General features: G+C 35.1%; 15 protein-coding genes, 3 long non-coding RNA genes and 2 pseudogenes across 26 annotated transcripts; 9 read left to right on the forward strand and 11 right to left on the reverse strand.

Annotated features, from left to right (window-relative positions):
• Window positions 1-941: 941 nt before the first annotated feature.
• LOC121254105 (protein DETOXIFICATION 12-like) lies at window positions 942-6,342 on the reverse strand. 2 transcript variants are annotated; one of them, XM_041154068.1, is made up of 8 exons: window positions 5,976-6,111; window positions 4,233-4,339; window positions 2,660-3,204; window positions 2,474-2,560; window positions 2,268-2,324; window positions 1,856-2,094; window positions 1,575-1,780; window positions 942-1,219 (listed from the first exon to the last, which is right to left on the reverse strand). In XM_041154068.1, the coding sequence occupies exons 3-8, from the start codon at window positions 3,196-3,198 to the stop codon at window positions 1,136-1,138; spliced, it is 1,212 nt and encodes a 403-aa protein (XP_041010002.1). In that variant the 5' UTR covers window positions 3,199-3,204; window positions 4,233-4,339; window positions 5,976-6,111; the 3' UTR covers window positions 942-1,135. The 2 variants fall into 2 exon arrangements, with proteins under 2 accessions (XP_041010002.1, XP_041010001.1); XM_041154067.1 differs by lacking the exon at window positions 4,233-4,339 and having other exon boundaries at window positions 5,976-6,342.
• A 901-nt stretch (window positions 6,343-7,243) lies between these two features.
• Window positions 7,244-10,233, forward strand: LOC121254107 (annotated as a pseudogene).
• Window positions 10,234-11,364: 1,131 nt separating this feature from the next.
• LOC121254016 (histone chaperone ASF1B-like) lies at window positions 11,365-13,655 on the reverse strand. The gene is made up of 3 exons (XM_041153976.1): window positions 13,363-13,655; window positions 11,997-12,112; window positions 11,365-11,911 (listed from the first exon to the last, which is right to left on the reverse strand). The coding sequence occupies exons 1-3, from the start codon at window positions 13,469-13,471 to the stop codon at window positions 11,555-11,557; spliced, it is 582 nt and encodes a 193-aa protein (XP_041009910.1). The 5' UTR covers window positions 13,472-13,655; the 3' UTR covers window positions 11,365-11,554.
• A 2,743-nt stretch (window positions 13,656-16,398) lies between these two features.
• LOC121254751 (ATP synthase subunit beta, mitochondrial-like) lies at window positions 16,399-20,697 on the forward strand. The gene is given in 10 exon segments (XM_041154898.1): window positions 16,399-16,575; window positions 16,578-16,945; window positions 18,065-18,140; window positions 18,242-18,330; window positions 18,447-18,564; window positions 18,651-18,754; window positions 18,869-19,027; window positions 19,132-19,356; window positions 19,453-19,764; window positions 20,288-20,697. Coding segments are annotated over 10 exon segments (1,677 nt in total). The 5' UTR covers window positions 16,399-16,463; the 3' UTR covers window positions 20,402-20,697.
• A 1,490-nt stretch (window positions 20,698-22,187) lies between these two features.
• Window positions 22,188-24,633, forward strand: LOC121254752. Its single transcript, XR_005938706.1, has 3 exons — window positions 22,188-22,354; window positions 23,363-23,416; window positions 24,310-24,633. It is a non-coding gene; the product is annotated as an uncharacterized LOC121254752 (long non-coding RNA).
• A 5,050-nt stretch (window positions 24,634-29,683) lies between these two features.
• LOC121255303 (sarcoplasmic reticulum histidine-rich calcium-binding protein) lies at window positions 29,684-30,491 on the reverse strand. Its single transcript, XM_041155566.1, has one exon. It carries the CDS (start codon window positions 30,398-30,400, stop codon window positions 29,684-29,686), a length of 717 nt encoding a protein of 238 aa, XP_041011500.1. The 5' UTR covers window positions 30,401-30,491.
• Window positions 30,492-32,390: 1,899 nt separating this feature from the next.
• Window positions 32,391-46,279, forward strand: LOC121254545 (vacuolar-sorting protein BRO1-like). Its single transcript, XM_041154631.1, has 8 exons — window positions 32,391-33,157; window positions 37,780-38,730; window positions 39,638-39,727; window positions 42,470-42,538; window positions 43,921-44,061; window positions 44,327-44,375; window positions 45,201-45,304; window positions 45,487-46,279. The coding sequence occupies exons 1-8, from the start codon at window positions 32,474-32,476 to the stop codon at window positions 46,006-46,008; spliced, it is 2,610 nt and encodes an 869-aa protein (XP_041010565.1). The 5' UTR covers window positions 32,391-32,473; the 3' UTR covers window positions 46,009-46,279.
• A 910-nt stretch (window positions 46,280-47,189) lies between these two features.
• On the reverse strand, window positions 47,190-53,638 carry LOC121256738 (loganic acid O-methyltransferase-like). 2 transcript variants are annotated; one of them, XM_041157623.1, is made up of 4 exons: window positions 53,411-53,638; window positions 48,710-48,810; window positions 47,828-48,487; window positions 47,190-47,585 (listed from the first exon to the last, which is right to left on the reverse strand). In XM_041157623.1, the coding sequence occupies exons 1-4, from the start codon at window positions 53,451-53,453 to the stop codon at window positions 47,244-47,246; spliced, it is 1,146 nt and encodes a 381-aa protein (XP_041013557.1). In that variant the 5' UTR covers window positions 53,454-53,638; the 3' UTR covers window positions 47,190-47,243. The 2 variants fall into 2 exon arrangements, with proteins under 2 accessions (XP_041013557.1, XP_041013556.1); XM_041157622.1 differs by lacking the exon at window positions 53,411-53,638 and having other exon boundaries at window positions 48,710-48,876.
• Window positions 51,589-53,397, reverse strand: LOC121256739 (loganic acid O-methyltransferase-like). The gene is made up of 2 exons (XM_041157624.1): window positions 53,341-53,397; window positions 51,589-52,068 (listed from the first exon to the last, which is right to left on the reverse strand). Exons 1-2 carry the CDS (start codon window positions 53,389-53,391, stop codon window positions 51,727-51,729), a joined length of 393 nt encoding a protein of 130 aa, XP_041013558.1. The 5' UTR covers window positions 53,392-53,397; the 3' UTR covers window positions 51,589-51,726.
• A 1,335-nt stretch (window positions 53,639-54,973) lies between the features above and the next one.
• LOC121256166 (tetratricopeptide repeat protein 5-like) lies at window positions 54,974-71,973 on the reverse strand. 3 transcript variants are annotated; one of them, XM_041156835.1, is made up of 13 exons: window positions 71,678-71,973; window positions 66,690-66,799; window positions 66,442-66,552; window positions 66,283-66,340; window positions 65,751-65,840; window positions 65,315-65,409; window positions 65,103-65,156; window positions 58,657-58,794; window positions 58,086-58,143; window positions 57,865-57,979; window positions 57,597-57,666; window positions 55,613-55,684; window positions 54,974-55,434 (listed from the first exon to the last, which is right to left on the reverse strand). In XM_041156835.1, exons 1-13 carry the CDS (start codon window positions 71,841-71,843, stop codon window positions 55,327-55,329), a joined length of 1,245 nt encoding a protein of 414 aa, XP_041012769.1. In that variant the 5' UTR covers window positions 71,844-71,973; the 3' UTR covers window positions 54,974-55,326. The 3 variants fall into 3 exon arrangements, with proteins under 3 accessions (XP_041012769.1, XP_041012768.1, XP_041012771.1); XM_041156834.1 differs by having other exon boundaries at window positions 54,974-55,443; window positions 71,678-71,971; XM_041156837.1 differs by lacking the exon at window positions 65,751-65,840 and having other exon boundaries at window positions 54,974-55,443; window positions 71,678-71,972.
• Window positions 56,384-57,072, reverse strand: LOC121256167. The gene is made up of 2 exons (XR_005938929.1): window positions 57,008-57,072; window positions 56,384-56,977 (listed from the first exon to the last, which is right to left on the reverse strand). It is a non-coding gene; the product is annotated as an uncharacterized LOC121256167 (long non-coding RNA).
• A 14,275-nt stretch (window positions 71,974-86,248) lies between the features above and the next one.
• LOC121254181 (GDSL esterase/lipase 6) lies at window positions 86,249-88,583 on the forward strand. The gene is made up of 4 exons (XM_041154138.1): window positions 86,249-86,539; window positions 86,644-86,789; window positions 87,337-87,814; window positions 88,061-88,583. The coding sequence occupies exons 1-4, from the start codon at window positions 86,302-86,304 to the stop codon at window positions 88,297-88,299; spliced, it is 1,101 nt and encodes a 366-aa protein (XP_041010072.1). The 5' UTR covers window positions 86,249-86,301; the 3' UTR covers window positions 88,300-88,583.
• A 1,184-nt stretch (window positions 88,584-89,767) lies between these two features.
• On the forward strand, window positions 89,768-90,657 carry LOC121253986. The gene has a single exon (XM_041153940.1). The coding sequence runs from the start codon at window positions 89,982-89,984 to the stop codon at window positions 90,537-90,539; it is 558 nt and encodes a 185-aa protein (XP_041009874.1). The 5' UTR covers window positions 89,768-89,981; the 3' UTR covers window positions 90,540-90,657.
• Window positions 90,658-93,991: 3,334 nt separating this feature from the next.
• LOC121256205 (glycine-rich protein DOT1-like) lies at window positions 93,992-94,512 on the forward strand. The gene is made up of 2 exons (XM_041156875.1): window positions 93,992-94,188; window positions 94,237-94,512. The coding sequence occupies exons 1-2, from the start codon at window positions 94,125-94,127 to the stop codon at window positions 94,395-94,397; spliced, it is 225 nt and encodes a 74-aa protein (XP_041012809.1). The 5' UTR covers window positions 93,992-94,124; the 3' UTR covers window positions 94,398-94,512.
• A 1,535-nt stretch (window positions 94,513-96,047) lies between these two features.
• LOC121254045 lies at window positions 96,048-96,700 on the reverse strand. Its single transcript, XM_041154009.1, has 2 exons — window positions 96,561-96,700; window positions 96,048-96,337 (listed from the first exon to the last, which is right to left on the reverse strand). Exons 1-2 carry the CDS (start codon window positions 96,670-96,672, stop codon window positions 96,048-96,050), a joined length of 402 nt encoding a protein of 133 aa, XP_041009943.1. The 5' UTR covers window positions 96,673-96,700.
• Window positions 96,701-98,878: 2,178 nt separating this feature from the next.
• LOC121256569 (repressor of RNA polymerase III transcription MAF1 homolog) lies at window positions 98,879-102,966 on the reverse strand. 2 transcript variants are annotated; one of them, XM_041157412.1, is made up of 11 exons: window positions 102,896-102,966; window positions 101,989-102,088; window positions 101,775-101,845; window positions 101,436-101,485; window positions 100,932-101,005; window positions 100,783-100,845; window positions 100,340-100,427; window positions 99,586-99,648; window positions 99,435-99,514; window positions 99,286-99,357; window positions 98,879-99,199 (listed from the first exon to the last, which is right to left on the reverse strand). In XM_041157412.1, exons 2-11 carry the CDS (start codon window positions 102,018-102,020, stop codon window positions 99,118-99,120), a joined length of 675 nt encoding a protein of 224 aa, XP_041013346.1. In that variant the 5' UTR covers window positions 102,021-102,088; window positions 102,896-102,966; the 3' UTR covers window positions 98,879-99,117. The 2 variants fall into 2 exon arrangements, with proteins under 2 accessions (XP_041013346.1, XP_041013347.1); XM_041157413.1 differs by having other exon boundaries at window positions 102,854-102,966.
• A 3,859-nt stretch (window positions 102,967-106,825) lies between these two features.
• Window positions 106,826-114,944, forward strand: LOC121254902 (sulfhydryl oxidase 2-like). 2 transcript variants are annotated; one of them, XM_041155127.1, is made up of 12 exons: window positions 106,838-107,316; window positions 107,853-107,877; window positions 107,964-108,056; window positions 108,882-109,063; window positions 112,119-112,188; window positions 112,291-112,359; window positions 112,574-112,647; window positions 112,736-112,886; window positions 113,402-113,442; window positions 113,718-113,864; window positions 113,955-114,389; window positions 114,576-114,944. In XM_041155127.1, exons 1-12 carry the CDS (start codon window positions 107,099-107,101, stop codon window positions 114,595-114,597), a joined length of 1,527 nt encoding a protein of 508 aa, XP_041011061.1. In that variant the 5' UTR covers window positions 106,838-107,098; the 3' UTR covers window positions 114,598-114,944. The 2 variants fall into 2 exon arrangements, with proteins under 2 accessions (XP_041011060.1, XP_041011061.1); XM_041155126.1 differs by having other exon boundaries at window positions 106,826-107,316; window positions 113,955-114,944.
• A 1,804-nt stretch (window positions 114,945-116,748) lies between these two features.
• Window positions 116,749-120,773, reverse strand: LOC121254903. Of its 3 annotated transcripts, XM_041155128.1 has the most exons (10): window positions 120,529-120,773; window positions 120,359-120,434; window positions 119,760-119,840; window positions 119,269-119,636; window positions 118,501-118,572; window positions 118,289-118,356; window positions 118,052-118,202; window positions 117,892-117,972; window positions 117,544-117,636; window positions 116,749-117,073 (listed from the first exon to the last, which is right to left on the reverse strand). In XM_041155128.1, exons 4-10 carry the CDS (start codon window positions 119,524-119,526, stop codon window positions 116,996-116,998), a joined length of 801 nt encoding a protein of 266 aa, XP_041011062.1. In that variant the 5' UTR covers window positions 119,527-119,636; window positions 119,760-119,840; window positions 120,359-120,434; window positions 120,529-120,773; the 3' UTR covers window positions 116,749-116,995. The 3 variants fall into 3 exon arrangements, with proteins under 3 accessions (XP_041011062.1, XP_041011063.1, XP_041011064.1); XM_041155129.1 differs by lacking the exon at window positions 119,760-119,840; XM_041155130.1 differs by having other exon boundaries at window positions 119,269-119,770.
• A 6,006-nt stretch (window positions 120,774-126,779) lies between these two features.
• On the reverse strand, window positions 126,780-135,380 carry LOC121255304 (annotated as a pseudogene).
• Window positions 135,381-139,093: 3,713 nt separating this feature from the next.
• Window positions 139,094-140,144, forward strand: LOC121255838. The gene is made up of 2 exons (XR_005938860.1): window positions 139,094-139,411; window positions 139,894-140,144. It is a non-coding gene; the product is annotated as an uncharacterized LOC121255838 (long non-coding RNA).
• The last annotated feature ends 193 nt before the right edge of the window (window positions 140,145-140,337 follow it).

Here is a 140,337-nt window from a genome sequence, read left to right on the forward strand (position 1 = left end):
AGCTGCTTCGTCACGCATTTGCTTCACAAATTTTCTACAAATTCCATCTCATTGACCATATAAGACATGAACTTGTGTTGAGAGCTTCCTTGAACATGCACCGATTAATTAGAAATATGTTAACACGACATAACTTATTTAAACTAGTTTGTTTCATATAAATAGGTTGAACTGCATAATTTATTTGATCTGATTAACATAATTTCGTATAAAAGTTAAAATATATGTTTATTAATAACCACAATATCTTAAAAAATATATATATCAATATTTTTCAAATTTTAACATATAATAAAACTAATATTATAAACCATACAATAACAAATATGAACATGTCTAAAATTACAATCCCCACAATAAAAACAATAAAAGCATAAACATACTGACAAATACCAATATTATAACTTAACAATAATAAAATTTTAAATTTGAAATAAATTCTAAACGGATTGATTTCGTGTTAAACAAGTTGACCCGTTTATAAATAATGTCTTAACGGGTCAATCCGTTTTAACCTGAACCCGTTAACATCAAACTCAAACCTATAATTTCGTGTCATGTTCGTGTTGGGTTCACGAGTCATGTCACATATTGACACCCCTACATGCACGGCACAGCTCTAAAACCAGACCAAGTTTGTTTAGCCAAGTTGCACAGCCATGAACACCAGAAAAATATAGAATCAGATTTAATCAAGCTCGTAGGAAGATCAACAGAGAAACAAAAACCTTGCTTAATGCAGTTTTAGAGCCTAGGCTTTATGAAAGTAAAGAATTCAAGTTCTCACTTTTGAGTACTCCCAGGCATCTCTGCCTGCTTGTTTTGGAGGAAGGCTATTAATCTAGTTCCCCATGAAGTCCCCAAATTGGGTGTTGACATGAGAAATGGTTGGACATTATTTGCATGCAGCCTCACTGTACATCTTTTTGGCAAGGAAATTATTTTGCCCATTTGGCTATGCCAATTCTCATTTAGGGTCCATTTGAATCTTAACCAAGTTCAAATTTGTTACAGCGATATCATTTAGAGTGATTTGGGGCCAAAAGAAACAAAGACAAAGACGAAAAAGAGCTATTAAGCTGATAAGCTCATTCATAAGCAATGTTTCTCCTTACAAGTTCAATAATAAGAAACTTTAGCTGACCAAAATTCCCTGCTGACTTGTATCATTATCTTTGGGAAGTCTCCCCACAAATATCCTCTCCCTTGCCTTGCTAGCCTGAAATATCAAGAACCCAATAACCCATGAAAAAGGTAGAAAAATTTGCGCAAATAGCTAAGTTGTTATTGACCATTACAATAGAGTTCATAGGCCAATTGTCCCAGTGAGAATGTCCTTAATACCCTTTATCTCAAGAGGTGCTCTCGTGAATTGACTAGAATATAGAGGAACTGATCATACCAAGATATGGAAGAAAAGAAGCAAATTTGAGAATTTAAAAAGCGTCTTGGAATACAGGGGGTTTCAAAACACTGCAAATTTTTCCTCACTTTCCCCCCAAGCATCTTCACAGCAGACCAGAGCATATGGGAATCTATCAAAAGCATTGAGACATAAAAAGTGAAGGACAGACCTGTTTTTCCCAGTTTGTACAACTTGTCACAATAGAGAGCAAAACAGTCTGAACAAAAGCACCAGTTTGTACTCCAATCCAAAGGCCCCTTCCTCTATACTGCGCCCAGAAACCCAGTACTGCAGCAGCTGGAATTCCACAAAGATAGAATGCCCCCAGGTTGACATAAGCCCCTATATGCTGCCACCCAGATCCTCTAGCAACACCTGATTTAATGAACTCTTAACATAATTCTGTAAAACTTAAAAAAGACTCAGCTGACAAAAACAAAGATTTTCTACCTGAAAGAACCCCTTGTAAGCTGTCCAGTATAATTGATACAGAAACGAGAGGGGCCATGGTTGTTACGTAGTCCACAACTTCCTTCTCATTGCTAAAAGTGTAACCAAAAACATGCCGGCTGGCAAGAAGGGTTGTGCTCACTATACTTGTCTCTATGACTGCAAGAAACAACCCAGCAAAGAGAGCTACACGAGCAGCTTGTGGGTTCCCTGCTCCTAATTCATTTGAAACTCTAGTACTAAACCAAAAAGGAGACAATTTTTAGAGATGTGCAATTTAGACTACAGTAGACACCTGTAAAATGTAGCAATAAATGTCTTTTACATATATGTGTGTACATGCGTGTCTATATCTTTGTATGTGGATATGTTCAATTGAACAAACCTTGCTGAAAAAAAAAAACAAACAAACCTTGCTGCAGCACCAAGTCCATACGGTATCGTATAGAGTGTTGCGATGGTTGTGAGACTGTACAGAGAAGTTGATAGTAAGGATCATTACCCAATGTTGAAGTGAGGTTAGAATCTTTTGAGGAACGCATATTATAGTGCATAAAGACGAGAAAGTTTTAGAAGATCCAAAGTTTTCTTGATCTGAAATACGACAAGAAAATTTACCATACAGAAAGCACTGAAGTTTCTAGCTGTGGATTGGGTAAAAGCCCAGACAGTAAAATAAGAAGCTCAAACGACCACCACTCAAGGCTGCATTATTAAAATGAATAAACACATCAGAGAAGAATGATATATTACAGAAAAACATACAAACTCCACATTTCAACGAGAGAAAGTGATAGCAATTACCAAATCATTATAGCAGAAGGGATAGCAAATTGAAAGAACTCCCCAATTCCTTGGAACAGCTCCATAGAAATTGGAACGCGAGTTTTTGCGCAGGCAGAAGAGTACTTCATGTATAATCCAAGCAAAATCACATTTAACCAATATGAAATGCTAATAGCTAATGCTGCTCCAATGTTTCCCAGCCCAGACTTGAATACTAAAGCCCAACATAGAGGTATGTGAAAAGAAAGAATGGCAAGAGAGCTGATAAGCATTGGCATGACAAGACTTTGTGTCTGAAAGTATCTAACAAGTGGCTGAAGTGCTGCATATGCAAAGAGCGCAGGAACAAGCCAGATTACGAATTTACCAGCTTCGTGTGAAATTAGAGGGTCTTGGCCTATCAAAGTTAGAAACCTCCCAATATAGATCCATATCAAAGACACAGGAAAACAGACTAAGATCAGAGAAAATATAGCAGTGTAAGTTTGAACTCCAAGTTTCTGATACTGCTGAGCTCCATAAGCTTGCCCACATAAAGTTTCCAATGCACTTGCCATTCCTAACTGTTCACAGAATACAAAGTACAAATCCATTTAGTTGTTTGAAACAGAACTCTATTCATATAACTAGGTCCCAAAATTCAATTTGACATCTCCTTAAGAACATTTGACTCACAGTCTAAGAATCTAGGCATGATTTCATCCATATTTTCTACAAGCATTAACCTGATGAAACCCATATATGTCAGTAATATTTCAAAGTACACTTCTATTGTAAAATTTCATCCATTCAAAGTACACTTCTATTGTAAAATTTCATCCATTTGGTAAGCATGTCTATACTAGTATTCGTACAGGCAAGCCAAGCTATATCATGGTAGCAGAAAGTTTGGTTTAGTTTGGTACTAAACTGACCCACCACATTGATCAGCTGCAGTCAGAGGTGCATTCAGAGTAGAGCTTCCTGGGTTTAATTATTAATGCATCTCTGGGTGAAATGTATTGGTGAAAGGGCATATGCATGATAAAAGAGGTAACTTTCAAAGCTATATTAGAGAAATGCCATTGACAAGCTAATCATTCAAAGCTCTGGCCATTACTTTCAAGCCAAATACACCACATGGGACATAAGGAAATCATTCTCCATACATCAGCAATTTGGGAATTGCCCTGAAACTCTTTCCAACAAGCAAACAAGTCCACTGCCCTCCCAGGCATCACCCATGCAAGTCTGGTCCTGTTAAAGATCTCAGCCCATAACACCCTTGCCACCTAACAGTGAAGTAAAAGATAATCCACAGATTCACCACTCTTCTTACACATGTAGCACCAATCCATCACAATGAGTCCATGCCGAAATTTTTTTCCAAGATACAGGAAAAAGAGTGAAAGGGAAAATTGTTTTGAATGTACAAAGTAACAAAGCTTTAACTTCACAGGTTGTTATTATATAACTAAAGGGTTAACGGGGCCTTGGCACCATGATAACTTCACAGGTTGTTGTTACTAAATTTTGCTGTGATATTTTGCAAGGACTATAGTTAGGTCTCCTACTAAATCTGTACAGATATTAAAACCAATTATGTCAATACCTGCAAAAGATGAAGGAGCTACTAATGGACCATTTTCCTCCTTTTGTTATCAGTTGAGTAGAAAAGGCTCTTTACTGCATTTTGCATCGTCTTGTCTAAGAGCTCCCCTACGAATTGACATACCTTAAAATTTATTATAAGAACCTTAACCGTTCACCAGAAACCCTTTTGCCAAAAAATATAAAAAGTACATAAAAATGTGTAGAACTTTCCTATAGTAACTTCTTCAGAAATACTTGAAGAGCACATTATTTCTTCATGCATATTATTACAGGCCTTCATACGATTCAGTAAGCTATTTCGTGCCTCACTTTGTGCTTAAGGTTTTCAAGTGTTTTCCGGAAGATTGTGCATTGAGTCGTACCATGTGTAACACCCAAGTGTAACACGCACAAAATATAAATAACATTGCAGACATTGATGCCGGTCGCATCAACCATATGATTGGCTTCACTGTTGGTCACGTCAGAGGTGTCACACCAGTATTACACTTGGAATTCTCTTATCATAACATACAGTTTCTGTAAACTATAAGTTATTGTAATATCACGACTAGAATTTTCCTTCTGCATTCTCTTATAATAACTTATAGTTTCTGTAAACTATTTTCTTATACGTAGCACACCTTACGTATCACGGTCTTCTTCTTCTTTCTTCTCTTCTTCTTTTTTTTTTTTTTTTTTTCCTGAAACCCGTTTCTCTCTTCTCACCCGTGTCCCTGTCGCAGCCCAGATCCGCCGCCGCCGACCACCACCACCGAGCCCGTCCTCCTCCCCCAGCCCGAGGCCCATAGCTCCTCTGCACGCACGCCCATAGCCCAACCCCACGCACCCACGTCGCGGCTCACATTTCGCCACCTACAGCCGCGTGTCGCCGCCCACAAGCACGCCGGACGTCCACCCCTCGGCCATACCCTCCTTCCCCAGCCCACATCAACTGCCCATACCGACCGTTTCTCTCTCCCTCACATGCCCTCTCCCTCAAGGCCAAATCCACCACCGGACTACCGCTTGACTGCCGCCATCTCGACACAGTCGACGCCCAAGGATGGGCGAGGGGCGGGACTGGGAGGCCTTGGAGAAAAGAAAAAATGGACGCGAGAAGAGCACGAAAACCATTTTAATTTTCTGATTCTAATTTGTTTTTTTCTCGGAGAAAAGTCCTTTTTGTTTTTTTTTTTCAAGGGCGAGAAAAGACTTTTCCTCGTTATCTGAATCATTGATAGTCGCCAATAAATGCATGCCTTTTTATTAAAAGAATGGTGAAAGGATACCTATTTGGGAAAAGTTTGTATGCGGCTCAAAATGTCGCTCTACTGTACTGCTGTAAATTTTTTTTTTATATATATATATTTTTATTTAATGATTAAAGAAGTAATTTAAATATATTAATGTATTTTTTTATTTTTTAAAAATATTTAAATAAAAAAATCTAAAAAATAACAAACGGTAGAAACAAACTATGCTACTCAAGCGATAGAGTAGCACTGCTCTACCTATTTATCACTCATATTTCATTTCAAGTATTTTTTTATTATTAGTTTCTTTTAAATATTATTTTAACATTCTTAATCATTAAAAAAAAATTAAAAAATATATAATTTTACTAATAATTAATTTCGTAATCATTAAATAAAATAAAAAATTTTTACAAAAATTAAATATAAAATAAAGCAGTAAATGAATAATAGAAAAGTACCCTATCATTTTCTTTTTCAAAAAGAGAGATAATGACAAGGCTTACAAGAAAACTGAAGCCGGTGACCCCAGAAAGTGAGATGGCAATCGCGGTGCTAGAGAGAGCAAGTTCACCCAGATGACCCACCATCATCATTGAAATGACCTGCAACAGGTACTGTGATAGAGTCACCGCCACCATAGGACCAGCCAGGAAACCCAACCTCTTTAGCTCCCCAGTGAGCAGACCCCATGTTATTGATGGAGTCTCGCTTCTTTTACCTTCTCTTCCTTTTTGTAATAGACACTCTTCCATGTTCTTCTCAGTGTCTCCCATGGAAGTCAGTGTTCTAAGCCAAAACACTAGCTCAAATTTTGGAATTTCAGAGAGAGAGAGAGAGAAAGAGAGACGTAAAGAGCTTTCCTAGCTTTTGGCATTCCATGGGCTATATAAATACACGATAAATGTTTCGGCCATAAACCGAGAAATGACACTATTGGACCATTGGTGCTTGGTAGGCCATAAACGAGTATCTTTTGTCTTCTCAAAATGTCATATACAAAGGTATACTCATCTAAAAGTAAGAAATATATTTTAATCATAAATAAATTATATTAAATTTAACTCGATTTAATATTGAACTTGCTTTCCCCAAAAAGATAAATTAAATTAGTTTTACGATCGTAAGCAAACAATCAGACCTGTATTCTCTTGGGAATGATAATGATGCAAGTTGTTGATTACATTTTGGCAACATGAATATATATATATATATATATATAATATAGCCATAGGCGTCGCAGTGCAGTGATTGCTGTTTGGCTGTTTGTGACAGATATTATTTAAATTCATCAATCTTTTGTAGTTATACTCGTCAATGATATTAAAGTAGCCGACTTGGCTGTCTCATATTTTGTCCTATTAAAACATGTTACTACCATTTAGATATTTTCCAACATAATATATATATATATATATATTTTTGGAAACAAGATAATATTAGTTTAACTCAACGTTCTCTATTTATTTGCCAGTAATGATATAATCTTATTAAGATATGCAAGTTGGTATACTTCATTTTTTTTAAAAATAAGGTCGATTATTAAAAAATTATTTTATATATATATATTTTAAATTTATACGCTTTAATTCACCTTATTTCCTTAACGTATTCTATGTCAGTTGTAAAATTTTTTTATTAAGATTTTGTTATCAAACAATATTTTCCTATATTTTTATCAGTGACATGCACTGTTTCATTGATTGCATGCATGTTGTCATTATTCGTCCGTATAAAACGTAGTTTGTTTCTCTAATGAATAGAATAATACGGGTGAGATTGTAAAATAACGATGCTTCCTCCTTCGTCCTCTTTCTCGCATTCGGTAGAGAAATCGAGGATGAAACGAGGAGAAAGTTCAGGTCTTGAGTCTCATCTGATGATTACGATCCAAGAAAGAAGGCATGATGAAGAAGAAGAAGAAGAAGCAGATTGTTGGATAGGAAATTATGTGGAAGAAGCAAAAGAACAAGTGTGGTTAGCAGTGCCTTTAATAGCAGTTAGTATGTTGCAGTACAGCTTACAAGTGATATCGATAATGTTCAACGGTCATCTTGGAGAGCTTCCTCTTTCCGGTGCCTCTTTGGGGTCTTCCTTTGCTTCAGTTACTGGCTTCACTGTCCTGGTAACAACAGCCTTCTGATCTTCTGCTTTCTCCTACGTACACTGCAGGCTAATATTTTTCTTTTTCTTTTTGGTAAACTGTAATCTTTGTATATGGAATTCATGGAAAGCTTAACCAGTGTTAAATGTTTGAAAATCATCACAAATTCAGGAAAATTAAATTATTTCCTCTGTTTCAAACATGTCTTGTAGCTAGGGATGGGAAGCGCATTAGAGACGCTATGAGGACAAGCCTATGGAGCGAAACAGTACCACATGCTAGGTGTTCACACGCAGCGAGCAATGCTAACCCTCCTAGCCTTAAGCATTCCTCTAGCACTAATTTGGCACTACACAAGCACCATTCTCATAGCTCTAGGCCAAGACCATGAAATATCTACTGAAGCCGGAGTTTTCAATCGCTGGATGATCCAAGCCTTTTCGCCTTTGGCCTCCTTCAATGCCTAAACAGATTTTTGCAAACCCAGAACAATGTTATTCCTATGTTGATAAGCTCTGGAATCACGGCTTTGCTACATGTTCCTGTTTGTTGGGTTCTTGTGTTCAAAATTGGATTTGGGATCAAAGGAGCTGCCTTGGCAATTAGTATTTCCAATTGGGTTAACGTACTTTTGCTGGCAATTTATGTAAAATTTTCTCCAGCTTGCGCAAAAACTTGGACTGGGTTTTCAGAAGAAGCCTTGCATGATCTTCTCAGCTTTATAAAGCTAGCTGTTTCATCAGCAATCATGATATGGTAAGTGCTATTTGCTTCTCATGAGTAATATGTTTCCAGGCAACAGAGCTGATCTTCTATTAGCAAATGAAACTCGGATCATTCTAGTTATCTGCTTATTGATTTGCATGCAGAAAGCATGAATGATATACCATTGTAATTGCTACATCTCAAAGCCACTCTGTTAAAGCCTTTAGAATAGTTTTGTTCATAACAATATGAATAAATTTTATTGACAGCTTCGAGTATTGGTCCTTCGAAATGGTTGTTCTCTTATCTGGTCTTCTCCCAAATCCAAAACTGGAGACATCAGTGTTATCAATAAGGTATTCCTTATCGTATTCCTAATTTATGAAAAGCTAAGCATCAAAGCCTTAATGTTCCTGTAACTCGCGATCACAGACTACAATTTTGCTATTTACATCATTTTGTAAGACAAACTATACATTTCTGCATAAAAATAAAAATAAAGTTCCTTAGTTCTGTAATTTTTTCAATTCTACAGTCTTAACACATGTTGGATGGTTTATATGATCTCTGTTGGTCTAGGCGGTACTATAAGGTTAGTCACACAATATGATTCAGTAATATCTCATTTCTCTTCACACCAGTACCATTGTCAATTCCAAACTCAATGAACTGCTTCCAAAAACTAAGAGATTCTTCTTATAGTACAAGAGTGTCAAATGAACTGGGTGCTGGGCGCCCACATGGTGCACGCTTGGCTCTTTCGGTCATGATCATAGTGTCCATCTCAGAGGGTGCAGTCGTAGGAATTACTACAATTTTGGTGCGCAATGTTTGGGGAAAGCTCTACAGCAATGAAGTAGAAGTGGTCAGATATGTTGCTAAAATGATGCCATTGCTTGCACTATCAGACTTCTTGGATGGATTCCAATGTGTCCTCTCAGGTCTTAAATTCTATCACAAGTAGTAAGTTCAAATGTTCAATAATCAATGATTCTTTGATTTTTCTTGCTTAGTTTGAGCGCTTTGTTATTACTGCTGTTTGGCTATCTAGGGGCTGCTAGAGGATGTGGGTGGCAAAATCTCTGAGCATTTATAAATCTTGGCGCTTACTATGTTGTGGGAATTCCTTCTGCTGTGCTCTTTGCTTTTGTCTTCCATTTTGGAGGGATGGTGCATCTCTCTCTCTCTCTCTCTCTCTCTCTCTCTCTCTCATGTTAGTATTCAAGTTCTGAAATTGGTTTTAAGCAGGGGCTTTGGATGGGAATCATATCTGCACTTTCTGTTCAAGTTATTGCACTAATTACAGTAAACCTATACACAGATTGGAATATAGAGGTATGATCTCATCAATGTAGGACCTTAACTTGGATATAACTAATAGGGACATTAAGAGTTAACCAGAAATTTCACCCCACAGTGGGCACTTTAGCTAAAGGTACAAAAATTGGGAACCATTAGTTACACAGATGGCGTAACTAATGGCTAGAGGAGTGCAGTTCAAGCTTAAAGCTGTAAAACCAATCTGTCATAAATTTCTGCTGCCAGATTGTAACTTCAATATGATACTGACATGCAAAGACTCCAAGAAAGGGCTATCGTCTCCGAAGTTCATGTCTTTTGGCTTCAAAGGCATAAATTAATAATCACTGCTACCAGAATTGGGTTTTATATTACAAATATGATTTTTAAAATAATGTCTTTTCTTTCTCTTTCTTTCTTCAGGCAATGAAAGCTGCGCGTGGTGTTCAGAAAAGTAACATAATCATTGACACAGAAACATAGATTTGGTTTTCAAACCAAGAAAACAAATTGAACCGACCGTTTAAAATCAATGCCAAACAGAAAAGGTAAGGAAATTGTTCCTTCATAATTCCCAGGTGGAAAAGCTTTCAGAAGTGTTGCATCACTTTATCAGGATTTATTTCAAATGCTCGGAAAGAGTGTGTTTATTTCTCCGACTTGGATTTTCTTTTTTGCACTGCATTGTTTTTTTTTTTTTACTTCTTCGTGTTCGTTGAAGATTTTTTTTTAATGTTTGTTGAAGCTTGATACCCTCCTTTTGTATCTGTTTTATAAGTTTAATGGAATCTTGAGAACCCAAAAAATAAATGCCAGTATTTGACACAAGGGACAATGGTTACAAATGGTCCTGCAGAATGATTTGGATATGCACCTAAACCTAGAGAGTTCATAAAATCACGTGAAGCCGTGAGTATTTTTCCAGAACAAACCACTTCAGGCTCTGTTCCAGAACAAACCACTTCAGGCTCTGTTCCAACCTCAATGTGTGCAATACGAAGCTAAGTTTATGTTGCCTATCATATTTTAAGTTTTATCTCTAGCCAACGATGGAATAAGAAATATTTCTATAGATAGGCCAAAGATTTTAAATCAAGATCTCTTACTTGCTGAAAGACTGGGATGCCTGCAACTTATTTCTTTAGAAAATTATGAACTGACTGTAAAAGTCTTATTAATTGACTTGTTAATTACGCAGTTAGATGAGATGTTTTGTTAAAAATTGAATAAAATATTGTTATAATAAAATTTTTATTTTGAAATTTGAAAGAATTGAATTATTTATTATATTTTGTGTGAGAATTTAAAAAAATTGTAATGATTATATGAGATGAGATGAGATAATTTAGTTTTGTATAATCAAACCAGCTATTGGCAGTTATGTGATTGGTGACATATCTATGATAAATTGTAGCACTTTTAAAATCACTCTTTTTCTCAACTTTAAGGTAGCATTTCTGCTTCCGTTATAACTTATAAAACATGGCTTATTTTGATCATTTCACTTGTCAATAGGATGTGAAATGACTAAAATACTCTATGATTTACACTAAATGGATACTGTTCATTTAAGATGAAATGGACAGAATTGCTTAGGAAAAAAAAAAAAGAAAAAAAGAAGAAGAAGAAGAAGAAGAAGAAGATGAAATGGACAGAATCCTATTACCCGTTACAAGCAATCCACGGGAAACAGAAAATACAGCGTTGATGTTTTCTCAATAGAATCGGAACTACAGAGCAAGCAATGAATTACTCGAGAATAAAAAAGTTGATTTCAAAATTTCGGAGGCATGAAACACCATATACCATATTGTAGCAACACAAACACAAAAATAGTACAAATGAATCCAACTGACACTTCAAAATACATATGGAGATTTTCAATATTAGCAAAATCAAATTGATACAAAATGATCAGTATGTTAATATTTGAAGTAGGAATGTCCCATTGTGTTAGGCAGCAAGTTCAACTTACAACTACTGGTCGCTGGAAGGATGATCAGGAGAAGGGGGCGGAGGTTCCTCTCCATTCTCACTGGTTTCAATGGCATGTTCTGGTAAAGGTGGGGGTTCTTCACCATGCTCATTGTTCTGGGGATGAAAATTGATTGGGAACTTTGTGACCCTGGGCTTGTCAGCCAAAATATTTCTTTGAACCCTATCGACCAACAGCTTTGGCGGAGGTTCCTCCCTTAATTGTTCATCATCATAATCGTTGTTCACATAGTATCCAACTCGAACAAATTCTTGTCCCAGATAAGAACATGTCAATAGTAGTACCGTGACACCAATGATATCTTCATCACGGATTTTTGATGGGTCTGGAGGGTCTGCCTGCCAGGGGTTTTACAATAAATAATTCAGTATTATTTTCATAAGCAAATTGGCAGTCAAATGCCAAGCAGTAATGAAAAATAACCTGAAGGACAAATCGGTAGTTGCCAATGTTGACAGGCCCAACAAGCACACTTTCAAGAAGCTGGTCATAAGTCTCATCCTCGGCAGATCCCACATATATGAGTTTCCATTCCAAATCTGAGAAGTTTTACAGAGTTACGACATGGAAACTATAGGAAAAATGGAACTCAAATGAACAATCCTTAATTTGTAGAGGCCTCACGACAAACCAGTAAAGAAAAATACAAAGTTCTATAACTTAAGAGAAAAACATATAGTTCAGAGAGAAAGATGACCACTTCTGGTTAGTACAATTATGCTCCGGCCTAAAAGGAAGAGTGGAGGGAGAGAGAAAGATGACAAGGAATAGATCAAAAGGTCAGTAGGCTCCAGTGCCATTTTCATAACATTAGGTCCTTTCTCGTCTCATCCATATTGGCATATCTCAAAGCATTAATTTCAATACAGCACTAATTAAATCACCGTCATTTTTTACCTCCCTCTTCCCATTGAGCACTTCATCCTAAATTTAGAAAGTCTAAATTTTTAAGTGACAAGTTGTTTAAAAGTAAATACTACTCGTAGACTATATCGACTACAATCCTAATCATGACTCAAAGGTACACAGTAATGGACTTTCCTTTTGTAAATTCCAACCCTCATAATTTAAATTTTGAACTCCAGCTTTACTACCACTTAAAAACATTCCAATGCACTACAGATTCTAGAAAAAGTTCCAACTTTCCAATCCATATGTAACAACTCAAAAAGAAAACGTTAGTCACATTTACCTTGTAACCCCAAAAAAACTGGGTAATTTAAAACCTCTCTAAAATCACTTAAGATTTTACCTAATAAGCAGTCAATGTTAAAGTTAGCACCTATGACTACCTTTATAACCTACTGAGTTATTTGTATACTCAATGTACAAGGTGTAACACTTCCGGATCAAATAAATATATATCGGGAATTCTATTTTCAAAACTATACATTTTCACCATAAAATTATTTGTGTCAGTAACGTCAGTTTCCCAACTCTCCGGTCAAAGCTGCTCTATCGACACTCTAAATTCCGAATCTTTAAATTTTTTGAGGACCTCGTTACGAAAATGCCAAACACTTCAAAGATCAAACTAGATTTTCACATATTTTTCAAACAGGACAACAGTTTGTTGCCCACTACTTTAATTGAAGTGTGAATAAGTTCAACGATTATTTTGGTCATTACTCTAATGAACAACTGCAGAAGAACAAAAGAAATAAATATATGCGGATTCACCACCAGAAGGACCAACTAATGTTCATAATTTCCATAAACCCTAAATAAAGCTCGAGTGCACGAATCACCAAACATGAATCATAAATGATGTTCCTCGTACTAAGATTACCGTCTTTGAGGGGGGCCAAGCACTCGTAGGAGATCTCAAACTGCAAGGGGTTGAGGAACGCGGCTGGGTTGTCCAAAACGGCGACGTTTGTGAGGTTCACTGCGCTCATCGTCTGGAACCGGAACAGGTTTCCGCTGCTTTGGGATGGGAATGGGTCCTAGGCCGGGATTGAATGTCAGTCATCGAAGAGGGGAAGAGTCCGGAAAAGCTTTGAACGGAAAATGGCTTTGAGTTTTATATACAGCTTCGAGGACCGAGGTGGGTTTGTTTCGAGGGGGAAGTGCGGGATTACATGCTGCAGCCGGTAGTGGGTGTGGAGAGAAGTGGGGTTCACAATTTGGCGGGAGTTTTTTTTTTTTTTAATCTTACTGATTTTTATTTAATTTAGAGACATTACTGATTTTTTCATTGCTCAATTTAATACCTAAAAGATAAATGTTTTTGCCATAAAAGAATTATATAAAATTAAATTTGCAAACTGAAATGATTTCATATGGTGCGTTAGATTATAAACTTATTTTATTGTAAAATAGATCTAATAAATATTATAAAATAACATTAACTTATGAGTTTACTTTTATATAATTTCTTTACGTTCATAGTAATTTTGTTTAAAAACGTGATTACTTAAAACGCATTTGTATTGTTTAAAACGCCAAATCACCAACTCCTAACTCCAAAGAAGTGGCTCAAAAAGACTAACTATTGTACATATATTTTGAAAGTATCTAATAATTATTTTGATAATAACATGACTTGAATTTTGTTATTCTTGAGAGTTTATATTGCAATGTTACGAAGATTATTATTGCAGTGTGGTTATTATAATATTTATTAAGCATTTTTATATTTATTTTGCTAAGCAATAAAGGTTTATTTAAGAGAGTATCAAATATAAAGTTGTTATGTTGAAATAAAAATACCTACACTTCTGTTTTGTTATTCCATTCTTTCAAAAACCCGAGCCGAATTCTCATAAATATGATAAATAAGGTAGCATATGTTATAAATTTATAATTCTATAGAGAAATGTATTTTAATTAGGTGTTTAGTTATTTGGGAGAGAATGAAAAAAAAGAAAGCAAAACATAAAATGCTTTTCACAAAATACTTATTACACCCTCTCATCTTTCGTTTTTCAACCCTTTTCACAAAATATATAGAATTTAATAAATAAATGAATAAATAAATAAATTCCCATTTTATATAGGTGGTAGAAACTTTCAATCTAAATTTTCTATATAAAAAATCGAATCATATACCATCAAACCATTGCTCTTGAAAATGAATTCACATACTTAAAACACTCATTAGTATGCTTTGCATAAGCAAGGACAAAATGAGCCCTTCATCTTTGACTTGGTATATTTATCCTTTACAATTTTGATAAGAGGCATTTTATACATTAGCTTATAGCTGCATCACATCCTCGTGATGTTTTTTTTTTTCTTTTTTTTTAACCGCAGCACACTGTTAAAAATGGAATTTTAATAATAATTTTAATTTTATATAACTAACTTCGAATTAAAATAAAATTGTAAAATATTTATATAGAAATGATACGTTTATCATTTTGATTGTAACTATGAATAATCTTTAAATTATTTTTTTAATCCAAAAATTAGTGAAAAATGCCAGACCAATATATTATAACAAGACAAGCATGGGGTGGAAATATACTAAACAAGGGCATTCACAATAGTTTATTTATCTTATTTTTAAAAATATATCACTAAATTTTATTTTTTATATTTTATATATTGACTTTTACAACATATATAAGCTTATATATTTTTTATTCATATAATTTAAATAATATTTTTTTAAACATTTCCTTTCCACCAATAAATTTGTAATATATATATTTTTTATTTACGATATATTATTATATACAATGCAATATAATTCAATCTTATAAACACAAAAATAAAAATATATAAGCCACATAACGACTAAAAAATAAAATCAAAATATGAAAAATTTGGATAAATAGTGTTTCCAACATATTTGGTAGGAAAAAATAAAATATAGGCGTTTTAAATGATGAACAATAAAAATAATTTATTTTGAAATGTAAAAGTAAAAGAAAATGAGAGAATTTTATATTTTATTTGAAAGTTTAAAATATTATGTTTTAATATTATTATTTTTTTAAGATTTGAAAACGTTGAATTGTTTATTATATTTTATATGAAGATTTGAAAAAAGTGTAATGATAAGATGAGATGAAATAATAATTTTGTGTTTTACTTTTATCTTGTACCCCAAACCAGCCCAGGTACAAACTCATCTCAATTTATCATTATAATTTTTTTAAATTTAAACACAAAATATAATAAATAATGTAATTTTTTAAATTTTAAAATAATAATAATATTAAAAAATAATATTTTATCATTTTGACTCAACTCAACTCAATTCAGTTCACGTAAATGTAACATTTAGGGTGTGTGTGGATGTTAAAGTGAGTTGAGTTGTGATGATAAAATATTGTTAGAATATTATTTTTTAATATTATTATTATTTTGAAATTTAAAAAAGTTAAATTATTTATTATATTTTATATTAAAATTAAAAAAATTATAATAATAAATTGAAATGAGTTAAAATGAATTTGGTAACCAAACGTACCTTACTTGACATCATTCTAACTTTACGGAAAAAAAAAAAACTAAGACCAGGATTTGCAATTGGGCTTCGGCCACATGCAATTGCACCACCTTTTGACTTCTTGTTAGCTGGTCACCAAGTTTAGTGGAGCATATGTACGAGGGTACAAAAGTCTTTTACTACAGTCCATCTCAGACTATAAATGAACTTTTACGGCTATCACCAAAAAAGGAACTGATTCGCCAAGGCCAACGCCAACTATTACAACACGTCAGACGACATCGTTTCCAGGCTAAAATGCCGCAACTTGCCGAAGTTCCGCAACCTTGGCAACGTCGAAGACTCAAAACGATAAAAAAAAAAAAAAAACGATAAATTCAATATTCCCATTTTAGCCACTATAGCTGTACTTAATGGTTCCACACCCGGAGTCCACAAACCCTAGCCTCTCTTCCTCTGTCTCTCTCTCTGAACTCTGAAGCTCTTTCACAATGGCTTCTCGAAGGGTCTTATCCTCTCTTCTCCGATCGTCAACACGGCGATCTTCTGGCAGATCTCCGATCTCCAGCCCTAGCCCTAGACTTGCATCCCCAGCGCCCCAAGCCGCGCGTCGCCGTATGGCTACCTCCTCACGCGCTTGGCCGAGTACTCGACCTCTGCTGCCGCGGCTGCTCCGCCTTCTCCGCCGACCCCGCCAAAGGAATCCGGGAAGGGAGGCAAGATTACCGATGAGTTCACTGGAGCTGGAGCGATCGGGCAGGTGTGCCAGGTGATTGGTGCTGTGGTGGATGTGAGATTCGAGGAAGGGCTTCCCCCGATCCTCACGGCGCTGGAGGTGCTGGACAACTCGATCCGGTTGGTGCTGGAGGTGGCTCAGCACTTGGGGGAGAACATGGTCCGTACCATTGCTATGGACGGTACCGAAGGGTTGGTCAGGGGGCAGCGCGTACTCAACACCGGTTCTCCTATCACCGTGAGTTACATTCATTTGGTTTTTGTTTTTTGGTTGATGGTTCTTATTTGACGAGATTCGGTGATGAAAGATGTGTAATTTGGTGTTCAGATTTGTGTAAATTAGCTGAGCCATGGCTGTTCTTGTGATTTGTAGATCTGGGTGTTGTTTTTTTGTGGGATGAGCAAATCTGGGAAGGAAAAAATTTTATATTTTTTATTAAACAAGACTTCACTCTGATCAGCTAGTCTTAAACGAACATTTTGTGCCGTTGAAAATAATTTTTCCCCATATTCGGAACAGAATCATTAATATTTTTTGCGAATAAATTGAAATGAATAAAAAAGAATCTCCCCTTTCTCTTATTTTTTAGATATTTTTATCGCTACATCTATCGATCAATAATGTCACTCATTCGAATATGATATACATAAGACTATTAATTTTGACAAAAATATTTTAGTTTGTCGAATATAATTTAGCTTTTTATTACTCTTCTAATCTGTTTTCGAGTTATTGTTTTGATATGGAATAATGGACCAATTCTCTTGTGTACGACCCGTGTACATGGGCTATATGCTTTTGCTATCAATAAAAGTTCTTAATTACCTATAAAAAAAATTGGAACAATTGACCAAGGATATTATGAAGCCTAGATTTTGTTCTGGTATTGGTCGAGGGTTAGTATGATGCATGAATCCTTGAAGTCGTAATCATGCTGCTGTGTTGCTGATTGTTGTGAAAGGTCAATATCTTTTGACTAGCATAATTCTAACTCTGTGAATGCCTGTTGCGGATCAATATTCTGCTACCATAATCAGGGTTAGCCACTGGAACTCCTCCGGTACCCAGTTCCTTATTTTAGTTTACTCCTGGATATTCAATTTGGTTTTGGAAATGCATAATGTTACTCTTTTTGAGAAGAATTTCTTTATATTTGCTGGGTATTGTTACTTGTCAAAAAAAAAAAAAAAAAAAGCTCAGTATTGTACTTTTTTGTTAGAAAACCTGCCGATTTGTTTTCTTCATTTATTTATTTTTTGATATGTGGTTATCAACATATTTTGCCATTTATTAATTGTGTTGTCATTGATAACCTTTTATTTTCCTCTCCTAAGTTGCTTTTTATATATCCTTTAGGTGCCTGTTGGTAGAGCTACTCTTGGCCGAATCATAAATGTTATTGGAGAGCCTATTGATGAGAGGGGTGATATCAGTAAGAATTATATAAACCTTTGAATGTATAGCAGTTCAAGATTACTTGTTGATTCACATGATGTGAGTTTTCTGACAATTTCACTGGGAATACAATAACAGAAACCGATCACTATTTGCCCATCCATAGAGAAGCTCCATCATTTGTTGAGCAGGCAACTGAACAAGAAATCCTTGTTACTGGAATTAAGGTATTTTCTGCACGTCCCTTCTATTGTAGAGCCTGGATTCTTGTGTCATATAGAGTTGGATTAAGTGTGTTGTGATAAACTTGGCAAATTTTTATTTTATATTTTTTTATCTACAGGTTGTTGATCTCCTTGCACCATACCAAAGAGGCGGTAAGATTGGTCTGTTTGGTGGTGCTGGTGTAGGAAAAACGGTGCTTATTATGGAACTTATCAACAATGTTGCCAAAGCTCATGGTTGGTTTGATTTTACTCAATATGAGTGTCAGGCACTATTTGCTAATCAATTTTCTTAGTTGAAGTTATCCGTGTTTTTTTTACAGGTGGTTTCTCAGTGTTTGCTGGAGTTGGAGAACGCACTCGAGAGGGTAATGACTTGTACAGGGAAATGATGGAGAGTGGTGTGATTAAGCTTGGTGATAAACAGGTTAATAGAATGCATTAACATGTTTCCTTATCTCGTTGGTTGCCGCACAACTGTCATTCTTTGAATTTTGTTTTCAATTCCTCATATTTTAGCTACATTGTTTCCATCTTTCAGGCTGAAAGCAAATGTGCTCTTGTCTATGGTCAAATGAATGAGCCCCCTGGTGCTCGTGCTCGTGTTGGTCTTACTGGTCTGACTGTGGCCGAACATTTCCGTGATGCTGAGGGGCAGGATGTGCTTCTCTTTATTGACAACATTTTCCGCTTTACGCAAGTAAGTTCAAGGAGCCTTTGCCTTCCCTGAAGGATTACCTTAAATCATTCAATTTATCTCGCTAATGATGCTGTCCTACCTGTTCTTTCTGGTGCATCCTGCAGGCTAACTCTGAGGTGTCTGCTTTGCTTGGTCGTATTCCATCTGCTGTTGGTTACCAGCCAACTTTGGCTACCGATCTTGGAGGCCTTCAAGAGCGTATCACAACCACCAAGAAAGGGTCCATTACCTCTGTCCAAGCTATCTATGTGCCAGCTGATGACTTGACAGATCCAGCTCCTGCCACCACCTTTGCTCACTTGGATGCCACAACTGTGTTGTCTCGACAGGTTTGCCCATGTTTGATGAAGTGGTAATGGTTCCTGTGGAATCATTATTATCCAATTTATCATGTATTTACTTCTCTGTTGCTTTAATGTAAATAGATCTCCGAGCTTGGTATCTATCCTGCTGTCGATCCTCTAGATTCTACATCTCGCATGCTCTCCCCTCACATTTTGGGTGAGGAACACTACAATACTGCTCGTGGAGTGCAGAAGGTTCTCCAGAACTACAAGAATCTGCAAGATATCATTGCTATTTTGGGAATGGATGAACTCAGTGAAGATGACAAGCTGACCGTTGCTCGTGCACGTAAAATTCAGAGGTTCTTGAGCCAGCCTTTCCATGTTGCAGAAGTGTTCACTGGTGCTCCTGGCAAGTACGTGGAACTGAAAGAGAGTATTACCAGCTTCCAGGTACGTCCTATGTCCATCCAATACTAGCATTCACATCTGATCGTGAAGTTTGGGAAAATTTTCATGTCTGTATGTCTATATCATCCATATGAAGAAATCTCTACATCTTTCATTGGATATTTATGCACATTGGGATTTTAATCTGGAACATATTGAAAGTTCTTAAACTTAATTGAATGAAATAGTTTTTCATAAACTTATTTAGAAGTTGAAAAATTAACAATCCTATGTGTGGAGCCCGAGGCATTGAATGGTCACAGATCTTCATGTAATTTGTCAAGTATTGTTGGTTTCATGTGGTAGGGTTTGTATACTTGCTTTTCGTTGGTGGGTTTATTTCTGCGTTTTTAGTTCTGCTAAATGATTGTGCAAATAAACAAGCTATGAGGCATCCATCTGCATCCGCCAGCTGACGGATACATGCTCAAAAACAATGTTGGCACACGAATTTTGGTGCCTAGTCTTGATGGCACCGTCCATGACCTTTACTAATTCAGATATTTTGCTGTCTTTTGGTTGGCAGGGTGTGTTGGATGGAAAATACGATGACCTTTCGGAACAGTCATTTTACATGGTTGGAGGTATTGATGAGGTCATTGCCAAGGCAGAGAAGATTGCCAAGGAATCTGCATCTTAGACCTATCCCTTTATCTCCCTCATTTCTCATAGTTGCGAAAAATCAATAATTCAGGTGTTGTTGACAATGCCAGCAATGGGTTTTTCATATTTTTTTGAGACTGAATGTATCAGAGTTTTCCATTTCTGTTTCAATCTGATTGCAGAGTGAAGGAAATGGAGAGAGGGTGGCCTGCCCCTTTTTTTCTTAGTTGTCTAATAAGGGGAAAAAGAAAGCGGACATGTATATTTTTTTTTACCCTTTTTTGTGTTCGGAACATTGAAACCTGTTAATGTTTAACCCCTCCTTTTTTTTCACATGGAAATTATTTACGATGAGATTCAATGCCTCGTGTTTTTAAGGACTTCGCTTAGATTGAAGTTTCACTTTTGTCCTCCAGATTTGGCAAGTTATAACATGTATAGGGATAATCGGTCCGGTTTGGGAGAGGTAACGGACTGAAAATTTTGGTCGGATTGGGCCGTTAGTTATCAGTACATGGTCAGATTCGGTCAATGAATATTTCCTCCTCTCTTTTTTTTGTTTTTTTTTTCCGCAAAATCAATACAAAATTAATTAAATTATTAAAATTAATATTAGGTGATCACTTTAACATTTTATATATAGATAATGAATATTAAATAATTTTATTGTATATATGGTTAATGGTGATCTCTTAGATAAAAGTTACATAATTAATTTATACAATTATTATATAAAATAATATTATATATATATAAAATATTTAAAAGTAGATATAAATATACATTCTATAAATTTTGATCTAGTCTAGTTTAAAAAAATCACACTCCGAGACTGATCGATAAGCCTATCGGTCAATGATTCAATCATCGATTTTTTCAATCCTAACCAAAAGTCTTATACATAATTTTAAATTTCGTACCATACCAACCTGTTCAGGAAATGTGTGTATTTTGTATCGGATCAAATATTTGATGAAATTAATTTCTTTTGTAATTAATGAAATTTTTTTGATTTTTTTATAATTTTCATTCTAATTATCACATATGAATACTATTTTCTTAATTTTTTTTAATTCTGTTTTCTCTAAAATTGAAAATAAGATCTCTACTTTTATTTTCATGATTAAGATGGGTAATTATTTTTTAAAATAATTAGATTGAGAATTTAGAAGTATTATATATTGAGTTTTATAAATATATGTTTTAATTTTATAAAACTTACATTGATATTATTTTAAAATATAATTTATATATATAATTAATTTATTATATATAAACTATCTTGAAATGATATGGGTATCAAAATATTTCATTCTAATATTTTAATCGAAAGGACCACGAAAATGTATTCAAAACTTTAGAATCCTACACCAATAGCATGTCTGGTTGGTTGGCAACCAACAGAATTTTATAAATAATTTCCTTCAGGAAAAATAATATTTTGAAAAGAAATTAGAATATTAATTCCTAAAATCCTCCATTGGGAAAACGAGTAATAATTTTAGGAGCTTTCCCGTTCGTTCGAAGTAGCATAATACCTGTCGGGTCTCAAAATTCAATACATTGTACGGCAATGATTTTTGTAGGCGACTTATGAGGTTATGAAAAAATCATTACACGTGGACAAGATCTCTTACCTTCACTGTCAAAGCAGCACGTCGGCTCCCTCTTAGAGGGATTAGTTAATCAATTCTTCTATATACAACCGCCGGTGCAGAACAGGCGTGAAATCGGTCAGTCGATATTTTATTAAAAAAAAAAAAGAAAAAGAAAACGTATGAAAGAAATATGCGGAGGGAAACTGAAACTCATCCTTTCTTTTCCTCTTTTCCCATCATCCTCAGCTCCCCACCCAGGCGCTTTCGTCTTCAAATCCCACCCTAAGCTCTCAGCCTTCATCCTTCTTCGAGAGTCTCCTCCGATTTTTCACCTGAACCTCCTCTGCCTGCGTTCGCTCCTCCCTCTTTCTCACCACCCTTTGCTCAGCTTCGTAGATAACTCCACTATCATTTTTCTTTCTCCCATAGAAAGAGCTCTCTCTCTCTCTCTCTCCTTTTCACTCTTCAAAGTTTCAACAACTCGCTCACAAAATTTCACTCTCTAACAGGTTTAACTTGTTAATCTTGATTTTAACGTTTTTCACTCCTTAAATTTATATATTCTATTATATGTTTGATTCTCCAAAACCCTAAGAAAATATGGATTTCTTCCATAATATAACATTGAGTTGACCCTGTGTTTTCTCCAGCAATCAAAACAGAGTGTAAGGTATCCATCTCTTCTTGGATGTAAAGATTTATGTTTTCAATATTTTCAATGTTGTGTTTAATGCTTTAATACGTTGTTGATCTGTGGCTCCACGGATTTTTTTTCTATTCTTTTTAATTGATAGGTTACTGGGTTTTAGCCTGTGAATTTGGTCTTTGATGGATTTCGTAGTTCAATTAATTGTGTTTGAGTTTTGTAAAATTCATACTTAGGTTTCATCGACTCGCTGTTGTTTTCGTAGAAGGATTTTTTCAACTTTTTGCAATCTTAGATGTGCTCGTGTTTGTATCTGCTTCTTTTTTTCTTAGAATCCTCTTTGCCTTTGAATGTTGACCTAGCACTTTAAGGAAATGGTGTGTTGGATTCAGATACAATAACAATATTTATGATAAGAATCATTTTTGGTAAGATAGATTTAAGTGAGAATATTCATTTTTGCTTCTATGTGATCCTATTCCTTGCTTGAAGATTTTATGTTGATGGGCTATTTGGAAGGTGAATATCATGAGATTTCTTATATGCATTGCTTCTTTCTGCATTTTTGCTTGTGATTTTCCCTTTTTGTAAATGATTTGATAATCTCTTTCGTGTGTCACTTCCACTCATTAATACTTAAAATTTTATTTCTCATTTCTCATACTTCTATAGATACCCCGTTATAATCAATACTATTGGTGTTTAGCGTTAAGAATTTCACTAGAGATTTTGAAAATTTGTTTTTTTTTTTCAGGGGAATTAGGTGGTTGTGCTGCTGTTTGCCATTTGAGGACATCAGCAAAATGAAGTAATTTACACATTCTCTTTAGATTTTATCAAAAGTTGTTAATGATTTTTTTTTCTTAAAACATGGTAAGAAAGGATTTTGTGTCACATTTAGATATAGAATTTTGGATATAATAATCAATCAAGAAGTTGATTATCATCATATCTTCAGAAGTGAGGGTGTTCAGTGATAAGGATTATTTTAGATGATGATAGGGATGAAGTGGATGTTACAATATGAATTCTATAGATGCTACAGATACTCATTATTTTAGAGGAAAAATCTTTAAAAAAACTAAATTTATGAAAACTCTTGAAAATCATTAAAAAAATTTCATGAAAAAAGATAGATAAATTATAACTTGTTAGGATGCGGCCAAAAGGCAGGCTTGGTATGAGCTGTAGACTCAAACATCCAGGCTTCAATTATACACAAGAGTTTTCTTGGATTACCCAATTCATGGTTTTGGTGGGTGAGATTGTGTATTTGGATTTTTCTTAAAATATAAGGAGATCAAAGTGGAACAGTTGTTTCCTTACAACCATAGACTGTGTCTGGAAGTTGTAGAAGCAAAGTGTTATTGCAATTTTGTTTAATTTATTAGAAGAAAATTTTAAATTTTCTATTTCAAAAATCAGCTTAACATCCCAAAGTGCACTACTATAGTTATTTGGATTCAGCAGCCATAGCCTATGGCCCATAGGACTAATTAGTACTGTGGGTGCAAGATCTTTTTTGGGGTTTGTACTTTCTAGTTTTACTTTTCACGTTTTCCAGTAGGATATTCGGTTTATGCCTTCTATTTCTGTATAGTATTATGAATTCTTTGTTATTGAGTTTTAACTGCTCTATATGATGAATTTTAATTTCAATATATACTAATATCTTAGCATTTCTTCCCATTTGGATAACAGGGGCTATGTGAGATGGGATGTGGCTACTTTGGAGGATATTGAAGCAAATAAGCCTGTGAGACAGAAAATCATTGAACCTAAGACACCATATCACCCCATGATTGATGATGATGGTGTACAGCTTTTTTATGAGCATCTTTGAATGAGATACCTTGTGTAGATTCATAGGGGGGACTAGAGAATTTTTACTGATGTAAGGATAGATGAATTACTACACCACGGACTAGTAGTGTTTGTCTACCATGTTGGTGGTACAATTTGTTATGGAGAATCTCTTCTATTTGTTTGTATTTGCAAATGGAAGAGCCATATTGTTCTGATGCACACCTTTAGAAATTCTTGTTGGATATAAAATTGTAAAATATGAGGGCATAGTAGATTGCAGGGTGGGGTTAGGGGTCCAGCATGATCAAAATGAGGCTAAGCGACCCTAACAAAATTAATTCTTTTCATCTTACAAATATTACAGCAAATGAAATATAAAGTAAACAAATATTACAGCAAATATTATAGGTTTCATTTTTCCCTTTTATTTCCCTCTTACAATCACTTGCAAGAAAAGAAAAAGTAAATTATATGGAATTCAAATTCATTGAAATGCCTGCGTGGTTTCCTTACTTTTCAACACACTTGGATCATTTTGCAATCCTTATGCCAGTATACATGCTCATGAATTAAACACACTTGGATCATTTTGCAATCTTGCCAAATTCCCTCATCATTTTTGCGTGAAATAAACTTACAGTATTATTATATCAAATGAAAATCGTGGTCTTGTCTCTCTCAATATATATAGAGATCAGTGCATGCTTAGCAACCACATACCAAATTAAAGTTATACAATAACTAAATATATAGCAAATGAAAATCCTGATCTTGTCTTCGCTTCTAATATTGTCAAAATCTTCATCTGAAAGAAGTGCCACAAATTCATTCAAAATACCACCATGGAATATCTACCAAGTGTTCAAACCCAGATCTGAAAAATGGCAGAAACATACATATCAGATGAAATAATTGATAATGAGGAAAATGTGTCTAAATGATAACCCAGAACTTCTAAGGTCAACAGTCTGCAAATTAACAAGTTTGCTCCAATCAGAAAAACAGAATTAATGAAAATTCTGCATTGAATTTTCACAACAGGCATGTAAACCAGCTAGCTATACAAGAGAAACTACAATCTATCCGTGGTTCCAAACTAATACCTATTATCGATTTAGAGAATGTCTAAAAATGGAATTTAAGAAGAAATTTTTTTAATATGTATAGAGGAAAAATGTGGCCACCAGTAGTTGAACTATAATGAATCATACACAAAACAAATCAAAACAATAACCCGAGGTTTATTCTACGGTTCTGATTTTAATCACAGGATCGGCAATTAGGTTAGATTTCTGATTGATTTTCATAGCTTATTGTCGTTTGGTCGCTGGAAATTACTGAAGCAGAAGGAACCGTTTTGTACCTAAAGAACCTTTTTCAGTGCTTACCAACTGTACTTGAAGTCGAAACCTTTTCTATTTGAAGATTAGAAGTCCTTTGCGCCACCATTTTTTGAGCAAAAGGATTCCAGTTTACATCTTTTTTGAGCCTCATTCCCTATAATGTAAGGCCTGCAAAGCAAACTACATAGAGCTTTTTGGCTGATATCATCAGTGGTTTGAATCTTGGCATAAAGATTGTAAATTTGATCGAGCACCTATGTTCTCTTAGCTTCCTTTTGTCAGCTGAATCTAATTTTCTTGCATTATTCTTTTATAGACCCAACCAATGATCCAAAATCCCTAAGACTATTGGATACTAATTTGGTTAAGCCTTTAACCCTTAGGATCATAACATTCCACCACGCTTTCGAATTCGACGTCCACAGCAGCCAAATCTATCGATACTGACCCATGGTAGCCCTTTCCCTTTTGGCAGCTTTACTCATCTATCAGTATTCAATAACTCAACATTATGCTCATACATAATATTAAAGCATTTTAATCCGGCCTATAGGTCGCCCCTCCGTGACTTGAACTTGTAATGTGGTTCCTGCTCTGATACCAATTGTTAAAGACTCAACCATTGATCCAAAATCTCTAGGACTATTGAATACTAATTTGGTTAAACCTTTAACCTCAAGGATCATAACATATTCTGGACTCCGGTCCATACCCGACAATTTGATATTGTCACTTGATCTCCACTCAAATGTCAATGCTTGTATATTTTTCCATCTTCACTTTCTCATCATTTACTACTTCTCGTGACTTTACACTCCCATTCGCTCTCTCATTGAGTCGGGATTTAATGCTTCTAAGAGATCTGACGTGAGGCTTTATTGTGGGGCTAGAAACCTAAAGTGTATGGCTTATCAGGTTTGCTTACTGTTTGTAGTTTGTGTTACATGTTTATTTTGTAGAATGCAGAGCTAGTCCACTAAATAGAAGCCAATTTTGAAACTTGTGATTTGCCCTCTTATAGGATAGATTTAAACATTGGGAATCTTCTGGGGTTAAGATTGTGCCCGTATTATCCCAGCCAGATGACAGTTGGACCAGTGAAAGTGGCTATGTCCAGGTAGAGTGTACACGCAAGAAATTGAGCTTTAGTCTTGTCTGTCCCAAGAGTTGAATTAATATCTGTGTACGAGTTTGCTTCTGCAGGCTGCTTTCACTAGAGAGAAGCGAATTTCCAGTCCTCAGTCTGTTGGTGCTGTGCTCTGTGGGCAGAATCAGATGACCGAGGTCTTCCATTCTTTTAGTTAAATTTATTTTATTTGCTTCTTTCTGTCTCATAACAGATGATAACCTATCTTCAAGTTCATGATATGCCTTTTGGGCCCTATATGCATCAACACTATACTATAATCCAAGGCAGTAGTTAGGTAATAATGTCCAAAACTGTGGGTACCCTCGTTAGGATTAAAAAGCCAAAATGCATTAAAATTATGGTGGTACGATTTTGTACTAGTTGGCATCTAGAATATAGTCTGGTTCACTTCCAATTTGTGAACATCAGGTCTCATGTCATTAACACTTAAAACTATAGGAGTAGCAAGAGGGAGTAGCAATTAAGACTTAATTGGTAAGGGAGTAGCAACCTATTAATGAACGGATTGCAATGGGAAGGAGGCGGATTACTTCAAGTGTATGGGCAGCAACATGAAATGGATGAGATAGGTTTAAGTAGTAGTAAACACCACAATTTCTGAATCGAATTTGCTTCCTTACTGTGCGAGTATTATCTGAACTATCACATAATTACTGTATAGGCTGCTACATGTAACAACTGTGCTGGAATGTTGAGATATGGGGAGACGAGGGGTTTAGTTTTCCATAATCTTATGCTCCAAGTAACTTTGTAACAGTAATGGAATGTCATCAGATCTTTATTTCAACAAGTAGCTTGGGAAAAGCCTTGAATACCAACAATTTTAGGTGAGCTACATGAGACATGCACGCACGCTCGCACACACTTTTCTGCAGTTTGGATCTATCACTGTTAGGCTGTATTTAGATGTTGAGTTGAGCTGGGCTCTTTATGAATAGTAGTGAGTTAAGACACGAGACATGCACGGACGCTTGCACGCACTTTTCTGCAGTTTGGATCTACCACTGTTAGCTGCGTTTGGATATTGAGCTGAACTCAACTCTTTATGAATAGTAGTGAGTTGAATAGTGGAGAGAGTTATGTGAGGTCTATCTAAACTGAGTTTCAAGTGTATTTAGATGTTAAGATGATTTTTATACTTTTTATGAGAATTTGAAAAAGGTTGTGAGTCTCATGTATAAAGATGTGTTAAGTTAAAAAAGGTTGTGGATTTCACGTGTAAGGAAGTTTTGAGTTGAGATGAGTTTAGTAATTTGAGAGTTGGGTGTTTGGATGTTAGACTTAGCTTAAAATTAGACTGAGCTCAGTTAAACTATCAGCAACCAAATGAAGCTTTAACATCTTTTCTTAAACAACAACCAACCCCCCCCCCCCAAAAAAAAAAAAAAAAAAAAAAAAAAAAAAAAAAAAAAAAAAAAAAAAAAACAACCCAAAAACACAGTTTTATGTAAGTCACTGATAAGGAGCTAGTGGTTTTAGCATTTACAAATTCAAGCATCACATCATCATCAACAAAATTGAATGTTTAGTATTAACACTATTCCACTTTTTGCAGGAATTTACCTCGATTCTTGTATCAGATGGAGTGTCAAGTGAGAAGATACTAATGAACTTTTGACAAACCAGATACTCAATATTTATGTCAGCTTTTCATAGAAAAATAAAACCCAATTTTGAGATTTATGAGAATCTTCTTTGTACGTGAGATACATTGAAGCAAAGCTAAATTACAGGATTCATACATGAGTTTTGACAAAGGAGTAAACTTGCAGTGCAGATCTGAACGATTACAAGTCTAGCAATAATAGGATCCTTTCCAGTGGATGTCTACAATTTTTCTTTTCTATCCGGGAATCTGAGTATATCATACAGGTCGTAGACCTCAAGTGAACCTGCGGTTTTATGAGAACGGAATATGGAGGTACATGCTATCCTGCAATGGATTTGAACCCTTAATTAAAGGACAAGTGTACAAAGAGATGATGAACCCTGGAGCTTGACTTTTTCATGTTGACAATAATTTTCCGCAAGACTCGTGCACAGAATCGTGAACAATCCAATGAAGAAAAATGATGGCTAAGTAAATAATGCAAGAGGATTCCAAAAATTCTTGGTCGATATCGTAATCAATGTTTTTGGATTCTTTGGAAAGCTGCAATCGAGGAATTTAGTTAAAATCAAATCGAACTTTATATTTGGAATGAACGATGACAGTCGAATTACTACCCTATGAAAATGCCACCATGGAATTCAATCCCGGGGGGCAAGTCAAGAAAATAGAGTCAGACAAAGCTACCATAGATGCCATCACAAAGACAATTTGGGGAGTAAGTCATGGGAAATCATGATCAATGAGATTTGGAAGCTGAAACTTACAATAATAATAAAAAAAAGAGGATTGGAAGCTAAAATTTAAACCTCAAGAATCCATATCAACTCTAGACGAAGCAAAAAGAGACCAACGGCTGTACAAAAACACAAATTAAAAATTGGTTCTAAAAACTCAAGTCTGGTTTAGAAATACAATAGGAATCTTGAATTACTAATCAAGTCTGAACATGAGACTTCCACAAATTTTGGTACCAATCACGTCCAGTTGTTGTTTGCATTAACATTTCATGGAATCCATGAACCTCAAAACAAAGCAAAATAGCGCTAATAAGGTAGCTTGATCATCAGGATATCAGAAATCTTCATACATGTCACCATCAAGAGCAAAACTTTTGTTCTCAATCTTCCCGGGCGAATGGTTTTTGTCCCCATCGAAGTGATGCCGTCAATGTTTGTGGCGGTAGTGGCCTTGGGGGCCAGAAACCTTGTGCCTTGCTCGTTTACCTGCTTCTTCATGGTTGTCATCTGATGAACTTTCAATAGACTCGCTCCTTTCATGGCGTTTGTGGTACTTTGCATGATTTCTCTTTTTAATTGTGACATCATCGTTCTCACTAAAAGAATCTGAAGTACTAGATTCCAACCGCCTATGGTGTTTGTGACGCTTTGCATGGCCTCTCCTCTTGATTACCTCACCATCATCATCACTCAAAGAACTATCAGAATCAGATCTTGAATCATGATGCCTGTACCTTCTGTGGTTTCGCCTTTTTCTCTTCCAATCTTCACCTTCATGGTCATCAGCACTATCATCACTTGTGCTAGAGGATTGTCTCCTCAGCTTTAGCTTGGTTTTCTTCTCCTTCCTTTTTTCATTGTCACCACTCGAGTCAGAGTGGGCATGCTTCCTGTGCCTCTTGTGGCCTCTTTTATTCGACTTTCTTCCCCCATCACTACTGTTACTATCACTGTCATTATCCAAATGGGACATTGATTTTCTTTTATGCTTTGTAGCCTTCAGCTTCCTCTCTTTGGCTTCAGCATCAGCCTTTGCCTTAGCAGCAGCTTCTAGCTTCTGCTCCCATTTCAAAGGGGCCTCATTCTTCTCCAAAGCTCTCTTCTTTTTCTCCTCGACCAATTGGATGAACCTCTTGGCGTCCATTGAAATACAAAAACCAGTTCAATACCTGCATGTTGGTATGATGATGACCAGAAGTACATCTCACATAAGAGAAAAAACAATGTTAGCTCTTCCATCATCAAATCATAGCTTTGCAAAATAACATGTAGTGTACAATAAAACATACTTTCAATATTCCTCCTAATGAGGTACACATAATATACTCAAATATAGGTAATGTAGCCAAGAGCCTGATGGCCTCATGGCATATGGCCTGGTTCTCCAAATGGAAAACCCGGGTTCGAAAGCCCCCACACCCTTTGTATAAAAAATAAAAAAAAAAGTAATGTAATTCATCAGATTGACAATGAATATGGAACATACTTTCAATATTCACCAGACTGACAATGACAATGACAATGTGTGTGGCACACCAGGCTACCCAACTCAGATCTGTAGAAAGAAGACATTGAAAACAAGCGTAGATCAGACAATACGTCCACAATCATAATCCTACGCACTACAAGTCTTAATCATTAAAACTCAAAATGAAAAAAATGGACATCCTTTTTTGATACCAAAAAGATAAAAAAAAAAAAAACAAAGCAGTCCAAGTATATGTATTGTCAACATCCCGTCAACTAAGTAAAGAGTTCTTTTGCGAGTGTTGAAGTTGAGATCTTTTGTTTCCTAGAGTCCCCGATCTAGCAAGAGGTTAGAAATTGTTATTTTTCCCTTCAACTTATTTATCTTAGCAACCAAACATGTAATTGAGAACATATCATTATGAATTGCATATAACGCATTTATCATTATGGATAGCAAACAACAAAAGACCCTAGAACATATCGAGAACGCATAAAAATACGAATCTATACAAACCAACATTGATCAAGAAAAAATCCAGCAATTTAACAATTACAATATAAATAACAAGAAAACCTGCATCTTCCAGGAAAAAGTAATCAACAAAAAAAATGAAGGAGAAAACACTATAACGCCTCAGCAGGTGAGTAAAAAATAAAACCGAGGATCAAAATCTGGTACCTGAGTCGAAGAATAAGCGAAGGAGGACCAGATCGAAGAGACGTTGTTGAGCCGGCTTCGAGCTTGAACTCGGGGCTTGACTTTGTCTGGTCTTTCGACGTCTGATTGGGTCTATATAGACGAACGCGCACCGCCCACGCTAGCGACTAGAGTTAAAAAAAACTTTTTTCTTTTTTAGAAAATATACACTTGCAACTGTTTTTTTTTAATAATTTTTAAATAATAATATTTTACGAATAATGCTGCTCATTATCTCAATTTTTATTATCTTTTTATTATTTTATAATATATCATTAGATGATTAGAGACTATTTATTATATTTTACTCATAAACTTATCATTTAATGCTATATTATGAAATGATGAGAGGGTATTGAGAGAATGAACAATGAATAAATTTTTTCTATTTTAAAAGAGATATTTTTATGAGATTTGCTATTCATCATTTCTACATACTAAATACTACAATTATTATTATTTTTAATTTATTTTAGTTTAATTCTTTCTAAACTAATTGATTTATTCTACTCATCATTTATATACTATACATTTAGTAATAGAAAATAAAAAAATAAAAAAAATTATGTGTAGTTTGGTGTGAGGATAATGAATAGAATTGTTCTATTTTTATAAAGGATAATACTAGGGTGACTAACAAATGTGAGTTTTTTTTATTTTTAATTTATTTTTATTTAAGTATTTTTTTTAATATTTTTAATTTTAAAGAAAAAAATATAAATTCACTAATAATTATTTCTAATTAAGAAAAAAAAAAGAAAAAAAAATATTAGTGAATACATTTAGTAGATATATTTGGCAGACGCTATCATTTTTCTTTTATAAAAGCCAGCCTGCGACCTTGATGGCTTTGCATTGGACTGGGTCATCCAGCGATTGGGTTCAGATTGCGTTGGTCCCGGACCTATCCGGCCCGGCCCATCCCAACGAAACGGTTTTGCTTCCTGCCTAAGAAATGCAGCACCCATGCTACTCTCGGTTTGACTAACCGATCCTTATTACTCCTTCCTCTTGTTCTACTTCCTTCGACTCCATTCCAAGTCCTACGCTATGGCCGCTTCGTCTCCGTCGTCGTCGGCGACTGCCACCAACGTAATGCTCGCGATATTCGAGAAGAAGACCACCTCCGTCGACCTCTACCGCCCGCTCCGCAACTACATCGCCCTCAACTACTCTGACCGCGAGGCCCAGAACCTCGAGGATGACCTCCAAACCCTAAAGCAGTTCCGCTCCGATCTCGAGCGCCAACCCGATCCGACCCCTTCAGCCCGTCGCGACCTCCTCCAGAATTACTTCAAGGCCCTTTGTCTCGTCGAGACTCGCTTCCCAATCTCACCCGACAAGGACCACATCAACACCGTCACCTTCACCTGGCACGACGCGTTTAAGCAGAAGCAGAAAGCCTCGCAGCAGAACATTCATTTGGAGAAGGCCGCCGTGCTATTTAATTTGGGCGCGGTGTACAGCCAGATTGGGCTCTCCTACGATCGGTCCACTGTCGATGGGCGGAAGCTGTCATCGCACGCGTTCATGGGGGCGGCCGGGGCGTTTGCGTTTCTAAGAGACAATGCTTCAACCAAAGCGTCAATCGGGAGTTCGACCACCGTGGACATATCCTTGGAGTGCGCCGGGATGCTCGAGCGCCTAATGCTTGCGCAGGCCCAGGAGTGCGTGTTCGAGAATACCATAGCTAAAGGGAGTACCCCGGGGGTCTGCGCCAAGATCTCCAGGCAGGTATGTGTACAAAATTTCCCTTTTATAACAGCTAAATGAATTAGATAAGTGATCAATTTCGGTCAAATAGATAGGAATGCCAATTTGGCTGATTCGCAAGAAGCGTGAAACTGGCATTTTTGCAATAGAGGTTATGTGCTGCTTTAGTGAACATAGTTGCATTTGAAACTAGCATTTGATTATAGCCATGGAGGCAGGACATCAAGGTGCAGGGTCAAAAAGGGAGAGGGAGTTGAAGAGGTTGACGTGGTCCATTAATTACGATGGAAAGGAGGGAAGTGCAAGTCGTGGTAGAAACAAGGGGAGGGCTGGAATAGTTGATAAATGAAGCCAAAAATTCTGAGTTGGAATGTTAGGGGACTGAATGAGATTAATAAACGCCTTCGAATAAGAGCCTTATTAAGGCAATGGAAGTTGGACATCATTTGCTTGCAGGAAACAAAGTTGAAGCTTATCAATAGAAGAATTATTCGGAGTATTTGGAGTTGTCAATTTGTAGATTGGGCATACTTACCTTCGAAAGGGGCCTCGGGTGGAGTGTTGGTGACGTGGGATAAGAGGGTGGTGGAGAGCATTGATGTGTTTGTGGGAGAATATTCGGTGGGGTGTTTTTATAAAAATATTGAGGATGGCTTCATATGGGCTTTTGCTGGGGTATATGGCCCTAACTTAGATAGTGAGAGGAGGTTGCTTTGGGATGAGCTAGCTGGCTTATGCTCTTGGTGGGAGGCTCCTTGGTGTATTGGTGGGGATTTTAACGTAACAAGATTTCCCAGCGAAAGATCGGGGGGGGGGGGGGGGGGGGGGGGAAGACAAAATCAAGCCATGGTGGACTTCTCGGACTTCTTTTTTGAGTTAGATTTGATGGATATACCTCTTATGGGAGGTGATTATACTTGGTCGAATTATTAAGCTTGGTCAAGATTAGACAGATTCCTCATTTCTCCCTCGTGGGAGCTACAATATCCAGACTTAAGCCAGAAAAGACTCCCAATGATATGTTCAGATCATTTCCCTATCTTGTTAGATTGTGGTGGCATTCAAGGGGGTAGAAGGCCGTTCAAGTTTGAGAATATGTGGTTAAAAACGGAGGGGTTTGTGGATTTGATTAGACAATGTTGGAATTCATACTGCTTTGAGGGTAATCCAAGCAATGTATTGGCTGGGAAGTTGAAAACTTTGAAGAAGGATTTGAAGACATGGAATGAACAGGTATTTGGTGATGTAACTATACAGAAAAAGAGCTTATTTCAAGAATTACAAAGCTTGGAGGGTGTAGAAGATGTGAACAACCGAAAAGATCAAGTAGTTTCTGAACTTGAACGTCTGACTCTAATGGAGGAGATCTCGTGGAGGCAAAAGTCAAGGGCATTGTGGCTTCGGGAGGGGGATGGGGATAAATGCACAAAATTTTTTCACCGAGTTGCTAATGCACATAGGAGGTTCAATTCCATTGAGTCCCTGAACATAGATGGTGGTGCATCCTCAGATCAGGTTGTGATAAAGGAGTATGTGGCTGGCCATTTCGAACATCTGTTGTCGGAATCTCAGACCTGGAGGCCTACTGTAGATGGGGTTTGTGGATTTGATTAGACAATGTTGGAATTCATACTGCTTTGAGGGTAATCCAAGCAATGTATTGGCTGGGAAGTTGAAAACTTTGAAGAAGGATTTGAAGACATGGAATGAACAGGTATTTGGTGATGTAACTATACAGAAAAAGAGCTTATTTCAAGAATTACAAAGCTTGGAGGGTGTAGAAGATGTGAACAACCGAAAAGATCAAGTAGTTTCTGAACTTGAACGTCTGACTCTAATGGAGGAGATCTCGTGGAGGCAAAAGTCAAGGGCATTGTGGCTTCGGGAGGGGGATGGGGATAAATGCACAAAATTTTTTCACCGAGTTGCTAATGCACATAGGAGGTTCAATTCCATTGAGTCCCTGAACATAGATGGTGGTGCATCCTCAGATCAGGTTGTGATAAAGGAGTATGTGGCTGGCCATTTCGAACATCTGTTGTCGGAATCTCAGACCTGGAGGCCTACTGTAGATGGTTTAGCCTTTGAGGCCATTGATCAAAATAGTTCGGCCTGGTTGGAAAGACCTTTTGAAGAAGAAGAGGTACAACAAGTAATCAGGAAAATGAATAAAGATAAAGCTCCAGGTCCGGATGGTTTCACTATGGCTTTTTTCCAATCTTGTTGGGAAGTGGTGAGGGAGGATGTAATGTTGGTTTTTCAGGAATTCTTCACTTATGGCAAATTTGAGAAAAGCTTAAATGCTACTTTTATTGCTCTAGTTCCTAAAAAGGTTGGTGCAATAGAGGTACAAGATTATAGGCCGATTAGTCTTGTGGGTAGTGTCTATAAGATACTTTCAAAAGTCCTTGCTATTAGGATGAGTTCGATCATGACGAAGATCATTTCTAAGTCACAAAATGCCTTTGTGAAAGGGAGACAAATTTTGGACTCGGTCCTTATAGCTAATGAATGTTTGGACAGCAGGATCAAGTCAGGAGTTCCAGGTATTATATGCAAATTAGATATGAAAAAGGTCTATGATCATGTTAATTGGGATTTCCTGATTTATATGTTGGGGAGATGTGGTTTTGGGGAAAGATGGAGGAAATGGATGAGGTATTGTGTGTCAACGGCTCGCTTCTCAGTGTTGGTAAATGGGGACCCCGTGGGGTTCTTCAATAGTTTGCGAGGACTACGTCAAGGTGATCCATTGTCACCCTTCTTGTTTGTTCTAGTTATAGAGGCGCTAAGTAGAATGGTGTTGGCTGCAGTAGAGGGAGGTTTTTTCTTTGGATTCTCAGTAGGAGATATCCACGGCTCTACCATTATTTCTCACCTTTTGTTTGCAGATGACACCTTGCTATTTTGTGAGGCAAATGTAGGGTATATTCAATCTTTGAAGGCCATCCTACTTTGTTTCGAAGCGGTATCCAGGTTGAAGATTAATCTTGCTAAGACGGAGATGGTTGCGGTTGGTGATGTAAACAATATCAGAGGGTTGGCTGACATATTGGGTTGTGTGGTTTCTTCGTTGCCAATGAAGTACCTTGGACTTCCGTTGGGGGCTTCCTTGAAAGCTAAGACAATTTGGGAGGTGGTGCTGGAAAAATTTGAGCGGAGGCTGGCCGGGTGGAAAAGATTGTATTTATCTAAAGGGGGCGCGTATCACTCTTATCAAAAGTACTTTATCCAACCTTCCCACATACTACTTATCTTTATTTCCTCTTCCTGTAAGCATTCCAACTAGAATGGAGAAAATTCAATGGGACTTTTTATGGAGTGGAATAGGAGATGAATTTAAATTCCACTTGGTCGGGTGGGACAAGGTATGTTCTCCTTTGAGGGATGGTGGCTTGGGGTTAGGAATGTGAGAGATTTTAATAAGGCCTTGTTAGGTTGTGGCGTTATAACAATGAGAGGGGAGCCTTATGGAAAGGGGTGATTGACTTGAAGTATGGTCGTGATTGAGGGGGTTGGGTTTCTAAAGAAGGTAGGGGGTCTTATGGTGTGGGGCTATGGAAGTATATACGGAAAGGTTGGTGCTCCTTTGCTAGTAATACTCGGTTGTGTTTGGGGGATGGGAATAGGATCAGCTTTTGGAAGGATATGTGGGTGGGAGACACGGCCTTGAAGGAGGCTTATCCCACAATTTTCAGTATTGCAAGGGAGAAGGAAGCTATGGTGGCTGATTTGCGGGTAATTAATCAAGGTTCATAGGAGTGGAATATTAGCCTTACTCGGGATGCTCATGATTGGGAAGTGACTAGTTTGGTGGAGTTTCTGAACTTGCTGTTCAGCACTCCTATTGCGGCCACAACTGAAGATTCGCTGGAATGGAGACCCTCTAGGAAAGGGAAGTTCTCGGTACGCTCCTTCTATGACTCTATTACTATGCAACAAAGTTATAATTTTCCATGGAAGACCATATGGAGGAGTAAAGCACCAACCAAGGCAGCATTCTTTGTTTGGACAGCAGCTCTAGGGAAGATTATGACCATAGATAATCTTAGACGTCGTGGCCTTATCATCACGGACTGGTGCTGTTTGTGCAGAAATAGTGGTGAAACGACGGACCATCTACTCTTACATTGTGATTTTACTCGAGATATTTGGAGTTATTTCTTCAGGAAAATGGGAATAGCTTGGGTAATGCCGGGTAGGGTGGTGGAACTGTTAGTAAGCTGGAGAGGGATCACTGGAACACCACAGGTCAAGGCTGTGTGGAAGATGACTCCCATTTGTATCTTTTGGTGTATTTGGTGTGAAAGAAACAAGAGGCTTTTTGAGGATCATGAGCGCTCCATGGAAGAGTTTAGGAATTTTTTCTGGAAGACTTTGTTTTTGTGGGCCATTGCTCTAGATTTGAATGGCCTTAGCTTCCATGATTTCCTTGTAACTGTTTCTAGTTCTTAAATAGGTGTATTCACATGTATACTTTCAGTGTACCTGGGCTATGCCTACTTTCTTTATCAATGAAATAATTTATTACTTATCAAAAAAAAAAAAAAGTGCATGTTTATAATCCACAAGTACGGGTCTTGTAGGTTTAGTCAGTGATCGATATTCTGTTTGTTAAGTGCTTTGAGATGTGGACATTACAGGTTGGGGTGTACTACGAGGAAGCTTTGGCAGCCCTGAATGTTGCACCTTTAAACCAGCATTTTGAAAAGGCCTGGATATTTCATGTGCAACTAAAGGCAGCTCTGTTTTACGCAGAAGCTTGCTATAGGTACAGTCTAGAGCTTCACGAGAAGGAAGACATCGCAGAGGAAATTGCACGGTTGAGGAGTGGGGTCAGTGCTTTAACCGAGGCAAAGAAATACTCAAAGGGAGCTGCAGCGCAACTTCTGGATGCAATCAGCAAGTTAGAGGTTAATCTCAACCGAAATTTGGAGAGGGCCATCAAGGAGAACGATAGAGTTTACCTCATGAGGGTTCCTTCCCCGAGTTCCTTGCCTCCTCTTTCAGCATTCTCCCTGGTCAAGCCAGTGGCAATGAATGAGGTATTGGATGCAAGCAGGGAGAAGATGTTTGCAAGTCTTGTTCCAGACAGCAGTGCTAAGGCACTTTCCAGGTACACTGAAATGGTCGATGACATTATCAGAACGCAAGCTGAAAAATTACAACAAGCCAGTGAGTTGACCCGAGTAAGGCTCAAGGAAATGGACCTACCGGAATCTATTCTTGCTTTAGAAGGGAATTTTACTCTTTCAACAGATCTTAAAGAAGATGTGGAGGCAGTGCAAATAAGTGGGGGCCCAGCTGGTTTGGAAGCAGAGTTACAGCAACTTAGGGATCTGAAGAGGGTGAACCAGGAAATGCTGATCCAGGTAGAGGAACTCTTGCAGAAAGAGGCAAGAGAAGATACTCAATTTAGAAGCCAATTTGGAACGCGTTGGACTAGACCTCAGTCCAGCACTCTTACAAAGAACTTACAGGATAGGTTGAACAGATTTGCAGCTAACTTGAAGCAAGCTGCAGAAAGTGATGGCCGGATCGAGCGTTCAGTGAGGGAACATTCAGCACTCATGTCAATCCTTGATCGCCGTCCAGTATGTTTGTGCAACTGTTTTTGTTATTTATATTAAATTGTTATCTCATAAAGATTTTAAAGGTTCTTGATTTTGCGTGCTTACTTTCTTGGTGCAAAATTTTTAGTATTGAGGCTTTGTTTGTTTTAGTAGAAAATTTATTTTAAGTTATTTATCACTAAAGCATGTGTTTTTTTCTCAATTCTCTGTTTGATTCTTTGATTTACGAAGATCTTTCTTTCTGAGATATCTCCAAAATAAATTCGTTACCAAGTTTAGATTTTTCTTTCTGGGAAGTATCATGATCACCAAAAAGGGACGTTAAAGGTAATTCTAGAAGAGAGTTAGAAAAAAAAGTATTCTTCAATAATACTCTGGATGCTATTTTCCTACTATATGATTCTAGTTTGAAGTTTTCAAGAATTTGGTTATCTATGAAATGGATAGATAGAAAATATTTTTCCAGGAATCTATTTCTAAATATGAAGATGCTATTTTCCTACTGTATGACCTTACTTTTGAAGTTTTCAGAATTTATCTCTGAAATGGGTAGAGAGAAAATATTTTTCCTGGAATATTATTTTTAGTGTAACAATTACGCCAATTCTGTACCAAAAAAGAAACAAATACAGCCTAGGTTCTCATTCACCTTTTGTCACAGTAATAATGGCCCTTTGTGCTGCCAATTTCTTGTCTTTTTTGGGATCTCCTTAATATGAATTTTCAATGACTACTTATAAAAAATGAAACAAATTCGCAATGACTCACAAGTTTTATTTCATTTTTATCCTGCGTTGTCTGGTTAAGATTTAGCAACCTAGGTGTAGCTTTTGGCATTACAGATTGGCTAGTGTTGTTAGTCTTTAATTTTCTGCTTTTGTGGGTTGAATATGCTTCAAAATCTGATATGTGCATTTTCTTTTGTCAGATTGAATCAGCCCTCCCAACTTTGGCTAGGCCAATAATGTCCCTAGATGCCAATGAAGATGCTGTTGTTGGGGCCCTGAAGCAGAGCTTGGTAAAATATTTTTTTCCTTTAATTTCTGAGTGAAAAAGTTATTTTCTGATTATCTTATCAATATATAACGCTTGTAATTATGCTTTTCGGTTTATCACTCACTCCTCCCTTCCCGCCTCCCTCCCTTCTTTTTTTAAGTAAGAATCTTTATTGAATAGAATGAAACTAGGCAATGCCCAAGTACACTGGAAGTATACAAAGTGAGACACCTAATTACATTCTAGTATGCTGGAAAGAAGATAGAAACTCATGAATATTCCCACCCTTCAATACAATAGCAGAAAACCACTGCAAAAGAGAGAATACAAATAAATTCCAGATTTCCCCCACTGCACGCTCCTTGTTATTAAAACACCTATCATTCCTTTCCGACCATAAACACCACATTAAGTACAAAGGTATCATTCACCACACTGCTGCCAGTTGAGCGCCATTATGCCTCATTTTCCAGCATGTTAGTAGTTCCACCACACTCTTAGGCATTACCCAACTCAGCCCGGTCTACTCAGGATACCAGCCCATAACTCCCCAGCCACCTCACAATGTAAAAGCAAATGATCTATCGATTCCCCATTCCTTTTACACATGTAGCACCACTTCATGACCAATATACCGCACTTCCTTAGATTATCAACCGTCAAATCTTCCCAAGTGCAGCTGTCCAAGTAAAAAACACAACTTTAGACGGCACCAAAACCTTCCAAATGCTCTTCCACGGAAAGAATGTGGGCTGTTGGATTGTTGGACTGTCAAGGCCTTGTAAAAAGATTTAACAGTAAACTCTTTTCTCCCCGTTTGAATCCACAACATACGGTCACCCCATTGCCTCCTAACTTTGTCGAATAGGAGTAGCTATAAAAATCTGCCAACTCTTCAAGTTCCCAATCCTGAGCATTTCTAGTAAAAGTGACATTCCAAAATTTTTTTGATAAGTAATATGAAATTTATTGACATAGAGAAAGAAAAGTGACATTTCAAGTTACTGTCCCATTTGCATGACACAACAATTCTGAAACTGCAGCTTGCTGATTTCTAGCCAAGTTAAATACAACTGGAAAAACAGTGGAAAGAGGGCTCTCCCCACTCCAAACATCGAACCAAAAGTGGGTTCTTGCTCCATCACCCACTTCAAACTTAATATGTTTTTCAAAAGCGTTCTACCCCTTCCTAATAAATTTCCATAGGCTTACTCCATAAGACCCCCTACCCTCCTTAGAACACCATCCCCCACGCACTACCATACTTGTCATCAATAACCTCTCTCCACAACGAGTTCCCTTCCATTTGGTACCTCCACAACCACTTTCCTAATAGTGCCTTATTAAAAACGCACAAATTTCACACCCCTAAACCACCATTTGCAATCGGACAGCTCACTCTTTGCTGACTCACAAGGTGAAATTTAATTTCCTCCTCCATGCCACCCCACAAGAAAGTTCTAAACAACTTTTCGATCTGGTTTGCCACACCCACCTGTAAAATGATGAAATAAAATAAATTCAACTGAAATGTTGAACAGGTGTTCCTAACCAATGACCTCCTTTCCTGCTTTCCCCTTTTGATGTTATCCTTTATCCTGTTGTCCTATGACAGTTGTCTGTTGGTTTCATCTTTCCTTTTCTTCGTACATGATCAACTTTGTAATGGACAAACAATAAGGATTCTCACTTATAAAAAAAATGGACAAACAATAAGGATTCTAAATATAGGATACTGCAAAATAGTATGTACATCTTTCAAGCGACATATCTTTTCATCCTCTCATTTTCTTGTATAAGGTTTTCAAGCTGTAAAAAGATGACAACAATCTAGTCATACTGGTTGTCTCAGATTGCTTACAGTGAATACATCGTGCTACTTTTATTGGATATGTTTGAACGTCGTAGTTTGAAATAATTATTTTGAATATATATATGTTTCTTATAAAAATAGGTCTATAAAAGAGAAATTGAATGAACAAGAATGACTAAACAACTGGGATTCTGGAAACTAGGATTTATTTCATGGTTGAACTGTACTTGGTGCCGTTATTCTAGGTTTGGAAATTGTAAATTTTAATACTTATAAATGGTGTAAGGATACCTTTGCCATAAACTCTTAGTTATTCAATGAATGATTGGAACAGTGAACCGCTTCAGTTTCTTTTACCTATAAAAAAAAATGAAGTGGTTCTGCATGGCAAGTGGCTCAGAAAATGTTAAGAGGTGTGAATACAAGGTCAGAATTGAATGATAAACAGTTGCACTCATGCACTAGGACTTGTGCTTAATGATGGGCATGTGGTACATTGGCATGCCATGTGTGTATGTATGTACATACATGAATACATGTATGCACTTAACTGATCCTCAAAACATAACTCTGAGTGTTTATCCTAAAAACTGACAAGATATTTGGAGAGGCAGTGGAATGCAAAACAATGAGCTGCTATGCAAGTTGAACATGTTTTTTTTTTTTTTTTTTTTAAAAAGAAAAGAAAAGAAAGTTGAACACGTATACAATATATTCGGAACTGGAAAATTGTGTAAAACCGGAGTACACGGCATCTTTTCTTACCTTTCAAGTCTTAAGGAAAAGTGGCCAAGAAATACCATGTCATTTTTAAGGTATTATGCATTTGGGATTAGAGCTAAAGGTCATATACCCAATCTTAGAGTTGTTTTAAGGTTGGTAAGTTAGTATACTTATGTGCCGTGCTTGTGTTTGACTATTCTTTTTAACTTTGCATGCTCAATGATACAGAGGCAATTGGAAACTCTTGGTGCACAACGGGCTGGTCTTGAAGACATGCTTAAAGAGATGAAAAGGAAGGTGTGCATTACTAAGTTATTGATTTTTTTAAAATTAAGTTATAACGCTTTTATTCAAGAAAAGAGTGCAGTCTTGTACACCGGTAGTGTGGAGTTATTACACCTTGTTTGGCACGTTTATTGCATGCATGTGATTATTAAGAGGGCAGGTCTTATTTTTTGAGGTCACATTTATATTTCCCTGCAATCTCAACCTAAAATGCCAATGAACTCTATTTCAAATGGCATTTCCTCCCATATTAATAAAGTGGATGGTGAGACCTTGGGTTCATGACTGTTGGGCACATAACTTATGAATTAGAAAATGCCAGCAATCAAACCTAGAATGAAATGTGATTCTTGGACTGATATGGTCTATTGTTTCAGCTAGGATAATTCTTTTTATGTTCAACACATATATTCTCTTAGGCTTAATTTGCCTTGAGCTAAACAAGGACCCTGTAGACATCTCTTTTGGATTATCTTGAGTTCATTATTATTGTGAATATTTTCAGCAATATAAATAAAGTTCCATGGGCTAAGATCATATAACCATTACAACAGTATCTCTGAGCATTAGTTGTTTGCTGAAAGGGCCTAATTAGAAGGAATGTCTCAATCTGTGTTGTTAAGATTATATCTTGTGATTTTGGTCATTTATCATATAAAAAGATTGATCTTAATCCTTGCGGTATGATTTTGGGTTCAGTGAATAGACAGGTATAAAGTGAGCTTGGTTGAACACCTTTGAGTTCAGAAACTTCTAATTCTGGATGAATATTTTAGCATGTGGATATTCGTAGAAGTAAAGACAGAACTAAACTTTGAAACTGCTAATAAGCATATGATCTGAATTTATAGGCTAATATGGTTTGAATATGATATTCACAGTGGTTATACAAACACAGCAGTTGAATTAGATAGTACAAGAAGGTTTGGACTGATATTCTATGCTTTGCAAGGGAATGGGATGCATTGGTTGTATTTGGTGGTGGTTTGCAATATATGTTCGAATTTTGGAATATCCGGGTTTTGCACTTATGTTTTAAAGCATTTTATGTCCAAGCAAGTATGCTGGTGCATACTTACCAAAAAACTGTATGCGATGTGAGCATTATTATAGTTTGGGTTTTTGCATGTAGAAACTGATCAGTTTGTTGTTTCTTTCTTTGTATGTAGCTGGCTATTGTACTGGTTAGAAAATTGTTTTTTTTAGTGGTAAACAAAAATAGATAATTAGTTTAGGCAAGTACCCAAGTACATGGGAATATGCATGCTGGTTAGAAAATTGTATCATTATCATATATATGCCTGCTTTATACATTTTTTTGTGCCTGCGATTGTTAGGTTTCCTGCAATACATTATGTATACTTAATTGTGCTTATGTCTATAAATGGCTTTAGGATGATATACTACCGAAGCTGATGACATCAACTGGCTCCTATGAGGATCTTTTCAGAAAGGAGATATCAAAGTACGATCACATATGTGAAGAAATTGCCCAAAATATTGAAGCACAGGAACAATTATTGCTGCAAATCCAGGTCTAGTTCTTTATCTAACTGCAGGCTTTTCGTTTATTTTCTATAAATATCAGCCTTTTGTTTTTCTTTTCTTTTTTCTTTTTGAGTGTGATGTTTTATTGTAAGGCTTGTGGTTTTGTAGAATTCATCTTGATTGTAGAATGTTTATGCATCAATCTGACATCTTTATCTATATAATTGTTAGCTTCTGATATCTCTATGGGAGAAAAGGAGATTTGAATGGGGTGTTTTCATGATTCTAAGACGATTATTTGTTTTCTTGCAGGCTCAAAATGATGATTTTTCTGCTATCTTTAATCTTGAAGATTATAAAGGTTGGTTGATTTTGTTGGGGATCATAATTATTTGTACTTTTGTTTAACATTAAAAACTTCTTTCTAAAGTATGAATTCAATTTACTGTCATTTATGTATTCTTAAATATGTGACAATCTTCATGCATGATATGCTTTCAAGAACCTTTGAGTGCAAGTAATTTATAAGGACTCTTGGACTGGGAGAATTTTCCCTTGAATTACCGGAGGTGCACCTGCGGGAAACTTCTTGCGTCTGTGCACCTCCGGGATTAGTCAGGACTTTGTTCCGATCACCCGGTGCCAATAAAAAAATGCTTCCTAGAACCTAACAGTTTTGAATGGCTCAAGGTTCACATGTACACAATCCTGTGGTCGTGTCAGTTTCTCCTGGCTTCTGTGATTGACTAAAGGAATCCTATAAAAGGTATATCCTAGGTTTCTGAAAACCTTGTGAGCAAGTATCCATGCTTGTTCTGTCCAGCTGTTTCTAACAAATATATATATATATATATATATATTTTATGACGGGAGAACCATCCCACGACAGAGCCCTTAGGCTCAGGTATAGCTGTTTCTAACAAATATACCTGAGCCCTGGGGCTTGCTTGTTTAGAGGTCTCTTGTCCATTAGTTTTACTCTATTCTATTCATGATTCTCTGAAGTTCACATTCTAGTGGTCTAATGACATCACGTAATGAGATGCTAGTATTATACATTCCACTATTGTCAGTCATTTTTTGTCTCTAATAATACTACTATTCTTGCTTTAGTAGGTTCTTTTCAGTCTTTCTTAATATGGTTCTATAATTCCTTTTTTTAATCTTTCTACCTTGATAATTCAAGCATCGCGTGAGAAATGTTACAAGCAGATTCAAGCTGCCATTGCGAAGTTTCGAGAGATTAAGGAGAACATCAATGAAGGATTGAAGTTCTATGTTACTCTTCAGGTAACAAGTTCTTGATTGTTTCTCTATACTGTATGGTGTGATTATTTCTTTAAAAACTATTGTTCATGTCTTGTACCTGCTCCTTTTTGTAGTCGTGTATGTGCTCAAATGTCTCCTTGTCTTGATGCTTGTGTGTGAATTTCACATAATAATTGATATATGTGTTGTCTTTTCTTAAATAGGATGCAATCACAAATGTAAAGCAGCAGTGTAGTGATTTTGTCATGACCAGAAGCATCCAGTGCCGTGAAATGATGGAAGATGTGCAAAGACAAATGGCAGGCCTCAGTTTCCAGGATGGTAAAAGCACAAGTGCGTACAACAGCAATTACCCTCCAGTAGGACATCAGAATCAGAGATCTAATTCACAACAGCAAGCAGATCCTCGTCCACAAACACCTTACTACCAGCCACGTGAGCCACCGACAATGCCAGGGTATCCTAACCCTCCACCTTATAGCTCCCCTCAGCCACCACCGCCTCCTTACCAAGTTCCAGCTGCTTCTGCTGGTCCGTATCCACCTCCTCAAACCCAACAGCAGCTTCCTGCAAGCCACGAGTATGGCCAACCTGCTTATCCGGGGTGGCGAGGCCCATACTACAATGCCCATGCACAACAACATGGATCTGTTCCTCGGCCTCCGTATACCATTCCAGCTCCATATCCTCCTCCTCGCCAAAGTGGCTACTATCAGCAACAGTAGTGTAGCGGTGTAGCATGTCCTTTTTTTGGCTGTATAATTTGATTGCTTGGGATTGGTCACTTATTGTAAAATGGATTGGATATAGTTAAATGCAATTTATGATTGTGTAGTCTATTTATCTTGATAGTCCCTCCGTTGGTCTGCATAATGTTCTTTGTAGTTTGTACGTGAATAGCACGGCTTATACAAGGATTTTTCTTCTATGTATAGCGTTTAAAGAATGTTGGGATTTATGAAATGACACTAATAATGTGAAATGTTTGGTAGAAAACCTTCTATTACTATGGAGCCATTTTTGTTGTTAGACATTGAAGAGGGAAATTTCCTGTGAGTCTCTCTTTTGAGGAAGTGTTTCCCTGGGGGTTTTTTGGATGACTCGAGGATCTCCCCATAATGAATTGTGGTGCTGGCCGATTTGCTAGCATTCTTAGTTTAAAAACCATTAAGGTAAGATTCAGATCTTTTCAGATGGGTGATCTTTTGTAATATCATCTGCTGCCAGCAGGTATTAGCTTGTGTTTCAAATTCTAAGGGGCAATTTGCATGTGGAGCCGACTATCTATTCATCTGAAGGCTCAGACCTGGACTGGGTATTTCTATTGTTTTTGACATTATATTGGCATAGTTTTAGGCATCCTTTAGGTCTTTCGTTAGAGAGTTTTGGTCATCAGAAGCTAATTTATGTTGATCACGTTTAAGTACTTGTATGTTAGATCACCATACAATCCTACGGTCTACCATATTTGTGGATATCGGGTGCTCTCCTGTCTACGTATGACTCTGGGTTTGTTTTGCTTTCAACACTGCGACCAAACCAAACCATCTTATCTCTCTCTTCTTATCTCATCTTATCTAATACAATCATTATAACTTTTTCAAACTTTCATACAAAATATAATAAATAATTTCAATTTTTTTAAATCTCAAAATAAAAATAATACTAAAAATTTATATTATAACAATATTTTATTTAAATTTTAACAAAATATCTCATCTCATTTGTGTAATCAAATGATACCTTAACTGTAGTCAAAATTCTCATTTTGCCACCCCTTTTTCTATTTGCAATTTCATTTTTCAAGATGATAATCGTGATTACATGAAACTGTTCAAGAAACAAAAAGCAAAATAAAAAGAAAAATATGCTGCCTACCTCAGATTAGATAGGGATGAGAGCTGCATGAGTTTGATTGGTGTCCCATTATTATTTGTTTTGAATGAAACTTGAGTACAGCCTAATCCTGGCGCTTTAGAAGGGCAAACAATACAATGGATTTATGGGTCTCTGGGTTTAAGAAAAAGGAGGACCCTACAACTTTCTCAGAGTAGCGATTAAACAACTCATCCATTATCTCATTCCCAAAATGCTTAGCAAATTCTCCTTCCAATGCTGCTCTCAGGTATAAACTACGCATCGAGGGATTCGGCAGGATGAGATGTTTCTTCTGATTTTTCAAATTTTCCATCCTCTCAATGCTGAAATGCTCATTTCTTTCTATCAATGCCTTCAATCCCTTTGGGGAGGTGTAATAAACCGGCAAATTGAAAGAATCCACCTTTGCTTCACTGACTAATCCCTGCAGTTAAAAAAACAGCCATCAGGGCTTAATTTCCGAACCACGTTCTATGCCTCATTAAGTTGGTACTGAAAAATGGTACTCCAAGCACTTCAATAATCCATTCCAAATTGTATTATATGGAACAGCGAGCGTATGGACTTTGCAGCAATCTCATAATGTTGGGTGAAGAACATAAAAAATCTTTCATGATATCACTCTTCTTGGTTTAAAAGAAGAAAATAAAAGAAATATTTACTTACCGCTTTGGCCATGTCCATTAGGCAAGATCCTAGAAGGTCAAGCTCTAAACCAGTAAATGAGTCAGATTTGCTCATGACATCGGGGACGGCAGGTATGAAAAGTGCCAATAGCCCTCCAACAACAAGCTCTTGTGCTCTAGCAATGAGAAAGGACTCCATGTCCTTGGCAAACCGAGTTGCATAGGCCTCCACAACTTCTTTTGGCGCATTTGTGTAGTGAATCCTCCCTTTATTCCATGCAGGAGAGCCCTCATCCATGACCTCCAAGGGGACCCTGGACAGCCAGTGTAGTGCATAAGAGGAGTGAATGAAAGGAAGAGATGCCTTTGGAAACAAGCGGCCATAGAAAGAACCCGGAACCCCAGCTGCAAAGTATTGTCTGTTGGGTGGGAGGGACTTGAAGAGAGTGCTGAAATCATTGGAGGCATGGTCATTGAAGAATACTACAAATTCTGGGATCCGAGTGTTTTGTCCTCTTGATCTGTATTGGATTTGAATCGCCTCTATTATGTTTTGTACTGCGATGAAGGTATTGGGACCTGTAGAACAACCCAAATCCGCTATACACACTGGCTTCAGAGAAGTAGAAAGGGTGCTGACGTCCAAGTAATTGGCTATGACCTCTTTGATCACTTCTTTGGCAGCTTCCACTACTCCTCTCTACAGCACAAATAGTAGAATCCAGTATAAAATAACTTTCTCTATTGTATTTCTACCATAATTTCATTCAGAAATTGCTTATAAATTGGTCTAGTGTCGTGTCCATCAGATTTCATATGCGCTTTAGATGATTGAGATGAGAATATTGGCAGTGTTGTACAAAAACAAACGGGAAAAGAGAGATAAAAAAAAACGTAGGCTAGACTGTTGAGAGAGTTGTACCTGATAGGTGGAGTTCAGAGCATAGCTACAAGGTCCCTCTCCTCCATTCATTACACACGACTCAGGCAAAGGATGGGTCTTTTCTTCCTCCATCTCTCGATCTTTCTCTCTCCGTCTCTCTCTCTCTCTCAAACAAATACACATCCACCTGCCATATGTTTCCGTGTGCACGGCTTTTCTTTTGTTTTTTATTTTAAATATTTTTTTTAAAAAATAACAATACGCTAATAGTTATTTTTTTAATTATTAAAAAGAATTAATAAATAAATATATAAGCGATCAAAATGAAGAGACAACCGAAACGAGACTTGGTAAGTACCAAACCATGTGATTTACGCTATAATACATCTTTTAAATTCTTTATATAGGCAAATGATTTCATTGTAATAATTCAAAGTATAGTGGGGCTAGGGACCCTATAATCTTCTCAAGATTTTCAAGTCTATGTGTTTAAGTAGTTAAATAAATGTTAAAAAAAAATATAAGGAGGGGAAGTTGAGACTAACAAAGTAGCATAGATACTCTATTCTCTTGGTTAGTAGATTACAATATTCTCCATGAAGGTGATTTTTGTTTCGAGAATTGTCCAACGTTTATACTACAACCCTACGTGAGACATTGTCGTAGATGGGATTGCACTCTGAATAGATTGTTGCAATTGAAGAAAGTCTCATTCTCCTACTCCGTAGCCTTGGATAGGAGAGGGTGAGACTGATGCAATTTAAAATCATTCCTATCGTTTTTAAAGTAAAATTATTGATTAAAATTTTATACCACATTTTTAACTAATAACTAACTTAATCTTTATTAGAAAATTTTTGATTTAGAGAGAATTTTATCAAATCTAATTTTATAAGTACTTTAGACTCTTAGATATAATTATAATCATTATTGTCAATAAAGTTCTATAAACAACTTACACATTTGAAAAAAAGTGGGTCATCGTCTCTTCAAAGGATTATACAAAAACTTTTTTATGAACACTGAAAAATTAGATTTTGTTATTTATAATTTTCACATTAATTATATATTAAACTAATAATGATAAAATATAAGTGTATTTTTAGAAAGAAAATAGGTAAAATAATTATTATTTGTGATACTTTTAAAAACTAATAATAACATAATATCTATTTGATTTTGTTTATATTCTCATTCTTTATTAAGTATATATATATATATTTTAAAAAAAATTTACTTAATATATTTTTTTTAAGACCTTCTTCCATTAAGGTCTCGTTTGTTTTCAGGAAATATTTCATCTCATCTCATCGTATCATTACAATTTTTTTAAATTTTCACGCAAAATAAACAATTCAACTTTTTTAAATTCTAAAACAAAAATAATATTAAAAAATATATTCTAATAATATTTTATTTAACTTTTTAACTTTAATCTCAATTTATCTCATCTTATCTTATCTCTACAAACAAACTAGCATCTTGGGCAATTGCCTAACTCGGAAGAGCCGACCCTGCTTGCACGCGTCAAAGTCTGCAGGGGCATGAATGAAGATCCGACACTCAAGCATTTGATGGAAAATGACGTTTGAAGCTCTGACTGTGGGCGGCGCATGAGGCAGACACGATTGCGCAATTTTGCAGCGTTAGAGAAGTTTGAGGTATGATGTGTTCAAAGGTGCAAAAGGCAATAGCTCAACAATTTTCTATCTGGGTAGAGAGCAGCGAGCACACCCACCCCACGGATAAGAATCAAAGTTTTGAATTTCGTATCAGTATACGGGCCAAAATATATCGTTTATGTGACGTAGTCGATATAAAAAAGAATATAATTTCGTATGAGTCAGAATTTCAGCCTTTTCAACTTATATCGGTTTATATTTTGCCCCGATCTTTATTTTTGGCTTTTTTTCATTTATTTATATTGCAAGTTTATTTTTTATCCTTAATTCAGATTAGATTATTTATAATTTATATATAAATTATTATTTTATAATATAATTTATATATATATATTTATATATATAATTACTATTCTAAAACGATATCAATATTGAAACGAGACGATATCGATATTGAAATAACTCGTTTCAATATCTCGTTTCAGTACAGTATTCAAAATAAATCTCAAAATGTCCTCGAATCCTCGCCGAGTCGCCCCTCCTGATGCATATCCGTGCTCTTCCATCTTTAGACATTAATATTAAGCTTTAGAGCATTGGTAATGGACTAGCTAAATATCAATGCAAGTCTAAACTTTAACTAGATGTGAAAAAAAACTTCTACATTGGACTAACTAATGATCCAAAGCTTAAGACTTTATGAATAGTAAATTTTAAGTCATTTTCAAATATGGCTAGCTACTATTTAAAATGGAAACCAATATATAATTATTTCATCACTTCTCTTTCTCTTTGAATGATAAAATATGTATGGCATGTACATTATTTCTACTAATTGATAGAGTAGATATATTATTTCTACAAAGCATGAAGATCTAAAAAATATATAAATTGTATTTGTAAAAAAAATAAAAAATAAAAAATTATATTATTATTTTAACTTTATAATAACTAATCCAATATGAATTCACCTAGTCAAAAATTAATATTATAACTAAAAATTAAGATTCTAACCAAATTTTAGACTGGACAATTGCCAATGCTCTTGGGTTGTAATGTTGTGGCCCCGCAAACAGACCGCACGACAACGGAACCTTTGAAGAAGACAATCTTGGCGACAGAAAGGAAATGACATATGACAGAAAGAAGAATGCTCGATGTAAGCATCACGCTCTGCCGGTATCCTACTACCTTTGAATGCCAACAAGCTGCCATTAAAATGTAGTCTTTTTTTTTTTTTTTTTTTTATAAGACAGACAGAAACAAATGAATAATCTTTTCAACCAGAGTAGGCAATACAAAATCTCAACACACCAACAAGTGCAGAACGCAAACAGGAGCTAAAAGAATACAACTCATCGAACACGATTACACAAAAAGAGCTGTAGGAATTCGTGTCCCGTCAGAATTTGGTTTTGATGAAACTAAACCAGTTTAATTCTTTCGCTTTAGAAGGACAAAGATTATGGTGGATTTATCAGTCTCTGGGTTTAAGAAAAAGGACGACCCTGCAACCTTTTTTGTGTATCTATTAAACAAATCGTTCATGATCTCATTCCCAAAATGCTTAGCAATTTCTCCTTCCAATGTGGCTCTCAAGTATAAACTACGCATTGAGGGATTCGGCAGGATGAGATGCTTCTTCTGGTTATTCAAATTTTCCATTCTCTCAATGCTGAAATGCTCATTTCTTTCTATCAATGCCTTCAGTTCCTTGGGGGAGGTGTAATAAACCAGCAAATTGAAAGAATCCACCTTTGCTTCACTGAATAATCCCTGCAGTTAAAAAAAAAAAAAATTAAAAAAAAGGGCCGTCTTTAAGTCTCATGAAAATAGTGAACCAATATTACACTATCCAATCAGATCAGTCACTAAAAAATGGTACTCCAATGACGCCCATGTTCAATAATCGGTGCCAAATTGTATCATATGCAACGTTTCACCCAAGCTTGACCGAAACTTCCCCACTAATGGGGATCAGAAGTTTGCAGCAATCTCATCTCAAAATGTTGGATAAAGAACAGAAACTTCATTCTTGTATTAATCATCCTAGTTCCAACAAGAAAAACATCGTTTACTTACCACTTTGGCCATGTCGATGAGGCAAGATCCTAGAAGTTCCATCTCTGTACCCGTAAATGTGTCAGAATTGCTCATGACATCGGGGATGGCAGGTACGAAAAGCGCCAATAGCCCTCCAACAACAAGCTCTTGTGCTCTAGCTATCAGAAAGGACTCCATGTCGTTGGCAAACCAAGTTGCATAGGCCTCCACAACTTCATTTGACGCATTTGTGTAGTGAATCCTCCCTTTATTCCATGCAGGAGAGCCCTCATCCATGACCTGTCTGGGGACCCTCGACAGCCAGTTCAGTGCACAAGAGGAGTGCATAAAATGAAGAGATGCCTTTGGAAACAAGCGACCGTAGAAAGAACCCGGCACCCCAGCTGCAAAGGATTGCCTGTTGGGTTGGAGGGATTTGAAGAGAGTGTTGAAGTCATTGGAGACGTGGTCATTGAAGAACACTTGGAATTCTGATATCTGAGTGTTTAGTCCTTTTGATTTGTATTTAAGATCAATGGCCTCTACTATGTTTTGCACTGCAATAATGGTATTGGGTCCTGCAGAACAACCCAAATCTGCTATAAACACTGGGCTTAGAGAAGTAGAATGCGACTCGATGTCGAAGTGATTGGCTATGGCCTCGTTGATCCTTATTTTGGCAGCTTCCACAACTCCTCTCTACATCACAAGTACCAAGTATTGATTATTACTTTGAATATTTATCATAATCAAGGACATGATAATCACTATGTATCTCAAAGGAATCCATTAATTCTGAAGTTATATAACTCAACCGGTCCGCTAGTTGGTAATTTCCGGGTATTTTTTATCAGTTTGCACAGTATAAATTGGTTTCTCTAGTTCTTCAGATTTCTTTACGTAGTAGATGATTCAAAAAAGACCATCAAACGGCAGTGTGGCTTAAAGCAGACAGGAAAAGAGAAAGAGGTAGGCTGGAATGTTAAAAAGAGTAGAGAGTATTACCTGATAGGAGGAGTTTTGAGAATAGCTGCAAGGGCCCTCTCCTCCATTCATTGCTTTTCATCCTCCATATCCCACTCTCTCAAAAACACACACGGGCTCAAACAAATGCACATGGGCTCAAGTGCATGTCTGGTTTTAGAGGTTTGTAAAAGTTAAGAATATGTTCAAGATCAGAGGTAGGACCAGAGATTTGGCGAGTACAAACCCATTTGTAGACGATTAGCCACTTTGATTTACGCTACATCAATGAATATTTTTACATCTTTGAAGTAGGAGAGGGTGGGACTGGTGTCCTTGATGATGCCAGTACTGATGGTTTAGTCTATGTGAAGGCTAGAAGTGCATAATGATCGATGCATGCACTTTGTGATCAGCGAGAAATTCAGTCATCAAGAAATAATTCTCATTCATTTTTGTCGGCAGAGAGATTCAATTCCCAGACTGACCTTGGCCCCTCGAACGTGACGCCTTAATTCCCTGCTCTTCCAGCTTGCTTTATAGATTGTAATGCCGTGGTACCTGTAAACGCTCCGTACGTAGGACATGAAACCTGTGAAGAAGAAGACAACTTCGGCTGGCCGATTAATGCGATAGAAAGCAAATATCAAACAGAATTTTGGCCACTGTCAGTACCCTTGAAAAGAACAATTCAAAGGTGGTAGGAAACTGGCAAAGCGTGATGCATCTCATCGACGTTAATTTCGTATTACAAGAAAACTGTTTATTTACAATCAATTATTTCTAACGAAATGACTATTTCTAACTACAAAAAAATTACTTATTTACAATTAATTATTTCTAGTGAAATGATTATTTTCAGCTATAATAAATATGTTTTCGTCTTAAATAATCATTTTCGTTGTAAAAATGGTCACAAATATCTTTTTTTCTTGTAGTCGGTGAGCGTTGAGACAGTAGGAGAGTGGCAAAAGCAAACCAGCCTTTATCTTAGACAAAGTCGAACCAACTTATTCAAATTGCTGATCAGAAATATGCCGCATTTTCTCATTTTTCATCAAATTGCTTTCAGCAGGGATGGTTTACTGCTAATGAATAGACTAGAAGAATGACATAGAAGAATGACAATGATTCCCTGCAAGCGACCAGTGTTTTTGTTTATTTTTTTTGTTTTGGTTTCCCTGGTGCGATGGTGGTAGCTGGATTTATGTGAGGACAAGCTGGGTAACAATCATTTCTCGATAATAAACAGAAAAAGAATGAACAGTCTAGCATTTGTTCGACCATCACTGGATGTTCACAAGCTGGTGAGACAGCAGTCTATCTTCTTCTTCTTCTTCCTTTTTTATTTTTTATTTATTTTTAATTTTAGTTTTAATTTTTTTTATTTTTAAATCAGAAAATAGGGAGTACTAACTTTGATTAGCATGTGAGGAATACTCTCCACAACCCAGCGTTAAAATACAGCAGCAAACTACAGACATCCACACCATGCGGTTTACACCATATTCAAAATCGATCTGACAAAATCTAGTCAATTTAGGAAAGCTCTATTTCTATCAAAATATAAAGATCAACAGCACAAAAAAGATTGTATTCGCTGCACTTGGCGAGCCGAGGTAACAATATATCGTGTTCATTTGAAGTGGTAATGCCAGAGTAAATAATACCGTCATGGCCACGCAAAGAATTAATGCAATGCATTCTGTCAACAGAGAGAATAATGGAGTAGTTCATGATACATTTTGGACTGAATACATGGTGATTACAAAACCATGCATTGGCATCCCACAGAAACCTCAGAAATATCCGAAAGAAGCAATTTTGTAACTTCGTTCAATATTCATCTATGAGCAATTCCACATAATGAACCATTTCCAGTTAATTGATTTGCACTATTTCACTCCAGGCAAAAACCATTTTCCTCTAGGTTTTTTTTTTTTTTTTTAATCCCTATACTATTTACAAATGATACAGCACAAAGTGTATGAAGACCAGAAAAACCCAAAAGTGACTTGATTCAACTTTTCATGGTTTATGTTGTGCAAAGATGGATGTAGGGACTGCTTGGCGAGGAGACAGAGCTTTGCCATTCACAAGAACTTGTTCCAAGAAATCAACACGAATTGACTTGAACTGGTAATGCTGCCAGAATGGACTCATTATTTAACTTGGATATTTGAATAAAAGGAATAAGAAAATTTTATAGTTATTCATTAAGTAGACAATATAACATTACATGAAGTATACAAGTTAGTTTTTATATCTACTAACAAAAAAGCAAGAATAACAAAAATATTCCAAAAGAAAGTACCTTTCCCTTCCAAGAAAAATCAATGTAACGATAATAAGGTTCCAATAAAGATAGCTGATCTCCTTCTTTGATCTGTAAGGATATAGTAAGGATAAGGTTCAGTTCTAATTCTAATTGCACAAAATGAGCAACAGAGGGAAACATGTATTTGCAAAATATATCTAAGGTTGAGGACAAATCAATGTATTGAATATTTTTGGACTAATATTTCTTGACCCTATCCATGATCAATTATTAAAAATCTCCAGATTCATAGGATTGCTAGCAGTAAGCATGGGAAGCCCGCCTTATCTGGTGGCAGTGGTGTGGTTCGTGATCATAGAGGAGATCTATTTGCAGGTTTTTCTCGTCACTACCAAACTTAGACCAATATTGTAGCTGAATTTTGGGCTTTGAGAGATGGTCTTAGACTTTGTAAAGAACTGGGATTATCGGATATAATAGTTGAGACAGATTCTATGATGGTGCTTTCATGGATTCATCATGGTGAATGTTCCCACTGGTACTTATGAGATTTTTGGAAAAAGGTGAGAGTTTATTCGGACTCTTAATTGTCACATTTGTCATGTTTTTCAAGAACGCAATATGGTGGCTGACTTTTTGCTAAAGAAAGAGCCCGTAATTCTTGTATGGATCTTCGTGCTCGTAGTCTTATTCCTAGAAGACTTAAAGGTTTGTTGCGCCTTGACAAATGCTCTTTACCTTATTTGAGATTGAGGTTTGCTTAGTGCAGGTTGCAGGGGGCTGGTGTTGCGATTCTATACTTCCAAGCTTATTCTTTGTTGAAGCTATTCAGCAAGACTAAATTGGATTATGCAGGTTTCTATGCACGTTTTTTTAGTCAACTTTTCGGTTTTTATGCATATTTATTTGGATTTAATTGATTTATTAATATTTGAGTTCTGTTTGTTTTTATTTAATAACTGTATAGTGTTTGAGTTAGTCTATATCTTATTTTGATGCCTGGGTTTGGATTCTATAATTATATGTAACCCCTAGGCATCTAGTCGTAACCACGGTATTCCTCCACCATAAGTGAGGGCTATCAATAAATTGGGATACCGTCCTCTTCTTAAAAAAAAAAAAAAAACCACACGTGTACACATAGGCAACAACAAAAATACAAGTGCTCATGCTTTCGTAGAGTGCAATGAAATATAGATATCTTCCTCGGGATAAAATATTGATAACAATGAGCAGACATTTCAGGAACGGTTTTGAGAGCAAATGTAAACTCCATAGTTGTCTTAACTACATAAGTGAATTTGGCCGATATAGCGATGGAACAGAAAAGTTGATCTAATGGTGAATCAAACAACTTTAGACTTGGCCAGGAGAGAATTACCTATAGAAGAAAGTGTTCCACTTTCTTTTTCTTTTTTTAATTAAAAAAACATTTCTTCAATTTTTTTTTTTATTGGCACTGGATGTCCAGGAACAGCATCCCGACTAATCCCGGGGTGCACAGGCCCTTGGCAAGGAGTTTCCCGCAAGCCCAAGGCCTTTACCCAGTCCGATGGCCCTTAAAGATTGTTTGTACCCAAGGGGATTTGAACCTTAGACCTGGGGGAAGCATACCCTCAAGCCCAAGGCCTTTACCACTTGAGCCAACCCCTAGGAGTTAAAAAAACCTTTCTTCAATTACAATTACTAAGATTCTTAATCATTATTATTAATAGCAGTAGCAGTAGTCCTAGAAGTAGTTAAGTTTACTGGGAATTAATGGAGTGTTTCCTAAGATCTAATAATAGATCTTCATACGGGAAAATGAACTGCAGAAAATTAGATAAATGACTAAAAGAAAAAGGAAGAAGAATAAATCTGCACAAGATGAGAAGAAGCTTTAGACATAGTTATGCAGAAGAAACTAGTGAGGCAACGGGGTGCTTCAATCCACAATCCCCCTCTCAAAAAAATAAAAGAAAAGAAGAAAGAAAAAAATGAAGAAAGTAGAAAAGAGATAAATTTTGGCAGCTAATCTTACCGCATCATTGCGTGTACCATAGAGTGACAGAATGAAGCATATTTGATTTGAATCACATACCAGGTAGTATCTGCAAAAATGAAAACAATTTTTATTCATCGGTAAAAAAATGAAAACAAAATTGGGGGCAGAGAGTGTGACATCTAAAAATTTTAGGGTTTTATAATTAGCAATGAAAATTATAAATTGTGTAGCATGACCTCAAATGAAATATATTTGAATATCCAAATAAACAAACTACGATAGTGCCGTCACACAGAAAACTTACAAGGGAGCAATGCCTTCATGCTTAATGAAGAATACCACTTTCCCTACTACTGCCACTGCTTTGTTCAGACCCTCCACCAGAAGATCTATAGTGGCTTGTTTGTATGAGGAACTCACTTTCAAACGCAGAAGCAGACAAGAAATAAAGAAAAGAGAAATCAGGCTTACTCAAATCCACAATCAACCACAAACTTAAACACATGGAGGACTCAAGAACAGTACAATTAACAGCTCCCAACGATGATGCTAAAGATGCAAGTCGTTTAGCTCGAGCATGTCCCTGAAAAGAAAACTTTTGTAAGAACTAGTTGCATCTTTGTCGTTAGATCTTATACTGACCTCAGAACGACACTATGTTGCTAGAAATGAAAGTATATACTAAAGAATTTTCTTGACTAATTGACCGCTTCTGTGAATAAAAGTCCATGGCAAAAATTGTCAACATCTTGAACATGCTCCTGAATTCCGTTTCATAGTCTCAGCACATTGTGGAATAATGAAGAAAAGAATACTGATAGTTGACGAGAAGAAAAGTGAAAGCCTCTGCTCTCTATACAATATCCTTAAAGATCTCTCCAGTTAGGGCGCTATCGGAGCACCAATGAAATTGAGTCTCGCCCACCAAACCAAAACCACTAGATTTATTTATTTTTTGATCAGTATATAAAACTTCTATGATATATAAAACTTCTATGATATCGATAGGCATAGCCCACGAACACCGGAACCAACCACTAGATTTAGATAAATACTAAATTATCATATTGCTGCATTTACAAAATAGATGCATTACCCTCAACATATTCTCCAACTTGTCAAGAAGGTTAACCATCTTTTGAACCTCCTCTCCAGCATTAAGACCAGGATCCTTCAAAGCAGCAGCTTCAAATCCTCTGAGGGCCCTCTCATAGTTCTCTAAATATTTGTTTACCTGAAAACAGAAATCCCATCTGTTTAATGTAAATAACATAACAGACAAAATGCTTGTATTCTTCATGTGGTGGTTGTTGCTGTTAGTCAATAGGACAAAAAATCTGTTGATGATAAGCCAGGAACTTGTGTGCTTGATGAGCACAGTAACTAATAAAATAAAATAAGATAGGAATCTTAGTACGTTGAAATAAGGTAAATGCCACAGGTCTTCAGCCATAAGAGTGTTTTTGTTTCCAGTGAAGAAGCTAGGAATTGAATCAAGGAGGGGCTGAACTGCACTAAAAACTTTTAGGGGCCAAAATATTTTTTGATGAGTAAAAAAGTTCTTTGGAGCCACAATTAAAGTAACAAAAGAATACCCTAGAAAGCTCTCTTCATGCCCCCTATTTTCATCCTGCTTGTTTCTATGAGATGAGGATCTTGATCATTTCTCTTTTAGCCAGCAGCTGTTCAGAATTCAGATGTCTAGAAACTTTTGTTAGCCTGTCTGGTCTTGATCAACTCTCACAGGTTTCAACAGGTAGGAGTCTTAGCTTAAATGGCCAAGCAATTTCGCTGGGATCCTAGCTTGCATGCAAGCTCTTTTGACCTTTACATATCATGTATTACTGTATCTTGTAAGGATGATGAAAAACTAATTATGTTTAGACCGCCATGATATATCGTGTGGAGTGATGCCATATGCTGGTTGTGTGGTGCATTCTCTGTCAGATGTGATGCCTATGTTTGTCTGTTTTTGTTTACCTTTTCTTCTGCTTAGTATAATATTTTTTTTTTTTTTTTATAAGTAAAATGATTGTATTAATAAGAATAAGCATAGCCCAAGTACACAAGATGGTATACAAGAGGTAACACCTATATAGGAAGAAGCAATAGAAACAAGAAAATCACGAACATGGAGGCCATTAAAATCTACAGCTATGGCCAATAGAAATAAAGTACTAATAAAAAGAGATCTAAGTTCCTTCATTGTGCACTCCTTGTCTTCGAATGTCCGGTCATTTCGCTCCTGCCAAAAGCACCACAGAATATAGATAGGAACCATCTTCCACACAGCTTTGATTTGTGGAATACCTCCTAAGTTTATCCAGTTGGCCAATAATGCAACCACTGTGGCGGGCATTACCCAAGCTAGCCCTAATCTGCAAAACACTTCATCCCATAACGATCTAGCAAGCTCACAATATAGTAAGACATGATCCACAATCTCGCCATTTTTCTTACACATGCAGCACTAATCTACTATGATCACCCTACATTTCCGCATGTTATCCGTCGTCAAAATCTTACCCAGAGAAGCTGTCCAAGCAAAAAATGCCACTTTGGGAAGCGCCTTATTTCGCCAAATCCTTCTCCATGGAAACTGATTGTTCTGCGGTTGTGTGAGAGACTTATAGAAAGAGCAAACCGAGAATGTACCTTTGCTTGCAGGTACCCCACCACAACATATTAGCTCCTTGAGTGCTTGGTTTCATGGAATACAATGGGCTAAAAAAGTCCTCAAAGCTACCAACTTCCTAATCTTGGGCCGCCCTAGTGAAGTTAATATTCCATTGGATTTGATCCCCATATATCACCATAAGATCAGCCACTGAAGCATCTTTCTCGCATGTAACCCGGAAAACTGAAGGGAACAAGTCCTTAGGGCATTATTCCTGAACGAGTCTAGTATGACGATTAAAAACTCCCCACCCTTGTCTAATGTGCTTCCAGACTCCCACCCCATAAGCCCACTTATCTCTCTAGTGCGCCCCCCCCCCCCCCCCCCCCCCCCCCCCCCCCCCCCCAAAAAAAAAAACAAACCACCATATTTACATTCAATCACCAACTTCCATACGATTTTCGGTTCCATATTATATCACCACAAACATTTCCCGAGAAAAGCCCGATTGAAAATCCTTAGGTTTCTAATTCCAACCCTCTAGAGAATAATGGGGAGCATACCTTGTCCCAACTGACTAGATGCAAAGCAGAAGTGCTCTCAGTGCCCGAATCTGGTTTTGGTCTGCCTCACAAAATATTAGTGTATCATCTGCAAACAACAAGTGAGAAATGTTAAGAGTACCCCTATTGAGGTAACCAACCAAGAATCTAGCCACAAAACCATTATTAACCAAAGCTGAGATCATTTTGCTAAGCGCCTCCATGAAAATGACAAAGAGGAGTGGGGACAGATCCCCTTGTCTTAGGCCTCGGGAGCTTTTAAAGAAACCAATTGGACTGTCATTCACCAAGACTGAAAACTTCATCGTTAATATACATCATCTGATCTACGAACACCATCTCTTCCCAAATCCACACCTCTCAAGTAAGTGAAGTAAGACCTAGTCCATCAAGCTTTGGCCACCACCCCCTCTTGCTCGGTAAGCATGTGTTCAAAAACATAAGCAACATGTTCTCGAATCACAGGGGCCTCTATACAATCCACATCATCTATAGTCAACATCTCAATGTTATTGGTTCTCCTATGAGAATTAGCCACTCTATGAAAAAACTTCGTACTTCGATTCCCTTCTTTCAACCACAAAGCTCTTAATTTTTGGTGCCAAGAGATCTCCTCCAATAAGGTAACCCTCTCTAATTCTAAGACCAACTCTGATTTCAAAGATAATTCTTCTGAGATAAGGACCCAGCCCTCTTGTGTCTTGTCCAACTCTTGTAGCTCCTCCAACATGGATTTCTCATGTTCACCTATATCACCAAAGGATAGAGTATTCCAAAGCTTTAAATCTTTTTTTTTAAAGCTTTCAATTTGCCTGCAAAGATGAAGCTAGAGGTACTATGAATCTGATATGAAGACTACCATTGCCTAACCTTGTCCACAAAACCTTCAGTTTTCAGTTACATATTTTCAAATTTAAAGTATTGACACCCTTCTTGGATACCACCACAATCTAGCAATATAGGAAAATAATCCGAACAAAGACGAGGTAGCCTCTTTTGACATACGTTCGGATAGTGAATTTTCCATTCCGATGAGACTAAAAATCTGTCCAATTTAGACCATGTGTGATTATTAGACCACGTGAGTGTTCCTCCCATGAGAGGAATGTCCACCAAACTCAAATAAAAAATACACTCTTAAGAATTCTATCATCACTAGTCACATCCTACTTTCTCCTGAACATTTGCCTGGAAACCTTATAACATTAAAATCCCCACCTATGCACCATGGTAGGTCACACCAGCTTTGTACACCAGCTAATTCCTCCCATAAAAGTCTTTTGTTGTTATCCAAATTCGGCCCATAAATACTAGAAAAGCCCACAAGAAGTTGTCTTCCACACTCTTAAAGGAAACTGCCACTGTGTACTTCCCTAAGAATGCCTCCATTTTCTTTACCAACCTTCTATCCCACATCACTAGAACACACCTCCTAAAGCCTCATCTGATGCAAGATAAGCCCAACCCACATATGGACAACTCCAAATACTTCGAACAATCCTTATTGGAATAGATTTCAACTTATTTTCCTGTCCACCTTCCACTCACGAAGCAAATCTTTTATACGAACGCTTATTGGCCTTGTTGAGCCCTCGGACATTCCAAGAAACAATTTTGGGCTTCATAAAGAAGAAGCTAGCCCCTTCCCTTTGGATCTTTCTCAGTTTGAGCTGTCCTCATAATTTAGAGACCACGTAAGTCTCTTTAACTCCCTCTTTTTTGTTGGAACCAAATTTCTTAAGCTGAGCATGACTCACTTCAATGGCAATAAGAAAAGCCATAAATTGTTCCTCAAATCTCTCACACTCCATCCCCACATAATATTGAATTTCCTTCACCTTATGTAGTACCCAATCAGAAACGCTAGACTAACTTGGTAACATACAATTTAGGGGTATGGGCTCTCCATCTCTAGTAGTCCACTGTGAATCTATCAGTGTCCCCATTTCCTCCTCCCCAAAGAGATTCCTACCCTCCCATTTAGAGGGGCCCAACATTGGGATAAACATCTGTGTGGGCCCTTCAACAGCTCCCTCTTCACTTCCAAGGAAGGTATAAGTGTTGGAGTAAGCATCACGACCTTCTTCAATCTGTTGTCGAGCCTCTGCCGAACGACATACCACTTCCTTGCTACTCGTTGGCGTTTTCTGGCCAAGAAGTACCGAAGATCTGACGTTTTCTGGTAAAGAAACATCCAGAGCCCTAATGGAAATAGCTTTCGATGGCTCCTCCACTGTCGATGTCACCCTCTAGGCCACCATCGGGTGTCCCTCTGCCCAAGCCTTTCCTTTCTTCCATTTTGTCTCACGGGCTGAGGCCCAAAGGAGCAGCCCACACGTTCTGTAGTTGTGGCTCTATAGGGTCCACGCAAGCTACTAAGATTCTCCACACCAGCTGCATTGCTGGGTCCAACAACATCCAAGCCCAGTCCCATTTGATCCCTTTTGAGCTGCCCATCTAAAACTCTATTAATCTCCAAGCCCAAGCCTATACCGAGCCCACTGATCTCCAAGCCCACGACCGTATCTCTTTTTTCCTCATCACTCCTTATCAAATAATCCACTTTGTCCTGAAGTACACCCAGTTGTGCCTTCACGTCCAGTAGCGTACTGTGTACACCCCCCCCCCCTTCTGTCAAGCTGACAACAGGCTTGCCACCGCCACCCTTCCACTGTGCAATGAATCTGCCAATGGTAAGAGGAGCTCTGCCCAATCCATGCCAGTTGCCCTGACTTGTAGAGAGAGCCTTCACATTGCCGCTGCCTCCACCCCTATTTTCATGGGGTTGCACCGACTCCAGAGCCTCCCTATAGGAGTGATTCTGTGGCTGAAGCACCGCCACCAATGGCCTCAAAGGTGCTCCTCCTCTGTTGTGGCTTCCGCCTCTCCCTTCATTTGTGACCTGCCACAGCGCTTCCATCATCCTCTTCTATCCCTTCCCTCCATATCTTCTAGTATGAAGATAAGGCTGCGCCTGCTACCACCACCATATTCCACTATCACCATGAAACAACCACGAGTATTTGAGCACCGCTGCGCTATGAAGCTTCGATCCCCTTCCCTTACCATGGTGTGGAAGTCCTTTTTTACTCCTTTCATGCAGTCCTCCAGTGCTTTAGCAAGCCACTGAACCATGGACAACCCCAATCTCAGCTTGTTCAACACCTTCCAGCTTCTCTTAGTAATAAGCAAAAAGTTTCCCTCCTTTGATAACGAAAAACCTTCGATTCTATCACTCCGTGTTTTGAAAACCCCCATCATAATCACACCTAACAACTCTAAATTCAATCTTAATCTTGCTGTTACAGACCACCAAACATCATCGGAGAGAAAAAAAAATGGACACTTTTCATCAATTTGTACAGAGAGGAAAAGCCATCCCACTGTCAAATTACTATCCTGTGTAGTTTAATTACCAGCAAATATTCCCGCCACCAGCACCCAAAAGCTAAAAAAACCTATCTTTTCTTAATTATCAAAACATCCTACTTTATTTTCCCTCAATTTCCCTCAGATCCTGAATTACCTCACAGGATTGTGCTGAAACAAGGAGCCTCCATCTGCTTTTGAAATCTGATCTGCAGTCCTACATCACCTAGATCTCAGACCAGACTTATATCTAAAATGGCTCTTTTAGCAATGTATCTAATTTGTAACTATCACACACCATCCATACCTTATTTCTTTGGGCCTCTGCAATTGTTCTTCATCAGGCAATTTTTCATGATTTTCTTGTTTCCTTTTCTAGCTCCTAGCTAGTAATTAGGTTTTCTCTCTTGTATACTCCTTATCTACTCGGGCTATGCCTAATTACTTGATCTAATAAAAAAAAATATTATGTATTAAAAAAAACTATCCTGAACCATATTACTCATACTATTATCCTTTTCTCTATATACAGGTCTTATCACAACTCTGTCTGCGACACAAAAGACCTGTCCCTCAAAATCATCACTCAAATACAAGCACTAGATCATTGGACTTTCTATGTTTCAACACATAAAGACATAGTTGTCCTCACAAAACTTGAGATCCTAGTTCTTTATCCCATCCACCTTTCACTTAAACCAAATTGAGCTCTTCCTAGAGAGAGAGACAGTACATTGGTATCAATGGAGAGAAAGGAAGGACAGAATCCTCATCAACATGACCACGAATATAAAGGAAAGATTCTGCTACATACAGTCATTTTTGCATATTCCTTGCGCACTCTACTGATGTGATTGGCCAAAGGAGTTATTTTATATTAAAAAAAAAAGTAATGCAATCAATCACATTAGTGGAGTGCGCAAAGAGTACGCAAAAGTGACTGCACATACATTTTTTGTAAAGAAAAAGACAGAGAGAGAGATTGTAACTCACAGTAGCATTGTTAAAATAAAGGTCTGGATTGGACTTCATTCTTTCATCTTTCTCCTGAAATATTATCAAAAAATGATATTACAACACAAGAAATGAAAGGGAAACAACCCTTGTATATCATAGTATAAGAGAAAATTCAACAAGATTGGCAACCAAAATCATGAGAAAGGACCAGAAAATGCCTAAGAGAAGCCCTTACTCTGGAGACTTACAGCATTTTGGTATGCTTTCAAAGACTGCAGAAGTTTGCTGTGATCCCAAGCTCCAGTCACGAAAAAACTGGTAAGGCATGCATTTCCTAGGTTGTCTGTGCTTAAGATGAAACCATTAAGATTTTCAACAGACAGATGGAATCAACAAAAAATCAGTATGGTTTTAAATCAAATAAATAAACAAGTAAACCAGCAGTTTAAGTGTACATGACACATCATACTTGTTTACATGTGCACATTAAGTAAGGTATAGGAGCAGGCAGCATGAAGAGACGTTGGTCAATTTATCAACTCTATAACAACAAAGTAAGCCAGAAGAAAGACTACCAAATATAAAGTCATTATGCATTCTAGAATGCATTGCAACATGCCACATGTATATCACATTTGAAGATCTATATATTGTGCAAATTATGGATTTTATAGGAAGTCTTACACCAAGAATTCCCATCCTTGACATCCAAAGTAATAGCTTCCTTTGCATGCTGGATGCTTTCCTCAATAAGTTCTGCCTCATTCTCAGTTCCTTTAAAAGGGGAAATTTGGTAAGCCTAATGACGCATAGATATTGAAGGCCAAAATAAAGTTCTTAACTTATGACTAAACACAATGTATAGCTTTCAGAAGAGGGCGCAGTAGGAGAGGTAAGCTTTTATCCTCAACTTACTATACCTATTGTCCTAACCCTCTCCCCCTCCAAAAAAAAAATCCAAACAAGAGAGAGAGAAGTGTAATCATCAGATTTTTCACCATTAAACTCCAATATGAAAGAAGAATCTATATATCAACTTCAGAGTAAACTTCAGCTAATTAAGAATGGAGAAGCATCAATTGTAATCAGGGTACAATTCACTTCTCCAACTTAAGGTTTGTCGTGACATATAACGGAGAAAAAGAATCCTTATCCAAAAGATTCCTGCTGTTTACTGGAAAATAGGATAAACAGGTAACATGGAAAAGAGCCGTGCCTTGAGCCATTCTTCTTTCAAGCATGGATAACTGACAAAGTATTTTTTTGTTAGGACCCTGCATGAGACAAATTATAACAATCCATCAAACACTGCTGATATGGAAGCACATGGGATGCCTGATTATAAGAAAAACAGAACTTCAATATAAGTGATGACCTTGCTTAATGCAAGATTGAAGCAGTTCTTTGCTGCAGATAGATCTTCCTTCTTCCAAATGCAGTTGCCTAAACACAGCCAAGCATCTGCAAGAGATGGATTCAACTTAACCTGGAACAGGGAACAGCCAAAATTGAAAGAGGAACTTCAGCCTGAGCACTAAAATGGGTTACAGTATTGAAACTAACAATTATTTATTTATTTATTTGTAAAAAGATTTTTGAAACTAACAATTTCTTCTCACTCACAGCTTTTGAGAGATGATCCTCTGCTTCTTTCCTATAGTCTGGAAAAACATCCAATATTTTTCCTCTCAGATATTCATATGCTGCACGCTGCATGGGCAATTTCCTTTGTTCTGCCCAATGACACAAAAAGGTCTCAAATAGACTCAAATGAGACATAAATATAGATTAGCAAAGAATGAATAATAATGGGAAATTCCCGAAGCACTAATCTATAGTCAGCTGTATCATAGGCAGAAGCAATCTAGAGTGCTATAACAAGCGCAGATGCACAGCATATGACCATTAAGAGGTTATGCACAAGCAAATGCCAACTTCTTCTGCTCATCTTATGTTCACAATGCAATAATTTGTTTCAATTCCACATCCAACTGCCTATGGCTCCTATGGACAGATGCACCCATATAATCATAAATAGAACTACTGATAAAAAGCTATGATATGATAACTTATTTACTCAAGGCTTCCTAAATAGGTAAGACCTATAAAAAGGGGACGCTATGTTACAGAATTTCCAGTCATTGTCAGAAGGGGGGAAGACTTGACACAATATTATCTTGAGAGAATGAACAGAAAGCTTTGGAGAAACCTCTTCTGTAAATGGGAAAAAACGCACTCGAAATGTTTTAAAGACCCAATCGATGATCCAAAAGCCCTAGGACAGTTGAATACTAATTTGATTAAACCTTTAACCCTCAACATCATAACTTCCACCACGCTTCTAAATCCGATGTCCGCAGTGGCCCACTCTATCGACACTAACCCAGTGGTAGCCATTTCCCTTTTGGCGGCTTCACTCTTTTATCAGTATTCAATAACTTAACACTATACCCATACATAGTATCAATGCATTTTAATCCAACCTATCGATCACCCCTCCATGACTTGAACCCGTAACATGGTCTCTGCTCTGATACCAACTATTAAAAACCTAACCATTGATCCAAAAACCTTAGAACTGCAAGATACTAATTTGGTTAAACCTTTAACTCTCAGCATCATAACAAAATGATGGAACAAATAAAAGGGAAAGATTTTTTTTATCACTAAACAAGAATTTTATTGATGAGAGAAGAGGAAAACAAATTTTAAAACATGAATAACATATGTTACTCCTTTATGAGTTTTAGATCCACTAGACCCCAAAGGCGTCAACAAAATGAACGTATTCGAGTAGATTTTATTTCTCAAAATTCAAGAAAATGGGTTTAACTCATTTTTCACAGTTTCTTGACCATTGACCCTATTCTCGTTTCGTCCTTATTAAGATGAAATCTTAAAATAATCAAGCTTGGTCCATACCAAACTCAGTAGTGCAAATCCCAAGATAGTATGCTTGAATAGCTAACAATGTTAGCTATATCTAAAAGCACTAACAATGGCTTATTCATCTTTATCTTCATCTTTAAATTTGAATAATATGTCTTTAAATTCATCTGCATTGGCTTATGCATCTCTAAATTTTTACATAACTGTGAATAGTGCTTCTTCAAGTTTGAAGAAGCACTATTCACTCTTCAAACATTATTTTTAATGTTTTTTTCTCTCTCTATCCGAGCACGTCTCTCTTGTATTTCTCCCAACGGAACTCTTTCAAAGTTTTCTCTCCTTGCTTTCTCTGCTCTCTTTTCGACACCAAACTGCTCTCTTCTTTACACCAACCCAAGCTTGTATCTCACTATTTCACCTTGTATCTCTGCTCTGCCGCACCATTGCCCAAAGCTTGGTTCAACTGCTGTAAAGTCCCAATGGAAGGCCTAAACCACATGGCCTATACTCCAAAAAGACTAGTAAATGATACAATTGGAGCTCCATTGGAACCTTATAAAGAGCAAGAACTTCTCCTTCCCAAGCAATGTGGGATCTCATATACCACCTACCCTTATCTATATCATATGGGGTATCACAATCTACTCTCATTAAATTCCTGACGTCCTTGTCGGGCCTGTCCATTGTAGGTGGCATGGCTTAAGTCCCACATTTCTGGTTGTGATAGGCTCTGATACCATTTGTAACGTCTCAATGGAAGGCCCAAACCACATGGCCTATACTCCAAAATGACTAATCAATGATACAATTGGAGCCCTGTTGGAACCTTATAAAGAGCAAGAATTTCTCCTTCCCAAGCAATGTGGGATCTCATACACCACCTATCCTTATCTATATCATATGGGGTATCACAACTGCACCACCCACAAGTTTAGCTGGTAGTTCCTTCATCAACGACGGCTTCTTCTCTCGCCCGATACTCCATTTCGTGCTGCTGTTTGAAAACCTTAGAAAAGGTGATTTCATGCAATCCATTTCTTTTGATTTCACAAATTTTTTTGTGATTTCCCTTCATTATTTCCCCTGATTAGAGTTTTTTAGGGTTTTTTTATGTGATTTTCCCTGATATTGAACTGAGAATAGGGATACATAGAGCAATTTGGTTTGGTTCTTAGGTTTTTTAGATTGTTAATTTTGTTAAGTCTGGTTTGGTTCTTTGGAGATTATAAGGAAAGGCTAGCACTACTTGGGAGATTGTTAATTTATAATCCGATTCATCGTTGGCAAACATTCTCCATCTTTGACTATGCAATTTCTGTTATTTGAACCATTTTCATCCATGGCTAGCAAAGCTCCCTACAAAAAGCAGCCAAAACATTGGCAATTTATTTCCTTTTGAAGATCTATATGCAGGCTTTATTTCCTTGTCTCTCCCAAGTAGTGCTAGCCTTTCCTTACATGGTCACATCTGAAACACAATAGCTTATAAAAAAAAATCTGGAACCCAAATAATTGAAAGCTTGATTAAATGGAACAATAGCTTATAAAAAGAAATCTGAAACACAATAACTTATAAAAATCTGGAAAGTGGTGAAGGTATTCATTATGCAGTAGCCATATATTTTGTTTTTCCCATGTGCACTGCATACATACTTTTCCCATGTGTTGTTTTAATAACACTTTATCCTTCAATATTTTGTTGAAGGATGAACTGTTTAATTGATGAGGATCCCTTCTTCACCACATTGTTGGAAAGTGATGAGGGTGATATTAACAACCCCCTATGGGCAGTGCAAGTGTTGATATCCCAGCAACACAACCCCAACAGGAAAAAAGGAAACAAAAATCCCAGCGGGGTGTGTCATATACTGCAGAGGAAGATACTCTTCTCGTTTCAGCTTGGCTTAACATTAGTATGGACTCCATACATGGAACTGACCAATCATCTACACAAATGTTGATTAGAATTTATGAGTACTACTCCACATATAAAAAACCTAATTGTCAAGAACGGTCTATACCTTTGACCAATCGGTGGTCAATCATTAAAAAATGTGTCAATAAATTCTGTGGTAGCATAGTCCAAGTTGAAGGAATGCATCCAAGTTGTGCAACCGAGCAAGACAAGGTATAATGCTTTTTTAATGTTTTGGGCTTCTAATTATTAAGTATTTGCAATGACATTAATACTAATTGTTCCACTATTTTATAGATTGATAAGGAAAAAATCTTCTACCGAGAGACCAAAAAATATAACTTTAACATGAGTCATTGTTGGAATCTATGGAGGCACCAACCGAATGGCAAGCATACATGGACCTCATAAAAAGAAAAAAAAAATGGGTCAAGTTCAGGTATTACTCCAAACTCAAAACCTTTAGGGGAAGACACGGAAAATGTGTCCGTCGATTGTGAGAGACCTCCGGGCAAGAAGGTTGAAAAAGCAAGAGAGAAAGAAAGAAAATGTAATGAAAGACAAAATATAGTAATTAATGAGGCCTTAAGCCAAATGAAAGATGATAAGAGGAGTTGTATGATGGAGAGAAGAGAATCACAATTGAAGTATGAGAATAAAATATCTGAGTTACTACTTCTTAAGAAGATAAAACTTGATTTGGAAATTAAGGCTAAAGAAGATAAATCTGACTTAGTAGCTCTTAGAAAGAGAAAAACTGATATGAAAATTATGAAATTGGATATTAATTCCATGAATAGTATGCAACAAGAGTATTTCCATAATCTTCAAATGGAGATCATTGAGGAACAAAGGAATAAAGTCATATCTCGTACATAGTTGCATGTTTGTATGATGGTGATTTTGTAAATGTTTTGACTGTGGTGACATATTTTGGATATTTTTGTACTGCTGGTTGCACCAAATTCTATCAATTTTTTGTACTGCTCGTTGCTATCAATGACATGGAAACTGTTGGGAGCTGCTGTGGAGCTGGTGGTTGCTGCTGTGGAGTTGCTGTGGAATTTGAGCTGCTGTGGAGTTGCCAAATCCAACTTTATGTAGCTCAAGTTGTATTAAAATCAACTTTATGGATTTTCTATTAAATTGATTTTGATACATGGGATTTATTTTCTTTTGGTTGGAAGTTGAATCTGTATGGAATTTATTTTGGTTGGCAATTGAATTTGTATGGAATTTATTTGGGTTGGCAGTTGAATTGGTATGGAATTACATTGTATTAAGTTGTGAATTTACATGAAATTTATTGGACTTTTAGTTGAATTTATTTGAGTTGGATGGTCTATTGAATTTCTGGCCTTTCGGCTGGAATTTGACTTGAATTTATTGGACCATCCAGATTAACAATAGACCATCCATATTTATAAGAAAAAAAATTATTATTTTATTATTATTCGGTTCAAATATGCATAATTCCTTCATATGCAAAATCAATTTTCAAAAGATATGATTTTGCATATGAAGATGCATAAACCACTACTAATACTCTAATAGATGGATGTGGCAGGGAAAAGAAGCATTCTTGCAACCTCATAAGTCCTTTTACACAAAAGGTTGTCTATATTTATTTTAGAGTATTCCTTCTTTCAACTTTCAAAGCTGAACAGCAGGGTGTGCCCAGTCCAAAGATTCATTTTTCACCCTTTTCCTACATTTTCTCAGCAACCAAAGGCGTATAATACCAGAAAAATTTTGTGATATTGAAAAAAAAAGGAATTCCTGTGGTTGAAATGAAAAGAGAAATAACCTGGAGGAACAGAATCGAGGAGCTTGAGAGCAAGATCGGATTCTGTTTGCAGTTTGGAGATTTTCTCATCTGGGTTTGAAGGAAAATAAGTGTCCCGAGTGTGGTAAAGCTCTTCGGCTGCGATAGTGGCTTTGGCCATGGGATCTTGTTCTGCTTGGTTGCTCATCTCCCAGTGAGAATGCGCACCGCCCAGAGAGACGAAGGTGGCGATGAACAAAGAGAGCGAGAGATGATCCGAGAGTATGCCCGAAACGACCCGTTTCTTACTGCCCGAGGAATTGCGGTCTTACGGGATGATCAAACGACGTCGTGCAACTTTAAATACTGGTGCATCTCGAGCTATGGCTGTGCAAAAAAGTATGTAATCCGGTCCGTCCGTAAGATCCAATCTGAACCGACCTGAAAAAGCGGTTTGAAATAGATTGCGGGTCTAACCCACTGGAACCGACTACACATTTTCGCAATTGATGTCAAACCCTAGCTGCCATCCCTCCCCATTTCTCTTTGTTGTCATAACCACTTGCAATCGATTTAAAGCACGAGTTAGAGCATGTTATACGGATTGTTGATCCATTATTCAACCACAAGGAAAATCCTCAGTTTTATGCCGATTTGGAAAAATAAAAATAACAAAACAGAGCATTTCATCACGGGAAAAAAATCAAACCTTATAAACTACACAAACGAACGAACGATTAAATTGAAGAAGAAAAACAGAGCTTGCTTGCATCAACTGTGAGGAGCTTGGTCCAAGCACCATCCAGGAATCCCCATAAAACCCATATCCATTTCATCGTGGGTTCGATGAAAACTAACATAAAAGCGACAAACGTAGCACCTGAGAGGAGAACCCATTTCATTGTGGGGCCACCATTGTGTAACGCCCCGTCCCCGAGGGTCCGGAGAGTTAACTCATGTCACCTAAAATCAACTCCAATTATGCGTTTAAAATAAACCAGAGTCTCCATAACATATTAAGCTATTTGTTCAACACAAATATCCATGTTCCTACGTAAGGGCACATCAATGGTGTCTCGTCGTTATACATAACTTTTCCACAAAGCTAGAAATATTCATTACTCAACATACCAAAGTCACATAAAATATCAATACTACCAAAAAGTCATTCTCCAAAAGTCATTGCACCCTAAGGCACTTAGTCTTCTATGATCCACAAAACTTGCAAATACTCCATATTCCTGATTCTCAGCTGTAGCATCAAAATTATCTGAAACATATTATGAAGATAGGGGTGAGTTATCAACAACTCAGTAAGCAGAGAACATATACTAGTATGTAAACATGAGCCTTTTCAGAAAGTTCAGTATGCAGAAACAAAGACATTTTATTTTTATATGCAGATCTCATAAAAACATGTTATCAGAAAATCAGATCGACTTTTCCAATCTTTTCATACTCAAAATCAACAATTCATATTTAAGAATCCATTTCATATTAAAAAAAAAAACACTTTGGCATAACATAACTGAACATTTTCATCTTATCATATCATATCATATACCATGTTTAACCCCCGTGGTAGGGTTGTGCTATCCCCCGTGGCCAAACCAGGCAGTATCATGTGGTGAACTTCCCCTTTTTCAATCTCGGAGCCCCGAGTGTGCACACAGGAAAGAACACGTAAAAAGACCACTTTGTTTCCAAAGTGGGTGCACTCATATCATATCATGGTGGTACCAACCATATCACGTGAACAGTATCATCATATTAGAACCATATTCAGAATAGATAAGTATGCCAAAGTTTTATCATATCCATATCATATCAAAACACGTGCGAAGCATATTCATATCATTTCTATTTGATCAAAAACAGATCCAAATCATTTCATATCACATGCATAAAATTTTCAATGATATCATATTCGCTCTTTTGCATATTTCAGAAACATGTCAAATAATTTGCTCATGTCTACACATTTCATGTCAAAAACATTTCTTTTCTCTTTCATACGTATCTCATGAGGGAATGCAAAACATATACTGAGGTTGTTTTCACTTTTTCTTTTTAAAACAACATGCACATTTTTACAAATCAACCTCAGTTCATTTCTTTTTATGCAAATCTAGCATAGGAACCCCGCTTACCTGGACTTCTTAGCTTTTCAAAAATTTCCTCAACAATGCCGAACAAAAATTAATCGTCACCTATAAGATAATCACGTAAATTTCCATAAGTCTCTAATAAATCTCGTATTTCGATATTCAAGCCTACAACTTCTAAAATAGCCTATTTTTAATTCCTCAAACTCAAAATTCTCATTATTCTCACCATACCAACATCACTTTCTAAACTCATCAATATCCGGCTTCGACTAAACATTTAATTCTAACTTATTTACGAAAGAGATCTTACTATAATTTATAATACAAAGTAACATAACTATAATAAATTCATTATAATTAGAAATTCATACTTTTGTTTAAATAATAATAAATCAAAGATATTCTTTTAAAAGGATATGTTAAAATATTCTTTCTAAGTGTTACTTATCAATCTACTCATTAACTATTCCAATAGAATATAAGCCCTAGTAAAAAAATACCCATTTACAAAATAAATTCATGCGTCTACGCCTAAATAAAACATACTTTACAACCCACGCAATATACTCATGATTTCAAATCCGAAGTACATAACATAAACTTAATTAAGCTAACACCCTAACACTAACCTTGGAGGCGTACTATACGAGGACAGAAAATAAAAACAAAACAATATTATTTCCTACTATTAAGTTAACATAATTTACGTATACATCCGTATATATATATACATATATATATATATTTACACCAGAAAAATTGATTACATCCGCATATATATATACACACACATATATATATATATATATATTTACACCAGAAAAATGAATTTACGTATACATCTACCTATATATATATATATGTAAGTACACAAAAAAATTTATTACTTCACACAGTGCGGCGGAAGCACTTACGGAGAGGTGGAGGAGCACGACGGGGTGGAGCTGGGGCTGGCTACGGCGGACGAGGGTGGCGCTTGGTCACTAGCTGCGAGAGCAAGAGAAAGAAATGAGAGAGAGACACACGGTGAGAGGACGAGGGAGAGAACGAAAGGCAAGGACGACCACTGGAAGTGGTGCGAGCTCACCGTGGGATGAGGCAGTGTGCGGCGGACCGGAGTGAAGGAATGTCCTCACCGGCGGTTTCTGTGGGGGCACGGCACGGTGTAGCTCCCGATGGAGCGTGACTGCAGCGGCTTGGATGCTGCTCTGTTTTAGGCAACTAAAACAGAGTATTCCGAAGCTTCTAAGGGAGGCTACGGGGCGTTGGGTGGTGGCGACAGGGCTGAGATTCCGCGTGGGCTAGGTCCGAGGGAAAGGTGGCGACTCGTTGGCTGGCTGTTGCTCTGCTTTTCGGTGATGCACTGGGATAGGGCTTACACGATGAGGATGGTGGTGCACGGCTTGAGGAGTGTATTTCGTGTGACTGTGGAGGTGATGACCGAACGGTTTGGGAGGCTGCGGCGTGAAAAGAACAAAGGAAGAGTAATTAGGGTTGAGAAGAACTTAATCTATATATTGGCTATAATTAGAAAACAGAATACTTAAAACCAAGGGAAGGAAACGTGCATGAAGAAAAAGGAAAGATGGTGTTATTTGTGTGACGGAAATGAGAGGCGTGAAACATGTACGTGAGTGAAGCAAAGAGCCGGGTTTTACACATTGTCACCGTCACCTGCGAGTGCCACGACTAGAGCTAGCAAGATCCACGCAATGATGACTCCAGGAACGCAGCTGCAGCCATGACGAGCTCTCCCACTCCAATAATGCAACTACAGCGATGACTCAACGGTTACGGTTTTGTTTCGACTTCCTCCTCTCACTCTCGCTTTCTCTGCGTTTGTGTCTTTGTACAGAATTCCTCTATAAAAGTGGCAAATAATTTCACCCTGGTTAAAATTATAATCAATGCTCGTGAACTGCTCATCAAACTTGGGTCAGGTCGGGTCAAGCCGTCTTTTTTTGTCTTAGATGACGGGTCGGGTCGGATCGTGTCAAGCCGTCTTTTTTTGTCTTGGATGACGGGTCGGGTCGGGTCGATCCTAAACACTAATCGGATCAATCGGTGCTCACCCCTGTCTCGAGCCGGCCACCAAAATATATATATATATATATATATATATCTTAAGGTCAGTTTAGATTGAAAAATTATCACAATTCAACTTATCTCATTATTATAATTTTTTTAAAATTTTTACACAAAATATAATAAATAATTCAACTTTTTCAAATCTCAAAACAATAATAATATTAAAAAATAATATCTAATAATATTTTATTCAATTTTTAACTTTTATCTAAAATCATCTCATCTCATCTTACTATCCAAACAAGGGCTAAGACTTTTCTTTAAAAAGTATTTGTTTGTTTTTCCAAATGAGATTAGATAAGATGAAATAAGTTAAAATAAAATTTAAAAGTTGAATAAAATATTATTAGAATATATTTTTTTAATATTATTTTTGTTTTGAGATTTGAAAAAAGTTAAATTGTTTATTTTATTTTGCGTGAGAATTTGAAAAAATGTAATAATTAAATAAGATGAGATGAGAATGATTGTGAAAACAAATGAAGCCAGTTAAAATAATAAGGAATTTTTTCAAAATTGACTATTTCAATCTCGTGGTTGTGCCATCTCGAAACTCCCAGCTCCTGTGGTCACTGGGCTTTGTTGAGCTACCTCCATATTATTATTTTGAGGAGTATTTTTACTTATCATTTCTACACTACATATATGTTTTCATTTTTTTATTTAGCAAGTGTGTTGTAGGTAACGATGTAATTGGTTTGGTCCGGTCAGAGGGTTCAAGGATCCAAAAGATCTACCTCTTTCCAACTTTATCTCTCACTTATGTTTTTAAAATACAAATTGACTTTCTTCTACTTAATTTTAGTACTTTTATTGAGTATAACTTTTAACTCAACAAGGAAATTTTAAATGTCATTCCCCTAAAAAATGTGAAGCTAATTAATGTATTTGACATATATTCAAAATAGACGGTGTTAAAGATATAAATTATATGATCTACCTAACTCTTTTCAACCGTTCTATCTCTCACTTGTATTTTTAAAATACAAAGAGACTTTCCATTACTTCAGTGTTTTTATCGAGTATAACTAGTCTTAACTCAACTAAGATATTATAAATATTATTCTCCTTAAAATCGCAAAGAAAATTTACTCATGTATTTGACATATATTCAAAAGAGATGGTGTTACAGATATAAATAATAAGATCTATATCTTTCAACCTCTATCACTCACTTATATTTTTAAAATACAAAGAGACTTTCATCTATGTAATTTTAGTATTCTTACCGAGTGTAACTCTTAACTCAACCATAATATTTTAAAGATCATTCACCTAAAATTCGTGGAGAACGCTAACTCATGTATTTGGCATATATGCATAGCAAACAATGTTAAAGATATAAATAATAAGATCAACGTACGTCTTTCTAACTCAATCTCTCACTTGTATTTTTAAAATACAAAGAGATTTTCGTCTATTAAATTTTAGTATTTTTACCGAGTATAACACTTAACTTGACCAAGATATTCTAAACATCATTCTCCAGAAAATCATTCTCCTGTATTTGATATATATTCAAAAGAGACAGTGTTAAAGATATAAATTATATGATCTACATCTTTCTAACTCTATCTCTTACTTGCATTTTTAAAATACAAAGGGAATTTCTTCTACTTAATTTTAGTATTTTTACAAAGTACAACTCTTAACTCAACCAGGATATTCTAAACATCATTCTCCAGAAAATCGTGGAGAAAGTTAATTATTGTATTTGATATATATTCAAAAGAGTCAGTGTTAAATATATAAATTATAAGATCTACATCATTCCAACTCTATCTCTCATTTGTATTTTTAAAATACAAAGAGACTTTCGTCTACGTGATTTTAGTTTTTTATCGGTAATAACTTTTAACTCAACCAGGATATTCTAAAGATCATTCTCCTGGAAGTCATAGAGAAAGCTACCTCGTGTATTTAGCATATATTCATAACAAAAAATATTAAAGATATAAATAATAAGATCAATGTCTTTTCAACTAACTCTCACTTGTATTTAAAAAAAAAAAAAAAAGGAGACTTTCATCTACTAAATTTTAGTGTTTTTATCAAGTATAACTCTTAACTCAACAAGGATATTTTAAAATTATTCTCCTAAAAAACATCAAGAAAGCTAATTACAATATTAGCCATATATTAGAAATAGATGGTGTTAAAGATATAAATTATAAGATCTACCTCTTTCAAACTCTATCTCTCACTTGTATTTTTAAAATTTAAAGAGACTTTCGTCTACTTAATTTTAATTTTTTACCGCGTATAACTCTTAATTCAATGGGGATATTCTAAAGAGAAAGTCTACTATGTCGCCTCAAGTTGACACCTCTATTTGACCGCTGGTCAAAATTATTATTATTATTTTTTTACTTAGTGATTAAGGAAGTGATTTTAAATGTACTGGTGAATTTTTTTTATTTTTTAAATGTATTTAAATATATTAAAAATGTGAAAAGAAAAAAAAATTTATGTTGGGCGGTATGTCCAGCGGTCAAGATGGGGCGGCATAGTAGCCGCACCCTATTCTAAATATCATTATTCTGAAAATCGTGCAAAAAGCCAACTTATGTATTTGGCATATATTCAAAAAAGATGTTAAAGATATAAAAATATAAGATCTACCTATTCCAAATTATATCTCTCACTCGTATTTTTAAAATGCAACAAGACTCTCTTCTACTTAATTTTTGTGTTTTTACTGAGTATAACTCTTAACTCAACCAGGATATTCTAAAGATTATTCTCTTTAAATTCAGGGAGAAAACTAACTCGTGTATTTGACATATATTCAAAAGAGACGGTGTTAAAGATACAAAATATAAAATCTACCCCTTTCCAGCTATCTCTATCTCTTACTCGTATTTTTAAAATACAAAAAGACTTTTGTCTACTTAATTTTAGTGTTTTTATCGAGTATAACTCTTAACTCAATCAGGATATTCTAAATATCATGCTCCTAAAAATATGGAGGAAGCTAGTTATTGTATTTGGTAGATATTCGAAAGAGATGGTGTTAAACACATAAATGATAAGATTTACCTCTTTCCAACTCTATCTATCACTTATATTTTTAAAATACAAAGAGACTTTCGACTACTTAATTTTAGCATTTTTACTGAATAACTAGTCCGAACTCAATTAGGATATTCCAAATATCTTTCTCCTTAAAATCGTGCAGAAGCTAACTCATGTATTTGGCATATATTTAAAGGAGACGGTGTTATAGATATAAATAATAAGATCTACTATTTTTCAAATCTATCTCTCACTTGTATTTTTAAAATATAAAGAGACTTTTGTCGACATAATTTTAGTGTTTTTACCGAGTATAACTTTTAACTCAACTAGGATATTCTAAAGATCATTCTATTGGAAATCATGGAGAAAGCTAACTTGTGTATTTGGCAAATATTCATATTAGACATTGTTAACGATATAAATATCGAATCAACGTCTTTTCAATAATATCTCTCACTCGTATTTTTAAATTATAACGTGACTTTGGTCGAATAGATTTTAGTATTTTTACCAAGTATAAATCTTAACTCAACTGGACGATTCTAAAAATCATTCTCCCTAAAATCATAGAGAAAGCTAATTATTGTATTTGGCATATATTCAAAAGAAATGGTGGTAAAGATATAAATTACAAGATCTACCATTTTCCAACTCTATCTCTCACTTGTATTCTTAAAATGCAAAGAAACTTTCGTCAACTTAATTTTAGTATTTTACCGAATATAACTCTTAACTCAACGAGGATATTCTAAATATTATTCTCCTGAAAATCGTGGAGAAAGCTAACTCGTGTATTTGGCATATATTCATAACAAACAGTATTAAAGATATAAATAATAAGATCGACGTATTTCCAACTCTAACTCTCACTTGTATTTTTTTAAAAAAAGAGACTTTCATCTACTAAATTTTATTGTTTTTACCGAGTATAATTCTTAACTCAACTGGGATATTTTAAAAATTATTCTCCTGAAAAATGTGGAGAAAACTAATTACAGTATTAACCATATATTCAAAAGAGATGGTGTTAAAGATATAAATGATAAGATCTACCTCTTTCAAACTCTATCTCTCACTTGTATTTTTAAAATATAAAGAAATTTTCATCTACTTAATTTTGGTTTTTTACTAAATATAACTCTTAACTCAACTCAACTCAACGGGGATATTCTAAATATCATTCTCCTGAAAATCGTGCAGAAAGCCAACTCGTGTATTTGGCATATATTCAAAAGAGATGTAAAGATATAAAAATATAAGATCAACCTCTTTCAAATTCTATCTCTCACTCATATTTTTAAACTGCAATGAGACTTTCGTCTACTTAATTTTTGTGTTTTTACCGAGTATAATTCTTAACTCAACCAAGATATTTTAAAGATAATTCTCTTGAAAGCCAGGGAGAAATTAGCTAACTCGTGTATTTGGCATATATTCAAAAGACACGATGTTAAAGATATAAAATATAAGATCTACTTATTTCCAGCTCTATCTCTCACTCGTGTTTTTAAAATGCAATGAGATTTTCGTCTACTTGTTTTTTTTTTTTAACCGAGTATAACTCTTAACTCAGTCAGGATATTGTAAAAATCATTCTCTCGAAAGTCATGGAGAAAACTAACTCGTGTATTTGACATATATTCGTATTGAACAATACTAAAGATAAGACTTGTAAGATCTATTGGTTTCCAACTTTATCTCTCACTTGTATTTTTAAAATATAAAGAGACATTTTTCTACTTAATTTTAGTGTTTTTAATGAATATAAGTCTTAACTCAACAAGAATATTCTAAAGATAATTCTACTAAAAGTTGTGGGGAAAGCTAACTCGTGTATTTAGCATATATTCATAATAAGCAATGTGAAAGATGTGCATAATAATAGCAATGTCTTTCCAATTCTATCTCTCACTTGTCTTTTTAAAATATAAAGAGAGTTTCGCCTACTAAAATTCGTCACTTGTATTTTGCTATTTTCACCAGGTATAATTCTTAACTCAACCTGGATATTCTAAAACCCATTTTACTAAAAATCGTGGAGAAACTTAATTACTGTATTTAGCATATATTCAAAAGAGACATTGTTAAAGATATACATAATAAGATCAATGTCTTTCCAAATCTATCTCACTTGTACTTTTAAAATACTAAGAGACTTTCGTCTACCTAATTTTAGTATTTTTACCTGGTATAACTCTTAACTAGGATATTCAAAAGATCATTCTCTTAAAAGTTGTGGAGAAAGCTAACTCATGTATTTGGCATATATTCATAATAAACAGTGTTAATGATATAAATTAATAATGAGATTGACGTCTTTCCAACTATATCTCTCACTTTTATTTTTAAAATATAACGTGAATTTCGTCTGCTAGATTTTAGTTTTTTTACCTGGTATAAGTCTTAACTTGACTAGGATATTCTAAAAATCATTCTCCTTAAAATTGTGGAGAAAGCTAATTATTGTATCTGGCATATATTCAAAAGAGACCGTGTTAAAGATATAAATTACAACATCTACCTCTTTCCAACTCTATCTCTCACTTGTATTTTTAAAATACAAAGAGACTTTTGTCTACCTAATTTAGTATTTTTACCGAATATAACTCTTAACTCAACGCGGATATTCTAAATATCATTCTCCTGAAAATCGTGGAGAAAGCTAGCTCGTGTATTTAGATATATTTAAAAGAGATAGTATTAAAAATATACAATATAAAAAGCTATCCTTCACTCGTATTTTTAAAAGATAAAGAGACTTTCTTCTGCTTAATTTTTTGTGGTTTTACCTAATATAACTACTTTTAACTCAATCAGGATATTCTAAATATCATTCTCATTAAAATCGTGGAGAAAGCTAACTCGTGTATTTGGCATTTATTCAATAGAGACGGTGTTACAGATATAAATAATAAGATCAATTTCTTCCCTACTCTATCTCTTACTTGTGTTTTTAAATTATAAAGTGACTTTCGTCTACATAATTTTAGTATTTTTTATCAAGTATAACTAGTAACTCAACCAACATATTCTAAAGATCATTCTGCTGAAAGTCGTGAACAAAGCTAACTCATGTATTTGACATATATTCATCATAAATAATGTTAAAGATATAAATAATAAGATCAATATCTTTCCAACTCTATCTCTCCATTTTATTTTTAAAGTACAAAGAGACTTTGATCTTTGTAATTTTAGTATTTTTATCGAGTATAACTTTTAACTCAACCCATATATTCTAAATATCATTCTCTTAAAAATCATGGAGAAAACAAATTACTGTATTTGGCATATATTCAAAAGATACTTGCTAAAGATGTAAATCGTAAGATCTACAAAGAGACTTTTGACTACTTAATTTTAGTGTTTTTATCGAATACAACTAGTCTTAACTCAACTAGGATATTCTAAATATCCTTCCCCTTAAAGTCATGGCAAAAGCTAACTCATGTATTTGACATATATTCAAAAGAGAAATTGTTACATATATAAATAATAAGATTTAACTCTTTCCAAATCTATCTTCCACTTGTATTTCTAAAATATAAAGAGACTTTCATCTATGTAATTTTAGTGTTTTAACCAAGTATAAATCTTAATTCAACTAGGATACTCCAAAGATCATTCTCCTCAAAGTCATGGAGAAAGCTAATAACTAATGTATTTGGATATATATAATAAGATCAACGTCTTTCCAAATATATCTCTCACTTGTATTTTTAAAATGTAACGTAACTTTCGTCTACTAGATTTTAATTCTTTTACTGGGTATAACTCTTAACTCGATCGGGATATCCTAAAAATCATTCTCCCTAAAATCATGGAGATGCTTATTACAATATTTGGCATATATTCAAAAGAGACGGTGTTAAAGATATAAATTACAAGATCTACATCTTTCAACCTCTATCTCTCACTTGTATTTTTAAATTACAATGAGAGTTTTGTCTACTTAATTTTAATATTTTTATTGAGTATAACTCTTAACTCAATAAGCATATTCTTCATTATCCTAAAAATTGTGAAAAAAGTTGACTCGTGTATTTGATATATATTCAAAAAAGACGATGTTAAATATATCAAATGTAAGATCTTCCTCGCTCCAACTCTAACTCTCACTCGTATTTTTAAAATACAACGAGACTTTTGTCTACTTAACTTTTTGTGTTTTTACTGAGTATAACTAGTCTTAACTCAAAGAGGGTATTCTAAATATCATTCTCCTTAAAATCTTGGTGAAAGTTAACTCGTGTATTTGGCATAGATTCAAAAGAGATGGGGTTTCAGATAGAAATAATAAGATCAATGTCTTTTAAACTTTGTCTCTCACTTGTATTTTTAAAATACAAAGATACTTCTGTCAATGAGTTTTAGTATTTTTACCGAATAGAAGTCTTAACTCAACCACGATATTCTGAATATCATTCTTGTGAAAATCGAAGAAAGCTAATTATTGTATTTGGCATATATTCTAAAGAGATGGTGTTAAATATATAAATTATAAGATCTAACTCTTTCCAACTCCATCTCTCACCTGTATTTTTAAAATACAAAAAGACTTTTGTCTAATTAATTTTAGTGTTTTTACTGAGTATAACTCTTAACTCAACCTTAATATTCTAAATATCACTCTCCTGAAAATCGTAGAGAAAGCTAATTATTGTATTTGACATATATTCAAAATAGAAGATGTTAAATATATAAATTATAATATCTATCTCTTTCCAACTCTATCTCTCACTTATATTTTTAAAATACAAAGAGACTTTCAACTATTAATTTTAGTGTTTTTACCAAGTATAACTAGTCTTGACTTAACTAGGATACTCTAAATATCATTCTCCTTAAAATCATGGAGAATGCTAACTCTTAACTCAACCAGAATATTCTAAATATTATTTTCATGAAAAGTGTGGGGAAAGCTAGTTACTGTATTTAGCATATATTCAAAATAGACAGTGTTTAAGATATAAATTATATGATCTACCTCTTTCCAACTCTATCTCCCACTTGTACAAATGCAAAGGGACATTCGTCTATTTTATTTTAGTATTTTTACCGAGTACAACTCTTAACTCAACCAGGATATTGATCTAAATATTGTTCCCTTGAAAAGTGTGGAGAAAGCTAATTACTATATTTAGCATATATTCAAAAGAGATGGTGTTAAAGATATAAATTACAAGATCCACCTCTTTCCAACTCTATCTCCCACTTGTATTTTTTAAAATACAAAGAGATTTTTGTCTACTAAATTTTAGTGTTTTTATCAAGTATAACTTTTAACTCAACCAGGACATTCTAAATATCATTATCTAAAAATCGTGGAGAATGCTAACTCGTGTATTTGACATAGAGTTAGTTAGTTTATATACAGCTCATGTAAGTACATACAGTTATATTTAAAAAAAATTAAAATTACAATAATATCATTTTTAAAATGATATTTTTTCCCTTTTACCCATATTCATCAATGAGACTACACATGCAATCCCCCACTCAAGATTGCAAATAAAATTTCTCTTTGACATATATTTATAATAAACAATGTTCATGATATAAATTGCAAGATCTACCTCTTTCTAACTCTATCTCCCACTTGTATTTTTAAAATTAAAGTGACTTTCATCTACGTAATTTTAGTGTTTTTACCGAGTATAACTCTTAACTCAATCAAGATATTCTAAAAATCATTCACTTGAAAATCATGAGGTTCAAGAATTGGAAGATTTGAATATGTTAGATGTTGTGCATGAACAATGGTTGTGAAGCATGGTGATTGTTGGTTTCTAAATATTAAAAGGATTGTGTTTAAAGTGTTATTTCTTGCATTTTATGTTTGTGTTAGGTTTGTATGATACATAGTTGTAAGATGGTGACATTTTGGAGATGCACAAATGCTATTAAATAGCATAAGAGATGTATAATGGTATTCGTGAAAGTTTGATAGATCTTTATACATTGAATGTATTGTGTGGTTGAAGATTGTAAGAACAAGTGAATACTTTGAATATATAGAGGAATGGTATTGTATTTGTAGTTGGATGTCATGGTGAAGTAGAATTAATTTGTAAGGCTGATGGAGTGGTGTTTTGGAGGTTAAAGTTAAGCATGAGAGCTCACTTCATGAGTTAGATCTATTAATTGCTCATGTAATGAATGTACCAATTTTAGATCTATTATTTTTTTTAATATTGTTTACGTTAGATTCATTTTAAATTAATATAGCACGTGAACGAGTCCTTATTTAATGTTTGAATGGATGATAAACTCTATCCCTAATATGTGATGAGTCGTGCTACACTTACTGAGAGTGTAGGATGGGTCCAGATAAGTCCATTTGGTCTTTTTTATTTTTTATACTCTTAAACATTTAAATAAAAATTACAATATTATTAAAAAAATACTTCTTTAATCACTAATTAAAAAAAAAAATTGTATGGGGACCCATCCTCAGTGACTTTAGCTTTTTCCATATGTGATATTATAATTTTTTCTTTTATGTAAGACTATTTACAGTGAGATACATTCTTTGCAGATAGACATACTTTTTTTTGCAAGGAAATGTACATTTCGTTGCAAATAAACAATGTACATTTCATAAAATTATTTGTAGCAAGATACATTTGCTGCAAAAAACTTTTTTATTGTCACAAATAGCTATTTGCAATGAAAGTATATTTTGTTGAAAATAGACATATACTCTTAGTCTTTGCAAATAAAACCCTATTTGCAACGATGTCCATATTATCACAAACCCTAGTTGCAACAACACTAAGGTATCGTTTGGATTCGAAGATGAGTTGAGATGAGTTGAGATGAGTTGTGAATAGTAATGAGATAGGTTGTGAATAGTAGTGAGATTTGTGAGTTAAAGTTGTTGAATAGTAGTGAGATGAGTTGAGATGGGTTGTGAATACAAACCGGGCATAAATCAATTTGTAACAATAAAATATCATGATCATAAAAAATGATTATTTGCAACGAAAAAGAATTTCATTGGGATAAACTTTCACGACCACTGCATTTGCGAGAGTAGGGCAATGCAAATACTCTTCTACAACGAAAATTGGACTTTTTACACCAATTTTTTTTTCTTGTAAAAAGCCATTTCTTACATATGTTCAAAAGAAACGGTATTAAATAAATATAAACAATAGAATCTATCTGTTTCCGATTCTATCTCTGCCTTACATTTTTAAAATATAATGGACTTTCTTTCATTGAATATAACTCTTAACTGAACGGTATATTCTAAAGATCATTCTATTTGGCATATATTCAAACGAAAATCACTCCCTTCATGCGTTATACTCGTGAGTTCCGTTTCAATTCCTTCTACTTATCGCCTCATGATTTTCTTCATATATATACATAGTTCATGCATTTTTATATGTATCTATAGAGAGCCTCCCTTTCCCCCTTCTCCGAATCGGTCGACTTCGTTTCAACATGATGGAGAAACTCTTCCTGATCACAGTACTCCTTGTTCTTTTCAAACTTCCCGGCTTCGTTTCTCCAGACTACGTTCCGGCAATCTTCACCTTCGGAGACTCCATCTTGGACGCGGGGAACAACCGTTTCATCAAGAACTGCACTGCCCAGGCAAATTTCCCTCCTTACGGGTCAACTTACTTCCATCACCCTACCGGGAGGTTCACTAATGGCAGAACAGTAGCTGACTTAATTTGTAAGTCTTTTTTATCCCTTTTATAAACTTCTTTTTTTCTCTTCTTTCACTTTTTCGATTAACTAAGTTCCTTCGTTAATGGTCTTTGATGAATGTGGCGACAGCCCAGTATATAGGCATTGATTTCCAGAAACCATACCTCGAAGCACATCTTGACGTTGTTAATGGAAGTATAAAGAGTTATCCAAACAATGGGATCAACTTTGCTAGTGCTGGCAGTGGTGTTATCCCACAAACAAACCAGGACGAGGTAATTAAGAAGCTAGATCATCTGCTTTTATTTGGAGTTCATCAGACTGCAAAAAAAAAAAAAAAAAAAAACTTCCCTTTTAATCATCCAAGTATTGATCAATGATGATATTTATTTAGGCAAGCAAGGGAACTGATCTTAATTGGCTGTCATGGAGTTTTAATTTCTACTTGCTTGCTTTTTTATGATTATGCATCAATATTAATTAATTAATAGGAAACTTAATTTTCATCTTATAAATAAATTTTATAAAAGTAATTTTATAAACTTACGTGGTCCATTAATTAAATTTATTTTATAATAAAAGTAATTTTACAACTTGACGAATTACATTAAGCCACATCAATAATTTATAAATTACTTTTATATAATCCCTTGTGATTAAAGTATTCCTCATTTATTTCTCGTTATAGATGGAAATTTAAGCTAATCAACTGTAAAACAAGCAGGTTGATGCTCTTTTTCCTAGCTAACTACTCACACACACACATGTATATAATAAATATCTTACGTGCATCATGTGGATTGGATCGGTGTGTACGTACAGCATGTATTGCCACTGCAAGTCCAGCTACAACAATTCCAAACGTTGGTGCAGCAAGGCCAGATCGATACAACTTTGATCCAAAACTCTCTCTTCCTATTTGAGTCCGGTTCCAACGACATATTCGGCTACTTCTTCGCCGCCGGCTCTGGTGCCTTCCAAGAACTACCACGGCCACATGACTTCGTGCAAGCCATGCTTGACCAAGTGGAAAGTTTTGTGGATGAGATTTACAATCTGGGTGCCCGTCGTATAGCTTTGTTTTCACTTGGCCCCGTTGGCTGTGTTCCGGCTAGGGCTATGCTGAAGGATGCACCTCTTGATAGATGCTATGGAAAGCTTAACTTCATGGTCGAGAGATACAACCATGGCTTATTTAAGATGGCCAGACATGCGCGCTGGAAGTATCCCAATGCAGTCATTGCTTATGGGGATGTCTACCGCATGGTTCGGCATTTTCGTGCACATCCATATCGCTATGGTAATTAAGTCTCTCTCATTACCTCTGGTTTGTTTTCCTCATGATTAGTAATATTAGAAGAAAACAATTAGTTCTTAATAAAACTTGAAAGTAGAATATATATTTAGCAACCTTGACCCGTGATTATATATTAATGTTGATCAAATGCTAGTATATATGCATGGACGTACGTTACCGATTCTTAGAAATTGATCGATCATGCATAAATATCACCTATTTCGTTGGTATATATATTATGATGTCTAGGTTTCTTGGACGTAACAAACGCATGCTGTGGCGCTGGGCAACTTGGAGGAGAGATGCAATGTGGGATAGGGCCCTACAAAGTTTGTCAAAACCCAGATGAGTTCATGTTCTGGGATCTTTTCCATCCATCAGAGCACACTTACCAGCTCATTTCAGAGTCTTTATGGGACGGAGACAGGCTTCAGATTAAGCCAGTGAATCTGAGAACTTTAGCCGATATAGACCTTTTTAATTATTAGCTAGCTAGCTGAAGATCACGATCTATATATCTATCTAGATAATTAATGTTTTGATCTTGTATATGTTAGGATCGAAACCGTACGTGATCGATCTAACTCATGTGAGCCGAACTTGTATTTCCTTTGAAGGGCCTCTTGTCTTGGCAATAAATCATTGGGCTTACCGGTGTTGACCCAACATGACATGCAAACATCTTATGCTTTTTTCATTGGAAATATCTAAAATATCTTATGCTTTTTTCATTGGAAATTAATTAAAGAGATGTTTTCAATTTATATTGATACTTGCATTCTAAGTGATATGGACGATGCAACAACAGTCAAATTTATAGAAATTTAATTTTCCATCGTAGTTTATACTTAATAATAATTTTAAATTCTAGTACGAATGACGTATTGGAATAATGTCGATACGCACATCTAACCACCCACATAGGTCGTAATTTGGCTAGCTAATAATTAAGTTTACAATTGACTTGAATCAGAAGACTTGCTCGACAGCTATATATATATATATATATATATATATATATATATATATGTATATATATCCAAAAAATTATGTTTTAGTTGAATTACATCGAAGTTGCAGTTGTAATAATCATTGGTTTATTATTTGAATTGTATATGAAAACACGAGATGTCACTTTCAAGGTATAATCATTTTCTTTTCAATAATAAAAGTTTAAAAGAGCACGGTAATCAACTTCTCTTTAATTAATTGATCACAGAAGTTGTTTTCCGTTATATAAACAAGAAATAATAGTTCTAATCGTAAATGTTTAAGTGAAGTGTAATCATTTCAAATAAATAAATAAATATGTGATTTATATAAAAAAAGTTAATATTTTAATAATAAATTTTTTTTAAATGACTGTACGATATTTATGTATTTCACAACTGTTTATAATATTACTTTTAGATAAAAATAATTTTTTTTAACTCATTACAACTATAAAAAAAAAAAAAAAAAATTGAAATATAAAGGCGTAAAAAGTTGAAAATTCATTTTTTTAAAAATATTAAATTAAAACTTTTATTGAAAAGCTCTAGCTTAGAGATAACGCTATATTTTTTTCGAATAGTTAAAAATGTTTGAATTAAAAATATTATACCAAACCTTATCCCACGCTGATGATGAAAATTAAGGAGGACGGCAAGTCACACCCCTTACATTGTCCATCAAGAAAATACCATGAAAATAAGGGTGGTTGAAAATTCAAACCCCATTTATAAAAAACTAACCAATAATTAAAAGCTATATATATATATATATATATAGAAAAATGGGTACTTCATTCACTTCAGCAGGACCCACACGCGTTCACAAAGCGAGATTTCTAGCGACAAAAGCGACACCAAACCTGCAAATTCGATACCTTTTCCTCTCCGCCTTTCAAGCTCTAAACGCGTCTTCATCAGCATTTGATACAAACAAAGCCAACCACAAAGTCTATGCTTTTACCAGTTTCTTAAATCTTACGCACTGTATTTATTAATTAATATTTCACTCATTTTTCCCTTCGTTTTTCAGGCTGCGATTGACTTACTTTCTCTCCTTCTCTATATATTTAAACTCCCTTCAACATTCTCTCCAACCAAACAGAATACAAGTTTCCCACGAGAACTGGCGGTCTCTTATCTCTTGGTTTCTCTGTGAAAATTTTTCCTGTTTTCAGATTATGGGGAACTATATTTCATGCACTCTAGCCGCCCCTTTGATCAAGAACAACAAGGCTGAAGCGAGGGTTATCTTTCCGGGTGGTGAAGTCCGACGGTGCCGTGAACCCGTCAATGCCGCCGAGCTGATGTTTGAGTGCCCCAACTTTTTCCTCGTCAACTCCAGGTCCCTTCACATTGGCAGGAGATTCTCCGCCCTCAGCGCCGACGAGGAGTTAGAGTTTGGCCACGTGTACATCATGTTTCCTATGAAGAGAGTGAATTCTATGGTCACGGCGGCGGATATGGCTGTTTTTTTCATGGCAGCCAACTCGGCAGCTAAACGGATATCCGGTGGAAAGGTCGGGATATTGCCCGAGTCGGGTTTCGCACAAGAGGGGGCGACTTTGGCGGCGGCGGCAGCCACTACAGAGGAAGGTGAGATTGGAGGTTCAAGATTGAGTTTGGATGCAGGAATTGAGGAGCTTTCAGTGCCAGAGTTCAAGTATAGGTTATCTGTGTGCAGATCAAGGAAGCCATTGTTAGAGACCATCAAGGAAGAGCCAATTTCTTTGAGATAAGATAATCATATTATCAATGTATAGAATATATGATCTAATGGTTAAATGTGCTCTCTAAATTTTTGCATAGGTCGGGATTTTCTCTTTTTCTTTTAAGAAGATAAGTCAATTTTATTGATGCCTTCATCTATGGCGAAAGAATATTACTGAGATTAATTTTAATTACGAGTTGTTTAGTTATGAATCATGCACTAATTGATTATATTCATGATCATACTCGTCAAAACTTTAAGTAAGAATACGGGAACATGCAATGATGATATGTTTGTTTGGTGGGAAACTATATATTTGAGGTTTTAGTAATTTAAGGAAAGAGTTGATATTTATATAGTGATTTTATAAATTATTTTACATTCGACTAATGTAACAGTATCACTTGATCATAAAAAAAATACACTCCGGTAACCTATATCGTCAATTTTGATTTGATAAACGAATGTATGAGCCTAGGAATTAAAGTCGATCGATCGTGTCCCGTCCTTTATCATAATTAATAATTTTGAATTAATAATATATATTAATTTTCATAAGGTCGATCGAGATGCAAGCTTGCGTGTTTCATGATCGATCGGTTCAATTCCTTAAGAAATAGATTTGAATTTTAAAAAGTTAGATAATTAGTATATACACATTTGAAATTTTAAATTTCATGACTAAAATAGTAGTAGTTATATACAGATGATGATAAGCAATTCAATTAGGTTATCAATTAAATAACTATATCGATGGATCAATTAATTTTTTTAAAATGAATCATTGGCATTCATATTAATAGAACCAATAACAAAGTTAATACCATACAATTACAAATTAGAATCAAGCATGACCCTAGAATGAATAAAATCTGGACATTGATGCAGCCACCATTGAATAATATCATCCACAAAATGAGCGTAGTACGTGTCTTGTGTAAGTACATAATAAGCTACTTGATTCATTTCTTTGTCTATCAACACTATCATGTCAATTACATCATATATCGCAAATCGAGAAAGGAGATTTTGAATTTCAGAGATTAGACTCCCTTGCCTTGAAAAATTAGGTTCTTTAAAACCAATTGCTTCAATATACCTGTTGGAGCATCCCGCTCCAATTTTTTTTTTTTTTTAGTTTTTTTATTTATTTAGTGATTAAGAAAATATTGTTTAATAATATTGTGACTTTTCTTATTTTTTAAAAAATATTTAAAAGTTTTACAAAAATGATGTAAAAAAAAAACACTTTTAAATATTTTTTTCACATCATTTTTTAACACTTTTAAAATATTTTTTAAAAATAAGAAAATTCACAATATTATTAAACAATATTTTCTTAATCACTAAGTTAAAAAAAAACTACAAAAAAAAAAAAAAAATGGAGCGGCAATGGGATCCCCTAGCATTACCCTTAACAAGAATCTACTAATTCCAATAGTAAATTTGAGAAACCTAAATTCAAGATCATTTGAAGACCCCTCAAAACAGAACTTTCAAGTTTCAATTGAAGTAATAAACAGCACGCGGTATATATGCTTTTTATTTTATCTACTATCGTTTGAAAAATGTCCGATTTTGTTCTATTGATGAATCATGATCACTTAGCTGATCAAAGAATTAATACATGTAAAAATATTTCCGTGGCAGTACTACTGAATGAAAGAATTATTTTATTTTAAAGCTGGTGTTTAAAATACATCATAAATATGCATCACTTAAATAGTAAGACTTTATTTTATTTTTTAATTTATCTTTATAATCAAATTATATCATATAATAAACACTCTATTAGATGTATTCTATACACTAACTCGAGAATATAATTTTTCTATATACAATATTCGTGCATGGCATATTACTGATGATCCCACATGACCTAGCTCGCCAACTGGGATGGTCAATGACAAAAAAATGCCGACAAATGCATTAAAAAAACATATTATTTTTTATACCCATTATATTACTTTATTTAAAAAAAAAAAAGACAAAAATTAGTTACATGTCCACAGTTTTATACCCAAATTCAAATTAAAACTCCTTTTCCACATTATGATCATAATTAAGGGTAATTGGGGTTCTAATCAACCAAACTATCCAGATCATTGGTTGGTGGACTGATTAATATTTAGTCCTTTTCAACACTTACGTGAGATTCAAAACTAGGTTTTAATCCATGCCACCAACCTGTCCACGTCATTACTGCCGCGAAGCACCTAAGAATAATTAAAAAAAAAAAAAAAACAGACTAATACCTGATCTGTATATATAATATTGCTCGATCGCGCTTAATTCCTTCTTTAAACAAAATGAGAATTTCCTTAATTTCCTGGATATAATGTGATCTTTTAGGTTAGCTAGGTTAGAAGAAAATTTTTAACAGAAATATATTAAAAAGTTGCCTTTTTCGAACTTGCATGTGAGTATCACGTCTTTTTAAATATAACATTTAACAGTATTTTTCATCCTTAATTAATGTTTTGTTCCTTTATAAAAAAAAATATGTTTTTCTCTGTTAAGATATAAAATAAATAATAAAATCTACATTTTCTAATTAGTTTAAACTTTTTGAATAAGTGATGATTTAACATAATATCAAAGCAGAGGTTCTGAGTTCGAATCCTGACTCTACACTCTATCGCATTTAATTAAATAGTTACATGTTGGGCTACCTATTGAGGATGAGTCTGGCCCACACGTGAGGGAAGTATTAAAATATAAAATAAATAATAAAATCTATCTCTTTTAATTAGCTTAAGCTTTTAAAAAAAAGTGGTGATTTCACATTCTCAATTAATCTAATTAATATAACACTGTTAATACTATTAAGAATATTTATCTATTAATTTAAAAAGAATTTCCTTCAAAATATTCTATATTCTTTTCACTCCATGTAATTCGAAAGAGTAGTAGTTTTATATTGCCGAAAAAATGTTATTTTTTTATCTAATTAATTTTATTATTTAAAATTACAAATACATGTTACTTAATTAATATTTTTTTTTAAATAATTGAGTTATATTAAAATCACGTTCTTATAATTGCCATTTCGGTGCAAGTTTAATAATAAAATAGAGGACGAACTATATATGAAGGTGTGGCGCCTGTGTGCCTGTAGAAATTAAAGTCCCATTAATAGACGACGTTCGCCCTGACCAGAAAGTCATTTTCAGATCAGGTCGAGTCGTCGTCGTAGATCTAATAATTCGCCGATCGACTTTATGACACGATAAATCCAATGCGAGTACTCTTGAATGAGACCTAGCAGAACTTTTTGATTGCTGCGTCCAGAAACAAAAGCTAATTAATTAAGAAGCTGGGTACGTGCGTCGTCTCAATTAATAAGGATAGATTGGAACACCAAATTATAATTTTAGTTTTTTTCCCAAAGTAATTAAACGATAATCTACCAATCTCGAGATAAAATAAATAAATAAATCCAGTAATCTATGAGTTGCGCTCGACCTCTGCGCGCGGTTTTCCATGCAGGCATTCATGCATTGCCAATTCACGGAGAAGTTTAGAATCCAGTACTATAAAATGCACACGAGTTTACGTATAAAGTGCACAGCATTCTTCAACTCGACATATTCATCATCACTTTGAACTAATTATGGGCGGCAAAGGCGGTGGCGGTGGAGGCAAAGGTGGTGGAGGCGGTGGCGGCAAAGGTGGTGGTGGAGGCAGTGGCGGCAAAGGTGGTGGTGGAGGCTGTGGCGCCATAGGTGGAGGTGGAGGTGGCTCCTCAAAGGGCGGTGGCAATGGTGGCATGATGGTTGCCCCTGGTAGTGGAGGAGGAGCACACATTTCAAGGGATACTTTTGAGAGCAACCCGCAGGGCTATTTTGCTGGCTTGCATGGCGCCGGTGAAAAGGGAAATAAATAGATGCAATATTCATGCTAATATTGCTGCTGTTTTGGGGAGTTTTCTCAGTGAAGTATTGCATCATGTACTGCTTTAATATGCGCGCGGGTTATTTTGATCTAATAAACTAAACTATGAATCCTGCTTAATTAGCTTCTGCTCGATCTTTCTACTTTTAATTGTTTTCCGTCTCCCGTGCATGCCTGCACCCAATTGCTAAATTTATGAATTTTCTTGTTTAATATTAATATACATGGCATACAAATAGCAACGTCGAAACTGACCATTTCATGCACGTACGTACGTTATATTATGACATCACGTGGTTCGCGAGGCTGACCATCTCAACCATATCATTAGGGATCAGTACAAGTAGTACTGCAAATCTAGCTAAGATGCTAACTCTTTGAGATCGGATCTGAAAGAAGCATGCATATATGCAGTATAATGTATATATGTAGTATAATACGTACATATATGGTTAATTTATTTGGTGGTTGCAGCAAAAATTATCTAGTTAGCTAGTCATGTACCTATCCTCAACATTTTCTCCCGAAACATAAAGCTGTTATAAACTTTCAAGTGTAGTTCATACATTCCATTCATTTTTTTGTTCTTTCTACAATTGAATTTGTTCTTAAAAATGAAATTTATAAAATAAGGAAAATTATTTGTACATTCTTATAGTGACCCGCAAGCCGTCCCGTATTAATTATATATACTCTCTTTGAAAAAGTGAAGAAATTTGAGATCTTGCATATGAACAAAAAATATATTTTTCAATAGTGAGTCCCGCTTTTTTTTATAATAAGAAAGCGTAGAACTTACGCATCTTGCAACTTTAATTATTTAGTAATATTACTCAAAAATAGGATATGTTTTAGATCATTTTTATTATAAAGGGAATAGATTAAAATATCTCATTTTTATACTAAATCGATACTATTTATTTCCTTTAAATCGATAAAATTTGTTGTTGAAAAACTAGCACTGCACTCAGTTTTCCTGACGTCAATGGAGCCATATTCGATCGAGATTAGAAATTAAAAGCTTGGATTATATTTTGTGTTGGCAGACACCCACTTCTCCTACGGCCATATAGGTTGTATAAAATGTGGAGACCATGGACTGATCATTTCAGTCACTTTATTTAGTACGTATATGGACTCGATCAAGAGACTGAATAGATGTATAATTAATTTAAAATATGATCAATATCTATATACCTGATGATATACTTCGTGGCCGTATTTAATGCACAGTATTTAGACATTATAAATAGCTTGAGGAGATTAAAATCAACATTTACTCATCATGGCCATGAGTACTTTAAATTAATTAACCTTCAAGCTAGAGGAGAATATAAATAGTTGATTAATATTTGATATTCTTGATGATCTCTCCAGTGTTATTTACATCATGAAGCACCTTATAATTGCTTTCAATGGATGCATATACAAGATTTAATTATAAATATTTAATTTGAGACCAAAAAACTTAATTCCGTGAATTATTCGACATGCATGCATAATATGGTTGGCTTGATATATAGATCATCAATAAGCATATATAATAGATGTCATGTATGTATGTGTGTCAGTGACGATCTGCATGTCATGTGCGTCTCTGAGAGAGAGAGAGAGAGAGAGAGAGAGAGACCACACTAGCTAGCTAGTGCTGAAATAAATGAAGAAGAAGAGAAACAAGGCAGATGGAAAAAGAACCGGTGAGAAACACAAGGCCACAAGCACCAGAGGCTAAAGCCATAAGCTCTATAGACTGTGAGAACATGGCATCCCGCTTATATCTATGATCATAACCAGCCCCATAGCACCACTCTCTTTTCAAGAGCTGCTGAGTAGCAGTAGTACTAGTACTGCATGTGAGTGATCTCGTCTCCTTTCTCTTCAGTTCTTCTATTCTGTCTCTGAGAATATTCAGGTTGCCGTCCACAATGTTTGCTGCATTTATATATATAATCAAATTATAACAATTATATATTGAAAGTTCGATGATCTATAATCGATCGAAGTAATAGTACTACTACTTGTAGCTGTACTTAATTAGAACTTAATTCTCTTAATTCCATGTGGGAAAGAGTACTAGGTAGCTAGTACTAATATAATTGCTTTGATCATCACATGATGCATGCATGGCATGATCATGTATATGAAAATTAAATACCTCTGTCCTTGAAGCTTTGAGATCTCACTTGGGGGTAGTACTGGAATAACTTATGATTGCAAATAGGTTGGCTTGAGCTGCAAAACGATAATTGGAAGGTGGAAGGCATCATGTGAGTGAGTTGATGGCCGAGAAGCTTGCTAGCTGCATGCTCCGGTCTAATATCTTTCATGTATTTATACCCAACATTTCTGATCTGAAGCATATCATCACGCTCCCTCTTGAGTACTGAGATGGCATTTGGATCTTTGGATGGATCAATACTAAAGCTAGCTTTTTAATTAGCTTAATTAATTTATTTATTTACTATATATATTGGTAAATATATATATAATTATTATATGCATATTGTTAATTTCGGTTCCATTTGATAAAGCTATTTATATATATATATATATTTTTCTTCTAAATAGTTTATTATAAATGAATAAATAGAAGTTCCTAACCACTAATTTAGGATCTATTTAATTCAGATACATGAGGAGTTTGTACGTACAACAGGTTGTAAATAAATTGGAAGAAAGATGTTGCTCTATTTCAGATCGATTTCACATCATGCCATAGCCTACCTAGCCGCGCGGCCAATTAGATTTGTAGAAAACAATTTACTAACCAGTCTTCCTATATATGTGTACGTATGTATGTATGTATGGATATGTATATATATCGGTGATGGGTATATATATATATATATATATATATATATATATATATATAATAGCTAGGTTACATTTTATAATTAGCTTCGTAAATATATATATATATATATATAATATGCGTCTCACATGCACATGTACATGCAGTACCCAAGATAAATGATCATGAGGTATTCGAACCATGCAATGCAAATTAATGATCAGCATTATTATTAATATTCTAAACAAATATTTTGTTTTCTTCAATAAAAATTGATCATCCTTTGGAAACATATGTGTGGCCATGATCAAAAGTAATATTAATGTTGGTATACCATCTTTTTGGCAAAGAAGGAACCGCCAATTAAATTAGCATGCCCATTCACAACTTATAATAAATTGGAGTCTTTGAAGCCATGCACACCCGCTCTGATCACGAGGAATCAAAGAAATTAATGAAAAGAAATCAAGTATATGAGTTTTGGGTATAAGTTCATGGAAGAATTATGATGAGATGACATGCATGGATCAGAATAATAAGGTGGGATACCATGAAAATTTGATTACCATAATATGTAAGGGAAATGTGACAACTGACCTTTGCAGAAACATTAATTTGATACATATCATACAACAGGACATGATCATGAACAGATGGCACATAATCTAGGGTTTTTATCCTTAAAATACTCATCCAAATTATACAGTCCCACCACGTAGCCCTTTACAAAGCAAAGAATCCCTGTGATCTTATTGCTGCTCCTTTTGCTAATACAATATTTGTATATTGCCAAGGAAAAAAATAATATCTTATTGCCGGGAAGTTTGATAAAAGGGGGAAAATGATTGAAAAGCAATGGAACTACAGGTGTTGGATTATAAGAAAAAGGTGAAAAAGTGCAAAACAACAAGTTAGAACCCTAAGCTACTTTTAGTTATATTTTGATGTAGTTAGGCAGATAATATCTGTTGGATTCCGATGATCATCTAGATATCAGAAAAAGCCCGACACCTAAACCCCAGTATGGCTGAATGCTGATTGATTGAAGGAATCAAAATTCTAAAAATACAGATGGTTTGTGTAAAGATATGTGGAACTTGAACAAATATCTAAGCTTTTACAAGTGTAATGATCATGTTGGATGAAGAAATCCAAGTGCTCTAGCTTTCAAGATTTATTAAAGATAGTGGTAATACTTCCATAACTTTAAAATCATTAGTTTAAAAAGAAATGCATATAATTAATCGATAGAGCACTAAAAGCATAAGATTCTACAAAAAAAATAATTGAACTGATCATAATAATCCCAGTCACTAAAAACTCTGAACCCACTTCCCCCTTCCATGTCATGATGTCTATTCTACTTTCTCATTACCTTCTGGACATTATCAAGCTCGAAGTCTGGATTCTATAACAGTGGTTTTTGCATGTTCATTTCCCAATACTCAGCCCACTGTTACTCCTTCATTGTTATGGTATCGACGCATATATATACATGGATGTAAAAGCACATAGGCGTGCACGTGCAGGCACACAAGAGAAAACGAAATCATCATATGAACAAAAAGGACAGGAATGACTCTGAGAAATTTGACTTGTTCATATAAGTTTCCAAGTAACATATAAAATCATCGTTCCTAACTACATGTAACCCGCTAGAATATGCATATAGAAAAGAGGAATGTCAACAGAATTTGAGTCGTCCCATATTGGCTTACAAGCCTCGATTATAATCAACATGCATTCATACAGACAGCGCTGTTCCTAACTACATGACGCTAGCTACAATTTACATACAGGAAATAAGAAAATCTAATTCTCTTACCAACCAAGCCTCAAGAGTTCAGCCCTTGTAATTACACAACAACAGATATGTCAAGACCCATTGACATATAGAAATCATATTCACAGCACATCGTACTCACATGTCCATGTCATCAAAAATCTCCCCATCTTCCTCATAAGGTAAATCAACCGTAAGAAATTCATCTGCCACCAAGTTACTGCCAAAAATGACAACAATTAAGCCCAAAACTACGCACAACAATTAATGGGAAAAGTTGCATTGTTAAGGAACATTTTAACCTACCTTAAACAGCAAAGACGAAAACTGACAATGCGTTTTAATTTTCTGTTATAGAAGAAGAAACTGAAAGACCATCTGAAGTGAAAAGAAGTAACCAAGTCATAATTGCAGCTATGCAGACTAACACCAATCAATGAATAATCACAACTTACACGGCTCCTCTCTCTAGAAACGGATCAGCATCAGAGTCTGGATTGTAACTGTAAATTTCACATTCTGCTAGTTTTACAACCTGTATCACAAGTTATCATAAGTTTGACTCCAAGTATGAGTGGCATGTCCAATTATCTAAATTAAACACACCTCGTCTAAAGCCTTGTACAAGGCCTCCAGCAGAGAAGTGCCTCCATTAGTCTCAATCCATTCCTGTGATTAAATGGTCCAACAAACCAACGCGTAAGGCTCAGAGAGGTATTGTTCATCATAAAGCTCATCATGAGGTCATATAAGCACTATCTCATTTTCTCATTATGCATCCTCAGAACTAGAAACATAAAAGAAAAAGAAATGAGCAACCACTTGGCTCCAATTCATGCAATAAGGAATCAGAACATTATACCAACTTATTTGAGAAAAGGACAACAGTGTCTAGAAGTAGATCAATAGTTCTACACTGTTTCTAATTCAGACATTGACCTATCAAACAACCATACTTCATAAATAATAAACCGTCCATATGACAGAGAATGCAAAAATCCCATAGTATGATAACCGATGTTCAATTAACAGGTAAAGTGATGCTTCAACAGAGGAAGAACATTATTAACAGTGTGAAAAAGATTAGTTGTAGAAGGCTTGAGGCCTACCCCAAACTGACATTAATTTTGGATCACAGCCTCGCAGGTTCATGGGCCATGAAAGAATATGTAATCTTTTTTGCTTTCTGAAAATCAAATGCCATCAATTATTTCCCCCACCTCATGTAACTCTTTGCAGAACGAGGAGGGGCATATGCGGGTGACTTTTAAAAGGTTAAATAAGCTTAGAACGTAATATTGCACTAGCTGGACAAAAATAAATTTCAGATAAACAAAACAAACATTATTATGGCAAATACCTTTGAGGCTTCAAACATGTAGGTATCAACAATTTGCTTAAAACTGTCCCAGCTTTCCTCTGTGAAGAACTGGTGAGCTTTCACCGCACTAGAAAACCGCAAGGATGTAGGTAACATCGTAATGTGAGGAAACCACAAAAACCCCCACAGAAAAAACATCTATAGCAGGCACTTGAAAGGACCAACACAAGTAAATAAACCAACCGTATGAACAATCACATTAGACTTGGGAAATGGAGAGATTTGAACTCTCAGCTCCTTCTAGAGCAACAGTCCTCTAAACTGTCTGTCAAACCCTTTGACAACACTCCCATAACAAGCAAAGAAGGATTATTTAGTGGGTTGCCAAGTCGCCCAATAAGCTGACAATGACATTACCCGTAATCCTCCTTTAGCCATATGTGAAATGAATATGCGCTTGTACAACATAACAACAGAGATACCTGAAGTCATAATCCGGATACATGTGACTGAGGGTAAGCACCAGGTAGATCACTGTCTTCCGGCTGAAATGAACATAAAGGAAAACCATCTAAGATAACATAAGAAAAAACCTACACTTTCCAAGACCAATCTAGCTAACATTCACCACCTCGTTCTGCTCAACAATAAATCAGCTGGTGAGGAAGAGTCCATGTCTGAAGATTTCCCCAGATAATCAAGGATCTGAAGTAAAAGTAAGAATCAAACACATACACATACAGACTACTAAAAATATAAACAAAGAAACCAATCTGTTGTTAATTATAAAGTATGTGTGAGACAAAATAGTTAAGAAATTTATTAACTCTTTACTTGAACAAAAACAGAGAGACAGATAGAGAGAGAAGACTTTTTTTTTTGGCTTCTTTGGCCGTCCTCTTAGTAGAAATTAATATTAGGAGAAAAAAATACTTAGCTTAGATGATGAGTCAAATAAAACAGAATCCCAACAGGTAAGAAAAGGGTGGGAAAACTAAAGGGAAATGAAAAGTAGCCAATATTTTTTTAAGAAAACATTGCATCATAACTATATTGCAAGGAAAAAAACTAAATAATTATCTTGCAATGAGTTAAAATCATAAAAAATTGAACATATTTTATGCCCCCAATTCACCTCATTCTCCAAGCTGAGAGACAGTTTCTTATCCGTTCCGGTGTGTTTGCCTAGAAGAAACAAGAGAGAACTAATTAAGGCCTTGTTTGAATTCAAAACCCTCCTCAACTCATCTCATCATTACAACTTTCTCAAATTCCCACACAAAATATAATAAACAATTTAGTTTTTTCAAAACCCAAAACAACTTTCCCAAATTCCTACACAAAATATAATAAATAATTCAACTTTTATTCCACTATTCACAAACCATCTCAACTCATTTTTGAATTCAAACCACTCCTAAGTTGACCATGAACAAAAACCAAATAGTTATAAAAGTTGTAAACTTGTTCTTACAGGAGTAAGCTTCAAGGCATCCTTCAATGGTTCGCTCTCCAAGATTTAAATGAGTTAAAAAATCATTTAATCTGGAAAATCGCACAGAGAAATTATCAGTAATGCTCAAATTTATCAAGAACAGTCTATAATTATGAAATATGAAAATAAAAAGTTGACCTAATTAGTGAAGGAATCAAAATTTAATTACTTTTCTTAATTATTTAAAAATTACCGATCCAGAGGAGTGTATTCTAAGAACTTCATAATGATTAACGTTCAAATGACTTTGATGTGGCAGGTACCGTACTAGCACTAGAAATCTCCCAATGATCCTGTTTGACAAACAAGATTATTAAAATTTAAATCTCCTGGAAAGCTTTTAGATTGAGAAATGTTGTCTTCAGTATCATGCGTATCAAACAACAAGGTTATAACAGCCAAATTTCTAGTTTTGCCACTAACGCTAGATATAGTTAGAGGTTATGCAAGCGTTATGCACTCCTTTTGAAAAAGAGTGGGTTCACCATTACAAAATTAATTTTTTTCATATGAGTTTCATATTTACTCACTTTTTTCAAAAAGAGTATGCGGTGTTCGAACACTCTATGACTACAAATATCATTTGAAGATAATAATCCAGATAATAACAAATGATGCAATAACGGAAAAGAACTTAAGAGAATACGCATACCTTAATGAGTAATGCTAGACATACTACACGTTTTAGAACATGATCTTTACAAATCGACGTGTCACAAATCAAATCAAAAGTTATAATCAAAAGTCAAAAGAAAGTTATTTAGCATTGCCCAAGCCGTGGTCGCAAGAATTTCGTCGTGAAACTTGTAGTTTATTTAGCATCTTCCAATCTTAACATATTTCTCTCCTGCTTGAACAGAAACTTTATCCATCATCAACAAAACCCTCATTATACAGGGAAGCCCTACATCTAACCCAATCTAATATAAGACTCGTAACCTTGAAGTACAAATGTTACAGTAAAGCAGTAAACCAATGATTTTTTCCACAAAATTGATGAAAAATACGACACAAAACAAACAGGAATGGAAATACGAAAGCGAAGACGGAATACGGACCGGAAAAAACGAAGCGAAAAGCAGAGGGACCGATCGAAGTACCTGTTGGAGAAGATTTGCCCAAATTACGGGAAAATTTTGAGCGGGAGTGCAGTAATTCGGTGGATTTGGGTTACTTATCAAAAATAAAAAAATCGGTGGATTTGGGTTGTTGTGGGGTTTGGTGGGTGATCCAAGAGGTTTCAAAGAGCCCCTCAAATTCGAATATTCTATTTTGATTTGGAATAATAAAACATGCTTGGTTGGAATAATAATCACCACTGGTGAGGACGGCAAGAGGACCTGGAAAGCCTGGCCCAGATCAGCCTAGAAGCCCAAATGGGCAGCTATATTTTTGCCATTAAAATCGGTGGATTTAAAATGTTGAATGTTTGAAATGCATTTTTTATTGTATGAATGATATGTCTTTCGTACTTCAACCAATCACAATATTATTAAAGAATATTTTCTAAATCACTATACAAAAAAAACTAAAAAAAAAAATTAGAATGGTATGCTTGAACGGGATCTCGTTGGGGGGATTCTGTTCATTTATCCCGTTCTAATTTTTTTTATGTAGTGATTAAAAAAATATTGTTTAATAATATTGTAAATTTTTTTCTTTTGTTAAAAATATTTAAAAGTGTTAAAAAATGATGTGAAAAAATACATTTTTTTCACATCATTTTCTAACACTTTTAAATATTTTTAAAAAAAAGAAGAAAAAATTCACAATATTATTAAAGAACATTTTTTAAATCACTACATAAAAAAAAAAAACTAAAAAAAAAAAAATTAGAATGGTATGCTTGAACGGGATCCCAACAGTATCTCTAAGGCTTTGTTTGGTAATTAAAATCATCTCAACTCATCTCCATTCATTATTACAATTTTTTTAAATTTTAACATAAAATATAATAAACAATTCAATTTTTCAAATCTCAAAATAATAATAATAATATTAAAAATAATATTCTAACAATATTTTATCATCTCAACTCAACTCAATTCAACATTCAAACGTAACTTAACATTGCCCTATTTGAAATGAGTTGTGATGATGGGAGCGGGATGGAGGAGAATGGAGAGATAAAAAAAGTGGGGGAGGAGGATGGACTATGGAGAGAAGGAAACATACCGTTTTGTTTGTTTTTCTCTCATTTTTGTTTGTTTTTCCTCTCCCTCACAGCACACCAAAACGCCCATATTTTCTTCGCCAAAACGTGCTGTTTTATTTTCTCATGCCAGGTAGAGTTTTCCAAAAAATAATTGGTGTTTAATCTTTTTTTTAAATGTATAATAAGTTTCACTATAAGCGGTGTGCTAACACACCAACTTAGGTCTAGCAAAACTAAAATAAAAATAAATAAATCATTTAGCTTTACAGTAGAGACTAAATAAACCAAGTAAGTAGCTATAAATAATTTAATTTCTAAAATTTTGTTGATAAAATTATAAAATAAAAGATAAATATTTTTTTTTTTTATCAAAATGAAGTAGATAATGAACAAACTCGAATACGAAACAGAAAGTATAACTTGGTGACAACTGACAAGATAGAACTCGATTTGTGTTGGAATAAAAAATAAATCAATAGAGTTTGACCACCAACTGCTGGCTAAAATTCAATGTATTTATAAACTATCACGACTCACTCAAAATTGTTGTACCGTCCCATTTTATTGAGAGGATAAAATTGGTATTAGGTGAGATGGAACTTGACAGAACATGAGTTGTTAGGGCAACAAGAGTTGAAAGTGGTCGAAGAAAGTTGTGGCTGATGTCAAATTATATACAAGGAAAGTGGAGTTGTGGCTCCATCGACAAAGTGGGGGGCAGATGGTTGGAACTTTTGAATGTTCTACATCATCTGATAAGACATAAGATTGCTCGTTTAGATAGTGAGATGAGATGAGTTGAATAAAATATTATTTTTTAATATTATTATTATTTTGAAATTTGAAAATATTGAATTATTTATTATAATTTATATGAAAATTTATAAAAATTGTAATGATGAGATGAGATGGATTGAGAGTGTTTTTGTATATAAACGAGGCCTTATTTTACATCTCCAAAATTTAATTTTTTTATTGAACAATCTAACATTTTTCTTGTTACAAACGTTTTGAGTTAGAAACGATCAATCACGGCCATATTTAATTTTGAGTTTGTTAGGTAATATCTTCAAGAGTCCTTTTATTCGTAAACAAGTATGGAAATACATTCTATACAATTTATGTCACAAAATTTAATTTGCATGATTTAAATTTTAAATCCAAAATAGGTTAAGGATTAGTGTATATAAACTCTTAATATGAATAATACTTTTATTTCGTGAACATAGGTTCTGTGTTTCTAGCATTACTCTTTTTTAATTAAAATTTGCTAGATACAAGCGGTTTGATATACTAAATTGCGTACCAACACTCAAATAATTTTTTTTACTATAAAAATAAATAAAATAATGTTTTATATTTAATATTAGTACTCAATTTAGTACGCGAAATCGCTTGCAAGAAGATTTTTTCTTTTTAATTTATTTTGCAGTCAAATTCCAAAGCTTCTAATATCTACGTCGACTTACAAATATAATTTTCTTCGTCTCAAAATATATATACTTTTAAGCTTACTCTAAAGGCCCATTATAATCATCCCAAACAAAAATGATAACATTAGGTTTTTGGTTAGATAACGGATTTGGTGGAACTGCTGTTAAAATCATTGAAAAGAAAAATAAAAAAAATTAGAGAAGCTATTTAATTTAATCATGATAACGTAATACCCACCCAATGTACTCATAAAGCAATTGGATTCTAGTAGATGAAAAATGTATTTTAAAGAAGTTGTTTGGACGTAAGATTTGCTTAACAACTATTTGAAAATCTTGAGAAAACTATGAGCTCACGTGAGAATGATCTGTGATCCATTAAAAATATGTTTATATGGATTTTCTTTTTGTGTTTCTTCTAAGAGTTCGAAAAAATGATAGAGCCCATTGAAAATAATTTATTCACTAGTATAATCCTCTAGGATTTGTTGAATTTGAAACCAATAACTTATTTGGGAAGTCAGATGAGATGAAAATTTTGTGAATAGTCATAAGATAGTTTGTGAATGGTAATGAAATAATTTGAGTTGAGTATTTTTTAAAATTTGAAAAATAATAGAAAAAAAAATTTAATAAAAATATTGTAAAATTAAAATATTGTAATAATATAATTTTATAATATTATTTTTGTTTGAAGATTTGAAAAAGTTATAACTGTTTTTTATTTTTTATTTAAAAATTTAAAAAAGTTGTAATGATTAATTTGAAAAAGTTGTAATGATTAATTTGAAAAAGTTATAATGATTAATTTGAAAAAGTTGTATTTGAATTATGTTTGAAAATAAAATGAGATGAGATATAATAAGATCAGATGAGAATCAAACCTGTCCTAAGGCCCTGTTTGGATAGTGAGATGAAATGATATGGTTTTAGATAAAAGTTAAATAAAATATTATTTTTTAATATCATTATTGTTTTGAGAGTTAAAAAAGTTGAATTGTTTATCATATTTTATATAAAAAATTTAAAAAAATTATAATAATAAGATAAAATGAGATGAATCATTTTTACTAGGCTTCCTCATTCGTAAATAATCAGAATTGTTGAGTCTTTCTCCACTAATCATTCTTAGTTTCTTTTATGAGTTATCTCAAAACATATGAAGTTCTTTAAAAAAAAAGAAATTCATTAACACATTAAAAAAATGGTTTTCTAACGAAATTATACTATTATAATTTTAGTTAAAATATATTTAATAATGAAGAAATGCTTGTTATAGAGGGACTTTACAAAATAAGAAAAATTGCGCAATATTTGGAATCTGAATCATGAGAATTTAAAATTGAAAATTTAATATTTTAATGAAAAAAAAATTTTAATGAAAAAAAATATGTTTTTATTTATTTTGAATTATATGAACATTTTTTTTTCCATTTATTAATAAGTTAATAACAACAGTGTCCCATGGGGGCTGGAGCAAAACGGCAACTTTTTGAAACCCAGTTTCATTTCCCTGGGCATTCTCATCGGTGATTCAAAGCCCATAACGGTAATAGATCTCTCATTCCGAAGTTTCCATTGCATTAAAGAGAAACCTCCGAAGTTTGACAAGCACTCGTCTCGAGCTCTTGCAGCAAACCCTGCTGGTGGAAGGAAGAAGATTTGGCGCATCGAACGGATTGGCTGTCTTTCCAGCTCGGCCACGGTCAGATTCCATGTCTCAGATACTTTTGGTTCTGAATCTTCTCAGCCTGCTTTCGTTGAGCTCCGGAGCAACGTCGTTCTCTCAAGGATCGCGCTCGATCCTTCGGGCCATCGACAACGAGAAAGGTGGTCCTCACGATTACGCCGTCGATTTGAACGCCACGAATTTCGATGCGATCCTCAGGGACACCCCTGCTACCTTTGCCGTCGTTGAGTTCTACGCCAACTGGTCAGTACCAAAAGAAAAAACAAAAAAATAATAAAGAAAAGGCTGATCGAATATGTAGCAAAAAACAACGTTTGAGATCTACAAACCCGAATATAGTTTGGGTCTGTTGGCTTAAGATACGAAGCTTCTGAAAATTTTGCTTGTGCTAAGTAATTTTTTACGTATTGTGTATACTTGTCTGCGTACTTGGGTTTTGCCTATTTTTATGAATTAAAACTTCTTGATTATTGATCAATTTTTTTTTTTTACGTATTACTGCATACATGCTTAAATATTTGAAACCTCCGAAATGAAACAGGCAATAAAAATACAAAGTTGGATAATTTGAAATGCGTTTTTTTTCAAGACGTGGTTTACAAACTTTGCAACTCAACTGGATTGATTGGCATCTTAGTGATTACTTTTTTTCTTATCAAATATGACCTTCCTTTTTTTTTCCTCTTCTCTCTGTGTGTATATCGAGGAACTTGAAATTGTGAGATTTTGTCATGTTGAGCTTTATTTTAAAATTTAACATAATTTAATCGGTCTGTCAGGTGCCCTGCTTGCAGAAATTATAAGGTATGTGGTGCTAAAATCTGCGAAGATTAGTTCCTAAGGATTATTATATTTATCAGTTGAAATTGATATGAAAGTAAATTGTGCAGCCCCAATATGAAAAAGTTGCTAGGCTATTTAATGGACCTGACGCAGTGCATCCAGGAATCATATTGATGACAAGGGTAGATTGTGCATCGAAGGTATTTATTACGTGCTCTCTTTATTAATTTTTTCAGTGTTGATACTTTTAATGCCTGGATTTTGTTTCTTCCATTTTATTTCTGTGAAAAAGATTATCTCTCTTGTCCTAAGAAATGACCTTGGGCGTTAGCTTTACTTGTGAATTTTGGCTCGCAATACCACAAGGAAAGAGAAAACGGGTAAAGGTAGGGGCTAAGGTTGTAAGTTAGTCCCTTCTGTCTTCGTGAACTGTTTTAACTGTTAGAAACCCACCCTATGGTTGTAAATTAGTCCCTTGTTAAAGCCCAGAGGATACTATTGATCAAAGATTGACAAGGAAATACTTATAAGCCTGATATTCTTTACATTCAAACTTCTGCAGAAACAGTGCAACAAAATGATAGAAAGCATCCGTCTCTAACTAAGCCCCTGATATTTTCTTTTGTTCGCATCCATGCATGATTAACAAATTTAGAGTACCCCTGATATTTTCTGTTGTTTTTGTATCCATGCACGACTAACAAATTTAGAGCACCCCTGATATTTTCTTTTGTTATTGTATCCATGGGTGATTAACAAATTTAGTGCCAATGTAGTGACATTTTCTACATTAGCTCCCCATCTCTGCATGTGTGGGCGTGTTTTTAAGGGAGAAATTAATTCATTCAATGGAGACCTAATGTAGTGACCACACAACTAAAGAAGACAGCTTTTCTTCAGATCATTATTCCATGATTAACCTCAGTGATAGATTATGTCATGTGCTTGATTTTGGCATCCTTGGTCTTTATTTTAACCATGGCTTGGTGATTAGTCCTCCTCTTTTCACTTGTTTGGCAGCACAGATAAACACTAAACTTTGTGATAAGTTCTCTGTTGGTCATTATCCTATGCTCTTTTGGGGCTCTCCTCCTAAATTTGTATCGGGTGGTTGGGAACCTAAGCAAGAGAAAAGTGAAATACGTGTCATTGATGATGGTCGGACAGCCGACCGATTGCTTAATTGGATAAACAAGCAAACAGGCAGGTATGAATTAATTACTTCTATTTATTGTTGAAGGCAATATATTTTACTATATGTTTTCCTCAAAGCAGGTTTCATGTTGGAATATGCTTGTTCAATGTTGGGACATATTTGGTTTATATATGTAGCTTTAAATGGTTTTCATATCCTGTGTTTTTGGAAGATCTCATATATATATATATATATTCATAAATCTAATGCATGGTGAATCAGTCCTTAAATGAAGAGTTCAAAGTTCAAAAATAAATAAAACTTAAAGAGATATACAGATATTTTCAACGCACTTGATTATCCTTTCCTTTGCTTCTTCATATAATTTTGGATGCTTTACAAGAAGAAAAGCATGAACTCTGTACTTATAAATAAATAAATGTAATATCCATGTATCAGTTAGTTAGGGTACATTTGGTTCATAGAATGGGCATACCTGTTCTTTTGTTTGGTGGCAACACATGATATCTTGATTGGAAATAGATTAAAATTTCTAAAATACCCCAGACCTTTTTTTTTTTTTCTCTTTCAGAAAAACACCCAATATATATTTTTTAAAACCTAAAAAGAAAAAAAAAAAAATGATGGCTGGCCACCATAAAAAGTCACAGGGGTCTGCCCCACTTGGCCATGGGGTTGGCAAAGCAATCCCCAAAAATTAGGTTTCAGGATGGTTCTCGATGGTGCACCCACCCCTTTGGCCGGTCACTACATTAGTTCTCCATTGAATGGGTTAAAGCATCTGGGATTTGGGGATGGAGATGATTGCTCCATCACCGCCCCCATGGCCTTTGGCACGACCACCCCCGTGGCCTTTGGTGATGGAGAGGATTGCTTGGTGCAATCAAAAGGGTTACTCTAATTCATTTGAAGAATATGTTTTTTTTATTGTTTGAACGTACATGTTTCTAGTCAACCATTCAAGTGGGATTGGTTGAAGTATGTATACTGCTTTTTGGAACTTCCCTTTCATAGTATGGGGATCATACCTTGTATTTTTGTATAGTTCAACTGATGCTTTGCTCTCATCATGAGGATGGTGATCTTGGCCAGTAAATGTTTTTTTTTAGCCAGAATAACCTTTCCAGCTTTTGGATATTCATCTCAGGAAAAATATTCATTGTGAATAAAGTGTGTCATGATTGCAAATTATTCCATCGTCTTCTAGTACTTACAGAATCATTTGTTGCCTATTCTTTTTTTTTATAGGTAATCATAGAAATTTTATTAATAGAAAAAGGCAAAACCCAGGTACACAGGTAGTATACATGAGAAACACCTAGCTAGGGTTTACAATCGAAAGAAGAAAGTCATGAACATTTAGATCATTACAAACAATGGTTCCCGCCCATGAAAGCAATGACTTAAAGAAGAAACGTTCCTCTGTTGTTCTCTCACAATCTTCAAAGCTTCTTGCATTTTTTTTCCCTCCAAATGCACCAACACATACAAATAGGAACCATATGCCAAATGGCCGCCACCTATGAGTTACCCTGAATGCCTCTCCAACTTGCAAGGAAGTCCACCGATCTAAGAGGCAAGACCCATGACAAACCGACTCTCGTGAAAAAAAGCATCCCACATAACCCTGGCCGCCTCACAATGTAGAAGCAAATGATCTACTTATTCCCCCTGCTTCTTACACATACAATACCAATCAGTCACAATTACCTGGCGCTTCCTAAGGTTATCTTGTCTAGTGATGCTGTCAAACAAAAAAAAACCGCTTTTGATGTAGATTTCATTTACCATATACTCTTCCACAGAAACATGGTCAATCCAGGACTCGTTAGAGCTTGGTAAAATGATCTAACAGTAAAGTTGCCTTTCTTAGAATGAGTCCAGTGCATCTTATCCCCTGGTATACTTACTGAATACAATGTCGCAAAAAACTCTAAAATAATCTCCACCTCCCAATCTTGGGCTGCTCTAATGAAGTTGCCTGTTCCATCATGGTTGGTTTTGCAACCATGAAAGGCTCAATAAATATTTATTTTAGGCCTTGTTCGGTTACACAGATGAGATGAGATGAAATGATAACTATGTGAACAGTAGCGAGATAGTTTGTGAATAGTATTGAAATTGTTTGAGTTAAGATGTTTTATAGGGTTTTGGGAAAGAGAGAAAAAGTTGTATAAAAATATTATAAAGTTGAAAAATATTGTTAGAATATAATTTTTTTTAATATTATTTTTGTTTTGGGATTTCAAAAAGTTGAATTGCTTTTTGTATTTTGTTTAGAAGTTTAGGAAAGTTGTAATGATTAGGTAATGATTAGATGAAGATTTGAAATTGAAAAGTGTTTGTGTTTGAATGGTGTTTGGATGTTGAGATGAGATGAGATGGGTTGAGACTATTTGTAAAACCAAACGGGGCCTTAGGGTGCAGGTCTGGTACGTGCGAGTTTATAACAATTACCAAAGAAGCCATTTAAAAAAAAAAAAGTAAAACAGTGAAGTAGGAATAATAAAGTGAAAGGGACCAGATCATAAATCTAGATCTAAAACTATTGAATGAGCCAATAAAACTCGAGAAGTAGCTTGTGTTGGCATATAACGTAGTGATCTAGCCTTAAAACAAAGCCTAGATAAATACTGTCTTGAGCTTTCCAGTGGACATCTCTTCGCCATTAAAAGCCTATGTCATGCATTTTCAATTTCTCAGTTTATTATGCTACAATGATTGATTTCTTCTTTCTGAGCTTTTATGCTAAAATACTTACTACAGCAAAATGAAGCTATATATAAAAATCGATTCACCCCTATGTATAACAGGACTGTACATGTAATTTGGAGGATAACACTAATACATGTCAGGGTTAAGCTAAACAAACTCTGCACATATACTTGCGATTACTTATGATAGTTCTGCATTGCTATTATCTCAAGCAATTAAATCTAAATTCTTGTGACCAAGTTTGTCTACGTGCTAGTATATATGAGAAGTTGCTTGATTATTGTGTCAAACCCAGGGGGATGATAATAGGCACATAAAATTTTGTTTCATAAGTTACAATGTGTTTCAATTCTGTGCTTGTTACTACATTCTAACGCTTTTAAGTTTGCAGCTCTTTTGGCTTGGATGATGAGAAATTTGAAAATGAGCATCTTTCATCAAATGTGTCAGACCCTGCACAGGTCCTTGATAGAACATTAGATATAAGTTCTCTAGATCTATTACAAATTAAAGCTTTTTTTTAAACACAAGATATTGACTCTTACAACACTGACTTTTGTAAGATTGCACGAGCTGTGTATGATGTTGAGGAGGCAACGTCAACAGCCTTTGACATCATCTTAGAACACAAGGTATAATTTTATGTTTTTCTTTTTTCTGATGAGTTTTCAAATACAAAAGGAGTGCAATAAGAGGACTTCTTAGGAAGTCACCCATTGTTGTACTACACCTAAGCATACTTAACTGTAGAGTTCAAATTTAAATTTTTGTTTTCTGGTCTGGCTTTATTAACTTGGGCCGGTCAATTAATGAATGCTACCCATATATTTCATGCATCTGTTGCAGATGATCAAATCAGAAACCCGGGCTTCACTAATACAGTTTCTTCAACTTTTGGTGGCTCATCATCCTTCTATGAGGCATGGTCCAAACTTTCTAATATGCTACTTTTCTACGCCAAAAATGATACTTCCCAGTTATCTCAAACTAGACATATATATATGGCAGGTGCCGGAAGGGAAGTGCAGAGGTACTTGTGAACTTTGATGAAATGTTCCCATCAGACTTGTTGTCGACTAGTGAGCAGGAAGGTAATAGCGGGAAAGGCACACAGGGGAATTTTCAGATATGTGGAAAAGATGTTCCTCGAGGATATTGGGTAGATACTTGGGCTCTGTTTTACTATTTTAACTTCGCTATCATGCTATTCTCTGCATATATATAAGAGCACAAGCATCAGGCACCCTAAATTATAGCCAAGTTTTAGCTAAAGCTCCTGAAAGCACCCTACATCAAGCTCCCTAAAGAAGTAGGGAGAACTTTTATATTTATTACAATTTCTCTCTAAATGTGAAGAGTAACTGTTGCAGAGTTAAATCTTCATTTTATATTCAATATACTTCCTGAATTTTATATTCAGCCCTCTCTCTCTCTCTCATTCACTGATTTTCTCCTTCATTGCTGCCAATGCACCCCACTCCTCTTCTGCCAGTTGCTAACACCCGTAAATGTTTGCCCATTTTGAAGTTAATTAGGTTTAGGCCCAAGTAATATGCTTAGGGACCATAAAATTCATTATGGAAGTATAAGCATCGTCTTTTCTCCTGATGTTATATTGTATTAATGGAAGCAATTTCCTAACTTTGTTGATGATCTTTGCTCACCCTTTTGCAGATGTTCTGTCGTGGCAGCAAGAATGATACAAGGGGCTTCAGGTAGTGGTTTGTTTTTTAAGTACTCCAGATTTTGAATAATGGTTCAGTTTGTTGGTCATCATATCATATAGCTAGTGTTAAACTTTTGGATGTTTGTGTGCCCGACTGCCTTCAAATAAGTTATATGTTTTGAAGTACGTCCTTAAAATTACAAGAAACAGTTATACTTGCTACATGCACAATGATGATGTTCTAAGAGGAGTACTGAATTTTATAATTGCCTCTTGGTGTTCATTTGTCTTCGTTTGACAAATCGCTTTCTTCTCTTTCTACAGTTGTGGGTTGTGGGTTCTGCTGCATTCACTATCTGTGAGAATTGAGGATGGAGAAAGCCAGTTTGCATTCACAGCTATATGTGAATTTGTACACAACTTCTTCATCTGCGAGGAATGTCGCCAACATTTTTATGAAATGTGTTCAAGGTTTGTGCTGCTGAAAATGGTGCATATTTCAAATTCTTTTCTGCTTCTTTCAGTGAAGTTGAGCTAAAACTGAGTAATTTTGATTTTCAGCATCACTAGTCCTTTCAAAAAAACACATGAATTTGCCCTTTGGTTGTGGAGTGCACACAATAAAGTCAACGAGAGATTAGTAAAAGATGAAGCACTTCTAGGAACTGGGGATCCTAAATTCCCGAAGATGATATGGCCTCCAAAGCAGCTTTGCCCTTCGTGTCGTCTCTCTCATAACCAGGGAAATAATGGATTTGATTGGGACCGGGAAGAGGTGTTCAGATTTTTGACTAAATATTATGGGAAAATGCTTGTATCTCTTCACAAGGAAAAGAACAATCATGGGAATGATAGGGCTGATGGGGCTCTTGAAGAGTTGGTGGTCTCAACGAATGCGGTGGTGGTGCCTTTGGGGGCTGCATTGGCAATTGCTGTTGCTAGCTGTGCATTTGGGGCACTTGCTTGCTACTGGCGTTCGCAGCAAAAGAGTCGGAAGTATTTTCACCAACTACACTCTTTAAAGAACATATGATAAGTAGGAGCGTAATGAGTCTTTCAAAAGGGTGTAATGGAGAACAATTAGAACAAAGAGAGAAAAAAAAAGAAGAGAGAGAGAGAGAGAGTTAATTGTTGGGAGGTTTTCAATTTTCTTATTTTTGTTTATTTGTCACAACATTTCAGGCCAAGGAGAAACTGGAACTAGGAATATTTTGAGGACAAAATCCGGCAGACAATAAAGTGCGCGGTTGGTGGGGGTGAAATCAGGGTCTGAGTGTGGGAATCCAGATCAAAGCCTTGTACCAAATGCCCTGCTTGAGGTCCTCTTTCGTGTCCTCTTTGAAGTTTTATTTTTTGACATTTAGAACAGACTGTACAGATTTTTACCCTGATCTTAATTTTGGGAGAGAATCATCCTAGGTCTGTGCATCTTTTTTCCCCCCCAAAAAAAGAAATATTTATTTTTGTTAATTGTACTGATCTGGAAAAGAAAGTTGAAAAAAGTAATGTTTTGAGAGAATGTATCATTGTTATCCAATGCCTTTTCATGTACTTGAGCATTATTCCCACGGAAATGGGGAAGTTCTTCAGGATCTTGGATGCTCTATTACTTATCTTTCTAAATCCCTTGGTAATTGATAAGTTTTAAGCATCTTGAAGAAACAATGAGTGCCTCAAATTTTGTTGGCTCACTACTTCTCCTATCAACACGGATAATAGATTTTGATACTTGTGCACAGCTAGAACTTTTAACCGAGGGTATAAATTGTTAAAATATTTAGGTCCGGTTTGGATAGACAGTTCAAATGGGATGAGATATTTTAAATAATAGTGAGATTTTTTGAGTTAAGATGAGATGAAATATTTTGTAAAAAATTATATGTTTAGACAGTGAGATGAGATATAGTTTTGATTTTTTTTGAATTTAAAAAAAGTGTGGGTCTCATGGTATTCATGGTATTTGTAGAGTACCTGAATTGTATACTGTTTATGTCAGTTTTTACTTTTTTGCACTGTTTACGTCAGTTTAGCACTGTTCACGTATTGTTTATGTTAATTTTTACTGTTTATTTACTGTTCATTTAAGTGTGTTTTCAAAATTTAAAAGATGAAATATTATATTTGGATAGCCAAAACTATTCAACGGTACAACTCTAGATAATATGTTTTCATCTGTATTGGCTAACCAAACCGGGGCTTAGGATGTTAATTGATAGTTTTGATGGAGTAGGATGTATGTTACTCTTTGTATACAAAGAGTCCTTGCTACTTACTATCCAGCGCGTAAACACACTACTTCTTATATTACAAAAATTTCAAACATTAATGCATTTTTATACACATCAATTATGTATTGGGTAAGTCAATAAGTGAGCTTACTAATAGACTTTTTCTATTGCTAAAACAATAATATTTCCATATTACAATCATAGTTTTTCAAAAAGATAAATGAGATGTTTTTTTTATTTGAGCGAATAAATTATTGTTATTTTTCCGAGCTGTGTACAAGTACCAATGTTTTGAATACCGTACTGAAAGTTGTATTGGTCAAAGCGTTGGAACGAAATATTTTAATATCGGTATTGTTTCGTATACCGTTTCAGGATAATCGATATATAAATAAATTATATATAAATACATATATATATATATATTATAAATAGTCTAGTCTGAATTGGGTAAAAAAATAAGCTTGTAGTTTGAAAAAATAAAAAATAAAATAAAATTGAAGGTCGAAATATCGGCCGATACAGGCTAAAATTGAGGCCGGTACGATCGGTAAGGTCAGTATTTGGGCTGGTACGAAATGTGTAGGGTATTTGTACCTGCCGCTAGGCGGCCAGTATAGAAAATTTCGATTGTACCGGCCGGTACGGTACGAAATTCAAAACAATGACAATTACTCTATGGAAGGACACTGGGCATTTGGACATTTGAAGTACTTCAAAATTTTACGAATAGAAATGAAATTGTTTAACTGAAAATGTTTTATTATGTTTTAAAAAATGAGAGAGAAAAAAATAAATAAAAATATTATAAAATTAAAAAACTGTTTGCGTATAATTTTGTTAATATTATTTTTGTTGTAATGTTTGTAAAAGTTATATTAATCTTTATGTTTGAATAATGATTAAGTAATGATTCGATGAAAAAGTCAAAAATTTGAAATTAAAAAGTATTTTTTATGTAAGTGATATTTGATAATAAAATTATAAAAAGTTTTGAGAATTCTCAGTGTCTAAGCATGACTTAAGATCAAGTTGCTAATTCAAATTTCTGTAGGAATGTTGTGTCCAAGAGCAAAGAAATAATGCAACTGAAATAAAATTTTTCAAGGAAAAACGATAGTGAAGCAAAACAGCATCTCCAATCTAGGCTCGTATTTTCTTGCAATGGTGTCTTTGATCCACATTTTTTGCGTGGAATTACATTAACAATCATCTCACTTAATCCGATGAAAGGATTGCATCCTAATTGCCAGTTTTCTTTCCGAGATCAAACTTTGAAACAAGAACAATAAAAAGATTGGCAGATACTACTACTCGCAAGCCTACTACTCCATGTTTTTGGTTGTTGTGAAGCTTCTTCTTCAATTTGCGGGGCTATACATGAATACGAATGATATGAGGCTGAGGCTGCAGTGTTGAACGCTCGATTACTTCATCCGATGAAGTGGAAGGCTATGGTAAACCAAGCGAAACAAGGAAATACATAAGGTGAACTTCAACAAGCATTGGGTCGATAGATGGTTCATGGTTGCAATAAAAAACCTTTAACAATGGAAAAACCATCAATCTGTGTATGCTTAAGGGGTGGCTAACTAGGGGTGGTCCAGCCACCAGTTTGGAGCGCAAGGCCAACCAATTTGGCACGTTATGGGTGTGAAATAACTACTTGTCCCAAAAGGTTTAGCTAATGGAAAGAGTTAACTTTTATTATTTATTTTATATCACGACGGGGTGATTGAAAACTCGGCCAGTCTCTCTACATGGTGGCCAAAGAACCATCCTAGCCACTCTTCTTTAGATTTTCTTTCTTTTTTTCTCAATTCTTTTATTTTTGAGTGATTTTCTATTTGAATAAATTTGATGGGAAATGATTCTGTCTCATTAAAAATATAAAAGAATCAAAAGATGGTATGGGAACTAACTTGATAAAGTCGGCGCCGCTGAAGAGAAGTAGTTACTACTCTCACCATAACGTAGATGGGAAGAACAAGGCCAGCAGTTCGAAAAAGTAACAACTGTAAAGAAGGAACATAATTATATCATTTGTCTGCACGAAAATGATTCATTATAGAGTAATGCTACATATAGTCGTGGAATCCGCAAGCGCCGTGCAGTCGTTTCGAAAAAAAGTAAAGTTTACTATTAAAAATTATTATTTTTTTATGTGGATCTCCTATTTATTCACTTTCTTTAAAGTGATTGCACAGCGCCTGCTCACTCACGACTAGAACTATCATTTCTCTTAATTATATCATATGCCAAACACTTACCATAGACAGTGAGAAAGAGTACTCATTGCTTCCACTTATAATGATGGGAAGAGTATGCCGTAAAATCAGAAGAACCATAAACTGCACCACAGTAAGCTAACTAATGAGATTGGAAAAGGCCGAGAGAGAGAGAGAGAGAGAGAGAGAGAGAGTTGTTTACAGTCAAAGCAACAAAACGGTAACATATCAAACTTCTTGTAGTAGAAGATGAATGCTCATCGTAGTCTGGATTGATGAAGTTACGGTTTGATGAAACCATTGCTATAATGTGGGGATTATGCAAGTCTCTTCTAGGTATCTCCCAATTTCCCCTGGTAAAGCCACCATGGGAGCACATTGGTGAAGTTTGGAAGATAAAAACATGATGTATTCCAGATCAGAGGCATTCAAGGATTACCTGAAGTTCATTGGAACACGTCCAAATTGAAATAGTGGGGGAGGAGCAGTGTAATCAGGCCTAAATTCCTGAAATTCAAAAATTCAATCTTAATAAATAGCTAAATACTTAATGGTTGGCACAAAGCATGCACGCATTTATGGGTGATATCAAGATTTGAGAGAACAATTCAACAAGCCAAACTAACAGTGATGTAAAAGATCATAAATCACCTGGTGGCATATCTCACAGATGGTATCACCCTTCTCATTACACCACCTCTGTATACATCGGCGGTGGGCATACTGCAAAAACCAGGAAACAAATATGACCAGGGTTCTCTTTAAACATATGGGGATTTATAAGAATATCAGAAGGATATTTTGCACAAACCAATTGTACCAGTTGCAAGAAATAATATATAATCATTCAAACGTATCATACGTTAGATGATATTATCTGTAAAACATCTGTAGCACCAATTTCAGAAGAAAAGTTATCAAAACACCCAAATTAGACCTTTCTGTTTGATGATCTACATCCAGGCAATGCATGTCTATAGAATAAACATCAACATCTTGCTCAGACAAATCTAAGAACAGTGTCCCTCGAATACTTAAATGAATCCAGAATTTCAGATTAAGCCATCAACTCAATATGGGAGTTTCAAAATGTAAATGGTGAATAATATCTCGACATATGTCAAACACTTGTAATGAACCTGACAGACATTGTAAAACTCGCTCTACTCTTTCTTTCGGTCATGGGAGGGTCAGGGGTGGGGGTTTGACTTTGACAAGCATCAAGATCATGATGGTCCTCATCTTTCTTTCACAAACCAGTAAGCTGGCACTCAGACACAATAAAATCAATAAAGAAACTGAACACCAAGTTTTCCATTGACAATCTAGATTACAAATCATCTGAAAATGAAACATGATTAGAATTATAGGATTGTACAAACCAATAAAAGGTCGGAATTATAGTAGAGCTCAACTGACCTTCAAGCTGCCACAACAAGAGCAGGGCGTCTCCATATTTGAATCTTCATCTTCATCCTGACATATCCTGCACTCCACCAGTTTGCTTGAAGACGACATATTTCTATTATCCACCTTCTGGGCAGCGTTATCATCGGTTTTCTTGTCGTCAATTGCGGAAGATGTGGCTTGCATGGACCGTTTACTGCTCTGAATTGTAGCCTCTAAAGTGGACTCGGTGAGCAAGCGATCCACCAGCAATACAAAGTGATCTCCCATCCTCAAATTCTCATCAAGCACCAAACAACTTCAAAAAATTCCAAGGAACTAAACTTAAATCCAAGCCTTTAAAAATTCCTTGAACAAGCTCTTCTCTTTTAGCATAACTTCTGAAAATCAGGACGGTCATAGTTAGAAACAAAGCGAGCTATCAGCCCAAAGAAATCCTTTTTCTTTTCATTGAGAATCTCTTATCATCCTGCAAACAGTACAGGAAAAAGTAGACCCCGAACCTTTCGTCACCCTGCAATCAGAACAGGGAAAGCTAGACCCCGCGAACAGTTTGTAGAAAAGGAGATGGCAGTGAACACAAACTGAGATAATAAAAACGGAAAAAGAGAATAAGAATTACCCACACCAGAAACCAACAGAAACAAGTTTCAATGAAACAGCATGAAGAACATATAAAGCTCAACAGAATTGGCAAAGAGAAAAAAAAAAATCCAATAAACGTGCGAAGTTATTGGAGAAAGGAGTTTAAAATTTAAAGAGGGAATAAAGAGGAAAGTCTAATAAAGTGAGGTATTAAAGTATTATTTATGAACACCAAAAGCCTTTAATGAAACTGCCTACCAAATAAAAACCCAAACGATCTCAGAAAAATGAAGAACAAGCCCAATAAAGAAAGCACCTCCAAAAACATTCCATAAAAAGCGAGGAGAAAGTACCCAGGAAGGGGAAAGTAAAGATGAGAAAGACCCTGCTGGATAATGGACATAAAAGGAGACCACCCTTTATCAAACTAAGAGCTTAAAGGCAGAGGTATCAGCGCAAGGCAAGGAATTTGAAAAACAAAAAAAGATACAGAGGAAAAGAGCAAGAAGAGACTTACGTGATGGGCCGGAATCGTATTTTCCTGAAGCAAAGAAAACTCTCTCTCTCTCTGTGTTGTTTGTAGGAGGAAATCTCTGTTTTGGAATGAAGCAACAAATTTAGCGTTATCCTTGTCGATCGGAACCCGATTTATAAGCCGAAATATTACATTCGTGGATAAGTACAAACCTGTCTTTCTGGCGCCGTGTGCAAAATATGCGTCTTGCGAGATATAGCTAGCGATAGAGATTCGAAGCTCCAACGGCAAGTTCGGGAGTGACACGATCGTCCTTTTCACTTCACCGTTATTGCCGTTTAGATCGCCAGAGTGTTTACTGTTTAGCTTCCACGTAGTTTCTGGCTCTCAGAAACTCACTTTGGAGTTGGAGCGGATAACTGCATCGATCATCCTCTTATCAAATTCTCACCCATTTTTTTTTTCTATTTTCCTTTTTCTTTTCACCATAAGCTATTTATTTTATCTAATTACCTTTGACTTTTATTTCATATTTGCACAATTTTTTCCAATTTAAAACTTGATGTATAGACATTTCACTTATTGGAAGGTTCATTATAGTTATACCTACATGCAAAAAGTTAAATTTTTTTTAAAAAAATTCTATTTATAAGTCGATGTATAAATATAAAAGTTACATAGAATCAATTATAACTATACATGGATAGCAAAAAAAAAAAAAAAACTATAAATGTAAAAATGAAAATATAGATTTTTATTTTATTTACTTATCATGTGATAATTAAGCTTTCAAATTGTTAACATGTTTAATTATGAGTTAATATATGGTGTTGAGGACGTGTTTCATCAATGCTCACTCTCGATTTCTTGCAACCAAAGAATAAGAGGGCTTAGGGGTGGTAAAGGGGAGCCTCCGATGTCTAAGTCAGTAACAATTTGAGAATCTTAAAGCCAAAGATATTCCAGCCTTCGTTAGTGTACCTAACCTCTTTAAATAGAGATTCTGCCTTCTTCGAATCCTTCGAATTAACTGCTTCTTCTGTTATTTGAAACTTGAATTTCCGCTCCTCAGAGTTATTTGTCTGTTTTGAATGGATAGACATCTTAACAATGTTGTGATAATTGGTGGGCATTCTCTTTATCGAATCAGCCTGAACTCCACTAGGTCAGGGTGTATTTAGGCCTCGGGTGTCTTGCTGGGCCGTAAAAGTCCAAGTCCGGGAAAACACCCAACGGACTTCTGTGGGTATTGAAGCCCTTCCATATGGATTTGCAAATTTGTTTTTTCAAACTCTTTTATAAGTGTTGACTCTGGCTTTCTAATGTTAAATGCTCTATAAAAACATTTAACATTACATGGTTTTTCTTGCAATACAAATCTATGAAATATTGAGTATGCACTTTTTCAATCCAAATTTGTTCATTATCATTAGAGTATAACGAGTCTGGTTCAGTTTTATTTTAGACCTTCTTAAGAACTAAATTGGTATACACCGATTTTAAAATTTTAAAACTGATACCGGACCGATTCACCACCGAAACCAGAACTTCCAATTTTTCTAATTTCGATCTGGTTCGATTTTTCTGGTTTTACGGATAAACAAAATTATACTCCAACAAAATTTTAGCAAATAATTGACCCATACTCCCATTTTATGTTATATTAATGTTATATTAATTTTATATTATAAAATTAAAATTTATATGTTATATCAAAATTCAAATATTATATTAAAAACTATAAGATTAATTTATACTATATCATAATCATATGTTATATTAAGATTTATAAGATTAATTTTATGTTATATCAAATGTTATATTAATTTTATGTTATAGGATTAATTGATATGAATAATAAAATTTTAAAATTTCATGTTATATTAATTAGAAATTTAGCATATAATATATATAATATAATATAAAAAATTATATAAAAAGTAATTTATATATAATATAAAAAATAAAAAGTAATATATATGCATCGGTCTAGTTTGGTTCATACTAGTATTCTAAAAACTAGAACCAGAACCAGACCGATTTTGCTAAATAGGAATTGGTATCAGAAGAGACCGGTTCACCGGTTTCACAATTTTTTTTTGCAGCCCTTATCATCATGTAGGATGACTAGTTTTGCTAACTGATGAGCTACTCATGTAATTGCTTCTCTGTAAGTAAACTGAACCCTCCAATTTGGCATCCCTTTTAACCTCAGTACTTTGGTATCATCTATCATTTGCCCATACCATGCATGGCGATGATCAGTTCTCTTCTTCATTATAAATGGTCTTTATAACTGCTTGAGAATGTCCTTCAAATACCATCTTAATTTGTGAAATCGAGTGCTGTACAAGATTCCATTATTGCTTTCCATAATGCACTTGCTTCAGCTGTAGGAGGAGGATGTATCATATATATTAAGTTTGAGTATAAAGAGACTGCTTCAGCTTGTTGATATATATGATAAATAAGAGAGAATATATATTAATTACATCATGAAATTGATATATACGAGTGTATGATGTATATATGTGTATTCGTCGACAGATGTGGAGTGAGATGATTAATGCTACTTTTCATAAACTTGGTATGCACTTTTAAATTGATGTGGTGTGTAGCCCTATGCATGCTCTTAATTTATAATTTCATATATTATATCTACCTATATATATATATATATATATAGATAGTGCATGTAAAGTAATGGAACTGATCTTGAACTGCATGTCTACTTGATCATGTATATATTGGGAGGTTGCAGTAAGTAATTCATGTATATTATTATAAGGTGCCGTTTTCATGCATATTTCTTTCCACTTAATTACTTTTCATGCAGTTGTGACCTACATATCTACAATCATGTAAGCCATGCATGGAGCTGGTAATGGGTCAACTTGAGTAGGCCGGAAAAATTTCCTGAGCAGTGATTTGGGCTTCAATGACGTTGATGGATGGAACCTCGATCGCTTTCATTTTTCATTAATCCATTTTTTGTCCTGCGTGAGAGCATTTCCTTTTTCTTTTCCAATATCCCACTTTTTGTCCTGTATGAGAACTTATTTTTTCTTTAACCAGGAAAAAAAAAAAAAAAACTGTCATAATTTATAGAAACTAATCTTATTTATCGTCAATTATTTTTTTTACGTAAATAATTATTTTTTATTAAAATAAATTTATTTTCATCGATAATTATTTTTATTATAAATAATTCATCATAAATATTTATTTTTATTATAATAAATTAATTATTGCATGCATGCCTGCCTTTTTTATAAATTGAGAATATTTGCCATTCATTAATGTAAAATGCTAAGCATCCCGCTCCCAGCTCATGCTGGGAGCTACCGTTTGCATTCGTGTGTGTATTTTTATGTATTTTTTTTAGTTCTTTTTTTATATAGATTTTGTTAATAATTTTAAATATTTAAAAAAAATAAAAAAATTCATAATATTATTAAAAAATACTTTTTTACTTCGTGATTAATAAATTATTTTTTATTGATTTTTTTTTTTTACTTTCTGATTAAAGAAGTGTTTTTTAATAATTTTTTAATTTTTTTTTTAAAATATGTAAAAGTGTTAAAAAAATTTATATAATAAATAACTTCAAAAAAAATACTTGAAAGAACAATGCTAGACGCCAAGCGGGAGCCCCGGCAGTAGCATTGTCCTTCATTAATATTCTTGACCGTACCTTAAATTGTCTTTCAGGATAGATGATGATCATCATATTAATTATTATAATTGGTTCTTGTTAATTAGTACTATGAGATTATTATATACAAGTACATAACTCATGGGTGGACTCATGATCAGTACTTTGTGTTTAGACTCATCAAGTGAATTAAGTAACTTAAACATATATATTTTCCTATAAATTAAGAAATTAAGAAGCTTTCATGATATCTACTTAGGCATGAACGAGAATATATATATATATATATATATATATATATTATTAATTAGATACATGTTGGAGGTCATTTGATCTATATATCATATTGACTGACATGCATGAAAGTCTTTGAGATCGACGTGAATTCAAGGACTTAATTTGTGGTAAATATTAATCTTGTTTTTATATAAAGGCCGGTAGGAGAGTAGTTTACGATCAAAGTATGAGAGGGCTCGCCATTATATATATACTTACGTAGCTATCTGTTTATAATCTATTTAACATCATGTGATATCTATATATATATATATATATATATATATATATATATCCACGCACGTCCTATTATATTGTCAAAGATATGATTCAAAGTTCATGTGATTCATGTGATCATGATCGTACAAGTCGTTTCGTCGACATTGTGTACATGATCTATCACATCTATCCTCTCTGATCTTATCACATTTATCGGCCGCCCAGTCCTGTGTGTCAGAGAGAGCGGTGAGCGAGAGAGTTTTCTACTGGTTTTGGGCAATTCGGTCTCCAAATTGGACCTAATTTGATATATATCTAATTACTTGGACTTCTCAGAAGTTTATCTGCTTGCCAAGTGTAAATGATTAGGTGGAGGCATTAATTAGGTGAGAGCGAGTAGTACCCCAATATTTTGACGTTTTAGCGTAATGCTACGTACACTTCAAAAAATAATGAGATTTTTTTATTAAAAACTTATTTTTTTTTATGTATATTTTATATTCATTTAATTTTTTTAAAGTAATTATACAATGTTTATATATTTATAATTATAACTATCATTTCTCTTCATTTTATAAAAGTACTAGTATATATGTCAAATATTTGATGCACCAAATCGTGTATCAACACTTACATAATTTCTTTTATTAAAAAAATAAAATAAAAAATTTTTTGAGAGAAAAAAAAAGTATTCTATTTCACGAAAATTATTTACATATTTAATTTATATTGTTTCATTAAACGAATACTTTATATTTAATGCACAAACTCACTTGCAAGAATACTTTCCCCCTCCACCCCCCCTATACGTCTATTTGATTCCAATTCCTTTTTTTAATTTCTGCATTATCCCTATCTCACAAAGTTTAAAAGAAAATCCTAATATATATAAAAACTGCTACATATACAAATAGATTACATAAAAATAAATTTATAAATTGATATAATTTTATAAGATCGGTTAAATCTACTTTATAATAAAAATAACTTTACAATCTGACGTACCACATCAAGCCACATCAATTTTTAGATTTATTTTTATGTAATCACTTTATATATAAAATATTTTTCAATATATATATATATATAGTAGTACAGAATCGGCCAACTGATTGGTCATCTAATTATGATCATCAGACAATCTTCATGTCTTCATGTTTGAGAAATATACATACATACATACATATATACATATGGGAGCATCAAAGATGGTTTTCGATCGATGCATGCATGAATATTAATTAATATGCGAATAACAAATTCTATTCATTATTCTCACACCACACCATACATAATTTTGAAAAGACAAAATTAAATATCTGAAAAGATAAGGTACTGTGGTTGAACCACTGCCCCCTTTATATTCGTCATGGATGGCAAAAAATATTGTTGTTTATTTTTCTGCCATTACCACTTATGTTTGCCTTCGTCATATCTTCTTATATATTTTAATTAACATCTCATAGAAAGCCGTCCAGATTTATCTAGCAATCATTATTGTTGAGGATAATATAGTGGAGACCCACTTTCCTTAGCCCAAGCTTGTAGCCCAGTCCAAGAGAGCAATGAACTGGCCTCAAGCCTGCCGCCAAACAAAGGCGAGCATGGCTAAAGCCTTATATAGTTATGGAAAACCATGAAGACTAGAGCAAGAACAAAGACTGCATGCAGGGGAAGCATCACAAGTTCAAAATATAATACATTTTGGCAGTGTATATTTGCTTTCAGTTAAAGAAGGTAAGTAATGGCAGTGCCAATAAATAATCATTTTGCTTATATTCCGAGAATAAACGTGAATGACTATGCAATTAGTTAGTTAATTGAGATGGATACAACGATCCATTCTCCAGCAGTTCATAAGAAAAAATGTGGAAAAAAATAACTAGATCTTAAGAAAATAATTAGCAAAGTTTATGTTCATGTAAACTTCATCATCACTTGGCTATAATGCCTTGAAACTAAAGTTTCATCTCAGAGCTCATCAAGTAAAATGGCATGATTGGCCACCAAAAGAAAATTAACAAGCATTTTGGAGTCCTTGGAAGAAAATAAAGTGAAAAGAAGGTGCCTGGTTTTAGTGCTTGGTGTGATTTGATTGGCGTAGTTTCTTTGCACCAAGTAGCATATCATCTGCATCTGAAACTGATCTAATGCCCCAAGGTTGAAGAATGCCTCTTTTTTTCTGGGTACTCGTTGGATTCCAAGTTTCCATTGTCATCAGATTCATCACGACATCTCTTAGAAGGATGAACACCATCCATGAAATCTATTGCTTTCTCTTCGTACCTATGCACCAGATGGAATCCACAACTTCTAAAGAACGGATTTGAAGGATTTCTTTAGATCTCCCTTTAGCTCAAAAGATTCTGGAACATGGAAGTGAAACCACACTAGATTTGAGTGGGCTGAACTTGTCATATCGAAGTGACTATAGGTCGTCACACCATCAACGATGACCCCAAAAACAATTTCAAACGAACCTTCATCTTGTTCATCCTCTGTTCCAATAACAGCACAGAAAGCAAATCTTGAGATCTCCCCATCCAAATGTGTAGGCTCAATATTGATATCCATTTCACATGTATAACTTTTCGAAACTTGTTTACGATAGCTGAACCAATCTGGAATCTTATCTCCCGGAAACAAACAGTTGAATCGATGATTTTTAGGATGTCCCTGTTACCCAAATGTGACAGATTTTCAGTGATACCACCTATAAATCAAGTGACACACACACACACACACACACACACACACATATATATATATAGAGAGAGAGAGAGAGAGAGACCTCACTCAGTAACCGAATTTGCATATCATCCCCTATATTTTGATGCAGTTCAAGGCAATCAGACAAATCAATCCATCGAAGTGTTAAATCGAATACATTACTAAATTGAAGTCTCTTCAATGAAGTGCAACCACGTGCATATACGTCTTCTATATTTGGCGGAAGTTCTGGAATTTCTTGAAGTTGCTTGCAATCACTCAAATCAAGGTAATTCAATCCAACAAATTTCTTGAACCATGAAGGGAGGCTAACAATGGCGGTAATTGATAGAATTAGAGATTTCAGACTGATGGGACATTCAAGCTGAGTCGTGAAATCTGATTCCTCTAAAAATATTGCCAATGACACGCTCATCCAAGCAGACATTTCTCTTAGATTTGGTGGAGTCCTAGGATTTCTCGAAGTTGCTTGCAATCTGTCATTTTAAGCCTCTCCAATCCAACAAATCTTTTGATGCATCGAGGAAGGATAACAATATCACTCCCTGTTAGATCTAACTCTTTCAATGCAGAGCAACAATCGAAGGTCCTAAAGAAGTTTGATTCTGATAGGGAACATTCACTAAGATTCAGCATTTGAGGTTTCAATGCCGAGTAACATTCATAATCAGAGCTGCTTGTGTTTGTCGAAGGTTGCAGCTGAAGTAGATCTGTGGATACAAAAGAGTGCATGGATTGTCTGTCATCTTCCATATTCTTCAGATACCTCACAAGTTCTGAACAACCTTTGAGATCAAGACGCTCTAGATTTTGCAGTTGATAGATGTTGCTTGGTAGATTCATAATGTTTTTGCAACCACCAAGAAACAATCTTTTGAGCCCAACAAGAAACCCAATGGATGAAGGCAGTTCTTTTATAGCAGTACAATCGTCCAGCGCAAGAACATCCAAGTGCTGCAACTGATGAATGCTACTTGGGAGATTTACAAGGTTTGTGCAGCCGCCTAAAGACAATATTTCAAGCCCGACAAGGTACCCAATGGATGAAGGCAGTGTGTCTATGCTGATGTTTTTGAAGGAGATGCATTTTAAACTTTCCATTCCACACTCAATTTCAGGAAAGTTCTTAAGGTTTGAGCAGTCATCAAGGCTAAGATATTCGAGAGATCTCAATTTGAGGCTTTTGGGAAAACTTGTAAGGTTAGGGCATCTTGTAACACTCAAATAAATGAGCTTATCAAGGTATCCAACTGAAGAATGAATCTCAGCTAAACCTGCACAATCATCAAGAACCAACTTCTCTAACTTTGGGATCCTTGAAACATCAGGGAATTTTTTAAGGAATTTACAATTAGCGAGATCCATAACTGTCATGTTCTTAAAATTCTGTCAAGAAGAAATTGAAATAAATTAGTTTGAATGAAGTTCGCGGCAGAAAGTAAAGGAAGAAATATAAAAAAAATAATAATTAAAAAAAAGAAGAAGTGTTGAATGCAAAATTAGTACCCGAGTCTTGGCCAATCCTCAGATCATCACTTAGGTTTTAAAATTAATGACCTTTGACACTTGTGGTTATCTCGTTTATTAATTTTAGTACCTCTGTCTTCAGTTCATCTATCCTCTAATAGAAAATTCACATGATCAACATTTACTAGAGCTCTGCATGTGTCCTAAAATGCAAAATTAGTTTTTCTAATCATCATCATTAAATTACACACACACTCCCATATTTTTTCTCTTTCTAGTTTTTTTAATTAGTTTTAATGACACTTTAAGACATGTCAGACTCTAATAGGTTCTTGTATGCATGTTTTTTGGTAGGAAATGGACGACATACAGATAGAAGTACCAAAATTGATAAGATATAATCACAGGTGCCAAAAAGTGCCAAATTTGAAACAGGGGTGGTGATTTGATAATCTCCCAATTAACATTAGGTTTCAATTTTGCATTTAACCCAATAAGAAATAGTTGTACCTCCACTCCCTTTAGTCTCTTGAGGTGGCTATTGCGCATTCTTAAAACAACAAGGTTCTTTCCCCGAAAATTTGATGGCAAAGATTTTCCAGGATATCCAGGCCAATCAATTACTCTTAACTCGTTAGAGAGAAAATTAGGCTCTTCAGAAAAGCGTGCGTTGCGGTTTATAAACAGCCTGAGCCTTTTCATCTTCATGAAAGCTTCAGAACTCAAATCTATCAAGTCTCGTTCAGGCAAATCTATCAATATGCCCTCAACTTTGTTTTTTCCCTAGCAAGACAAAGTATAGTTCAGTTTGCTAGCAAAATCGTAACATACTCTATATTTTAACACTAGCAAGCTATAATTTAAATAATATATCTGTCTATATGCATTTCTTTTGTAAAAAAGAAACAAACTTATAGGAGCAGAGCAGCAAAAGAATCTATGAAGTTTAAAGTGATGCAACAATATTAGGAAATAAATGTAAAATCAGGATTTTTAACATAACTCTTACCGTATTTTCTTCTAGGACATGACAAACATCTTCATGAAACCACAACCTACTGCGTTCACCAGGTTCTTTGGGTGATTCTTGTCGAACAATTTCTCTACCCATTTCTTGCAACAAGTCATGCATACCTAGTGTTCCATACTCAGTTTGAGTTATGAGACACTTGTCCTTCAGCTCTTCAATACCACTGTATGAGTGGAAACCACAACTATCTAGTATTTTTCGGACATAGTCTACATGCTCTCCTTTGAAGAAACATGCAATGTCAAGAAAAATATTTTGTGCATTTTCCTCCAATCCATCATAACTTATTTTAAGTTTTCTTTGAATGTCTTTGTTGGGAATCCTTTTATACTTATCCAATTTACTTTTCCAATAAGGTATATCTTTACCTTTAAGAGTTGAGCCTAGCACTGTTAAAGCTAGTGGCAATCCCCCAGCATACCTTGCTGCATCTTTTGCGAGTTCTGCATAATCAGGATGATCAGGTCTATCTCTGTTGAAAGCATGCCAAGTAAAGAGCTGAAGAGCTTCAGGGTCATCCAATGCCTTGGCCTCGTACGTTACAACTTGGTGCTTACTTAGTAAATGTTTGTCTCTTGTTGTTATGATGATTTTACTTCCAGAACCAAACCAATTACCATCCCCAACTAACTTTTCTAGTTGGTCTGACTGTTCCACATCATCAAGAACTAGAAGTATTCGTTTAAAGAAAAGCCTCTGCTTTATCAAAATAACTCCTTGATCAACATTGTCAACCATTTGAGTGGTACTTGAGCCTCCCAAGATCTTGGAAAGAAGTTTATTTTGCAAATGAATCAGACCGTCCCTTTGGGAAGAAACTTCTCTTATGTTTTCAAGAAAACAGCTTCCTTCAAATTGTGAAGCAATGGAGTTATAGATCGCTTTGGCCATAGTTGTCTTTCCAATTCCACCAGTTCCAAAGATCCCTACCATGCATGTGTTCTTGCCATTCCCCTGATCAATATCCAAGAGCGACTTCAATTCTTTTACAGGGGACTCTATTCTAATCGGATATTGTGCAACTTCAAAGTGTATCTTTTTGACTAATTTCGAATTCACCCATTCAATGATTTCGTGGATATATTCAGGTTCCTTCCTACATATGAAAAATGAGTTACTTTCACGTTAAAAGAATAGGAATACGATTTAATTAGTTGCATTAATAATTTTACTATTTTTTCCATGACCAATTACAAATGCTAGGTGATGAGGTAAGGGCCAATCTTCCCGTTGTAAAAATTTCAAATTTTTTGTACGTAATATTAAACTTTCGGACTTTTTTGGTTTCATTACCAATTAATGTTGAGACTTATCAGGAATATCCTAAAACCAATTTTAAAATTAAACAATAAGGGACTGTTTGGAACTTGGACTAAGTTGAGTCTAATTTTAAGTTAAATCCAATATCCAAATATACAACTCTCAAATCATTAAACTAAACTCAACTCAACTCTTTGTGACTCATAACTTTTTTCAACTCAATACATCTTTACACACGGAATCCATAATTTTTTTTAACTTATCGTAAATATATTCAAACTCATCTTAATGTCTAAACCCATCTAAACACATCTTATATAAACTTCACAAAACTCATTGTATCATTTCAAACTCACTGCTATTCGTAAAAATCTGAACTCCATTTAAACAGAGCCTATGGTTCTGCAGATAAGCAACGATTTAAATATGGTAAGAACACTGATACTACGAAAGCTAACCTCTTTTCCGTAAAATCCCACCCCGACAAATTGGCCGCTTCTGTTAAGGCTGTCTTCCACCTCTGTAACTTGGCATCATCTTTGATCTTTTCTTTAAGTTTAGCTAAGGCTTCTCCAACACTCTTTGTTTGATGTCGTACTTCCGAAGGATCTATCTTATAAAACACTGGTAGAACCACTTGTCCCATCGTTTCCTTACATTCAAGGATTTTTATCAGTTCCTCTAAACACCACGTTGATGATGCATAGTTTTGAGAGAATATAATTATGGAAATTCTCGACTCTTTAATTGCTTTGAGGAGCCCAGGTGAAATTTCCTCTCCTCTTATGAGGTCATCATCTATGTAGCTGTTAATTCCCTTTTGACGCAAAGCATTAGAGAGATGGGCAGTAAAATTGTTGCGAGTATCCTCACCTCTAAAACTCAAGAACACATCGTGAATCCATTGGTGGCTGATAAAAGAAGAAGGGGAGTGGAAGAAGCCGCTCCTTGGGAGGCCATGGAGGACGTACGAGAGAGAGAGAGAATTCAGTTTAAGGTATCGCCAATAATGTTGTTTCTATGATTTTTTTTTCCTTTTTTTTTTCTTATATATATAATATTATATCACTAGATTGCAAAATGATCTTCTTTCTTCAAGCATCTGTGGTCTGCCGACAGTGAGGATCATGTTCCACACACATTTAGAACATTAACTAATTACGTAGCTTACATATATAGATTTATCAAAAAAACAAAAAAGAAATTTCTCGTACTTATTAATTAATCATCACTTATTTTAAAATCTTAATATAAGTATATAATTCATTAAAATTAGATCATCATTGAATCGAACGTTTGAAAGGAAGAAAAAATATAGACCATCGTTCCCATACATGCACAAAGATAATCAATTACCTTCTTTCGAGCCTCACGAATATATTAAAGATGAACCTATTCTAACTTTTTGGGTTCTTTATTACAATATTTATGAATTGGTCTAAAAGCAGAGAATAAACTTTATTGTAGCACCATTAAGCTATAGCTAGGTCATGATCATTCCTTCGTGTTCACACTTCCCACCCCAAGCAGGGAATCTCATGTGTATGGATGCCTCTTGAATACTGACTAATTAAATTAGTCATGCATGCATGGGACCCAAAAGCCGCGCCGCGCACGCTCAAGCCATTTGTCTTGTACGTTATTAATTAATAGTAGTTTTGGCTCTAATTAAGCCAATTATTCAATATAATTAATCATATTAATTATTTTGGCCAAAGATGCATTTAATTATTTAATTGTTATGGTGTCGGCTAGTACTGCAGTACGAATCATATATAATCTTAATTTTGCTTAATATTTAATTAATTCATCGTACGTGTATGATCATCAACGCGTCGATCGTGGAAGCCCGCTATGCAGAGCATGATGCAGCGCGAAGAAGTACTACTTGATCAATTCAATGCATGCATATATATGGATTATAATTTTTATATTGTAATTAAAATTATATTAATACGAAAGTTTAATTTTCTGGAATTTTCATTATTTTTCTTTCACGCCAATATAAACGATTTATACTTACGTACGTAGAGGATGCATGCATGCGGCCCTTTTCACAAGTTCGATGCTGATTTAATTTGTTGCATGCATGGAATTATATATGATCTTTCATCGATCCAGCTTCTAGATTTTGATCAGCTTGTAAATGCATGCATGCAAGTATTAATTAATTATGGGAAATTATGGGATTGGTAATTGCCATATTATATCCCTCGTTATTCACTAAATTAAACACAAAGAAGCTGAAATTAATATTAAATTGTATTTAATTTCACTCCAGAAATTCGATCGTCTCCTTTATTAATTTGTTCAGTACTGCTTGAACGTGCAACCCGCCGCCAGCCAATGGCCAAATCCAATTTATTATTAATTTGAGACCGAAAGAATATATAATGGATCAGGCGGCCGCCAGCCTTAATTAAGCTATATTTCATATATATATATATATATATATAAATCTTCCTATATCTTAAAAGTATGTATAATTATAAACAGTAATAAACAGTTTTAAACAGTGAGCAGTGCCCAACGTCCAACGTCCTTCTTGTTCTCTTTGTTCTTTTGCATGATATTTTTTTCTTCTCAGTCACAATTTTACTTCTTTGTTGAGTATGAAACATCTGGTTAGCAATATTGTGTGGCAGTCGGAAATATCTAGACTGTTGATAGAAGGGATGGAGTGCAAATACGTCTCATGATTTTTCAGTATCTGCAGACCTTTCAGACTCAAGTGGAGGAAGAAAAAAATTCTCCCGTGCTGTTTGAGGATTCTTCTTCTTGCCGTTGGTATGCAAAATTCTTCTAATTTCACTTCTGCATCTTGTTTTTCTTTTTCTTTTTCTCGCATGTTTGTTTTCTTTCTACGGCTCAACAGAAATATATTTCTTCTTCGTTTTCTTTATTCCCCGTATAATTTCTTCTTTGTTTCAGATTTATTTTCGCATCTTTGTTTTCTTTCTTCTTCATTTCTTTTTGGTTTGAAGAGAGAGAGAGAGAGAGTTGCCGTGTGCGTGCGAATACCAGTGTGCGACGGAAAGGGAAAGGGAGGTTCCTGGTAGCTGGGTCTAGTAGAGGTTGTCGCCGGTGTGAAGTGGTGGAGGTGCGGTGGCCTGGGTGGCCGCGTACGGCTGCACAACTGGACACAAATGGGTGAAACCCATTTCGGTTGGGTTTTTACGGGGGAGAGGCAGGGCTGCGCGTGGGGGACATCGGTGGTGGCTGGGTTGCTCGCCGGCGTGAGGGGGAGTCGCCGGTAGTGATCGTGACGCTGGGTGGCCGCATACGGCGACGCATGTTGAGAGAAATAGGAGAAACCTATTTCGGATGGGTTTCTGTAGGGGAGAGGGCTGCACGTGGGGGACATCGATGGTGGCTAGGTTAGTCGTCGGCGTGAGGGGGACTCGCCGGTGGTGGCTGTGAGGCTGGCCGATACACGGCAGCGTCGGGTTGGGTTAAAGGAGAACGGGCTGTGGGGATGAATCGGGCCAAAGGAGAGAGACAAAGTGAGGAAAAAAAAATTAATGAAATCAGTATAAAATCACTAAAAAAATATATATATGTTTCTATATTTTACAATTTCTCACCTGAAAAAATATCTAACTACTTGTTATTAATAAATAATAGTAAATTTCTTTTTTTTGAGCGGTAAAAGAGAATAGAAATAAAAGTAACAAAATATTATATAAAATCAAATTGGGAAAATAATAATAATAATTATATATATAGCTAATTATATTATATCTCCTTATATTTAAAAGTGTCTATCGTCTGATAAACAGTGAGATAAACAGTAATGAATAGTAACTTATTTTACGTTTTCTTCCTCCCCTCACGTCCCTCCCTCTCTACCTCAAAGCAAAATCATCACTTTCCCTTACGTCCTTCTCTGCAAATTCACCACAAATTCACCGCAAAATCACCACACAAATCACAAAATTACCAAACAAATCATAAAATCACCACACAAATCACAAATCACAAATCAACAGATCTGTGAAGAGAGAAGGCAGGAGTTGGGGCTTCGGCTGGAGGAAAGGAGGAAGAGGAGGGGTCTTCGGCGAAGGATGAGCCTGCTAGTGGTGGTGCGATGGCGTAAGGGTGGCCAACGGCGACGCTACAGTAAGGGTGGCCAACGGCGACGCTACAGGGAGAAACCCGTGCGTTGAGACCCATTTCGGGTTGGTCGCATGCGGCTGAGGGAGGACCTGCCAAAGGGCTTCGATGGTGGGGTTTGCTCGCCGGTGTGAGGGGAAGCCGGTGAGGTAGTCGGTTACGCCACAGGGTGGCGCACGGCTGCGTTGGGCTGCTTGAGAGAGGAGATCGGGTGAGAGAGAGAGAGAGAGGGAAGACGTGCGGGAAAGGGATGAGTTGCCAAGAGACTTCGGCGGTGGGGTTTGGTCGCCAGCGTGAGGGGAAGCTGGTGACATTGTCGGTGACACCGCATGGTGGCGCACGGCTACTTGAAGGAGGAGATCGCGTGAGAGAGAGGGAGGATGCGACTGAGCGGAAGGAGAGAGAGGGAGAGAGAAACTGAAGGGAAAAGGAAATTTTTGAGATTTAAATCCAGCCCTTCATCACAAGTCTCTAAATTTGATCCAATGATAAAAATTAAAATACTGATTAAATTAATTTAAAATAGATAATTAACATATAAATATCATATCATAAATAAATTATCAAATTTAATTTATAAAATATTAAAATTTTTGACATTTAAATCAAATCCTTCATCACAAGTCTCTAAATTTAATCCAATAATCAAAATTTAAATACTGATTTAAATTAATTTAAAATAGATAATTAACATATAAATATTATATCATAAATAAATTATCAAATTTAATTTATAAAATATTAATATTTTATCATTAGATAAATGATGAACAGTGATTACTGTTCACGTTAAAAGTAACAGTATTGAATGATGATTACTGTTTACGTTAAAAGCCACTAATTAATTATATTAATTAATTAAAATAGACTTACTTAAGATCATGATGCGAGTGCAGAAAATTGAAATACCGGTCTTGCTTACAACATTGAATGCTTGAATAATAGTTCCTTGCAAAGATCATTGCTCATTGGGTATCGGTAGCATCTTTCACCTCATTGAGCAAGCAATATCAATTTCTTGACGTTGTGGACGCAGAAACTAGCGTTTTGACATGGTTAGGTGTTATATGTTATTAGTTATGTACGCATGTTTATCTCTTCACATGCATAAGAACTATAGGTTTTAACAGTCATGAAAAAGATTTGCAGTGATGTAATAATTTTGCATCTCTCTTAGATATAGACGGTGTGTTCGATTTATGCAGTGAAGTATTGTCATCATCATATAAATTTTTCACATCTCTTTTCACTTGTTAGGTGCAGAAACTAAATTTATAAAAGATTTTTTATTACCACTTATTTTACTTATGATTATGTTTTTTTTTTTATTTAACACAAAGCATGTTTATATTTTACAAAATTTGTTTTTCATTCAACCGGGCAAATGTGCCTCGCACATTGCCCAACTGCTATATATATATATATATATATATATATATATATATATATCATTTTATTATATATACAAAGAGGCTAAGAAACGGAAATTTCTTGTTTTAACGGAGCTACAATAAATTTAATGATTTTTTGTTAACTTTCCGTTATATCTGTCTGGGGCCATCGAGAGAGGAAAATAATGCTTCCAGAACCAAGTGCCTCATCGTGTTCATCGTGCTTCATCTTCCATATAGAGTTCCTGATATGCCTCGTCAATGGCTTATGCCAACCCCCAAAATCTCCCTTGGAGTGTTCAAATCCCTCCTTCAGCGTCGCTCCAAAGCCCTCTCGCGCCTCCTTTCCTCCACTACCACTGCTAACCATAACACCCACCTTACACTTTCCGAAATATTGTACAAATAATATTAAAACGCAGAGAGGAACTGTCAATCCGCAGCTCACCAGAGACTCCGACGCCACAGGAGATTGAGGAAGGCTGTGGTTTTTATGTGGCTTCTCCTGAGAAGGAAGTGGATTCGGTGATTTTTAATACAATACCACATTGCTCTTTAATTTAATCGGTTCTCATTTTCTCAATGTCAATGGGATGCGACTTTCCATGCTCTCTCTTTTGATTCCAGTTTTTTGGCTGGACCGCTTCGGATTCGGTCTTTTAATTTATTATTCTTCCCAAGCACTGATCTGGGTTTGGTACCCTATGTTTCTGGGTGCAATATCCTAACTTAAAGGACATTGTCCAACCAATAAATCTCCTGAAAACCCAAAATTTCCCTGTAAAAATACAGAGATTTTATTGTTGGTTCTGCTTCCTGAATCTGATAATCTCTGCTACTTGGTACGGTTTAAAAAAAATTATTTTGTGATGAAGAGAGGATGGCTTTTAATCAGAAAGTTAAGGTTTTTTCATTTTTGCATTTAATTTCTATGGGTTTTGTTTACTTTTTATTTGTCGTTCATTTTCTTGATGTTTATGCGTTCAAATATGCAAGCTTTTGATGGGTTTGTACGTATTTTGGTTCTCGTGGATATTGGGCTTCTAGAATATAGAAGTTGTTTTTTGAACTTTTGTTTATGTTAATTTTTTTTTTCTTTTTTATTGCTATTTTTAGTTTGGGACTGGGGAAGTCCTCTTGGATTTTACCCCCTGATTTTGGATATCATTTTTTTTAAACAATCCTGTTAGAGATCACGATGACCGTCTATTTATAATGACGATTAAGAGAATAGCCTATTGATCTCTTTTTATTTCTTGGAGAACTCAAGTATGATACATGCATGTTGAAGTTTATGATACATGCATGAACTGGCAGCTGGCCTGCAAGGTATATCCTTAAGGGATCGCCAACGGAGGGACTCTGCTGTGGAGGAACTCGGTCACGCACGACGACTTGCAAATGAGTAGTAACTTCAGCAAACGTTGGAGTGGAAACAATGTATTGTAGGCAGTAATGCTGTTAGTAAAAAAGATTAAAATGCATAGCGTTTATTTTTGTTATTTGGTTTTGTCATCTGACTTTTACTTTTCATGCTTGATAATCAGTTTTCACTAGCAGGATTTTTTGATCTCTTGCGGTTGTGTATATTGCCTTTGTATGTTAAGAAGTTAATCTTCAAAATTGGAAGTACTTTGGTTTGTGATTCAGCAATGGGATTATGATGTTTTCTTTCCATGATGATGAATCTTTTTTACTTGCAGGAGATAGTTTCAATATACCCTGTTTTATCACCACCAAATCTTTTGGTTCTCTTCATGTAACATCAAACTATTAAAAGCTGGAATCTATTGTCAAATTTAATTGTTGTTATGATTGGCAATCTAGATGTTTATAGGGGGCACGACATTATAGTTGTATCGGCTCTTTCTATGTTGATTATAGTTTCTTCCCCTTGTTCTTGTTTCACTTCCATTTTAAATGGTGTGCCATCTGTTTTCATTGAATGTGGCCTGACCATCTCAACCCTTCATTAACAGTGGTTAAAATTCTATAAAGGTGGAAGTTCCTTTCTCATTTTCTCCTCAGATTTTACAATTTCTCTGAAAAAAAGAGAAAACAGGTTCTCCCCCATTGTGGCATGTAGCAGGCAGGCCTGTAATGGGTGGCTTTGCTAATTATTTTTTGTTTTGCAATCTGAAAAGGTTGACTTTTCTTGAAATTCAGTCTAACTATGATGGGACTTAGGTGGCAAAACTGATTAGATGCTGCTTCTTAGTTTGTAGGTTGGTGAACTTAAGAAATTGGTAGAAGAGGGCAAAGTCAAGTATATTGGTCTATCTGAAGCCAGCCATGACACAATAAGGAGGGCACATGCTATCCATCCAATCACAGCTCTACAAATGGAGTGGTCTCTCTGGACACATGATATTGAGGAAGAGATATCCCACTTTGCATGTTTGTTCAACTTATAGCTCAAGTATTTACTAATTATGTTGTCTAGAATTATGACTTGATGGTTTTGTGCATGCAGGGAAAATGGAATTGGAATAGTTCCATACAGCCCCATTGGTCGTGGCTTTTTTGCTGGCAAAGGAGTTGTGGAATAGTTTCACCAATAAGATACTACAGTTCTCGGTTTTGCTTCTTTCAGAATCTTGCTTAACCGTGGCATGACTGTCGAGAGATGTCCGAATAATCCAATGCTTAGTTGTCATGAGATTTTAGATGGGAAGGTAAATGAATCTCTGTACAGTTTGTGCCTCTGATTTTCTGTGGATTGACTTTGATGTTCTATAACTTGTATTGACTTTGAACTAAATCTTCATATTATGCTATATGTTTTTATAGCCTGGTAAATACGTGTGGCAAACTTATAAAGAAGTGTATGAATTGGTAATTAAAGTGGGAAATGCTATGCGAAGTTGTGGCTTTGGGGATCAGAAGAACCCTTGGGCTGAAAGTTGGCATCAGAAGAACCCCACATGTGGCATTCCTTGGCAATCTTGGATCAGGTAGTTGCTGGCAAGTTTGTTTGTGTCTCATAATGATGTTTCTTTATTTTCCTTCAACACTGAAATTTCTGTTTATATTGCGATGCTACAAACTCAGACGAAAACATTCAAAAAAATAATTGATTTTGATCAGATGGTAATAATCTAGATCATCTCCATATATAAAGGCCACTAGCTAGCTTTATATATAACACAAAAGAAAAGATTAAGACAAATGTATTTAATTTATATATTTTGGTAATTATATATATGTTTGAAAATAACTAATTGATTTAAGAAAACAATATTATTCTTGAAATCATGTACGTATACATGAACTGATTATGAAATATTATAGTACTTGTTACTTATAATATTTATTTGCATGACTTCAACCAAATTAAATTAGATCATAGCTTTAAAATAATTAACGGTGATTAATTATTTTAAATAAAAAATGAATTATCATTTGTGAAAGGTGGTTATATATCTGGGATGTGCAGGCGGTGGAGGTCGACTCGATTATGGAGTTCATGTTGTATCTGTTGAGCTCATCTTCTCTGTTTGATGAAGTTTTGGGGTCTGAACCGGAGTCCCCCATTTGGTTATCTGCACTACCTCCCCGATGCCGTTTTATTCAAGACAGGTTAGTACGTTTTTTTCCATAATTTTCATTAATCCTTAATGGTTCCTTAATTAAACAAACAATTAGGTTGATTATTAATCATAATCAAATAATTTATTTATTCAACTATAAATTAAGACCACTTTTGATTCTGTAGGGATAGATATTTTGGTATGTAATGATCTATTTGGCTTGCGATAATTATTTATAGGACCATGTTATAGCTTCTATTAATACTTTTCTTTTATAATATATCACAGCATGTAATTATTTATAAATTACATAAACATTACATTGTTATTTAATTAATCAAAAATATTAC

The sequence above is a fragment of the Juglans microcarpa x Juglans regia genome, chromosome 3D (assembly GCF_004785595.1).
Source record: "Juglans microcarpa x Juglans regia isolate MS1-56 chromosome 3D, Jm3101_v1.0, whole genome shotgun sequence".
Taxonomy (NCBI): domain Eukaryota; kingdom Viridiplantae; phylum Streptophyta; class Magnoliopsida; order Fagales; family Juglandaceae; genus Juglans; species Juglans microcarpa x Juglans regia.

What these genes read in the sequence shown, in the direction of transcription:
- LOC121254105 (XM_041154067.1), bottom strand. Translation starts at nt 6,245, where the DNA reads ATGGGAGACACTGAGAAGAACATGGAAGAGTGTCTATTACAAAAAGGA. An exon ending in CTTACAAGGGGTTCTTTCAG is followed by an intron (nt 1,781 to 1,855) that starts GTAGAAAATCTT and finishes TCATTAAATCAG; the next exon opens with GTGTTGCTAGAGGATCTGGG. An exon ending in GTACAAACTGGGAAAAACAG is followed by an intron (nt 1,220 to 1,574) that starts GTCTGTCCTTCA and finishes TTGATATTTCAG; the next exon opens with GCTAGCAAGGCAAGGGAGAG.
- LOC121254016 (XM_041153976.1), bottom strand. Translation starts at nt 13,471, where the DNA reads ATGAGCGCAGTGAACCTCACAAACGTCGCCGTTTTGGACAACCCAGCC. An exon ending in CTTGGCCCCCCTCAAAGACG is followed by an intron (nt 12,113 to 13,362) that starts GTAATCTTAGTA and finishes AAAACTTCTCAG; the next exon opens with ATTTGGAATGGAAACTCATA. An exon ending in ACTACCGATTTGTCCTTCAG is followed by an intron (nt 11,912 to 11,996) that starts GTTATTTTTCAT and finishes AACCCCTGGCAG; the next exon opens with GCAGACCCTCCAGACCCATC.
- LOC121255303 (XM_041155566.1), bottom strand. Translation starts at nt 30,400, where the DNA reads ATGGACGCCAAGAGGTTCATCCAATTGGTCGAGGAGAAAAAGAAGAGA.
- LOC121254545 (XM_041154631.1), top strand. Translation starts at nt 32,474, where the DNA reads ATGGCCGCTTCGTCTCCGTCGTCGTCGGCGACTGCCACCAACGTAATG. An exon ending in CAATCCTTGATCGCCGTCCA is followed by an intron (nt 38,731 to 39,637) that starts GTATGTTTGTGC and finishes TTCTTTTGTCAG; the next exon opens with ATTGAATCAGCCCTCCCAAC. An exon ending in TTAAAGAGATGAAAAGGAAG is followed by an intron (nt 42,539 to 43,920) that starts GTGTGCATTACT and finishes AAATGGCTTTAG; the next exon opens with GATGATATACTACCGAAGCT.
- LOC121256739 (XM_041157624.1), bottom strand. Translation starts at nt 53,391, where the DNA reads ATGAATGGAGGAGAGGGCCCTTGCAGCTATTCTCAAAACTCCTCCTAT. An exon ending in CTCAAAACTCCTCCTATCAG is followed by an intron (nt 52,069 to 53,340) that starts GTAATACTCTCT and finishes TTTTAACTGCAG; the next exon opens with GGATTATTCAGTGAAGCAAA.
- LOC121256738 (XM_041157623.1), bottom strand. Translation starts at nt 53,453, where the DNA reads ATGTGCATTTGTTTGAGCCCGTGTGTGTTTTTGAGAGAGTGGG. An exon ending in CTCTGAACTCCACCTATCAG is followed by an intron (nt 48,488 to 48,709) that starts GTACAACTCTCT and finishes TTTGTGCTGTAG; the next exon opens with AGAGGAGTAGTGGAAGCTGC. An exon ending in TAATGGACATGGCCAAAGCG is followed by an intron (nt 47,586 to 47,827) that starts GTAAGTAAATAT and finishes TTTTAACTGCAG; the next exon opens with GGATTAGTCAGTGAAGCAAA.
- LOC121256166 (XM_041156834.1), bottom strand. Translation starts at nt 71,843, where the DNA reads ATGAGCAACCAAGCAGAACAAGATCCCATGGCCAAAGCCACTATCGCA. An exon ending in AGGATCATCTCTCAAAAGCT is followed by an intron (nt 66,553 to 66,689) that starts GTGAGTGAGAAG and finishes TCCCTGTTCCAG; the next exon opens with GTTAAGTTGAATCCATCTCT. An exon ending in TTTATTTTAACAATGCTACT is followed by an intron (nt 58,795 to 65,102) that starts GTGAGTTACAAT and finishes TTCTGTTTTCAG; the next exon opens with GTAAACAAATATTTAGAGAA.
- LOC121254181 (XM_041154138.1), top strand. Translation starts at nt 86,302, where the DNA reads ATGATGGAGAAACTCTTCCTGATCACAGTACTCCTTGTTCTTTTCAAA. An exon ending in AACAGTAGCTGACTTAATTT is followed by an intron (nt 86,540 to 86,643) that starts GTAAGTCTTTTT and finishes ATGTGGCGACAG; the next exon opens with CCCAGTATATAGGCATTGAT. An exon ending in TGCACATCCATATCGCTATG is followed by an intron (nt 87,815 to 88,060) that starts GTAATTAAGTCT and finishes TATGATGTCTAG; the next exon opens with GTTTCTTGGACGTAACAAAC.
- LOC121253986 (XM_041153940.1), top strand. Translation starts at nt 89,982, where the DNA reads ATGGGGAACTATATTTCATGCACTCTAGCCGCCCCTTTGATCAAGAAC.
- LOC121256205 (XM_041156875.1), top strand. Translation starts at nt 94,125, where the DNA reads ATGGGCGGCAAAGGCGGTGGCGGTGGAGGCAAAGGTGGTGGAGGCGGT. An exon ending in CGGTGGCGGCAAAGGTGGTG is followed by an intron (nt 94,189 to 94,236) that starts GTGGAGGCAGTG and finishes GTGGCGCCATAG; the next exon opens with GTGGAGGTGGAGGTGGCTCC.
- LOC121254045 (XM_041154009.1), bottom strand. Translation starts at nt 96,672, where the DNA reads ATGATGCCTTCCACCTTCCAATTATCGTTTTGCAGCTCAAGCCAACCT. An exon ending in TCAAAGCTTCAAGGACAGAG is followed by an intron (nt 96,338 to 96,560) that starts GTATTTAATTTT and finishes ATATAAATGCAG; the next exon opens with CAAACATTGTGGACGGCAAC.
- LOC121256569 (XM_041157412.1), bottom strand. Translation starts at nt 102,020, where the DNA reads ATGAAGTTCTTAGAATACACTCCTCTGGATCG. An exon ending in TTATTGTTGAGCAGAACGAG is followed by an intron (nt 100,846 to 100,931) that starts GTGGTGAATGTT and finishes TGTTCATTTCAG; the next exon opens with CCGGAAGACAGTGATCTACC. An exon ending in TATCCGGATTATGACTTCAG is followed by an intron (nt 100,428 to 100,782) that starts GTATCTCTGTTG and finishes GCGGTTTTCTAG; the next exon opens with TGCGGTGAAAGCTCACCAGT.
- LOC121254902 (XM_041155126.1), top strand. Translation starts at nt 107,099, where the DNA reads ATGTCTCAGATACTTTTGGTTCTGAATCTTCTCAGCCTGCTTTCGTTG. An exon ending in CTGCTTGCAGAAATTATAAG is followed by an intron (nt 107,878 to 107,963) that starts GTATGTGGTGCT and finishes TAAATTGTGCAG; the next exon opens with CCCCAATATGAAAAAGTTGC. An exon ending in ATAAACAAGCAAACAGGCAG is followed by an intron (nt 109,064 to 112,118) that starts GTATGAATTAAT and finishes TTAAGTTTGCAG; the next exon opens with CTCTTTTGGCTTGGATGATG.
- LOC121254903 (XM_041155129.1), bottom strand. Translation starts at nt 119,526, where the DNA reads ATGGGAGATCACTTTGTATTGCTGGTGGATCGCTTGCTCACCGAGTCC. An exon ending in CTTGTTGTGGCAGCTTGAAG is followed by an intron (nt 118,573 to 119,268) that starts GTCAGTTGAGCT and finishes TGGTTTTTGCAG; the next exon opens with TATGCCCACCGCCGATGTAT. An exon ending in CGTGTTCCAATGAACTTCAG is followed by an intron (nt 118,203 to 118,288) that starts GTAATCCTTGAA and finishes TGGCTTTACCAG; the next exon opens with GGGAAATTGGGAGATACCTA.